This window comes from Eucyclogobius newberryi, unplaced genomic scaffold (assembly GCF_026437365.1).
Source record: "Eucyclogobius newberryi isolate DKJ021-1_F unplaced genomic scaffold, fEucNew1.0.hap1 SCAF_41, whole genome shotgun sequence".
Classification (NCBI taxonomy): Eukaryota; Metazoa; Chordata; class Actinopteri; order Gobiiformes; family Gobiidae; genus Eucyclogobius; species Eucyclogobius newberryi.
The window spans coordinates 1-114335 of record NW_027316068.1 but is presented as its reverse complement, the minus strand read 5'-3'; the positions used below and the strand labels follow the sequence as shown (position 1 = coordinate 114335).

Here is a 114335-nt window from a genome sequence, read left to right as displayed (position 1 = left end):
TCTTTAGAAGAAGACGAGGTTGAGCGGGGCGTGAAGGAAGGAAGGAACAGTCACTCACGTACGGGAAACTCCTACCAAGCAGTGGCCAGCCTATAGCACACTGGGATTCTGTGGTAATTGAACCAAGTTTAGCAGTTCCTTTCATCAGTTAATAACACAAGCAGGCTTTCCTATTTACCAATGTAGATAACAGGGGTTACAACAGTGACTCTGGTGGGTCTGGAACTCACAGCCTTTGAATGCCTTTGCAACTTTTGTCTGATTCCCCTTTTTCACAAAAGAAAACAGTCATCCGAAAACGGTCTACATCAATCATTCCTTACCATCAAACTGAGAAACAAGGAGTGAAAAGAGTGCATTTACTCTGTTTATTCAGGGATACTGTTCAATCTATAATTGCAAAATAGCTCTTTCGGGTGATATGTTTTTCTGTACATGTAAACAACTGATTTGCTTGAAAGGCTATCATGAAAGCACTGCTGGGATTTACTAGACAGGCACTTTGACCAACTAAGCCACAGCGCCTCTAAAATGTTACTCCAACCTGTTTCAGGTAGATATTCAGCAAACAATGTTACCTTGTGGATTTTGCCTGCGATAGCTCTTCCAAAATAGCTTGTCGTCCCTGGGTGGGCTCGAACCACCAACCTCCCGGTTAATAGCCAAGCGCGCTGGCCAATTGCGCCACAGAGACATCCAGCCCAATCGAAAAAATATTTGCGACTCGACAAGCCGCAACATCTTTTTTTTTTTTAAAGCGAGCCAGCAACATTCGAAAGTTCAGCCCCTGTCCAATCAACTGTGTTTAATGGAGAGCGAGGGCATCAATCTTTCTACCTTTGAGCTAAATCCCCTGTACCAATGTAGCTATAAAAAAAACTGGAAGTCTTTCAATCAATCGACTCTCGCCAATTTATTGCGCACTCAATATACTGCAGTTAATCTGGATATTGAGGAAAAATTGCAAGATAATGTTATTTGACATAATGCCGATGTATTTGCTTACTTTTTCAAGCACACTTGGCAATAAACCTCGTTCAGCAGTGCCTTTTATCAGATAGTAAAGCGCGCAGACGTTCCATTGTAAAAAACAAAAATGTTCTCTCACCATTATCGACTCTAGTGGGACTCAACCCACAACCTTTGAAAGCCCTTGCAACTAATGCCTAGAAGTCCAATGCGCTATCCATTGCGCCACAGAGCCCATACATCCTTGCGTGATGCTCATTTCCACAAACGCAAAACACGGTTTTCATCCAAAATGGGTCTACGTCAGTCATTCCTTGCCAACAAACTAAGAATCAAAAAGTGAAAAGAGTGCAGTTAATCTGTGTGTGCAGGGATACTTTTCCATCTCTTATTCCAATTTGTAACAGCAGCGCATTTTCTGTCATTGTAAATAATTTGCACGCCTGAATGGACAACTGTAACCCTCTCCATAGCCCGGTATACATTATATCTCAACAGGAACATCCATCTCCGTGACAATAAAACAGCAGAACCTTGGCCCATCTTCAAAGGACTCTTGGCCGCACACCTCCGACACCTCCACATGGCAGCAGAGCACCGGTTCATCACCCACCTCATCCCCCACAACACCCTGATCCACCTTATACCCTCTGGAAACCTGGACATCATCTTCTGACCCCGGCATCACCCCCCCATCCACGGCATCACCCCCCATCACTGAAGAAAGTTTGAAGAACGATTGTGTGTTTGATTTTCTGTAATTTTTTGTCTCTTCTCCCCCTGCCCTTGTGTATCCCATTCCCTTGCACTTGTGTGTGATGTTTGTCTGTACAATTATGTAAATATATGTAAATACTTGTAAGATGTTTTTGATAATAAAAGATAAAAAAAATAAAATAATGGACAACTGAGTAGTAGTAGTAGGTTTGAGATGGGCCGGTAATTATTTAGCACTGTGGCATCAAGACTGCTCTTCTTTAAGAGAGGCTTAATGACCGCAGTTTTAAGGCTCTTGGGAATATTCCAGATCCAAGCGACATGTTGACTTTTTGAGTGATTGGAGCCAACAGACTGCTCACCGTAGACTTTAAAAATCTGGTAGACAATGCATAAAGGCAGCATGTAGTGGAACTCAGACTTGTGGTGATCTCTTGGACAGTTTTGTCAGCCAAAAATGCAAAATGGGTTAACTCCAGTTGTCTAGCTGGCTGCGTGCTTGTTATCTGCAAATAATGGTATTTTTAATGTTCTGAACTGAGTCTTGCAAAGAAGACTGCAAACTCATTGCACCTGGAGAAATACAGAAACCATCAGACAAAGTAACATTTACCACACTGTAATTTGAAATGTTAACCCGCTTTGTCATTAGCAGGTCCAGAGTGTGCCCTTTGCCCTTGGTGGGGCCACTCAGGTGCGGAGTAAGACCAAAGCTTCTGAGGACAGCGCCAAGCTCTTTAGAAGAAGACGAGGTTGAGCGGGGCGTGAAGGAAGGAAGGAACAGTCACTCACATACTGGAAACTCCTACCAAGCAGTGGCCAGCCTATAGCACACTGGGATTCTGTGGTAATTGAACCAAGTTTAGCAGTTCCTTTCATCAGTTAATAACACAAGCAGGCTTTCCTATTTACCAATGTAGATAACAGGGGTTACGACAGTGACTCTGGTGGGTCTCGAACTCACAGCCTTTGAATGCCTTTGCAAGTTTTGTCTGATTCCCCTTTTTCACAAAAGAAAACAGTCATCCGAAAACGGTCTACATCAATCATTCCTTACCATCAAACTGAGAAACAAGGAGTGAAAAGAGTGCATTTACTCTGTTTATTCAGGGATACTGTTCAATCTATAATTGCAAAATAGCTCTTTCGGGTGATATGTTTTTCTGTACATGTAAACAACTGATTTCCTTGAAAGGCTATCATGAAAGCACTGCTGGGATTTACTAGACAGGCACTTTGACCAACTAAGCCACAGCGCCTCTAAAATGTTACTCCAACCTGTTTCAGGTAGATATTCAGCAAACAATGTTACCTCGTGGATTTTGCCTGCGATAGCTCTTCCAAAAAAGCTTGTCGTCCCTGGGTGGGCTCGAACCACCAACCTCCCGGTTAACAGCCGAGCGCGCTGGCCAATTGCGCCACAGAGACATCCAGCCCAGTCGAAAAAATATTTGCGACTCGACAAGCCGCAACATCTTTTTTTTTTTTAAGCGAGCCAGCAACATTCGAAAGTTCAGCCCCTGTCCAATCAACTGTGTTTAATGGAGAGCGAGGGCATCAATCTTTCTACCTTTGAGCTAAATCCCCTGTACCAATGTAGCTATAAAAAAAACTGGAAGTCTTTCAATCAATCGACTCTCGCCAATTTATTGCGCACTCAATATACTGCAGTTAATCTGGATATTGAGGAAAAATTGCAAGATAATGTTATTTGACATAATGCCGATGTATTTGCTTACTTTTTCAAGCACACTTGGCAATAAACCTCGTTCAGCAGTGCCTTTTATCAGATAGTAAAGCGCGCAGACGTTCCATTGTAAAAAACAAAAATGTTCTCTCACCATTAGCGACTCTAGTGGGACTCAACCCACAACCTTTGAAAGCCCTTGCAACTAATGCCTAGAAGTCCAATGCGCTATCCATTGCGCCACAGAGCCCATACATCCTTGCGTGATGCTCATTTCCACAAACGCAAAACACGGTTTTCATCCAAAATGGGTCTACGTCAGTCATTCCTTGCCAACAAACTGAGAATCAAAAAGTGAAAAGAGTGCAGTTAATCTGTGTGTGCAGGGATACTTTTCCATCTCTTATTCCAATTTGTAACAGCAGCGCATTTTCTGTCATTGTAAATAATTTGCACGCCTGAATGGACAACTGTAACCCTCTCCATAGCCCGGTATACATTATATCTCAACAGGAACATCCATCTCCGTGACAATAAAACAGCAGAACCTTGGCCCATCTTCAAAGGACTCTTGGCCGCACACCTCCGACACCTCCACATGGCAGCAGAGCACCGGTTCATCACCCACCTCATCCCCCACAACACCCTGATCCACCTTATACCCTCTGGAAACCTGGACATCATCTTCTGACCCCGGCATCACCCCCCCATCCACGGCATCACCCCCCATCACTGAAGAAAGTTTGAAGAATGATTGTGTGTTTGATTTTCTGTAATTTTTTGTCTCTTCTCCCCCTGCCCTTGTGTATCCCATTCCCTTGCACTTGTGTGTGATGTTTGTCTGTACAATTATGTAAATATATGTAAATACTTGTAAGATGTTTTTGATAATAAAAGATAAAAAAAATAAAATAATGGACAACTGAGTAGTAGTAGTAGGTTTGAGATGGGCCGGTAATTATTTAGCACTGTGGCATCAAGACTGCTCTTCTTTAAGAGAGGCTTAATGACCGCAGTTTTAAGGCTCTTGGGAATATTCCAGATCCAAGCGACATGTTGACTTTTTGAGTGATTGGAGCCAACAGACTGCTCACCGTAGACTTTAAAAATCTGGTAGACAATGCATAAAGGCAGCATGTAGTGGAACTCAGACTTGTGGTGATCTCTTGGACAGTTTTGTCAGCCAAAAATGCAAAATGGGTTAACTCCAGTTGTCTAGCTGGCTGCGTGCTTGTTATCTGCAAATAATGGTATTTTTAATGTTCTGAACTGAGTCTTGCAAAGAAGACTGCAAACTCATTGCACCTGGAGAAATACAGAAACCATCAGACAAAGTAACATTTACCACACTGTAATTTGAAATGTTAACCCGCTTTGTCATTAGCAGGTCCAGAGTGTGCCCTTTGCCCTTGGTGGGGCCACTCAGGTGCGGAGTAAGACCAAAGCTTCTGAGGACAGCGCCAAGCTCTTTAGAAGAAGACGAGGTTGAGCGGGGCGTGAAGGAAGGAAGGAACAGTCACTCACGTACGGGAAACTCCTACCAAGCAGTGGCCAGCCTATAGCACACTGGGATTCTGTGGTAATTGAACCAAGTTTAGCAGTTCCTTTCATCAGTTAATAACACAAGCAGGCTTTCCTATTTACCAATGTAGATAACAGGGGTTACAACAGTGACTCTGGTGGGTCTCGAACTCACAGCCTTTGAATGCCTTTGCAACTTTTGTCTGATTCCCCTTTTTCACAAAAGAAAACAGTCATCCGAAAACGGTCTACATCAATCATTCCTTACCATCAAACTGAGAAACAAGGAGTGAAAAGAGTGCATTTACTCTGTTTATTCAGGGATACTGTTCAATCTATAATTGCAAAATAGCTCTTTCGGGTGATATGTTTTTCTGTACATGTAAACAACTGATTTCCTTGAAAGGCTATCATGAAAGCACTGCTGGGATTTACTAGACAGGCACTTTGACCAACTAAGCCACAGCGCCTCTAAAGTGTTACTCCAACCTGTTTCAGGTAGATATTCAGCAAACAATGTTACCCCGTGGATTTTGGCTGCGATAGCTCTTCCAAAATAGCTTCTCGTCCCCGGGTGGGCTCAAACCACCAACCTCACGGTTAACAACCGAGCGCGCTGGCCAATTGCGCCATAGAGACATCCAGCCTAGTCAATAAAATATTTGCGACTCGACAAGCCGCAACATCTTTTTTTTTTTTAAAGCGAGCCAGCAACATTCGAAAGTTCAGCCCCTGTCCAATCAACTGTGTTTAATGGAGAGCGAGGGCATCAATCTTTCTACCTTTGAGCTAAATCCCCTGTACCAATGTAGCTATAAAAAAAACTGGAAGTCTTTCAATCAATCGACTCTCGCCAATTTATTGCGCACTCAATATACTGCAGTTAATCTGGATATTGAGGAAAAATTGCAAGATAATGTTATTTGACATAATGCCGATGTATTTGCTTACTTTTTCAAGCACACTTGGCAATAAACCTCGTTCAGCAGTGCCTTTTATCAGATAGTAAAGCGCGCAGACGTTCCATTGTAAAAAACAAAAATGTTCTCTCACCATTAGCGACTCTAGTGGGACTCAACCCACAACCTTTGAAAGCCCTTGCAACTAATGCCTAGAAGTCCAATGCGCTATCCATTGCGCCACAGAGCCCATACATCCTTGCGTGATGCTCATTTCCACAAACGCAAAACACGGTTTTCATCCAAAATGGGTCTACGTCAGTCATTCCTTGCCAACAAACTGAGAATCAAAAAGTGAAAAGAGTGCAGTTAATCTGTGTGTGCAGGGATACTTTTCCATCTCTTATTCCAATTTGTAACAGCAGCGCATTTTCTGTCATTGTAAATAATTTGCACGCCTGAATGGACAACTGTAACCCTCTCCATAGCCCGGTATACATTATATCTCAACAGGAACATCCATCTCCGTGACAATAAAACAGCAGAACCTTGGCCCATCTTCAAAGGACTCTTGGCCGCACACCTCCGACACCTCCACATGGCAGCAGAGCACCGGTTCATCACCCACCTCATCCCCCACAACACCCTGATCCACCTTATACCCTCTGGAAACCTGGACATCATCTTCTGACCCCGGCATCACCCCCCCATCCACGGCATCACCCCCCATCACTGAAGAAAGTTTGAAGAATGATTGTGTGTTTGATTTTCTGTAATTTTTTGTCTCTTCTCCCCCTGCCCTTGTGTATCCCATTCCCTTGCACTTGTGTGTGATGTTTGTCTGTACAATTATGTAAATATATGTAAATACTTGTAAGATGTTTTTGATAATAAAAGATAAAAAAAATAAAATAATGGACAACTGAGTAGTAGTAGTAGGTTTGAGATGGGCCGGTAATTATTTAGCACTGTGGCATCAAGACTGCTCTTCTTTAAGAGAGGCTTAATGACCGCAGTTTTAAGGCTCTTGGGAATATTCCAGATCCAAGCGACATGTTGACTTTTTGAGTGATTGGAGCCAACAGACTGCTCACCGTAGACTTTAAAAATCTGGTAGACAATGCATAAAGGCAGCATGTAGTGGAACTCAGACTTGTGGTGATCTCTTGGACAGTTTTGTCAGCCAAAAATGCAAAATGGGTTAACTCCAGTTGTCTAGCTGGCTGCGTGCTTGTTATCTGCAAATAATGGTATTTTTAATGTTCTGAACTGAGTCTTGCAAAGAAGACTGCAAACTCATTGCACCTGGAGAAATACAGAAACCATCAGACAAAGTAACATTTACCACACTGTAATTTGAAATGTTAACCCGCTTTGTCATTAGCAGGTCCAGAGTGTGCCCTTTGCCCTTGGTGGGGCCACTCAGGTGCGGAGTAAGACCAAAGCTTCTGAGGACAGCGCCAAGCTCTTTAGAAGAAGACGAGGTTGAGCGGGGCGTGAAGGAAGGAAGGAACAGTCACTCACGTACGGGAAACTCCTACCAAGCAGTGGCCAGCCTATAGCACACTGGGATTCTGTGGTAATTGAACCAAGTTTAGCAGTTCCTTTCATCAGTTAATAACACAAGCAGGCTTTCCTATTTACCAATGTAGATAACAGGGGTTACAACAGTGACTCTGGTGGGTCTCGAACTCACAGCCTTTGAATGCCTTTGCAACTTTTGTCTGATTCCCCTTTTTCACAAAAGAAAACAGTCATCCGAAAACGGTCTACATCAATCATTCCTTACCATCAAACTGAGAAACAAGGAGTGAAAAGAGTGCATTTACTCTGTTTATTCAGGGATACTGTTCAATCTATAATTGCAAAATAGCTCTTTCGGGTGATATGTTTTTCTGTACATGTAAACAACTGATTTCCTTGAAAGGCTATCATGAAAGCACTGCTGGGATTTACTAGACAGGCACTTTGACCAACTAAGCCACAGCGCCTCTAAAGTGTTACTCCAACCTGTTTCAGGTAGATATTCAGCAAACAATGTTACCCCGTGGATTTTGGCTGCGATAGCTCTTCCAAAATAGCTTCTCGTCCCCGGGTGGGCTCAAACCACCAACCTCACGGTTAACAGCCGAGCGCGCTGGCCAATTGCGCCATAGAGACATCCAGCCTAGTCAATAAAATATTTGCGACTCGACAAGCCGCAACATCTTTTTTTTTTTAAAGCGAGCCAGCAACATTCGAAAGTTCAGCCCCTGTCCAATCAACTGTGTTTAATGGAGAGCGAGGGCATCAATCTTTCTACCTTTGAGCTAAATCCCCTGTACCAATGTAGCTATAAAAAAAACTGGAAGTCTTTCAATCAATCGACTCTCGCCAATTTATTGCGCACTCAATATACTGCAGTTAATCTGGATATTGAGGAAAAATTGCAAGATAATGTTATTTGACATAATGCCGATGTATTTGCTTACTTTTTCAAGCACACTTGGCAATAAACCTCGTTCAGCAGTGCCTTTTATCAGATAGTAAAGCGCGCAGACGTTCCATTGTAAAAAACAAAAATGTTCTCTCACCATTAGCGACTCTAGTGGGACTCAACCCACAACCTTTGAAAGCCCTTGCAACTAATGCCTAGAAGTCCAATGCGCTATCCATTGCGCCACAGAGCCCATACATCCTTGCGTGATGCTCATTTCCACAAACGCAAAACACGGTTTTCATCCAAAATGGGTCTACGTCAGTCATTCCTTGCCAACAAACTGAGAATCAAAAAGTGAAAAGAGTGCAGTTAATCTGTGTGTGCAGGGATACTTTTCCATCTCTTATTCCAATTTGTAACAGCAGCGCATTTTCTGTCATTGTAAATAATTTGCACGCCTGAATGGACAACTGTAACCCTCTCCATAGCCCGGTATACATTATATCTCAACAGGAACATCCATCTCCGTGACAATAAAACAGCAGAACCTTGGCCCATCTTCAAAGGACTCTTGGCCGCACACCTCCGACACCTCCACATGGCAGCAGAGCACCGGTTCATCACCCACCTCATCCCCCACAACACCCTGATCCACCTTATACCCTCTGGAAACCTGGACATCATCTTCTGACCCCGGCATCACCCCCCCATCCACGGCATCACCCCCCATCACTGAAGAAAGTTTGAAGAATGATTGTGTGTTTGATTTTCTGTAATTTTTTGTCTCTTCTCCCCCTGCCCTTGTGTATCCCATTCCCTTGCACTTGTGTGTGATGTTTGTCTGTACAATTATGTAAATATATGTAAATACTTGTAAGATGTTTTTGATAATAAAAGATAAAAAAAATAAAATAATGGACAACTGAGTAGTAGTAGTAGGTTTGAGATGGGCCGGTAATTATTTAGCACTGTGGCATCAAGACTGCTCTTCTTTAAGAGAGGCTTAATGACCGCAGTTTTAAGGCTCTTGGGAATATTCCAGATCCAAGCGACATGTTGACTTTTTGAGTGATTGGAGCCAACAGACTGCTCACCGTAGACTTTAAAAATCTGGTAGACAATGCATAAAGGCAGCATGTAGTGGAACTCAGACTTGTGGTGATCTCTTGGACAGTTTTGTCAGCCAAAAATGCAAAATGGGTTAACTCCAGTTGTCTAGCTGGCTGCGTGCTTGTTATCTGCAAATAATGGTATTTTTAATGTTCTGAACTGAGTCTTGCAAAGAAGACTGCAAACTCATTGCACCTGGAGAAATACAGAAACCATCAGACAAAGTAACATTTACCACACTGTAATTTGAAATGTTAACCCGCTTTGTCAGTAGCAGGTCCAGAGTGTGCCCTTTGCCCTTGGTGGGGCCACTCAGGTGCGGAGTAAGACCAAAGCTTCTGAGGACAGCGCCAAGCTCTTTAGAAGAAGACGAGGTTGAGCGGGGCGTGAAGGAAGGAAGGAACAGTCACTCACGTACGGGAAACTCCTACCAAGCAGTGGCCAGCCTATAGCACACTGGGATTCTGTGGTAATTGAACCAAGTTTAGCAGTTCCTTTCATCAGTTAATAACACAAGCAGGCTTTCCTATTTACCAATGTAGATAACAGGGGTTACAACAGTGACTCTGGTGGGTCTCGAACTCACAGCCTTTGAATGCCTTTGCAACTTTTGTCTGATTCCCCTTTTTCACAAAAGAAAACAGTCATCCGAAAACAGTCTACATCAATCATTCCTTACCATCAAACTGAGAAACAAGGAGTGAAAAGAGTGCATTTACTCTGTTTATTCAGGGATACTGTTCAATCTATAATTGCAAAAGAGCTCTTTCGGGTGATATGTTTTTCTGTACATGTAAACAACTGATTTGCTTGAAAGGCTATCATGAAAGCACTGCTGGGATTTACTAGACAGGCACTTTGACCAACTAAGCCACAGCGCCTCTAAAATGTTACTCCAACCTGTTTCAGGTAGATATTCAGCAAACAATGTTACCTCGTGGATTTTGCCTGCGATAGCTCTTCCAAAATAGCTTGTCGTCCCTGGGTGGGCTCGAACCACCAACCTCCCGGTTAACAGCCGAGCGCGCTGGCCAATTGCGCCACAGAGACATCCAGCCCAGTCGAAAAAATATTTGCGACTCGACAAGCCGCAACATCTTTTTTTTTTTTAAGCGAGCCAGCAACATTTGAAAGTTCAGCCCCTGTCCAATCAACTGTGTTTAATGGAGAGCGAGGGCATCAATCTTTCTACCTTTGAGCTAAATCCCCTGTACCAATGTAGCTATAAAAAAACTGGAAGTCTTTCAATCAATCGACTCTCGCCAATTTATTGCGCACTCAATATACTGCAGTTAATCTGGATATTGAGGAAAAATTGCAAGATAATGTTATTTGACATAATGCCGATGTATTTGCTTACTTTTTCAAGCACACTTGGCAATAAACCTCGTTCAGCAGTGCCTTTTATCAGATAGTAAAGCGCGCAGACGTTCCATTGTAAAAAACAAAAATGTTCTCTCACCATTAGCGACTCTAATGGGACTCAACCCACAACCTTTGAAAGCCCTTGCAACTAATGCCTAGAAGTCCAATGCGCTATCCATTGCGCCACAGAGCCCATACATCCTTGCGTGATGCTCATTTTCACAAACGCAAAACACGGTTTTCATCCAAAATGGGTCTACGTCAGTCATTCCTTGCCAACAAACTGAGAATCAAAAAGTGAAAAGAGTGCAGTTAATCTGTGTGTGCAGGGATACTTTTCCATCTCTTATTCCAATTTGTAACAGCAGCGCATTTTCTGTCATTGTAAATAATTTGCACGCCTGAATGGACAACTGTAACCCTCTCCATAGCCCGGTATACATTATATCTCAACAGGAACATCCATCTCTGTGACAATAAAACAGCAGAACCTTGGCCCATCTTCAAAGGACTCTTGGCCGCACACCTCCGACACCTCCACATGGCAGCAGAGCACCGGTTCATCACCCACCTCATCCCCCACAACACCCTGATCCACCTTATACCCTCTGGAAACCTGGATATCATCTTCTGGCCCCGGCATCACCCCCCCATCCACGGCATCACCCCCCATCACTGAAGAAAGTTTGAAGAACGATTGTGTGTTTGATTTTCTGTAATTTTTTGTCTCTTCTCCCCCTGCCCTTGCGTATCCCATTCCCTTGCACTTGTGTGTGATGTTTGTCTGTACAATTATGTAAATATATGTAAATACTTGTAAGATGTTTTTGATAATAAAAGATAAAAAAAATAAAATAATGGACAACTGAGTAGTAGTAGTAGGTTTGAGATGGGCCGGTAATTATTTAGCACTGTGGCATCAAGACTGCTCTTCTTTAAGAGAGGCTTAATGACCGCAGTTTTAAGGCTCTTGGGAATATTCCAGATCCAAGCGACATGTTTTTGAGTGATTGGAGCTAACAGACTGCTCACCGTAGACTTTAAAAATCTGGTAGACAATGCATAAAGGCAGCATGTAGTGGAACTCAGACTTGTGGTGATCTCTTGGACAGTTTTGTCAGCCAAAAATGCAAAATGGGTTAACTCCAGTTGTCTAGCTGGCTGCGTGCTTGTTATCTGCAAATAATGGTATTTTTAATGTTCTGAACTGAGTCTTGCAAAGAAGACTGCAAACTCATTGCACCTGGAGAAATAAAGAAACCATCAGACAAAGTAACATTTACCACACTGTAATTTGAAATGTTAACCCGCTTTGTCATTAGCAGGTCCAGAGTGTGCCCTTTGCCCTTGGTGGGGCCACTCAGGTGCGGAGTAAGACCAAAGCTTCTGAGGACAGTGCCAAGCTCTTTAGAAGAAGACGAGGTTGAGCGGGGCGTGAAGGAAGGAAGGAACAGTCACTCACGTACGGGAAACTCCTACCAAGCAGTGGCCAGCCTATAGCACACTGGGATTCTGTGGTAATTGAACCAAGTTTAGCAGTTCCTTTCATCAGTTAATAACACAAGCAGGCTTTCCTATTTACCAATGTAGATAACAGGGGTTACAACAGTGACTCTGGTGGGTCTCGAACTCACAGCCTTTGAATGCCTTTGCAACTTTTGTCTGATTCCCCTTTTTCACAAAAGAAAACAGTCATCCGAAAACAGTCTACATCAATCATTCCTTACCATCAAACTGAGAAACAAGGAGTGAAAAGAGTGCATTTACTCTGTTTATTCAGGGATACTGTTCAATCTATAATTGCAAAATAGCTCTTTCGGGTGATATGTTTTTCTGTACATGTAAACAACTGATTTGCTTGAAAGGCTATCATGAAAGCACTGCTGGGATTTACTAGACAGGCACTTTGACCAACTAAGCCACAGCGCCTCTAAAATGTTACTCCAACATGTTTCAGGTAGATATTCAGCAAACAATGTTACCTCGTGGATTTTGCCTGCGATAGCTCTTCCAAAATAGCTTGTCGTCCCTGGGTGGGCTCGAACCACCAACCTCCCGGTTAACAGCCGAGCGCGCTGGCCAATTGCGCCACAGAGACATCCAGTCCAGTCGAAAAAATATTTGCGACTCGACAAGCCGCAACATCTTTTTTTATTTTAAGCGAGCCAGCAACATTCGAAAGTTCAGACCCTGTCCAATCAACTGTGTTTAATGGAGAGCGAGGGCATCAATCTTTCTACCTTTGAGCTAAATCCCCTGTACCAATGTAGCTATAAAAAAAACTGGAAGTCTTTCAATCAATCGACTCTCGCCAATTTATTGCGCACTCAATATACTGCAGTTAATCTGGATATTGAGGAAAAATTGCAAGATAATGTTATTTGACATAATGCCGATGTATTTGCTTATTTTTTCAAGCACACTTGGCAATAAACCTCGTTTAGCAGTGCCTTTTATCAGATAGTAAAGCGCGCAGACGTTCCATTGTAAAAAACAAAAATGTTCTCTCACCATTAGCGACTCTAATCGGACTCAACCCACAACCTTTGAAAGCCCTTGCAACTAATGCCTAGAAGTCCAATGCGCTATCCATTGCGCCACAGAGCCCATACATCCTTGCGTGATGCTCATTTCCACAAACGCAAAACACGGTTTTCATCCAAAATGGGTCCACGTCAGTCATTCCTTGCCAACAAACTGAGAATCAAAAAGTGAAAAGAGTGCAGTTAATCTGTGTGTGCAGGGATACTTTTCCATCTCTTATTCCAATTTGTAACAGCAGCGCATTTTCTGTCATTGTAAATAATTTGCACGCCTGAATGGACAACTGTAACCCTCTCCATAGCCCGGTATACATTATATCTCAACAGGAACATCCATCTCCGTGACAATAAAACAGCAGAACCTTGGCCCATCTTCAAAGGACTCTTGGCCGCACACCTCCGACACCTCCACATGGCAGCAGAGCACCGGTTCATCACCTACCTCATCCCCCACAACACCCTGATCCACCTTATACCCTCTGGAAACCTGGACATCATCTTCTGACCCCGGCATCACCCCCCCATCCACGGCGTCACCCCCCATCACTGAAGAAAGTTTGAAGAATGATTGTGTGTTTGATTTTCTGTAATTTTTTGTCTCTTCTCCCCCTGCCCTTGTGTATCCCATTCCCTTGCACTTGTGTGTGATGTTTGTCTGTACAATTATGTAAATATATGTAAATACTTGTAAGATGTTTTTGATAATAAAAGATAAAAAAAAAAAATAATAATGGACAACTGAGTAGTAGTAGTAGGTTTGAAATGGGCCGGTAATTATTTAGCACTGTGGCATCAAGACTGCTCTTCTTTAAGAGAGGCTTAATGACCGCAGTTTTAAGGCTCTTGGGAATATTCCAGATCCAAGCAACATGTTGACTTTTTGAGTGAGTGGAGCCAACAGACTGCTCACCGTAGACTTTAAAAATCTAGTAGGCAATGCATAAAGGCAGCATGTAGTGGAACTCAGACTTGTGGTGATCTCTTGGACAGTTTTGTCAGCCAAAAATGCAAAATGGGTTAACTCCAGTTGTCTAGCTGGCTGCGTGCTTGTTATCTGCAAATAATGGTATTTCTAATGTTCTGAACTGAGTCTTGCAAAGAAGACTGCAAACTCATTGCACCTGGAGAAATACAGAAACCATCAGACAAAGTAACATTTACCACACTGTAATTTGAAATGTTAACCCGCTTTGTCATTAGCAGGTCCAGAGTGTGCCCTTTGCCCTTGGTGGGGCCACTCAGGTGCGGAGTAAGACCAAAGCTTCTGAGGACAGCGCCAAGCTCTTTAGAAGAAGACGAGGTTGAGCGGGGCGTGAAGGAAGGAAGGAACTGTCACTCACGTACGGGAAACTCCTACCAAGCAGTGGCCAGCCTATAGCACACTGAGATTCTGTGGTAATTGAACCAAGTTTAGCAGTTCCTTTCATCAGTTAATAACACAAGCAGGCTTTCCTATTTACCAATGTAGATAACAGGGGTTACAACAGTGACTCTGGTGGGTCTCGAACTAACAGCCTTTGAATGCCTTTGCAACTTTTGTCTGATTCCCCTTTTTCACAAAAGAAAACAGTCATCCGAAAACGGTCTACATCAATCATTCCTTACCATCAAACTGAGAAACAAGGAGTGAAAAGAGTGCATTTACTCTGTTTATTCAGGGATACTGTTCAATCTATAATTGCAAAATAGCTCTTTCGGGTGATATGTTTTTCTGTACATGTAAACAACTGATTTGCTTGAAAGGCTATCATGAAAGCACTGCTGGGATTTACTAGACAGGCACTTTGACCAACTAAGCCACAGCGCCTCTAAAATGTTACTCCAACCTGTTTCAGGTAGATATTCAGCAAACAATGTTACCTCGTGGATTTTGCCTGCGATAGCTCTTCCAAAATAGCTTGTCGTCCCTGGGTGGGCTCAAACCACCAACCTCCCGGTTAACAGCCGAGCGCGCTGGCCAATTGCGCCACAGAGACATCCAGCCCAGTCAAAAAATATTTGCGACTCGACAAGCCGCAACATCTTTTTTTTTTAAAGCGAGCCAGCAACATTCGAAAGTTCAGCCCCTGTCCAATCAACTGTGTTTAATGGAGAGCGAGGGCATCAATCTTTCTACCTTTGAGCTAAATCCCCTGTACCAATGTAGCTATAAAAAAAAACTGGAAGTCTTTCAATCAATCGACTCTCGCCAATTTATTGCGCACTCAATATACTGCAGTTAATCTGGATATTGAGGAAAAATTGCAAGATAATGTTATTTGACATAATGCCTATGTATTTGCTTACTTTTTCAAGCACACTTGGCAATAAACCTCGTTCAGCAGTGCTTTTTATCAGATAGTAAAGCGCGCAGACGTTCCATTGTAAAAAACAAAAATGTTCCCTCAATATTAGCGACTCTAGTGGGACTCAACCCACAACCTTTGAAAGCCCTTGCAACTAATGCCTAGAAGTCCAACGCGCTATCCATTGCGCCACAGAGCCCATACATCCTTCCGTGATGCTCATTTCCACAAACGCAAAACACGGTTTTCATCCAAAATGGGTCTACGTCAGTCATTCCTTGCCAACAAACTGAGAATCAAAAAGTGAAAAGAGTGCAGTTAATCTGTGTGTGCAGGAATACTTTTCCATCTCTTATTCCAATTTGTAACAGCAGCGCATTTTCTGTCATTGTAAACAATTTGCACGCCTGAATGGACAACTGTAACCCTCTCCATAGCCCGGTATACATTATATCACAACAGGAACATCCATCTCCGTGACAATAAAACAGCAGAACCTTGGCCCATCTTCAAAGGACTCTTGGCCGCACACCTCCGACACCTCCACATGGCAGCAGAGCACCGGTTCATCACCCACCTCGTCCCCCACAACACCCTGATCCACCTTATACCCTCTGGAAACCTGGACATCATCTTCTGACCCCGGCATCACCCCCCCCCAACCACGGCATCAACCCCCATCACTGAAGAAAGTTTGGAGAATGATGGTGTGTTTGATTTTCTGTAATTTTTTGTCTCTTCTCCCCCTGCCCTTGTGTATCCCATTCCCTTGCACTTGTGTGTGATGTTTGTCTGTACAATTATGTAAATATATGTAAATACTTGTAAGATGTTTTTGATAATAAAAGATAAAAAAAAAATTAAAATAATGGACAACTGAGTAGTAGTAGTAGGTTTGAAATGGGCCGGTAATTATTTAGCACTGTGGCATCAAGACTGCTATTCTTTAAGAGAGGCTTAATGACCGCAGTTTTAAGGCTCTTGGGAATATTCCAGATCCAAGCAACATGTTGACTTTTTGAGTGATTGGAGCCAACAGACTGCTCACCGTAGACTTTAAAAATCTAGTAGGCAATGCATAAAGGCAGCATGTAGTGGAACTCAGACTTGTGGCGATCTCTTGGACAGTTTTGTCAGCCAAAAATGCAAAATGGGTTAACTCCAGTTGTCTAGCTGGCTGCGTGCTTGTTATCTGCAAATAATGGTATTTTTAATGTTCTGAACTGAGTCTTGCAAAGAAGACTGGAAACTCATTGCACCTGGAGAAATACAGAAACCATCAGACAAAGTAACATTTACCACACTGTAATTTGAAATGTTAACCCGCTTTGTCATTAGCAGGTCCAGAGTGTGCCCTTTGCCCTTGGTGGGGCCACTCAGGTGCTGAGTAAGACCAAAGCTTCTGAGGACAGCGCCAAGCTCTTTAGAAGAAGACGAGGTTGAGCGGGGCGTGAAGGAAGGAAGGAACAGTCACTCACGTACGGGAAACTCCTACCAAGCAGTGGCCAGCCTATAGCACACTGGGATTCTGTGGTAATTGAACCAAGTTTAGCAGTTCCTTTCATCAGTTAATAACACAAGCAGGCTTTCCTATTTACCAATGTAGATAACAGGGGTTACAACAGTGACTCTGGTGGGTCTCGAACTCACAGCCTTTGAATGCCTTTGCAACTTTTGTCTGATTCCCCTTTTTCACAAAAGCAAAACAGTCATCCGAAAACGGTCTACATCAATCATTCCTTACCATCAAACTGAGAAACAAGGAGTGAAAAGAGTGCATTTACTCTGTTTATTCAGGGATACTGTTCAATCTATAATTGCAAAATAGCTCTTTGGGGTGATATGTTTTTCTGTACATGTAAACAACTGATTTGCTTGAAAGGCTATCATGAAGGCACTGCTGGGATTTACTAGACAGGCACTTTGACCAACTAAGCCACAGCGCCTCTAAAATGTTACTCCAACCTGTTTCAGGTAGATATTCAGCAAACAATGTTACCTCGTGGATTTTGCCTGCGATAGCTCTTCCAAAATAGCTTGTCGTCCCTGGGTGGGCTCGAACCACCAACCTCCCGGTTAACAGCCGAGTGCGCTGGCCAATTGCACCACAGAGACATCCAGCCCAGTTGAAAAAATATTTGCGACTCGACAAGCCGCAACATCTTTTTTTTTTAAAGCGAGCCAGCAACATTCGAAAGTTCAGCCCCTGTCCAATCAACTGTGTTTAATGGAGAGCGAGGGCATCAATCTTTCTACCTTTGAGCTAAATCCCCTGTACCAATGTAGCTATAAAAAAAAACTGGAAGTCTTTCAATCAATCGACTCTCGCCAATTTATTGCGCACTCAATATACTGCAGTTAATCTGGATATTGAGGAAAAATTGCAAGATAATGTTATTTGACATAATGCCGATGTATTTGCTTACTTTTTCAAGCACACTTGGCAATAAACCTCGTTCAGCAGTGCTTTTTATCAGATAGTAAAGCGCGCAGACGTTCCATTGTAAAAAACAAAAATGTTCTCTCACCATTAGCGACTCTAGTGGGACTCAACCCACAACCTTTGAAAGCCCTTGCAACTAATGCCTAGAAGTCCAATGCGCTATCCATTGCGCCACAGAGCCCATACATCCTTGCGTGATGCTCATTTCCACAAACGCAAAACACGGTTTTCATCCAAAATGGGTCTACGTCAGTCATTCCTTGCCAACAAACTGAGAATCAAAAAGTGAAAAGAGTGCAGTTAATCTGTGTGTGCAGGGATACTTTTCCATCTCTTATTCCAATTTGTAACAGCAGCGCATTTTCTGTCATTGTAAATAATTTGCACGCCTGAATGGACAACTGTAACCCTCTCCATAGCCCGGTATACATTATATCTCAACAGGAACATCCATCTCCGTGACAATAAAACAGCAGAACCTTGGCCCATCTTCAAAGGACTCTTGGCCGCACACCTCCGACACCTCCACATGGCAGCAGAGCACCGGTTCATCACCCACCTCGTCCCCCACAACACCCTGATCCACCTTATACCCTCTGGAAACCTGGACATCATCTTCTGACCCCGGCATCACCCCCCCATCCACGGCATCACCCCCCATCACTGAAGAAAGTTTGAAGAATGATTGTGTGTTTGATTTTCTGTAATTTTTTGTCTCTTCTCCCCCTGCCCTTGTGTATCCCATTCCCTTGCACTTGTGTGTGATGTTTGTCTGTACAATTATGTAAATATATGTAAATACTTGTAAGATGTTTTTGATAATAAAAGATAAAAAAAATAAAATAATGGACAACTGAGTAGTAGTAGTAGGTTTGAGATGGGCCGGTAATTATTTAGCACTGTGGCATCAAGACTGCTCTTCTTTAAGAGAGGCTTAATGACCGCAGTTTTAAGGCTCTTGGGAATATTCCAGATCCAAGCGACATGTTGACTTTTTGAGTGATTGGAGCCAACAGACTGCTCACCGTAGACTTTAAAAATCTAGTAGGCAATGCATAAAGGCAGCATGTAGTGGAACTCAGACTTGTGGCGATCTCTTGGACAGTTTTGTCAGCCAAAAATACAAAATGGGTTAACTCCAGTTGTCTAGCTGGCTGCGTGCTTGTTATCTGCAAATAATGGTATTTTTAATGTTCTGAACTGAGTCTTGCAAAGAAGACTGCAAACTCATTGCACCTGGAGAAATACAGAAACCATCAGACAAAGTAACATTTACCACACTGTAATTTGAAATGTTAACCCGCTTTGTCATTAGCAGGTCCAGAGTGTGCCCTTTGCCCTTGGTGGGGCCACTCAGGTGATGAGTAAGACCAAAGCTTCTGAGGACAGCGCCAAGCTCTTTAGAAGAAGACGAGGTTGAGCGGGGCGTGAAGGAAGGAAGGAACAGTCACTCACGTACGGGAAACTCCTACCAAGCAGTGGCCAGCCTATAGCACACTGGGATTCTGTGGTAATTGAACCAAGTTTAGCAGTTCCTTTCATCAGTTAATAACACAAGCAGGCTTTCCTATTTACCAATGTAGATAACAGGGGTTACAACAGTGACTCTGGTGGGTCTCGAACTCACAGCCTTTGAATGCCTTTGCAACTTTTGTCTGATTCCCCTTTTTCACAAAAGAAAACAGTCATCCGAAAACGGTCTACATCAATCATTCCTTACCATCAAACTGAGAAACAAGGAGTGAAAAGAGTGCATTTACTCTGTTTATTCAGGGATACTGTTCAATCTATAATTGCAAAATAGCTCTTTCAGGTGATATGTTTTTCTGTACATGTAAACAACTGATTTGCTTGAAAGGCTATCATGAAGGCACTGCTGGGATTTACTAGACAGGCACTTTGAACAACTAAGCCACAGCGCCTCTAAAATGTTACTCCAACCTGTTTCAGGTAGATATTCAGCAAACAACGTTACCTCGTGGATTTTGCCTGCGATAGCTCTTCCAAAATACCTTGTCGCCCCTGGGTGGGCTCGAACCACCAACCTCCCGGGTAACAGCCGAGCGCGCTGGCCAATTGCGCCACAGAGACATCCAGCCCTGCAATAAAATATTTGCGACTCGACAAGCCGCAACATCTTTTTTTTTTGAAAGCGAGCCAGCAACATTCGAAAGTTCAGCCCCTGTCCAATCAACTGTGTTTAATGGAGAGCGAGGGCATCAATCTTTCTACCTTTGAGCTAAATCCCCTGTACCAATGTAGCTATAAAAAAAAACTGGAAGTCTTTCAATCAATCGACTCTCGCCAATTTATTGCGCACTCAATATACTGCAGTTAATCTGGATATTGAGGAAAAATTGCAAGATAATGTTATTTGACATAATGCCGATGTATTTGCTTACTTTTTCAAGCACACTTGGCAATAAACCTCGTTCAGCAGTGCTTTTTATCAGATAGTAAAGCGCGCAGACGTTCCATTGTAAAAAACAAAAATGTTCTCTCACCATTAGCGACTCTAGTGGGACTCAACCCACAACCTTTGAAAGCCCTTGCAACTAATGCCTAGAAGTCCAATGCGCTATCCATTGCGCCACAGAGCCCATACATCCTTGCGTGATGCTCATTTCCACAAACGCAAAACACGGTTTTCATCCAAAATGGGTCTACGTCAGTCATTCCTTGCCAACAAACTGAGAATCAAAAAGTGAAAAGAGTGCAGTTAATCTGTGTGTGCAGGGATACTTTTCCATCTCTTATTCCAATTTGTAACAGCAGCGCATTTTCTGTCATTGTAAACAATTTGCACGCCTGAATGGACAACTGTAACCCTCTCCATAGCCCGGTATACATTATATCTCAACAGGAACATCCATCTCCGTGACAATAAAACAGCAGAACCTTGGCCCATCTTCAAAGGACTCTTGGCCGCACACCTCCGACACCTCCACATGGCAGCAGAGCACCGGTTCATCACCCACCTCGTCCCCCACAACACCCTGATCCACCTTATACCCTCTGGAAACCTGGACATCATCTTCTGACCCCGGCATCACCCCCCCCAACCACGGCATCAACCCCCATCACTGAAGAAAGTTTGGAGAATGATGGTGTGTTTGATTTTCTGTAATTTTTTGTCTCTTCTCCCCCTGCCCTTGTGTATCCCATTCCCTTGCACTTGTGTGTGATGTTTGTCTGTACAATTATGTAAATATATGTAAATACTTGTAAGATGTTTTTGATAATAAAAGATAAAAAAAAAAATTAAAATAATGGACAACTGAGTAGTAGTAGTAGGTTTGAAATGGGCCGGTAATTATTTAGCACTGTGGCATCAAGACTGCTCTTCTTTAAGAGAGGCTTAATGACCGCAGTTTTAAGGCTCTTGGGAATATTCCAGATCCAAGCAACATGTTGACTTTTTGAGTGAGTGGAGCCAACAGACTGCTCACCGTAGACTTTAAAAATCTAGTAGGCAATGCATAAAGGCAGCATGTAGTGGAACTCAGACTTGTGGTGATCTCTTGGACAGTTTTGTCAGCCAAAAATGCAAAATGGGTTAACTCCAGTTGTCTAGCTGGCTGCGTGCTTGTTATCTGCAAATAATGGTATTTTTAATGTTCTGAACTGAGTCTTGCAAAGAAGACTGCAAACTCATTGCACCTGGAGAAATACAGAAACCATCAGACAAAGTAACATTTACCACACTGTAATTTGAAATGTTAACCCGCTTTGTCATTAGCAGGTCCAGAGTGTGCCCTTTGCCCTTGGTGGGGCCACTCAGGTGCTGAGTAAGACCAAAGCTTCTGAGGAAAGCGCCAAGCTCTTTAGAAGAAGACGCGGTTGAGCGGGGCGTGAAGGAAGGAAGGAACAGTCACTCACGTACGGGAAACTCCTACCAAGCAGTGGCCAGCATATAGCACACTGGGATTCTGTGGTAATTGAACCAAGTTTAGCAGTTCCTTTCATCAGTTAATAACACAAGCAGGCTTTCCTATTTACCAATGTAGATAACAGGGGTTACAACAGTGACTCTGGTGGGTCTCGAACTCACAGCCTTTGAATGCCTTTGCAACTTTTGTCTGATTCCCCTTTTTCACAAAAGCAAAACAGTCATCCGAAAACGGTCTACATCAATCATTCCTTACCATCAAACTGAGAAACAAGGAGTGAAAAGAGTGCATTTACTCTGTTTATTCAGGGATACTGTTCAATCTATAATTGCAAAATAGCTCTTTCAGGTGATATGTTTTTCTGTACATGTAAACAACTGATTTGCTTGAAAGGCTATCATGAAGGCACTGCTGGGATTTACTAGACAGGCACTTTGACCAACTAAGCCACAGCGCCTCTAAAATGTTACTCCAACCTGTTTCAGGTAGATATTCAGCAAACAATGTTACCTCGTGGATTTTGCCTGCGATAGCTCTTCCAAAATAGCTTGTCGTCCCTGGGTGGGCTCGAACCACCAACCTCCCGGTTAACAGCCGAGCGCGCTGGCCAATTGCGCCACAGAGACATCCAGCCCAGTCGAAAAAATACTTGCGACTTGACAAGCCGCAACATCTTTTTTTTTTTAAAGCGAGCCAGCAACATTCGAAAGTTCAGCCCCTGTCCAATCAACTGTGTTTAATGGAGAGCGAGGGCATCAATCTTTCTACCTTTGAGCTAAATCCCCTGTACCAATGTAGCTATAAAAAAAACTGGAAGTCTTTCAATCAATCGACTCTCGCCAATTTATTGCGCACTCAATATACTGCAGTTAATCTGGATATTGAGGAAAAATTGCAAGATAATGTTATTTGACATAATGCCGATGTATTTGCTTACTTTTTCAAGCACACTTGGCAATAAACCTCGTTCAGCAGTGCTTTTTATCAGATAGTAAAGCGCACAGACGTTCCATTGTAAAAAACAAAAATGTTCTCTCACCATTAGCAACTCTAGTGGGACTCAACCCACAACCTTTGAAAGCCCTTGCAACTAATGCCTAGAAGTCCAATGCGCTATCCATTGCGCCACAGAGCCCATACATCCTTGCGTGATGCTCATTTCCACAAACGCAAAACACGGTTTTCATCCAAAATGGGTCTACGTCAGTCATTCCTTGCCAACAAACTGAGAATCAAAAAGTGAAAAGAGTGCAGTTAATCTGTGTGTGCAGGGATACTTTTCCATCTCTTATTCCAATTTGTAACAGCAGCGCATTTTCTGTCATTGTAAATAATTTGCACGCCTGAATGGACAACTGTAACCCTCTCCATAGCCCGGTATACATTATATCTCAACAGGAAAATCCATCTCCGTGACAATAAAACAGCAGAACCTTGGCCCATCTTCAAAGGACTCTTGGCCGCACACCTCCGACACCTCCACATGGCAGCAGAGCACCGGTTCATCACCCACCTCGTCCCCCACAACACCCTGATCCACCTTATACCCTCTGGAAACCTGGACATCATCTTCTGACCCCGGCATCACCCCCCCATCCACGGCATCACCCCCCATCACTGAAGAAAGTTTGAAGAATGATTGTGTGTTTGATTTTCTGTAATTTTTTGTCTCTTCTCCCCCTGCCCTTGTGTATCCCATTCCCTTGCACTTGTGTGTGATGTTTGTCTGTACAATTATGTAAATATATGTAAATACTTGTAAGATGTTTTTGATAATAAAAGATAAAAAAAATAAAATAATGGACAACTGAGTAGTAGTAGTAGGTTTGAGATGGGCCGGTAATTATTTAGCACTGTGGCATCAAGACTGCTCTTCTTTAAGAGAGGCTTAATGACCGCAGTTTTAAGGCTCTTGGGAATATTCCAGATCCAAGCGACATGTTGACTTTTTGAGTGATTGGAGCCAACAGACTGCTCACCGTAGACTTTAAAAATCTAGTAGGCAATGCATAAAGGCAGCATGTAGTGGAACTCAGACTTGTGGCGATCTCTTGGACAGTTTTGTCAGCCAAAAATACAAAATGGGTTAACTCCAGTTGTCTAGCTGGCTGCGTGCTTGTTATCTGCAAATAATGGTATTTTTAATGTTCTGAACTGAGTCTTGCAAAGAAGACTGCAAACTCATTGCACCTGGAGAAATACAGAAACCATCAGACAAAGTAACATTTACCACACTGTAATTTGAAATGTTAACCCGCTTTGTCATTAGCAGGTCCAGAGTGTGCCCTTTGCCCTTGGTGGGGCCACTCAGGTGATGAGTAAGACCAAAGCTTCTGAGGACAGCGCCAAGCTCTTTAGAAGAAGACGAGGTTGAGCGGGGCGTGAAGGAAGGAAGGAACAGTCACTCACGTACGGGAAACTCCTACCAAGCAGTGGCCAGCCTATAGCACACTGGGATTCTGTGGTAATTGAACCAAGTTTAGCAGTTCCTTTCATCAGTTAATAACACAAGCAGGCTTTCCTATTTACCAATGTAGATAACAGGGGTTACAACAGTGACTCTGGTGGGTCTCGAACTCACAGCCTTTGAATGCCTTTGCAACTTTTGTCTGATTCCCCTTTTTCACAAAAGAAAACAGTCATCCGAAAACGGTCTACATCAATCATTCCTTACCATCAAACTGAGAAACAAGGAGTGAAAAGAGTGCATTTACTCTGTTTATTCAGGGATACTGTTCAATCTATAATTGCAAAATAGCTCTTTCAGGTGATATGTTTTTCTGTACATGTAAACAACTGATTTGCTTGAAAGGCTATCATGAAGGCACTGCTGGGATTTACTAGACAGGCACTTTGAACAACTAAGCCACAGCGCCTCTAAAATGTTACTCCAACCTGTTTCAGGTAGATATTCAGCAAACAACGTTACCTCGTGGATTTTGCCTGCGATAGCTCTTCCAAAATACCTTGTCGCCCCTGGGTGGGCTCGAACCACCAACCTCCCGGGTAACAGCCGAGCGCGCTGGCCAATTGCGCCACAGAGACATCCAGCCCTGCAATAAAATATTTGCGACTCGACAAGCCGCAACATCTTTTTTTTTTGAAAGCGAGCCAGCAACATTCGAAAGTTCAGCCCCTGTCCAATCAACTGTGTTTAATGGAGAGCGAGGGCATCAATCTTTCTACCTTTGAGCTAAATCCCCTGTACCAATGTAGCTATAAAAAAAACTGGAAGTCTTTCAATCAATCGACTCTCGCCAATTTATTGCGCACTCAATATACTGCAGTTAATCTGGATATTGAGGAAAAATTGCAAGATAATGTTATTTGACATCATGCCGATGTATTTGCTTACTTTTTCAAGCACACTTGGCAATAAACCTCGTTCAGCAGTGCCTTTTATCAGATAGTAAAGCGCGCAGACGTTCCATTGTAAAAAACATAAATGTTCTCTCGCCATTAGCGACTCTAGTGGGAATCCAACCCACAACCTTTGAAAGCCCTTGCAACTAATGCCTACAAGTACAATGCGCTATCCATTGCGCCACAGAGCCCATACATCCTTGCGTGATGCTCATTTCCACAAACGCAAAACACGGTTTTCATCCAAAATGGGTCTACGTCAGTCATTCCTTGCCAACAAACTGAGAATCAAAAAGTGAAAAGAGTGCAGTTAATCTGTGTGTGCAGGGATACTTTTCCATCTCTTATTCCAATTTGTAACAGCAGCGCATTTTCTGTCATTGTAAATAATTTGCACGCCTGAATGGACAACTGTAACCCTCTCCATAGCCCGGTATACATTATATCTCAACAGGAACATCCATCTCCGTGACAATAAAACAGCAGAACCTTGGCCCATCTTCAAAGGACTCTTGGCCGCACACCTCCGACACCTCCACATGGCAGCAGAGCACCGGTTCATCACCCACCTCGTCCCCCACAACACCCTGATCCACCTTATACCCTCTGGAAACCTGGACATCATCTTCTGACCCCGGCATCACCCCCCCATCCACGGCATCACCCCCCATCACTGAAGAAAGTTTGAAGAATGATTGTGTGTTTGATTTTCTGAAATTTTTTGTCTCTTCTCCCCCTGCCCTTGTGTATCCCATTCCCTTGCACTTGTGTGTGATGTTTGTCTGTACAATTATGTAAATATATGTAAATACTTGTAAGATGTTTTTGATAATAAAAGATAAAAAAAATAAAATAATGGACAACTGAGTAGTAGTAGTAGGTTTGAGATGGGCCGGTAATTATTTAACACTGTGGCATCAAGACTGCTCTTCTTTAAGAGAGGCTTAATGACCACAGTTTTAAGGCTCTTGGGAATATTCCAGATCCAAGCAACATGTTGACTTTTTGAGTGATTGGAGCCCACAGACTGCTCACCGTAGACTTTAAAAATCTAGTAGGCAATGCATAAAGGCAGCATGTAGTGGAACTCAGACTTGTGGTGATCTCTTGGACAGTTTTGTCAGCCAAAAATGCAAAATGGGTTAACTCCAGTTGTCTAGCTGGCTGCGTGCTTGTTATCTGCAAATAATGGTATTTTTAATGTTCTGAACTGAGTCTTGCAAAGAAGACTGCAAACTCATTGCACCTGGAGAAATACAGAAACCATCAGACAAAGTAACATTTACCACACTGTAATTTGAAATGTTAACCCGCTTTGTCATTAGCAGGTCCAGAGTGTGCCCTTTGCCCTTGGTGGGGCCACTCAGGTGCGGAGTAAGACCAAAGCTTCTGAGGACAGCGCCAAGCTCTTTAGAAGAAGACGAGGTTGAGCGGGGCGTGAAGGAAGGAAGGAACAGTCACTCACGTACGGGAAACTCCTACCAAGCAGTGGCCAGCCTATAGCACACTGGGATTCTGTGGTAATTGAACCAAGTTTAGCAGTTCCTTTCATCAGTTAATAACACAAGCAGGCTTTCCTATTTACCAATGTAGATAACAGGGGTTACAACAGTGACTCTGGTGGGTCTCGAACTCACAGCCTTTGAATGCCTTTGCAACTTTTGTCTGATTCCCCTTTTTCACAAAAGAAAACAGTCATCCGAAAACGGTCTACATCAATCATTCCTTACCATCAAACTGAGAAACAAGGAGTGAAAAGAGTGCATTTACTCTGTTTATTCAGGGATACTGTTCAATCTATAATTGCAAAATAGCTCTTTCAGGTGATATGTTTTTCTGTACATGTAAACAACTGATTTGCTTGAAAGGCTATCATGAAGGCACTGCTGGGATTTACTAGACAGGCACTTTGAACAACTAAGCCACAGCGCCTCTAAAATGTTACTCCAACCTGTTTCAGGTAGATATTCAGCAAACAACGTTACCTCGTGGATTTTGCCTGCGATAGCTCTTCCAAAATACCTTGTCGCCCCTGGGTGGGCTCGAACCACCAACCTCCCGGGTAACAGCCGAGCGCGCTGGCCAAATGCGCCACAGAGACATCCAGCCCTGCAATAAAATATTTGCGACTCGACAAGCCGCAACATCTTTTTTTTTTGAAAGCGAGCCAGCAACATTCGAAAGTTCAGCCCCTGTCCAATCAACTGTGTTTAATGGAGAGCGAGGGCATCAATCTTTCTACCGTTGAGCTAAATCCCCTGTACCAATGTAGCTATAAAAAAAACTGGAAGTCTTTCAATCAATCGACTCTCGCCAATTTATTGCGCACTCAATATACTGCAGTTAATCTGGATATTGAGGAAAAATTGCAAGATAATGTTATTTGACATCATGCCGATGTATTTGCTTACTTTTTCAAGCACACTTGGCAATAAACCTCGTTCAGCAGTGCCTTTTATCAGATAGTAAAGCGCGCAGACGTTCCATTGTAAAAAACAAAAATGTTCTCTCGCCATTAGCGACTCTAGTGGGAATCCAACCCACAACCTTTGAAAGCCCTTGCAACTAATGCCTACAAGTACAATGCGCTATCCATTGCGCCACAGAGCCCATACATCCTTGCGTGATGCTCATTTCCACAAACGCAAAACACGGTTTTCATCCAAAATGGGTCTACGTCAGTCATTCCTTGCCAACAAACTGAGAATCAAAAAGTGAAAAGAGTGCAGTTAATCTGTGTGTGCAGGGATACTTTTCCATCTCTTATTCCAATTTGTAACAGCAGCGCATTTTCTGTCATTGTAAATAATTTGCACGCCTGAATGGACAACTGTAACCCTCTCCATAGCCCGGTATACATTATATCTCAACAGGAACATCCATCTCCGTGACAATAAAACAGCAGAACCTTGGCCCATCTTCAAAGGACTCTTGGCCGCACACCTCCGACACCTCCACATGGCAGCAGAGCACCGGTTCATCACCCACCTCGTCCCCCACAACACCCTGATCCACCTTATACCCTCTGGAAACCTGGACATCATCTTCTGACCCCGGCATCACCCCCCCATCCACGGCATCACCCCCCATCACTGAAGAAAGTTTGAAGAATGATTGTGTGTTTGATTTTCTGAAATTTTTTGTCTCTTCTCCCCCTGCCCTTGTGTATCCCATTCCCTTGCACTTGTGTGTGATGTTTGTCTGTACAATTATGTAAATATATGTAAATACTTGTAAGATGTTTTTGATGATAAAAGATAAAAAAAATAAAATAATGGACAACTGAGTAGTAGTAGTAGGTTTGAGATGGGCCGGTAATTATTTAACACTGTGGCATCAAGACTGCTCTTCTTTAAGAGAGGCTTAATGACCACAGTTTTAAGGCTCTTGGGAATATTCCAGATCCAAGCAACATGTTGACTTTTTGAGTGATTGGAGCCCACAGACTGCTCACCGTAGACTTTAAAAATCTAGTAGGCAATGCATAAAGGCAGCATGTAGTGGAACTCAGACTTGTGGTGATCTCTTGGACAGTTTTGTCAGCCAAAAATGCAAAATGGGTTAACTCCAGTTGTCTAGCTGGCTGCGTGCTTGTTATCTGCAAATAATGGTATTTTTAATGTTCTGAACTGAGTCTTGCAAAGAAGACTGCAAACTCATTGCACCTGGAGAAATACAGAAACCATCAGACAAAGTAACATTTACCACACTGTAATTTGAAATGTTAACCCTTTAGGCGCCAGAGATTATGGATGAAATAAATGTATAAATAAAAAAACTTCCTGAGATACAGAGAACTGAAGCCGGGGCACAGCTCTGGGTCGGCAGTGCCCCTGGAGGCCCGTAGAAGCTCTACACTCCAGTTGATTCTTGGATAAAAGGGCACCCAGCCGGTCTCGAACTCGCGTGAGGCGGAGCAGGGATCATCCACCCCGCACACGGCCAGACTTTGCCCGGCCAGGGAGCACCTTCTGCGGGTCGGAGGCTCCGGGTCGGAGCCCCTGGAGCCTGGAGTCCTCACCGGGCCCCGAACTCGGCTGCCGGAGGCAGTGCAGTGCCTCATGGATAAAAGGGCACCCAGCCGGTCTCGAACTCGCGTGAGGCGGAGCAGGGATCATCCACCCCGCACACGGCCAGACTTTGCCCGGCCAGGGAGCACTTTCTGCGGGTCGGAGGCTCCGGGTCGGAGCCCCTGGAGCCTGGAGCCCTCACCGGGCCCCGAACTCGGCTGCCGGAGGCAGTGCAGTGCCTCATGGATAAAAGGGCACCCAGCCGGTCTCGAACTCGCGTGAGGCGGAGCAGGGATCATCCACCCCGCACACGGCCAGACTTTGCCCGGCCAGGGAGCACCTTCTGCGGGTCGGAGGCTCCGGGTCGGAGCCCCTGGAGCCTGGAGCCCTCACCGGGCCCCGAACTCGGCTGCCGGAGGCAGTGCAGTGCCTCATGGATAAAAGGGCACCCAGCCGGTCTCGAACTTGCGTGAGGCGGAGCAGGGATCATCCACCCCGCACACGGCCAGACTTTGACCGGGGAAGGGCCACTCTGGCTGGGCATGGCCCCCACTGAGCACCCCCTGGAACCCCTGGAGCCCCCGGAGCACCTCCAGAGCCACCCCCCACTCTCCCCAGATTCTGCCCGGGGAAGGACCACTCTGGCTGGGCATGGCCTCCGCCGAGCACCCCCTGGAACCCCTGGAGCACCTCCAGAGCCACCCCCCACTCTCCTCCAGACTCACCCCGGGGAAGGGCCACTCTGGCTGGGCATGGCCCCCACTGAGCACCCCCTGGAACCCCTGGAGCCCCCGGAGAACCTCCAGAGCCACTCCCCACTCTCCCCAGATTCTGCCCGGGGAAGGGCCACTCTGGCTGGGCATGGCCTCCGCTGATCACCCCCTGGAACCCCTGGAGCCCCCAGAGCACCTCCAGAGCCACCCCCCACTCTCCCCAGACTCTGCCCGGGGAAGGGACACTCTGGCCGGGCATGGCCTCCGCCGAACACCCCTGGAACCCCCAGAGCCCCTCCAGAGCTACCCCCCACTCTCCCCAGACTCACCCCGGGGAAGGGCCACTCTGGCTGGGCATGGCCTCCGCTGAGCACCCCCTGGAACCGCCGGAGGCCCTCTAGAGCCACCCCCCACTCCTCCAGACTCACCCCGGGGAAGGGCCACTCTGGCCGGGCATGGCCTCCGCTGAGCACCCCCTGGAACCCTCGGAGCCCATGGAGGACCTCCAGAGCCACCCCCCACTCCTCCAGACTCTGCCCGGGGAAGGGCCACTCTGGCTGGGCATGGCCTCCGCTGATCACCCCCTGGAACCCCTGGAGCCCCCGGAGCACCTCCAGAGCCACCCCCCACTCTCCCCAGACTCTGCCCGGGGAAGGGACACTCTGGCCGGGCATGGCCTCCGCCGAACACCCCCTGGAACCCCCAGAGCCCCTCCAAAGCCACCCCCCACTCTCCCCAGACTCACCCCGGGGAAGGGCCACTCTGGCTGGGCATGGCCTCCGCTGAGCACCCCCTGGAACCGCCGGAGGCCCTCTAGAGCCACCCCCCACTCCTCCAGACTCACCCCGGGGAAGGGCCACTCTGGCCGGGCATGGCCTCCGCTGAGCACCCCCTGGAACCCCCGGAGCCCACGGAGGACCTCCAGAACCACCCCCCACTCCTCCAGACTCTGCCCGGGGAAGGGCCACTCTGGCTGGGCATGGCCTCCGCTGATCACCCCCTGGAACCCCTGGAGCCCCCGGAGCACCTCCAGAGCCACCCCCCACTCTCCCCAGACTCTGCCCGGGGAAGGGACACTCTGGCCGGGCATGGCCTCCGCTGAGCACCCCCTGGAACCCCCGGAGCCCACGGAGGACCTCCAGAGCCACCCCCCACTCCTCCAGACTCTGCCCGGGGAAGGGCCACTCTGGCTGGGCATGGCCTCCGCTGATCACCCCCTGGAACCCCTGGAGCCCCCGGAGCACCTCCAGAGCCACCCCCCACTCTCCCCAGACTCTGCCCGGGGAAGGGACACTCTGGCCGGGCATGGCCTCCGCCAAACACCCCCTGGAACCCCCAGAGCCCCTCCAGGGCCACCCCCCACTCTCCCCAGACTCACCCCGGGGAAGGGCCACTCTGGCTGGGCATGGCCTCCGCTGAGCACCCCCTGGAACCGCCGGAGGCCCTCTAGAGCCACCCCCCACTCCTGCAGACTCACCCCGGGGAAGGGCCACTCTGGCCGGGCATGGCCTCCGCTGAGCACCCCCTGGAACCCCCGGAGCCCACGGAGGACCTCCAGAGCCACCCCCCACTCCTCCAGACTCTGCCCGGGGAAGGGCCACTCTGGCTGGGCATGGCCTCCGCTGATCACCCCCTGGAACCCCTGGAGCCCCCGGAGCACCTCCACAGCCACCCCCCACTCTCCCCAGAGTCTGCCCGGGGAAGGGACACTCTGGCTGGGCATGGCCTCCGCCGAGCACCCCCTGGAGCCCACGGAGCACCTCCAGAGCCACCCGGCATTCCCCCAAACTCAGTCTGGGGACGGGCCACTCTTCCCCGGGTTGCAGGCTCTGGGACTCCGGGGATGACCACCGGGGACCAGGCTCTCCCTTCGTCCCCGGGTACCCACACTTAAGCACCCCCACACGGGCTACACACCCTTGGTTCAGCCCCCTGGAGGTCCGTGCCCTTGGTACTATACCATGGAAGTCCGTGCCCTTGGTACTCTGACTGGAGTACCAAGGGAACAGCCCAGCACACCACAGAGGCTCGCGCCGGCCCTGGCCCACCTTTCGTCCCCGGGTACCCACACTTAAGCACCCCCACACGAGCTACACACCCTTGGTGCAGCCCTCTGGAAGTCCGTGCCCTTGGTACTCTGAGCCACTTTAAAAGATAAAAAGCACCAGGACCCCAAGGCCCTGGCTCCCCTGTCCCCTACACCACACTTGGAGGCAGGGCCCTTGCCCTCCACTGGCTGCCCCCGCGCCCAATGTACTCCATAACCGAAGAAGAGAGGGGGACCCGGAGGCCGGCCTACTAGGGTAACAGGTTTAATTTAGAGCCGGGGCTCTGGACCACAAATACCTACAACCCCGCAGTGCGCAGGAGCCTTCGAAGCTGGATGAAACCAGAACGGGGCCCTACGATGGCGGTGACCAGCCAGTTGATAGCAAAGTGAGCCCTGGACAGGCGCTGCATTTGACAAACTCAGAGACGAGGAAGAGACCGGAGTCCGACCAAATATATCATCTGGCGCTGTGTCCAGCGTGAGAGTGAGCCAGCTCAAATCAGGACCACAAATGCCTACAACCCCGCAGTGCGCAGGAGCCTTCGAAGCTGGATGAAACCAGAACGGGGCCCTACGATGGCGGTGACCAGCCAGTTGATAGCAAAGTGAGCCCTGGACAGGCGCTGCATTTGACAAACTCAGAGACGAGGAAGGGACCGGAGTCGGACAAAATATATCATCTGGCGCTGTGTCCAGCGTGAGGGTGAGCCAGCGCAAATCAGGACCACAAATGCCTACAACCCCGCAGTGCGCAGGAGCCTTCGAAGCTGGATGAAACCAGAACGGGGCCCTACGATGGCGGTGACCAGCCAGTTGATAGCAAAGTGAGCCCTGGATAGGCGCTGCATTTGACAAACTCAGAGACGAGGAAGGGACCGGAGTCGGACCAAATATATCATCTGGCGCTGTGTCCAGCGTGAGGGTGAGCCAGCGCAAATCAGGACCACAAATGCCTACAACCCCGCAGTGCGCAGGAGCCTTCGAAGCTGGATGAAACCAGAACGGGGCCCTTCGATGGCGGTGACCAGCCAGTTGATAGCAAAGTGAGCCCTGGACAGGCGCTGCATTTGACAAACTCAGAGACGAGGAAGGGACCGGAGTCGGACCAAATATATCATCTGGCGCTGTGTCCAGCGTGAGGGTGAGCCAGCGCAAATCAGGACCACAAATGCCTACAACCCCGCAGTGCGCAGGAGCCTTCGAAGCTGGATGAAACCAGAACGGGGCCCTACGATGGCGGTGACCATCCAGTTGATAGCAAAGTGAGCCCTGGACAGGCGCTGCTTTTTACAAACTCAGAGACGAGGAAGGGACCGGAGTCGGACCAAAAATATGCGCCGGCCCTGCCCCCCGCCCCGCGCAGAGCCATCGGACACGTTGAGGCTGAAGGGGACTGGCGCAGAGCCCTTGGGCCCAGGGGCTAAGCGCAGCCATCATCCTTCAAGCCGCGCCTCCTGCTGCGCAGGGGTGAGTGACAGTGGGCCCGGACTGTGGTTCCGTCGGACGCGTTGAGGCTGAAGGAGACTGGCGCAGAGCCCCTGTAACAGGGGCTAAGCGCAGCCATCATCCTCCAAGCCGCGCGTCCTTAAGTGCGGGGGTGAGTGACAGTGGGCCTGGACTGTTGTTCCACCGGACGCGTTGAGGCTGAAGGGGACTGGTGCAGAGCCCCTGTGCCAGGGGCTAAGCGCAGCCATCATCCTCCAAGCCGCGCGTCTTTCTGCGCAGGGGTGAGTGACAGTGGACCCGGACTGTGTTCCCACCGGACGCGTTGAGGCTGAAGGGGACTGGCTCAGAGCCCCTGGCACAGGGGCTAAGCACAGCCATCATCCTTCAAGCCGCGCGTCCTTCAGTGCGGGGGTGAGTGACAGAGGGCCTGGACTGTTGTTCCACCGGACGCGTTGAGGCTGAAGGGGACTGGTGCAGAGCCCCTGTGCCAGGGGCTAAGCGCAGCCATCATCCTCCAAGCCGCGCGTCCTTCTGCGCAGGGGTGAGTGACAATGGACCCGGACTGTGGTTCCGTCGGACGCGTTGAGGCTGAAGGAGACTGGCGCAGAGCCCCTGTAACAGGGGCTAAGCGCAGCCATCATCCTCCAAGCCGCGCGTTCTTCAGTGCGGGGGTGAGTGACAGTGGGCCTGGACTGTTGTTCCACCGGACGCGTTGAGGCTGAAGGGGACTGGTGCAGAGCCCCTGTGCCAGGGGCTAAGCGCAGCCATCATCCTCCAAGCCGCGCGTCCTTCTGCGCAGGGGTGAGTGACAGTGGACCCGGACTGTGTTCCCACCGGACGCGTTGAGGCTGAAGGGGACTGGCTCAGAGCCCCTGGCACAGGGGCTAAGCACAGCCATCATCCTTCAAGCCGCGCGTCCTTCAGTGCGGGGGTGAGTGACGGTCCCATCTCCGGAGACAAGGGGCCAGGCGCAGGGGAAGCCAGTCAGACTGACGCCCCGCGCCTGGTGGGACCTCTGTCTCGGCCTCGCTTCCAACGTGTCCGGCGTGAGGTTAGCCGGAGCAAACCACAGCCGCAAAATGTAAACAAACCCGCAGTGCGCAGGAGCCTTCGAAGCTGGATAAAACCAGAACGGGGCCCTACGATGGCGGGTCTTGAGTGCCAATAGACCAAGCTCCTTGTCTGGTATACATAGAACCATGATTTGTACCATTTTCATGGTTGATTCATGGATGATCCCTGCTCCGCCTCACGCGAGTTCGAGACCGGCTGGGTGTCCTTTTATCCATGAGGCACTGCACTGCCTCCGGCAGCCGAGTTCGGGGCCCGGTGAGGGCTCCAGGCTCCAGGGGCTCCGACCCGGAGCCTCCGACCCGCAGAAGGTGCTCCCTGGCCGGGCAAAGTCTGGCCGTGTGCGGGGTGGATGGCCCTGGGTCTGGGCGGCGCTAAGATCACGGAGCGGGTCACCTCCGCGTACAGCCCGTGGTCAGCGTGACACTGTGCTCTGCCCCGAGCAATCAGAGCAAACAGGAAGCTTCTGGAAGTGCCCGGGAGTCTGGTAAAATCAAGCCGAAAATAGACCCTCTCATGCCGGGTCTGAGCGGCGCTTAGAGCTCGGAGGAGCGCGGGAGCGCGGTGCTCCATTCAGAGGCTCCGTGATTCGCCTTACAACCAGCGGTCACCTCCGCGTACAGCCCGTGGTCAGCGTGACACTGTGCTCTGCCCCGAGCAATCAGAGCAAACAGGAAGCTTCTGGAAGTGCCCGGGAGTCTGGTAAAATCAAGCCGAAAATAGACCCTCTCATGCCGGGTCTGAGCGGCGCTTAGAGCGCGGAGGAGCGCGGGAGCGCGGTGCTCCATTCAGAGGCTCCGTGATTCGCCTTACAACCAGCGGTCACCTCCGCGTACAGCCCGTGGTCAGCGTGACACTGTGCTCTGCCCCGAGCAATCAGAGCAAACAGGAAGCTTCTGGAAGTGCCCGGGAGTCTGGTAAAATCAAGCCGAAAATAGACCCTCTCATGCCGGGTCTGAGCGGCGCTTAGAGCGCGGAGGAGCGCGGGAGCGCGGGAGCGCGGTGCTCCATTCAGAGGCTCCGTGATCCGACGCTCACCTCCGCACCTCCGAACCATGACTTGACATTACGGCTGTGAAGGAGCCCTGGAAGCTGGATAAAACCAGAACGGGGCCCATCGATCGCGGTTCTCGTGTGCCCGTCAAACGAGCTCCTTGCCCAGTAGCCGCACAACCAGGAAATGTACCTGTTTCGATTGCGAAAAACGTCATTCTCAAAAACCGCCCATCAATAATGTTCTGAATGTAAACCTTTAAAGGTTTGTGTGGGCCTGGAGTGGATTTGGTGTATATGATGTGTGAGTTGACAATACTTATGCTTATAATGGCATTGAATATGCGATGATACCATTTCCGGGACCTGTGTGGAAAGAGGTATGTCTTCATCCTCTGGTCAGCAGTGTCCACTCCACCCATGTAGGCGTTGTACTGGTCGACACATACAGGTCTTTTGATGTCACGGAAGCCAGTGTCATCTGTCTTGGACCGGATCCTCCTCTGAACACAATCATTTCCATGGACTGTGGACAACATGGTGAGACGTTTAGTATCGTGCCAAGCACAAGCCAGGAGTTTTCCCTTTCTGCAAAAAACTGGGTCATCTCCTTTTTTCAGCTGTAAGACACTTTTACCAAGGCATTTTGGCATCCCCAACCTGGTAATCCTTACCGTCCCACACAGTCCAGTTTCCAAATCTGCTAATTCATTTGCAATTACAGGCGAGGTATAGTAACTGTCCATGTAAATCTCGTGTCCTTTGCCCGTAAAGGGAGAAACCAACTCACGGACAACTGCGTGTGTTGCACTGATGTTGCTTGCATTATTTTTGTACTGTCCAGTGTGCATTGACCAGCGCAAAACATACCCTGAACAGCTTTCACTCAGGGCATACACTCTATAGCCATATTTGTCAGGTTTATTCGGAGAGTAACATTTTAGTGAAGATCTCCCCTTGAAAGCTATTGTCATTTCATCTAAAGAAAGCTCCTTGATTGGACTGTAAACTGCTGCAAATTTGGGAATAATCAAATCTATTATTGGGCGGACTTTGAACAGTTTATCGTGCCCGGGCTCGCCTGTTCTCACATAATCATTATTGTTGACAAAATGAAAGAACGAAAGAATGATTTCAAATCTGTTTCTTGACATTACATTTCCAAATCCAGGCGTTTGTGTAAGCCAAAATGTTCCCCAGTAATCCTCGATTTCAGGTTTCTCAACAAGGCCCATGGAGAGATGCAAAGCGAAGAAAGCTTTCATTTCGGTGACTGATACATCATACCACTCAAGAAATCTTGAATGTGGCTTCAGAATCATAGGTGCCATACACTGATGTGAATATCTATTTGTCTCATCAGTAATGAAAGTCCAAAACTGATCGGTCAGAAAGAGTGACAGAATATCAAATGGATTAGCATCCGTCAGATCCATCTCTCCTGTGTAGCCAACTGGGTCTTCAAAAGGTTTGATCCATGCCTCAAATACCTCGACCTCTCTCAGCATGTCCCAGCTCTCATCCACCGGGCAAGTTTTACTGCAGCCACTGGTTCCACTGGTTCCTCGCCTCCGTCTGTCCTTTGCACCTGTCCGTTGTTTCGAAGTCCCTTCATCTCCACTTGGAAATCCATCGTCACTCTCGGGGAGATAATACCCTTCAGAGTCAGAATCTGCTGTAAATTGCATGCCACGTGTACTTCCTCCAGCCATTTTTTTCCTTACCGGATCTGCCCTAGATAATACCTGGCTAATAAGAGGAAGTTGCACCGAACCGACCAATGACTGAAGTGATTCATTTTCTACTATTATTTCATTAATTTCCTTGTACGGTAAAGTTGCATTTCTGCGACTTTGGCGCTTAAAGGGTTAACCCGCTTTGTCATTAGCAGGTCCAGAGTGTGCCCTTTGCCCTTGGTGGGGCCACTCAGGTGCTGAGTAAGACCAAAGCTTCTGAGGACAGCACCAAGCTCTTTAGAAGAAGACGAGGTTGAGCGGGGCGTGAAGGAAGGAAGGAACAGTCACTCACGTACGGGAAACTCCTACCAAGCAGTGGCCAGCCTATAGCACACTGGGATTCTGTGGTAATTGAACCAAGTTTAGCAGTTCCTTTCATCAGTTAATAACACAAGCAGGCTTTCCTATTTACCAATGTAGATAACAGGGGTTACAACAGTGACTCTGGTGGGTCTCGAACTCACAGCCTTTGAATGCCTTTGCAACTTTTGTCTGATTCCCCTTTTTCACAAAAGCAAAACAGTCATCCGAAAACGGTCTACATCAATCATTCCTTACCATCAAACTGAGAAACAAGGAGTGAAAAGAGTGCATTTGCTCTGTTTATTCAGGGATACTGTTCAATCTCTAATTGCAAAATAGCTCTTTCGGGTGATATGTTTTTCTGTACATGTAAACAACTGATTTGCTTGATAGGCTATCATGAAGGCACTGCTGGGATTTACTAGACAGGCACTTTGACCAACTAAGCCACAGCGCCTCTAAAATGTTACTCCAACCTGTTTCAGGTAGATAGATATTCAGCAAACAATGTTACCTCGTGGATTTTGCCTGCGATAGCTCTTCCAAAATAGCTTGCCATCCCTGTGTGGGCTCGAACCACCAACCTCCCGGTTAACAGCCAAGCGCACTGGCCAATTGCGCCGCAGAGACATCCAGCCAAGTCAATAAAATATTTGCGACTCGACAAGCCGCAACATCTTTTTTTTTTTAAAGCGAGCCAGCAACATTCGAAAGTTCAGCCCCTGTCCAATCAACTGTGTTTAATGGAGAGCGAGGGCATCAATCTTTCTACCTTTGAGCTAAATCCCCTGTACCAATGTAGCTATAAAAAAAACTGGAAGTCTTTCAATCAATCAACTCTCGCCAATTTATTGCGCACTCAATATACTGCAGTTAATCTGGATATTGAGGAAAAATTGCAAGATAATGTTATTTGATATAATGCCGATGTATTTGCTTACTTTTTCAAGCACACTTGGCAATAAACCTCGTTCAGCAGTGCCTTTTATCAGATAGTAAAGCGCGCAGACTTTCCATTGTAAAAAACAAAAATGTTCTCTCACCATTAGCGACTCTGGTGGGACTCCAACCCACAACCTTTGAAAGCCCTTGCAACTAATGTCTAGAAGTCCAATGCGCTATCCATTGCGCCCATACATCCTCGTGTGATGCTCATTTCCACAAACGCAAAACACGGTTTTCATCCAAAATGGGTCTACGTCAGTCATTCCTTGCCAACAAACTGAGAATCAAAAAGTGAAAAGAGTGCAGTTAATCTGTGTGTGCAGGGATACTTTTCCATCTCTTATTCCAATTTGTAACAGCAGCGCATTTTCTGTCATTGTAAATAATTTGCACGCCTGAATGGACAACTGTAACCCTCTCCATAGCCCGGTATACATTATATCTCAACAGGAACATCCATCTCCATGACAATAAAACAGCAGAACCTTGGCCCATCTTCAAAGGACTCTTAGCCGCACACCTCCGACACCTCCACATGGCAGCAGAGCACCGGTTCGTCCCCCACAACACCCTGATTCACCTTATACCCTCTGGAAACCTGGACATCATCTTCTGACCCCGGCATCACCCCCCATCATTGAAGAAAGTTTGAAGAATGATTGTGTGTTTGATTTTCTGTAATTTTTTGTCTCTTCTCCCCCTGCCCTTGTGTATCCCATTCCCTTGCACTTGTGTGTGATGTTTGTCTGTACAATTATGTAAATATATGTAAATACTTGTAAGATGTTTTTGATAATAAAAGATAAAAAAAATAAAATAATGGACAACTGAGTAGTAGTAGTAGGTTTGAGATGGGCCGGTAATTATTTAGCACTGTGGCATCAAGACTGCTCTACTTTAAGAGCGGCTTAATGACCGCAGTTTTAAGGCTCTTGGGAATATTCCAGATCCAAGCAACATGTTCACTTTTTGAGTGATTGGAGCCAACAGACTGCTCACTGTAGACTTTAAAAATCTAGTAGGCAATGCATAAAGGCAGCATGTAGTGGAACTCAGACTTGTGGTGATTTCTTGGACAGTTTTGTCAGCCACAAATGCAAAATGGGTTAACTCCAGTTGTCTAGCTGGCTGCGTGCTTGTTATCTGCAAATAATGGTATTTTTAATGTTCTGAACTGAGTCTGAGACTGCAAACTCATTGCACCTGGAGAAATACAGAAACCATCAGACAAAGTAACATTTACCACACTGTAATTTGAAATGTTAACCCGCTTTGTCATTAGCAGGTCCAGAGTGTGCCCTTTGCCCTTGGTGGGGCCACTCAGGTGCTGAGTAAGACCAAAGCTTCTGAGGACAGCGCCAAGCTCTTTAGAAGAAGACAAGGTTGAGCGGGGCGTGAAGGAAGGAAGGAACAGTCACTCACGTACGGGAAACTCCTACCAAGCAGTGGCCAGCCTATAGCACACTGGGATTCTGTGGTAATTGAACCAAGTTTAGCAGTTCCTTTCATCAGTTAATAACACAAGCAGGCTTTCCTATTTACCAATGTAGATAACAGGGGTTACAACAGTGACTCTGGTGGGTCTCGAACTCACAGCCTTTGAATGCCTTTGCAACTTTTGTCTGATTCCCCTTTTTCACAAAAGAAAACAGTCATCCGAAAACAGTCTACATCAATCATTCCTTACCATCAAACTGAGAAACAAGGAGTGAAAAGAGTGCATTTACTCTGTTTATTCAGGGATACTATTCAATCTCTAATTGCAAAATAGCTCTTTCGGGTGATATGTTTTTCTGTACATGTAAACAACTGATTTGCTTGAAAGGCTATCATGAAGGCACTGCTGGGATTTACTAGACAGGCACTTTGACCAACTAAGCCACAGCGCCTCTAAAATGGTACTCCAACCTGTTTCAGGTAGATATTCAGCAAACAATGTTACCTCGTGGATTTTGCCTGCGATAGCTCTTCCAAAATAGCTTGTCGTCCCTGGGTGGGCTCGAACCACCAACCTCCCAGGTAACAGCCGAGCGTCCCGGCCAATTTCGCCACAGAGACATCCAGCCCAGTCAATAAAATATTTGCGACTCGACAATCCACAACATCTTTTTTTTTTAAAGCGAGCCAGCAACATTCGAAAGTTCAGCCCCTGTCCAATCAACTGTGTTTAATGGAGAGCGAGGGCATCAATCTTTCTACCTTTGAGCTAAATCCCCTGTACCAATGTAGCTATAAAAAAAACTGGAAGTCTTTCAATCAATCAACTCTCGCCAATTTATTGCGCACTCAATATACTGCAGTTAATCTGGATATTGAGGAAAAATTGCAAGATAATGTTATTTGACATAATGCTGATGTATTTGCTTACTTTTTCAAGCACACTTGGCAATAAACCTCGTTCAGCAGTGCCTTTTATCAGATAGTAAAGCGCGCAGACTTTCCATTGTAAAAAACAAAAATGTTCTCACACCATTAGGAACTCTGGTGGGACTCCAACCCACAACCTTTGAAAGCCCTTGCAACTAACGCCTAGAAGTCCAATGCGCTATCCATTGCGCCACAGATCCCATACATCCTTGCGTGATGCTCATTTCCACAAACGCAAAACACGGTTTTCATCCAAAATGGGTCTACGTCAGTCATTCCTTGCCAACAAACTGAGAATCAAAAAGTGAAAAGAGTGCAGTTAATCTGTGTGTGCAGGGATACTTTTTCATCTCTTATTCCAATTTGTAACAGCAGCGCATTTTCTGGCATTGTAAATAATTTGCACGCCTGAATGGACAACTGTAACCCTCTCCATAGCCCGGTATACATTATATCTCAACAGGAACATCCATCTCCGTGACAATAAAACAGCAGAACCTTGGCCCATCTTCAAAGGACTCTTAGCCGCACACCTCCGACACCTCCACATGGCAGCAGAGCACCGGTTCATCACCCACCTCGTCCCCCACAACACCCTGATCCACCTTATACCCTCTGGAAACCTGAACATCATCTTCTGATCCCGGCATCACCTCCCCAACCACGGCATCACCCCCCATCACTGAAGAAAGTTTGAAGAATGATTGTGTGTTTGATTTTCTGTAATTTTTTGTCTCTTCTCCCCCTGCCCTTGTGTATCCCATTCCCTTGCACTTGTGTGTGATGTTTGTCTGTACAATTATGTAAATATATGTAAATACTTGTAAGATGTTTTTGATAATAAAAGATAAAAAAAATTAAATAATGGACAACTGAGTAGTAGTAGTAGGTTTGAGATGGGCCGGTAATTATTTAGCACTGTGGCATCAAGACTGCTCTTCTTTAAGAGCGGCTTAATGACCACAGTTTTAAGGCTCTTGGGAATATTCCAGATCCAAGCAACATGTTGACTTTTTGAGTGATTGGAGCCAACAGACTGCTCACCGTAGACTTTAAAAATCTAGTAGGCAATGCATAAAGGCAGCATGTAGTGGAACTCAGACTTGTGGTGATCTCTTGGACAGTTTTGTCAGCCACAAATGCAAAATGGGTTAACTCCAGTTGTCTAGCTGGCTGCGTGCTTGTTATCTGCAAATAATGGTATTTTTAATGTTGTGAACTGAGTCTGAGACTGCAAACTCATTCCACCTGGAGAAATACAGAAACCATCAGACAAAGTAACATTTATCACACTGTAATTTGAAATGTTAACCCGCTTTGTCATTAGCAGGTCCAGAGTGTGCCCTTTGCCCTTGGTGGGGCCACTCAGGTGCTGAGTAAGACCAAAGCTTCTGAGGACAGCGCCAAGCTCTTAAGAAGAAGACAAGGTTGAGCGGGGCGTGAAGGAAGGAAGGAACAGTTACTCACGTACGGGAAACTCCTACCAAGCAGTGGCCAGCCTATAGCACACTGGAATTCTGTGGTAATTGAACCAAGTTTAGCAGTTCCTTTCATCAGTTAATAACACAAGCAGGCTTTCCTATTTACCAATGTAGATAACAGGGGTTACAACAGTGACTCTGGTGGGTCTCGAACTCACAGCCTTTGAATGCCTTTGCAACTTTTGTCTGATTCCCCTTTTTCACAAAAGCAAAACAGTCATCCGAAAACGGTCTACATCAATCATTCCTTACCATCAAACTGAGAAACAAGGAGTGAAAAGAGTGCATTTACTCTGTTTATTCAGGGATACTGTTCAATCTCTAATTGCAAAAGAGCTCTTTCGGGTGATATGTTTTTCTGCACATGTAAACAACTGATTTGCTTGAAAGGCTATCATGAAGGCACTGCTGGGATTTACTAGACAGGCACTTTGACCAACTAAGCCACAGCGCCTCTAAAATGTTACCCCAACCTGTTTCAGGTAGATATTCAGCAAACAATGTTACCTCGTGGATTTTGCCTGCGATAGCTCTTCCAAAATATCTTGTCGTCCCTGGGTGGGCTCAAACCACCAACCTCCCGGTTACCAGCCGAGCGCACTGGCCAATTGCGCCACAGAGACATGCAGCCCAGTTGACAAAATATTTGCGACTTGACAAGCCGCAACATCTTTTTTTTTTTTAAAGCGAGCCAGCAACATTCGAAAGTTCAGCCCCTGTCCAATCAACTGTGTTTAATAGAGAGCGAGGGCATCAATCTTTCTACCTTTGAGCTAAATCCCCTGTACCAATGTAGCTATAAAAAGACTGGAAGTCTTTCAATCAATCGACTCTCACCAATTTATTGCGCACTCAATATACTGCAGTTAATCTGGATATTGAGGAAAAATTGCAAGATAATGTTATTTGACATAATGCCGATGTATTTGCTTACTTTTTCAAGCACACTTGGCAATAAACCTCCTTCAGCAGTGCCTTTTATCAGATAGTAAAGCGCGCAGACTTTCCATTGTAAAAAACAAAAATGTTCTCACACCATTAGGAATTCTGGTGGGACTCCAACCCACAACCTTTGAAAGCTCTTGCAACTAACGCCTAGAAGTCCAATGCGCTATCCATTGCGCCACAGATCCCATACATCCTTGCGTGATGCTCATTTCCACAAACGCAAAACACGGTTTTCATCCAAAATGGGTCTACGTCAGTCATTCCTTGCCAACAAACTGAGAATCAAAAAGTGAAAAGAGTGCAGTTAATCTGTGTGTGCAGGGATACTTTTCCATCTCTTATTCCAATTTGTAACAGCAGCGCATTTTCTGTCATTGTAAATAATTTGCACGCCTGAATGGACAACTGTAACCCTCTCCATAGCCCGGTATACATTATATCTCAACAGGAACATCCATCTCCGTGACAATAAAACAGCAGAACCTTGGCCCATCTTCAAAGGACTCTTAGCCGCACACCTCCGACACCTCCACATGGCAGCAGAGCACCGGTTCATCACCCACCTCGTCCCCCACAACACCCTGATCCACCTTATACCCTCTGGAAACCTGAACATCATCTTCTGATCCCGGCATCACCTCCCCAACCACGGCATCACCCCCCATCACTGAAGAAAGTTTGAAGAATGATTGTGTGTTTGATTTTCTGTAATTTTTTGTCTCTTCTCCCCCTGCCCTTGTGTATCCCATTCCCTTGCACTTGTGTGTGATGTTTGTCTGTACAATTATGTAAATATATGTAAATACTTGTAAGATGTTTTTGATAATAAAAGATAAAAAAAATTAAATAATGGACAACTGAGTAGTAGTAGTAGGTTTGAGATGGGCCGGTAATTATTTAGCACTGTGGCATGAAGACCGCTCTTCTTTAAGAGCGGCTTAATGACCACAGTTTTAAGGCTCTTGGGAATATTCCAGATCCAAGCAACATGTTGACTTTTTGAGTGATTGGAGCCAACAGACTGCTCACCGTAGACTTTAAAAATCTAGTAGGCAATGCATAAAGGCAGCATGTAGTGGAACTCAGACTTGTGGTGATCTCTTGGACAGTTTTGTCAGCCACAAATGCAAAATGGGTTAACTCCAGTTGTCTAGCTGGCTGCGTGCTTGTTATCTGCAAATAATGGTATTTTTAATGTTCTGAACTGAGTCTGAGACTGCAAACTCATTGCACCTGGAGAAATACAGAAACCATCAGACAAAGTAACATTTATCACACTGTAATTTGAAATGTTAACCCGCTTTGTCATTAGCAGGTCCAGAGTGTGCCCTTTGCCCTTGGTGGGGCCACTCAGGTGCTGAGTAAGACCAAAGCTTCTGAGGACAGCGCCAAGCTCTTAAGAAGAAGACAAGGTTGAGCGGGGCGTGAAGGAAGGAAGGAACAGTTACTCACGTACGGGAAACTCCTACCAAGCAGTGGCCAGCCTATAGCACACTGGAATTCTGTGGTAATTGAACCAAGTTTAGCAGTTCCTTTCATCAGTTAATAACACAAGCAGGCTTTCCTATTTACCAATGTAGATAACAGGGGTTACAACAGTGACTCTGGTGGGTCTCGAACTCACAGCCTTTGAATTCCTTTGCAACTTTTGTCTGATTCCCCTTTTTCACAAAAGCAAAACAGTCATCCGAAAACGGTCTACATCAATCATTCCTTACCATCAAACTGAGAAACAAGGAGTGAAAAGAGTGCATTTACTCTGTTTATTCAGGGATACTGTTCAATCTCTAATTGCAAAAGAGCTCTTTCGGGTGATATGTTTTTCTGTACATGTAAACAACTGATTTGCTTGAAAGGCTATCATGAAGGCACTGCTGGGATTTACTAGACAGGCACTTTGACCAACTAAGCCACAGCGCCTCTAAAATGTTACCCCAACCTGTTTCAGGTAGATATTCAGCAAACAATGTTACCTCGTGGATTTTGCCTGCGATAGCTCTTCCAAAATAGCTTGTCGTCCCTGGGTGGGCTCAAACCACAAACCTCCCGGTCACCAGCCGAGCGCACTGGCCAATTGCGCCACAGAGACATCCAGCCCAGTTGACAAAATATTTGCGACTTGACAAGCCGCAACATCTTTTTTTTTTTTAAAGCGAGCCAGCAACATTCGAAAGTTCAGCCCCTGTCCAATCAACTGTGTTTAATAGAGAGCGAGGGCATCAATCTTTCTACCTTTGAGCTAAATCCCCTGTACCAATGTAGCTATAAAAAGACTGGAAGTCTTTCAATCAATCGACTCTCACCAATTTATTGCGCACTCAATATACTGCAGTTAATCTGGATATTGAGGAAAAATTGCAAGATAATGTTATTTGACATAATGCCGATGTATTTGCTTACTTTTTCAAGCACACTTGGCAATAAACCTCCTTCAGCAGTGCCTTTTATCAGATAGTAAAGCGCGCAGACTTTTCATTGTAAAAAACAAAACTGTTCTCTCACCATTAGCGACTCTAGTGGGACTCAACCCACAACCTTTGAAAGCCCTTGCAACTAATGCCTAGAAGTCCAATGCGCTATCCATTGCGCCACAGAGCCCATACATCCTTGCGTGATGCTCATTTCCACAAACGCAAAACACGGTTTTCATCCAAAATGGGTCTACGTCAGTCATTCCTTGCCAACAAACTGAGAATCAAAACGTGAAAAGAGTGCAGTTAATCTGTGTGTGCAGGGATACTTTTCCATCTCTTATTCCAATTTGTAACAGCAGCGCATTTTCTGTCATTGTAAATAATTTGCACGCCTGAATGGACAACTGTAACCCTCTCCATAGCCCGGTATACATTATATCTCAACAGGAACATCCATCTCCGTGACAATAAAACAGCAGAACCTTGGCCCATCTTCAAAGGACTCTTAGCCGCACACCTCCGACACCTCGACATGGCAGCAGAGCACCGGTTCATCACCCACCTTGTCCCCCTCAACACCCTGATCCACCTTATACCCTCTGGAATCCTGGACATCATCTTCTGACCCCGGCATCATCCCCCCCAACCACGGCATCAACCCCCATCACTGAAGAAAGTTTGGAGAATGATTGTGTGTTTGATTTTCTGTAATTTTTTGTCTCTTCTCCCCCTGCCCTTGTGTATCCCATTCCCTTGCACTTGTGTGTGATGTTTGTCTGTACAATTATGTAAATATATGTAAATACTTGTAAGATGTTTTTGATAATAAAAGATAAAAAAATAAAATAATGGACAACTGAGTAGTAGTAGTAGGTTTGAGATGGGCCGGTGGCATCAAGACTGCTTTTCTTTAAGAGAGGCTTAATGACCACAGTTTTAAGGCTCTTGGGAATATTCCAGATCCAAGCAACATGTTGACTTTTTGAGTGATTGGAGCCAACAGACTGCTCACCGTAGACTTTAAAAATCTAGTAGGCAATGCATAAAGGCAGCATGTAGTGGAACTCAGACTTGTGGTGATTTCTTGGACAGTTTTGTCAGCCAAAAATGCAAAATGGGTTAACTCCAGTTGTCTAGCTGGCTGCGTGCTTGTTATCTGCAAATAATGGTATTTTTAATGTTCTGAACTGAGTCTTGCAAAGAAGACTGCAAACTAATTGCACCTGGAGAAATACAGAAACCAACGCAATTACATTACCATATTTAACCCTCCATGAATTCTTGCAGGATTGCTTCAATGTTATCTGCAGACAGCATGTTTTATTAAGCATTGTAAGCTCAGGTTTGGCAAGACATACCCATACTGGAAGTTGGGAATGTCGACCAGGCTGCCTCGGTGAGAACTACAAATTCTAACCCCTAGACCATATGAGAAATTTAAAGATCAAGTGTAACAGATTGAATTGTAACATAAGCCTCATTGATGTTTGAGAGGTTAAGGAACAGTACATAGTTGGGTCACCAGCTTTTAAACAAGCATTTTTAATATCTAAATGTGCTTGGTTCTGCATGTAATGGAAAGAAGCACATATGTCGGGATTTGTATTTTGCTTTTGGTTCAGCCAAATAGAGCCACTTTGTGATTTTTAAAACAGTTTTTTTTTTTAAATGGGGTAAGAAGCACTATCAAGCAGCTCTGAGTTTGTGTTGTGCCCCTCCACATATTCTAGCCGAGTGTTCTAAGGAGTTAGATTTAAGTTCCAGTCCCTGTGAAGGGATGCTTTCAAGTACAACCGCTGCTACATTGCATGGAACAGCTAAAGGTTGATTACTACATATTGCATGCTGCATCGTAAATGGATGAGATTTTTCTATGCCTCTCTTGACACCCATCCAGTTTCATTTCACTTGTATCCACAGCGTGTCTTATTCATCCTGTGGATTCAAGTCTTCCAAAAGGCTGACCACTATGTTCCCATACCTGGAGTTGAACCCAGGCCAACTGGGTGGGCCACTTTGTCTCACCTTCCTGCAAGTAGTGTGGATGGATGGATGAAATAATATTGTTTGAATTATATAAGTGCTGCGAGGTTCAAAGGTAATGTAGGACTGGGAGTTTACTCTGAAGCTTGCGTTTGAGCATCTATCTCGCCATCAGATGAGAATAAACCTACTCAATACCATACTATCACTGCATTATAATATGACAAGGTGACAGTTCGCAATGGATTTATTGAGTTTTTTAAGCTTGTGGATGCAATTTTGATTTTTGAATATCCATTAGCCAAAGAGTAGGAGATATCATTTATACTGCTCAAAGCCCAAAAACAACTTACGAATGTCACTGTAGCTGACAATGCTTTTCATACACCCCAGATGGGACTTGAACCCACAATCCCTGGCTTAGGAGGCCAGTGCCTTATCCATTAGGCCACTGGGGCTCCACTTTTGAAGATTTAACATATTTAAGCGAATTTCTCTAAAAATTATCGCACTGCAATCTGGCAATTGCAAAGAAAATAGGATTGCCTGGAGATGCTGGGGATTGAACCCAGGACCTCATACATGCAAAGCATGCACTCTACCACTGAGCTACATCCCCTTGATTAAAAATGCCATAGCAGTCTGTATAGGATGGTCAAAAGCAATGTGCTACTAGATTCAAAGGTAATGTGGAAAGGGGAGCTTGCGCTGAAGATCGGCTTCCATCATCCAACACATTACTGACTGGCTTGATACATTCTGATTAAAATCCCCTTCAATGCAAGTAAAAATGTCCTAGCAGAGCATGGCTTCAGTCCATTTACCTCTGGGTTATGGGCCCAGCACGCTTCCGCTGCGCCACTCAGCTGAATGCTTACAATGATGGGACTCGAAAGATAAAAATAAAAAAAATTGGACAACTGAGTAGTAGTAGTAGGTTTGAGATGGGCCGGTAATTATTTAGCACTGTGGCATCAAGACTGCTCTTCTTTAAGAGAGGCTTAATGACCGCAGTTTTAAGGCTCTTGGGAATATTCCAGATCCAAGCAACATGTTGACTTTTTGAGTGATTGGAGCCAACAGACTGCTCACCATCGACTTTAAAAATCTAGTAGACAATGCATAAAGGCAGCGTGTAGTGGAACTCAGACTTGTGGTGATCTCTTGGACAGTTTTGTCAGCCAAAAATGCAAAATGGGTTAACTCCAGTTGTCTAGCTGGCTGCGTGCTTGTTATCTGCAAATAATGGTATTTTTAATGTTCTGAACTGAGTCTTGCAAAGAAGACTGCAAACTCATTGCACCTGGAGAAATACAGAAACCATCAGACAAAGTAACATTTACCACACTGTAATTTGAAATGTTAACCCGCTTTGTCATTAGCAGGTCCAGAGTGTGCCCTTTGCCCTTGGTGGGGCCACTCAGGTGCTGAGTAAGACCAAAGCTTCTGAGGACAGCGCCAAGCTCTTTAGAAGAAGACAAGGTTGAGCGGGGCGTGAAGGAAGGAAAGAACAGTCACTCACGTACGGGAAACTCCTATCAAGCAGTGGCCAGCCTATAGCACACTGGGATTCTGTGGTAATTGAACCAAGTTTAGCAGTTCCTTTCATCAGTTAATAACACAAGCAGGCTTTCCTCTTTACCAATGTAGATAACAGGGGTTACAACAGTGACTCTGGTGGGTCTGGAACTCACAGCCTTTGAATGCCTTTGCAACTTTTGTCTGATTCCCCTTTTTCACAAAAGCAAAACAGTCATCCGAAAACGGTCTACATCAATCATTCCTTACCATCAAACTGAGAAACAAGGAGTGAAAAGAGTGCATTTACTCTGTTTATTCAGGGATACTGTTCAATCTATAATTGCAAAATAGCTCTTTCGGGTGATATGTTTTTCTGTACATGTAAACAACTGATTTGCTTGAAAGGCTATCATGAAAGCACTGCTGGGATTTACTAGACAGGCACTTTGACCAACTAAGCCACAGCGCCTCTAAAATGTTACTCCAACCTGTTTCAGGTAGATATTCAGCAAACAATGTTACCTTGTGGATTTTGCCTGCGATAGCTCTTCCAAAATAGCTTGTCGTCCCTGGGTGGGCTCAAACCACAAACCTCCCGGTCACCAGCCGAGCGCACTGGCCAATTGCGCCACAGAGACATCCAGCCCAGTTGACAAAATATTTGCGACTTGACAAGCCGCAACATCTTTTTTTTTTTTAAAGCGAGCCAGCAACATTCGAAAGTTCAGCCCCTGTCCAATCAACTGTGTTTAATAGAGAGCGAGGGCATCAATCTTTCTACCTTTGAGCTAAATCCCCTGTACCAATGTAGCTATAAAAAGACTGGAAGTCTTTCAATCAATCGACTCTCACCAATTTATTGCGCACTCAATATACTGCAGTTAATCTGGATATTGAGGAAAAATTGCAAGATAATGTTATTTGACATAATGCCGATGTATTTGCTTACTTTTTCAAGCACACTTGGCAATAAACCTCCTTCAGCAGTGCCTTTTATCAGATAGTAAAGCGCGCAGACTTTTCATTGTAAAAAACAAAACTGTTCTCTCACCATTAGCGACTCTAGTGGGACTCAACCCACAACCTTTGAAAGCCCTTGCAACTAATGCCTAGAAGTCCAATGCGCTATCCATTGCGCCACAGAGCCCATACATCCTTGCGTGATGCTCATTTCCACAAACGCAAAACACGGTTTTCATCCAAAATGGGTCTACGTCAGTCATTCCTTGCCAACAAACTGAGAATCAAAACGTGAAAAGAGTGCAGTTAATCTGTGTGTGCAGGGATACTTTTCCATCTCTTATTCCAATTTGTAACAGCAGCGCATTTTCTGTCATTGTAAATAATTTGCACGCCTGAATGGACAACTGTAACCCTCTCCATAGCCCGGTATACATTATATCTCAACAGGAACATCCATCTCCGTGACAATAAAACAGCAGAACCTTGGCCCATCTTCAAAGGACTCTTAGCCGCACACCTCCGACACCTCGACATGGCAGCAGAGCACCGGTTCATCACCCACCTTGTCCCCCTCAACACCCTGATCCACCTTATACCCTCTGGAATCCTGGACATCATCTTCTGACCCCGGCATCATCCCCCCCAACCACGGCATCAACCCCCATCACTGAAGAAAGTTTGGAGAATGATTGTGTGTTTGATTTTCTGTAATTTTTTGTCTCTTCTCCCCCTGCCCTTGTGTATCCCATTCCCTTGCACTTGTGTGTGATGTTTGTCTGTACAATTATGTAAATATATGTAAATACTTGTAAGATGTTTTTGATAATAAAAGATAAAAAAATAAAATAATGGACAACTGAGTAGTAGTAGTAGGTTTGAGATGGGCCGGTGGCATCAAGACTGCTTTTCTTTAAGAGAGGCTTAATGACCACAGTTTTAAGGCTCTTGGGAATATTCCAGATCCAAGCAACATGTTGACTTTTTGAGTGATTGGAGCCAACAGACTGCTCACCGTAGACTTTAAAAATCTAGTAGGCAATGCATAAAGGCAGCATGTAGTGGAACTCAGACTTGTGGTGATTTCTTGGACAGTTTTGTCAGCCAAAAATGCAAAATGGGTTAACTCCAGTTGTCTAGCTGGCTGCGTGCTTGTTATCTGCAAATAATGGTATTTTTAATGTTCTGAACTGAGTCTTGCAAAGAAGACTGCAAACTAATTGCACCTGGAGAAATACAGAAACCAACGCAATTACATTACCATATTTAACCCTCCATGAATTCTTGCAGGATTGCTTCAATGTTATCTGCAGACAGCATGTTTTATTAAGCATTGTAAGCTCAGGTTTGGCAAGACATACCCATACTGGAAGTTGGGAATGTCGACCAGGCTGCCTCGGTGAGAACTACAAATTCTAACCCCTAGACCATATGAGAAATTTAAAGATCAAGTGTAACAGATTGAATTGTAACATAAGCCTCATTGATGTTTGAGAGGTTAAGGAACAGTACATAGTTGGGTCACCAGCTTTTAAACAAGCATTTTTAATATCTAAATGTGCTTGGTTCTGCATGTAATGGAAAGAAGCACATATGTCGGGATTTGTATTTTGCTTTTGGTTCAGCCAAATAGAGCCACTTTGTGATTTTTAAAACAGTTTTTTTTTTTAAATGGGGTAAGAAGCACTATCAAGCAGCTCTGAGTTTGTGTTGTGCCCCTCCACATATTCTAGCCGAGTGTTCTAAGGAGTTAGATTTAAGTTCCAGTCCCTGTGAAGGGATGCTTTCAAGTACAACCGCTGCTACATTGCATGGAACAGCTAAAGGTTGATTACTACATATTGCATGCTGCATCGTAAATGGATGAGATTTTTCTATGCCTCTCTTGACACCCATCCAGTTTCATTTCACTTGTATCCACAGCGTGTCTTATTCATCCTGTGGATTCAAGTCTTCCAAAAGGCTGACCACTATGTTCCCATACCTGGAGTTGAACCCAGGCCAACTGGGTGGGCCACTTTGTCTCACCTTCCTGCAAGTAGTGTGGATGGATGGATGAAATAATATTGTTTGAATTATATAAGTGCTGCGAGGTTCAAAGGTAATGTAGGACTGGGAGTTTACTCTGAAGCTTGCGTTTGAGCATCTATCTCGCCATCAGATGAGAATAAACCTACTCAATACCATACTATCACTGCATTATAATATGACAAGGTGACAGTTCGCAATGGATTTATTGAGTTTTTTAAGCTTGTGGATGCAATTTTGATTTTTGAATATCCATTAGCCAAAGAGTAGGAGATATCATTTATACTGCTCAAAGCCCAAAAACAACTTACGAATGTCACTGTAGCTGACAATGCTTTTCATACACCCCAGATGGGACTTGAACCCACAATCCCTGGCTTAGGAGGCCAGTGCCTTATCCATTAGGCCACTGGGGCTCCACTTTTGAAGATTTAACATATTTAAGCGAATTTCTCTAAAAATTATCGCACTGCAATCTGGCAATTGCAAAGAAAATAGGATTGCCTGGAGATGCTGGGGATTGAACCCAGGACCTCATACATGCAAAGCATGCACTCTACCACTGAGCTACATCCCCTTGATTAAAAATGCCATAGCAGTCTGTATAGGATGGTCAAAAGCAATGTGCTACTAGATTCAAAGGTAATGTGGAAAGGGGAGCTTGCGCTGAAGATCGGCTTCCATCATCCAACACATTACTGACTGGCTTGATACATTCTGATTAAAATCCCCTTCAATGCAAGTAAAAATGTCCTAGCAGAGCATGGCTTCAGTCCATTTACCTCTGGGTTATGGGCCCAGCACGCTTCCGCTGCGCCACTCAGCTGAATGCTTACAATGATGGGACTCGAAAGATAAAAATAAAAAAAATTGGACAACTGAGTAGTAGTAGTAGGTTTGAGATGGGCCGGTAATTATTTAGCACTGTGGCATCAAGACTGCTCTTCTTTAAGAGAGGCTTAATGACCGCAGTTTTAAGGCTCTTGGGAATATTCCAGATCCAAGCAACATGTTGACTTTTTGAGTGATTGGAGCCAACAGACTGCTCACCATCGACTTTAAAAATCTAGTAGGCAATGCATAAAGGCAGCGTGTAGTGGAACTCAGACTTGTGGTGATCTCTTGGACAGTTTTGTCAGCCAAAAATGCAAAATGGGTTAACTCCAGTTGTCTAGCTGGCTGCGTGCTTGTTATCTGCAAATAATGGTATTTTTAATGTTCTGAACTGAGTCTTGCAAAGAAGACTGCAAACTCATTGCACCTGGAGAAATACAGAAACCAACGCAATTACATTACCATATTTAACCCTCCATGAATTCTTGCAGGATTGCTTCAATGTTATCTGCAGACAGCATGTTTTATTAAGCATTGTAAGCTCAGGTTTGGCAAGACATACCCATACTGGAAGTTGGGAATGTCGACCAGGCTGCCTCGGTGAGAACTACAAATTCTAACCCCTAGACCATATGAGAAATTTAAAGATCAAGTGTAACAGATTGAATTGTAACATAAGCCTCATTGATGTTTGAGAGGTTAAGGAACAGTACATAGTTGGGTCACCAGCTTTTAAACAAGCATTTTTAATATCTAAATGTGCTTGGTTCTGCATGTAATGGAAAGAAGCACATATGTCGGGATTTGTATTTTGCTTTTGGTTCAGCCAAATAGAGCCACTTTGTGATTTTTAAAACAGTTTTTTTTTTTAAATGGGGTAAGAAGCACTATCAAGCAGCTCTGAGTTTGTGTTGTGCCCCTCCACATATTCTAGCCGAGTGTTCTAAGGAGTTAGATTTAAGTTCCAGTCCCTGTGAAGGGATGCTTTAAAGTACAACCGCTGCTACATTGCATGGAACAGCTAAAGGTTGATTACTACATATTGCATGCTGCATCCTAAATGGATGAGATTTTTCTATGCCTCTCTTGACACCCATCCAGTTTCATTTCACTTGTATCCACAGCGTGTCTTATTCATCCTGTGGATTCAAGTCTTCCAAAAGGCTGACCACTATGTTCCCATACCTGGAGTTGAACCCAGGCCAACTGGGTGGGCCACTTTGTCTCACCTTCCTGCAAGTAGTGTGGATGGATGGATGAAATAATATTGTTTGAATTTTATAAGTGCTGCGAGGTTCAAAGGTAATGTAGGACTGGGAGTTTACTCTGAAGCTTGCGTTTGAGCATCTATCTCGCCATCAATACCACACTATCACTGCATTATAATATGACAAGGTGACAGTTCGCAATGGATTTATTGAGTTTTTTAAGCTTGTGGATGCAATTTTGATTTTTGAATATCCATTAGCCAAAGAGTAGGAGATATCATTTATACTGCTCAAAGCCCAAAAACAACTTATGAATGTCACTGTAGCTGAGAATGCTTTTCATACACCCCAGATGGGACTTGAACCCACAATCCCTGGCTTAGGAGGCCAGTGCCTTATCCATTAGGCCACTGGGGCTCCACTTTTGAAGATGTAACATATTTAAGCGAAGTTCTCTAAAAATTATCGCACTGCAATCTGGCAATTGCAAAGAAAATAGGATTGCCTGGAGATGCTGGGGATTGAACCCAGGACCTCATATATGCAAAGCATGCACTCTACCACTGAGCTACATCCCCTTGATTAAAAATGCCATAGCAGTCTGTATAGGATGGTCAAAAGCAATGTGCTACTAGATTCAAAGGTAATGTGGAAAGGGGAGATTGCGCTGAAGATCGGCTTCCATCATCCAACACATTACTGACTGGCTTGATACATTCTGATTAAAATCCCCTTCAATGCAAGTAAAAATGTCCTATCAGAGCATGGCTTCAGTCCATTTACCTCTGGGTTATGGGCCCAGCACGCTTCCGCTGCGCCACTCAGCTGAATGCTTACAATGATGGGACTCGAAAGATAAAAATAAAAAAAATTGGACAACTGAGTAGTAGTAGTAGGTTTGAGATGGGCCGGTAATTATTTAGCACTGTGGCATCAAGACTGCTCTTCTTTAAGAGAGGCTTAATGACCGCAGTTTTAAGGCTCTTGGGAATATTCCAGATCCAAGCAACATGTTGACTTTTTGAGTGATTGGAGCCAACAGACTGCTCACCGTAGACTTTAAAAATCTAGTAGGCAATGCATAAAGGCAGCATGTAGTGGAACTCAGACTTGTGGTGATCTCTTGGACAGTTTTGTCAGCCAAAAATGCAAAATGGGTTAACTCCAGTTGTCTAGCTGGCTGCGTGCTTGTTATCTGCAAATAATGGTATTTTTAATGTTCTGAACTGAGTCTTGCAAAGAAGACTGCAAACTCATTGCACCTGGAGAAATACAGAAACCAACGCAATTACATTACCATATTTAACCCTCCATGAATTCTTGCAGGATTGCTTCAATGTTATCTGCAGACAGCATGTTTTATTAAGCATTGTAAGCTCAGGTTTGGCAAGACATACCCATACTGGAAGTTGGGAATGTCGACCAGGCTGCCTCGGTGAGAACTACAAATTCTAACCCCTAGACCATATGAGAAATTTAAAGATCAAGTGTAACAGATTGAATTGTAACATAAGCCTCATTGATGTTTGAGAGGTTAAGGAACAGTACATAGTTGGGTCACCAGCTTTTAAACAAGCATTTTTAATATCTAAATGTGCTTGGTTCTGCATGTAATGGAAAGAAGCACATATGTCGGGATTTGTATTTTGCTTTTGGTTCAGCCAAATAGAGCCACTTTGTGATTTTTAAAACAGTTTTTTTTTTTAAATGGGGTAAGAAGCACTATCAAGCAGCTCTGAGTTTGTGTTGTGCCCCTCCACATATTCTAGCCGAGTGTTCTAAGGAGTTAGATTTAAGTTCCAGTCCCTGTGAAGGGATGCTTTAAAGTACAACCGCTGCTACATTGCATGGAACAGCTAAAGGTTGATTACTACATATTGCATGCTGCATCCTAAATGGATGAGATTTTTCTATGCCTCTCTTGACACCCATCCAGTTTTATTTCACTTGTATCCACAGCGTGTCTTATTCATCCTGTGGATTCAAGTCTTCCAAAAGGCTGACCACTATGTTCCCATACCTGGAGTTGAACCCAGGCCAACTGGGTGGGCCACTTTGTCTCACCTTCCTGCAAGTAGTGTGGATGGATGGATGAAATAATATTGTTTGAATTATATAAGTGCTGCGAGGTTCAAAGGTAATGTAGGACTGGGAGTTTACTCTGAAGCTTGCGTTTGAGCATCTATCTCGCCATCAGATGAGAATAAACCTACTCAATACCATACTATCACTGCATTATAATATGACAAGGTGACAGTTCACAATGGATTTATTGAGTTTTTTAAGCTTGTGGATGCAATTTTGATTTTTGAATATCCATTAGCCAAAGAGTAGGAGATATCATTTATACTGCTCAAAGCCCAAAAACAACTTATGCATGTCACTGTAGCTGACAATGCTTTTCATACACCCCAGATGGGACTTGAACCCACAATCCCTGGCTTAGGAGGCCAGTGCCTTATCCATTAGGCCACTGGGGCTCCACTTTTGAAGATGTAACATATTTAAGCGAATTTATCTAAAAATTATCGCACGGCAATCTGGCAATTGCAAAGAAAATTGGATTGCCTGGAGATGCTGGGGATTGAACCCAGGACCTCATACATGCAAAGCATGCACTCTACCACTGAGCTACATCCCCTTGGTTAAAAATGCCATAGCAGTCTGTATAGGATGGTCAAAAGCAATGTGCTACTAGATTCAAAGGTAATGTGGAAAGGGGAGATTGCGCTGAAGATCGGCTTCCATCATCCAACACATTACTGACTGGCTTGATACATTCTGATTAAAATCCCCTTCAATGCAAGTAAAAATGTCCTATCAGAGCATGGCTTCAGTCCATTTACCTCTGGGTTATGGGCCCAGCACGCTTCCGCTGCGCCACTCAGCTGAATGCTTACAATGATGGGACTCGAAAGATAAAAATAAAAAAAATTGGACAACTGAGTAGTAGTAGTAGGTTTGAGATGGGCCGGTAATTATTTAGCACTGTGGCATCAAGACTGCTCTTCTTTAAGAGAGGCTTAATGACCGCAGTTTTAAGGCTCTTGGGAATATTCCAGATCCAAGCAACATGTTGACTTTTTGAGTGATTGGAGCCAACAGACTGCTCACCGTAGACTTTAAAAATCTAGTAGGCAATGCATAAAGGCAGCATGTAGTGGAACTCAGACTTGTGGTGATCTCTTGGACAGTTTTGTCAGCCAAAAATGCAAAATGGGTTAACTCCAGTTGTCTAGCTGGCTGCGTGCTTGTTATCTGCAAATAATGGTATTTCTAATGTTCTGAACTGAGTCTTGCAAAGAAGACTGGAAACTCATTGCACCTGGAGAAATACAGAAACCAACGCAATTACATTACCATATTTAACCCTCCATGAATTCTTGCAGGATTGCTTCAATGTTATCTGCAGACAGCATGTTTTATTAAGCATTGTAAGCTCAGGTTTGGCAAGACATACCCATACTGGAAGTTGGGAATGTCGACCAGGCTGCCTCGGTGAGAACTACAAATTCTAACCCCTAGACCATATGAGAAATTTAAAGATCAAGTGTAACAGATTGAATTGTAACATAAGCCTCATTGATGTTTGAGAGGTTAAGGAACAGTACATAGTTGGGTCACCAGCTTTTAAACAAGCATTTTTAATATCTAAATGTGCTTGGTTCTGCATGTAATGGAAAGAAGCACATATGTCGGGATTTGTATTTTGCTTTTGGTTCAGCCAAATAGAGCCACTTTGTGATTTTTAAAACAGTTTTTTTTTTTAAATGGGGTAAGAAGCACTATCAAGCAGCTCTGAGTTTGTGTTGTGCCCCTCCACATATTCTAGCCGAGTGTTCTAAGGAGTTAGATTTAAGTTCCAGTCCCTGTGAAGGGATGCTTTAAAGTACAACCGCTGCTACATTGCATGGAACAGCTAAAGGTTGATTACTACATATTGCATGCTGCATCCTAAATGGATGAGATTTTTCTATGCCTCTCTTGACACCCATCCAGTTTTATTTCACTTGTATCCACAGCGTGTCTTATTCATCCTGTGGATTCAAGTCTTCCAAAAGGCTGACCACTATGTTCCCATACCTGGAGTTGAACCCAGGCCAACTGGGTGGGCCACTTTGTCTCACCTTCCTGCAAGTAGTGTGGATGGATGGATGAAATAATATTGTTTGAATTATATAAGTGCTGCGAGGTTCAAAGGTAATGTAGGACTGGGAGTTTACTCTGAAGCTTGCGTTTGAGCATCTATCTCGCCATCAGATGAGAATAAACCTACTCAATACCATACTATCACTGCATTATAATATGACAAGGTGACAGTTCACAATGGATTTATTGAGTTTTTTAAGCTTGTGGATGCAATTTTGATTTTTGAATATCCATTAGCCAAAGAGTAGGAGATATCATTTATACTGCTCAAAGCCCAAAAACAACTTATGCATGTCACTGTAGCTGACAATGCTTTTCATACACCCCAGATGGGACTTGAACCCACAATCCCTGGCTTAGGAGGCCAGTGCCTTATCCATTAGGCCACTGGGGCTCCACTTTTGAAGATGTAACATATTTAAGCGAATTTATCTAAAAATTATCGCACAGCAATCTGGCAATTGCAAAGAAAATAGGATTGCCTGGAGATGCTGGGGATTGAACCCAGGACCTCATTCATGCAAAGCATGCACTCTACCACTGAGCTACATCCCCTTGATTAAAAATGCCATAGCAGTCTGTATAGGATGGTCAAAAGCAATGTGCTACTAGATTCAAAGGTAATGTGGAAAGGGGAGCTTGCGCTGAAGATCGGCTTCCATCATCCAACACATTACTGACTGGCTTGATACATTCTGATTAAAATCCCCTTCAATGCAAGTAAAAATGTCCTATCAGAGCATGGCTTCAGTCCATTTACCTCTGGGTTATGGGCCCAGCACGCTTCCGCTGCGCCACTCAGCTGAATGCTTACAATGATGGGACTCGAAAGATAAAAATAAAAAAAATTGGACAACTGAGTAGTAGTAGTAGGTTTGAGATGGGCCGGTAATTATTTAGCACTGTGGCATCAAGACTGCTCTTCTTTAAGAGAGGCTTAATGACCGCAGTTTTAAGGCTCTTGGGAATATTCCAGATCCAAGCAACATGTTGACTTTTTGAGTGATTGGAGCCAACAGACTGCTCACCGTAGACTTTAAAAATCTAGTAGGCAATGCATAAAGGCAGCATGTAGTGGAACTCAGACTTGTGGTGATCTCTTGGACAGTTTTGTCAGCCAAAAATGCAAAATGGGTTAACTCCAGTTGTCTAGCTGGCTGCGTGCTTGTTATCTGCAAATAATGGTATTTCTAATGTTCTGAACTGAGTCTTGCAAAGAAGACTGGAAACTCATTGCACCTGGAGAAATACAGAAACCAACGCAATTACATTACCATATTTAACCCTCCATGAATTCTTGCAGGATTGCTTCAATGTTATCTGCAGACAGCATGTTTTATTAAGCATTGTAAGCTCAGGTTTGGCAAGACATACCCATACTGGAAGTTGGGAATGTCGACCAGGCTGCCTCGGTGAGAACTACAAATTCTAACCCCTAGACCATATGAGAAATTTAAAGATCAAGTGTAACAGATTGAATTGTAACATAAGCCTCATTGATGTTTGAGAGGTTAAGGAACAGTACATAGTTGGGTCACCAGCTTTTAAACAAGCATTTTTAATATCTAAATGTGCTTGGTTCTGCATGTAATGGAAAGAAGCACATATGTCGGGATTTGTATTTTGCTTTTGGTTCAGCCAAATAGAGCCACTTTGTGATTTTTAAAACAGTTTTTTTTTTTAAATGGGGTAAGAAGCACTATCAAGCAGCTCTGAGTTTGTGTTGTGCCCCTCCACATATTCTAGCCGAGTGTTCTAAGGAGTTAGATTTAAGTTCCAGTCCCTGTGAAGGGATGCTTTAAAGTACAACCGCTGCTACATTGCATGGAACAGCTAAAGGTTGATTACTACATATTGCATGCTGCATCCTAAATGGATGAGATTGTTCTATGCCTCTCTTGACACCCATCCAGTTTTATTTCACTTGTATCCACAGCGTGTCTTATTCATCCTGTGGATTCAAGTCTTCCAAAAGGCTGACCACTATGTTCCCATACCTGGAGTTGAACCCAGGCCAACTGGGTGGGCCACTTTGTCTCACCTTCCTGCAAGTAGTGTGGATGGATGGATGAAATAATATTGTTTGAATTATATAAGTGCTGCGAGGTTCAAAGGTAATGTAGGACTGGGAGTTTACTCTGAAGCTTGCGTTTGAGCATCTATCTCGCCATCAGATGAGAATAAACCTACTCAATACCATACTATCACTGCATTATAATATGACAAGGTGACAGTTCACAATGGATTTATTGAGTTTTTTAAGCTTGTGGATGCAATTTTGATTTTTGAATATCCATTAGCCAAAGAGTAGGAGATATCATTTATACTGCTCAAAGCCCAAAAACAACTTATGCATGTCACTGTAGCTGACAATGCTTTTCATACACCCCAGATGGGACTTGAACCGACAATCCCTGGCTTAGGAGGCCAGTGCCTTATCCATTAGGCCACTGGGGCTCCACTTTTGAAGATGTAACATATTTAAGCGAATTTATCTAAAAATTATCGCACGGCAATCTGGCAATTGCAAAGAAAATAGGATTGCCTGGAGATGCTGGGGATTGAACCCAGGACCTCATACATGCAAAGCATGCACTCTACCACTGAGCTACATCCCCTTGATTAAAAATGCCATAGCAGTCTGTATAGGATGGTCAAAAGCAATGTGCTACTAGATTCAAAGGTAATGTGGAAAGGGGAGCTTGCGCTGAAGATCGGCTTCCATCATCCAACACATTACTGACTGGCTTGATACATTCTGATTAAAATCCCCTTCAATGCAAGTAAAAATGTCCTATCAGAGCATGGCTTCAGTCCATTTACCTCTGGGTTATGGGCCCAGCACGCTTCCGCTGCGCCACTCAGCTGAATGCTTACAATGATGGGACTCGAAAGATAAAAATAAAAAAAATTGGACAACTGAGTAGTAGTAGTAGGTTTGAGATGGGCCGGTAATTATTTAGCACTGTGGCATCAAGACTGCTCTTCTTTAAGAGAGGCTTAATGACCGCAGTTTTAAGGCTCTTGGGAATATTCCAGATCCAAGCAACATGTTGACTTTTTGAGTGATTGGAGCCAACAGACTGCTCACCGTAGACTTTAAAAATCTAGTAGGCAATGCATAAAGGCAGCATGTAGTGGAACTCAGACTTGTGGTGATCTCTTGGACAGTTTTGTCAGCCAAAAATGCAAAATGGGTTAACTCCAGTTGTCTAGCTGGCTGCGTGCTTGTTATCTGCAAATAATGGTATTTCTAATGTTCTGAACTGAGTCTTGCAAAGAAGACTGGAAACTCATTGCACCTGGAGAAATACAGAAACCAACGCAATTACATTACCATATTTAACCCTCCATGAATTCTTGCAGGATTGCTTCAATGTTATCTGCAGACAGCATGTTTTATTAAGCATTGTAAGCTCAGGTTTGGCAAGACATACCCATACTGGAAGTTGGGAATGTCGACCAGGCTGCCTCGGTGAGAACTACAAATTCTAACCCCTAGACCATATGAGAAATTTAAAGATCAAGTGTAACAGATTGAATTGTAACATAAGCCTCATTGATGTTTGAGAGGTTAAGGAACAGTACATAGTTGGGTCACCAGCTTTTAAACAAGCATTTTTAATATCTAAATGTGCTTGGTTCTGCATGTAATGGAAAGAAGCACATATGTCGGGATTTGTATTTTGCTTTTGGTTCAGCCAAATAGAGCCACTTTGTGATTTTTAAAACAGTTTTTTTTTTTAAATGGGGTAAGAAGCACTATCAAGCAGCTCTGAGTTTGTGTTGTGCCCCTCCACATATTCTAGCCGAGTGTTCTAAGGAGTTAGATTTAAGTTCCAGTCCCTGTGAAGGGATGCTTTAAAGTACAACCGCTGCTACATTGCATGGAACAGCTAAAGGTTGATTACTACATATTGCATGCTGCATCCTAAATGGATGAGATTGTTCTATGCCTCTCTTGACACCCATCCAGTTTTATTTCACTTGTATCCACAGCGTGTCTTATTCATCCTGTGGATTCAAGTCTTCCAAAAGGCTGACCACTATGTTCCCATACCTGGAGTTGAACCCAGGCCAACTGGGTGGGCCACTTTGTCTCACCTTCCTGCAAGTAGTGTGGATGGATGGATGAAATAATATTGTTTGAATTATATAAGTGCTGCGAGGTTCAAAGGTAATGTAGGACTGGGAGTTTACTCTGAAGCTTGCGTTTGAGCATCTATCTCGCCATCAGATGAGAATAAACCTACTCAATACCATACTATCACTGCATTATAATATGACAAGGTGACAGTTCACAATGGATTTATTGAGTTTTTTAAGCTTGTGGATGCAATTTTGATTTTTGAATATCCATTAGCCAAAGAGTAGGAGATATCATTTATACTGCTCAAAGCCCAAAAACAACTTATGCATGTCACTGTAGCTGACAATGCTTTTCATACACCCCAGATGGGACTTGAACCCACAATCCCTGGCTTAGGAGGCCAGTGCCTTATCCATTAGGCCACTGGGGCTCCACTTTTGAAGATGTAACATATTTAAGCGAATTTATCTAAAAATTATCGCACGGCAATCTGGCAATTGCAAAGAAAATAGGATTGCCTGGAGATGCTGGGGATTGAACCCAGGACCTCATACATGCAAAGCATGCACTCTACCACTGAGCTACATCCCCTTGATTAAAAATGCCATAGCAGTCTGTATAGGATGGTCAAAAGCAATGTGCTACTAGATTCAAAGGTAATGTGGAAAGGGGAGCTTGCGCTGAAGATCGGCTTCCATCATCCAACACATTACTGACTGGCTTGATACATTCTGATTAAAATCCCCTTCAATGCAAGTAAAAATGTCCTATCAGAGCATGGCTTCAGTCCATTTACCTCTGGGTTATGGGCCCAGCACGCTTCCGCTGCGCCACTCAGCTGAATGCTTACAATGATGGGACTCGAAAGATAAAAATAAAAAAAATTGGACAACTGAGTAGTAGTAGTAGGTTTGAGATGGGCCGGTAATTATTTAGCACTGTGGCATCAAGACTGCTCTTCTTTAAGAGAGGCTTAATGACCGCAGTTTTAAGGCTCTTGGGAATATTCCAGATCCAAGCAACATGTTGACTTTTTGAGTGATTGGAGCCAACAGACTGCTCACCGTAGACTTTAAAAATCTAGTAGGCAATGCATAAAGGCAGCATGTAGTGGAACTCAGACTTGTGGTGATCTCTTGGACAGTTTTGTCAGCCAAAAATGCAAAATGGGTTAACTCCAGTTGTCTAGCTGGCTGCGTGCTTGTTATCTGCAAATAATGGTATTTCTAATGTTCTGAACTGAGTCTTGCAAAGAAGACTGGAAACTCATTGCACCTGGAGAAATACAGAAACCAACGCAATTACATTACCATATTTAACCCTCCATGAATTCTTGCAGGATTGCTTCAATGTTATCTGCAGACAGCATGTTTTATTAAGCATTGTAAGCTCAGGTTTGGCAAGACATACCCATACTGGAAGTTGGGAATGTCGACCAGGCTGCCTCGGTGAGAACTACAAATTCTAACCCCTAGACCATATGAGAAATTTAAAGATCAAGTGTAACAGATTGAATTGTAACATAAGCCTCATTGATGTTTGAGAGGTTAAGGAACAGTACATAGTTGGGTCACCAGCTTTTAAACAAGCATTTTTAATATCTAAATGTGCTTGGTTCTGCATGTAATGGAAAGAAGCACATATGTCGGGATTTGTATTTTGCTTTTGGTTCAGCCAAATAGAGCCACTTTGTGATTTTTAAAACAGTTTTTTTTTTTAAATGGGGTAAGAAGCACTATCAAGCAGCTCTGAGTTTGTGTTGTGCCCCTCCACATATTCTAGCCGAGTGTTCTAAGGAGTTAGATTTAAGTTCCAGTCCCTGTGAAGGGATGCTTTAAAGTACAACCGCTGCTACATTGCATGGAACAGCTAAAGGTTGATTACTACATATTGCATGCTGCATCCTAAATGGATGAGATTGTTCTATGCCTCTCTTGACACCCATCCAGTTTTATTTCACTTGTATCCACAGCGTGTCTTATTCATCCTGTGGATTCAAGTCTTCCAAAAGGCTGACCACTATGTTCCCATACCTGGAGTTGAACCCAGGCCAACTGGGTGGGCCACTTTGTCTCACCTTCCTGCAAGTAGTGTGGATGGATGGATGAAATAATATTGTTTGAATTATATAAGTGCTGCGAGGTTCAAAGGTAATGTAGGACTGGGAGTTTACTCTGAAGCTTGCGTTTGAGCATCTATCTCGCCATCAGATGAGAATAAACCTACTCAATACCATACTATCACTGCATTATAATATGACAAGGTGACAGTTCACAATGGATTTATTGAGTTTTTTAAGCTTGTGGATGCAATTTTGATTTTTGAATATCCATTAGCCAAAGAGTAGGAGATATCATTTATACTGCTCAAAGCCCAAAAACAACTTATGCATGTCACTGTTGCTGACAATGCTTTTCATACACCCCAGATGGGACTTGAACCCACAATCCCTGGCTTAGGAGGCCAGTGCCTTATCCATTAGGCCACTGGGGCTCCACTTTTGAAGATGTAACATATTTAAGCGAATTTATCTAAAAATTATCGCACGGCAATCTGGCAATTGCAAAGAAAATAGGATTGCCTGGAGATGCTGGGGATTGAACCCAGGACCTCATACATGCAAAGCATGCACTCTACCACTGAGCTACATCCCCTTGATTAAAAATGCCATAGCAGTCTGTATAGGATGGTCAAAAGCAATGTGCTACTAGATTCAAAGGTAATGTGGAAAGGGGAGCTTGCGCTGAAGATCGGCTTCCATCATCCAACACATTACTGACTGGCTTGATACATTCTGATTAAAATCCCCTTCAATGCAAGTAAAAATGTCCTATCAGAGCATGGCTTCAGTCCATTTACCTCTGGGTTATGGGCCCAGCACGCTTCCGCTGCGCCACTCAGCTGAATGCTTACAATGATGGGACTCGAAAGATAAAAATAAAAAAAATTGGACAACTGAGTAGTAGTAGTAGGTTTGAGATGGGCCGGTAATTATTTAGCACTGTGGCATCAAGACTGCTCTTCTTTAAGAGAGGCTTAATGACCGCAGTTTTAAGGCTCTTGGGAATATTCCAGATCCAAGCAACATGTTGACTTTTTGAGTGATTGGAGCCAACAGACTGCTCACCGTAGACTTTAAAAATCTAGTAGGCAATGCATAAAGGCAGCATGTAGTGGAACTCAGACTTGTGGTGATCTCTTGGACAGTTTTGTCAGCCAAAAATGCAAAATGGGTTAACTCCAGTTGTCTAGCTGGCTGCGTGCTTGTTATCTGCAAATAATGGTATTTCTAATGTTCTGAACTGAGTCTTGCAAAGAAGACTGGAAACTCATTGCACCTGGAGAAATACAGAAACCAACGCAATTACATTACCATATTTAACCCTCCATGAATTCTTGCAGGATTGCTTCAATGTTATCTGCAGACAGCATGTTTTATTAAGCATTGTAAGCTCAGGTTTGGCAAGACATACCCATACTGGAAGTTGGGAATGTCGACCAGGCTGCCTCGGTGAGAACTACAAATTCTAACCCCTAGACCATATGAGAAATTTAAAGATCAAGTGTAACAGATTGAATTGTAACATAAGCCTCATTGATGTTTGAGAGGTTAAGGAACAGTACATAGTTGGGTCACCAGCTTTTAAACAAGCATTTTTAATATCTAAATGTGCTTGGTTCTGCATGTAATGGAAAGAAGCACATATGTCGGGATTTGTATTTTGCTTTTGGTTCAGCCAAATAGAGCCACTTTGTGATTTTTAAAACAGTTTTTTTTTTTAAATGGGGTAAGAAGCACTATCAAGCAGCTCTGAGTTTGTGTTGTGCCCCTCCACATATTCTAGCCGAGTGTTCTAAGGAGTTAGATTTAAGTTCCAGTCCCTGTGAAGGGATGCTTTAAAGTACAACCGCTGCTACATTGCATGGAACAGCTAAAGGTTGATTACTACATATTGCATGCTGCATCCTAAATGGATGAGATTGTTCTATGCCTCTCTTGACACCCATCCAGTTTTATTTCACTTGTATCCACAGCGTGTCTTATTCATCCTGTGGATTCAAGTCTTCCAAAAGGCTGACCACTATGTTCCCATACCTGGAGTTGAACCCAGGCCAACTGGGTGGGCCACTTTGTCTCACCTTCCTGCAAGTAGTGTGGATGGATGGATGAAATAATATTGTTTGAATTATATAAGTGCTGCGAGGTTCAAAGGTAATGTAGGACTGGGAGTTTACTCTGAAGCTTGCGTTTGAGCATCTATCTCGCCATCAGATGAGAATAAACCTACTCAATACCATACTATCACTGCATTATAATATGACAAGGTGACAGTTCACAATGGATTTATTGAGTTTTTTAAGCTTGTGGATGCAATTTTGATTTTTGAATATCCATTAGCCAAAGAGTAGGAGATATCATTTATACTGCTCTAAGCCCAAAAACAACTTATGAATGTCACTGTAGCTGACAATGCTTTTCATACACCCCAGATGGGACTTGAACCCACAATCCCTGGCTTAGGAGGCCAGTGCCTTATCCATTAGGCCACTGGGGCTCCACTTTTGAAGATGTAACATATTTAAGCGAATTTATCTAAAAATTATCGCACGGCAATCTGGCAATTGCAAAGAAAATAGGATTGCCTGGAGATGCTGGGGATTGAACCCAGGACCTCATACATGCAAAGCATGCACTCTACCACTGAGCTACATCCCCTTGATTAAAAATGCCATAGCAGTCTGTATAGGATGGTCAAAAGCAATGTGCTACTAGATTCAAAGGTAATGTGGAAAGGGGAGCTTGCGCTGAAGATCGGCTTCCATCATCCAACACATTACTGACTGGCTTGATACATTCTGATTAAAATCCCCTTCAATGCAAGTAAAAATGTCCTAGCAGAGCATGGCTTCAGTCCATTTACCTCTGGGTTATGGGCCCAGCACGCTTCCGCTGCGCCACTCAGCTGAATGCTTACAATGATGGGACTCGAAAGATAAAAATAAAAAAAATTGGACAACTGAGTAGTAGTAGTAGGTTTGAGATGGGCCGGTAATTATTTAGCACTGTGGCATCAAGACTGCTCTTCTTTAAGAGAGGCTTAATGACCGCAGTTTTAAGGCTCTTGGGAATATTCCAGATCCAAGCAACATGTTGACTTTTTGAGTGATTGGAGCCAACAGACTGCTCACCATCGACTTTAAAAATCTAGTAGGCAATGCATAAAGGCAGCGTGTAGTGGAACTCAGACTTGTGGTGATCTCTTGGACAGTTTTGTCAGCCAAAAATGCAAAATGGGTTAACTCCAGTTGTCTAGCTGGCTGCGTGCTTGTTATCTGCAAATAATGGTATTTTTAATGTTCTGAACTGAGTCTTGCAAAGAAGACTGCAAACTCATTGCACCTGGAGAAATACAGAAACCATCAGACAAAGTAACATTTACCACACTGTAATTTGAAATGTTAACCCGCTTTGTCATTAGCAGGTCCAGAGTGTGCCCTTTGCCCTTGGTGGGGCCACTCAGGTGCTGAGTAAGACCAAAGCTTCTGAGGACAGCGCCAAGCTCTTTAGAAGAAGACAAGGTTGAGCGGGGCGTGAAGGAAGGAAGGAACAGTCACTCACGTACGGGAAACTCCTATCAAGCAGTGGCCAGCCTATAGCACACTGGGATTCTGTGGTAATTGAACCAAGTTTAGCAGTTCCTTTCATCAGTTAATAACACAAGCAGGCTTTCCTCTTTACCAATGTAGATAACAGGGGTTACAACAGTGACTCTGGTGGGTCTCGAACTCACAGCCTTTGAATGCCTTTGCAACTTTTGTCTGATTCCCCTTTTTCACAAAAGCAAAACAGTCATCCGAAAACGGTCTACATCAATCATTCCTTACCATCAAACTGAGAAACAAGGAGTGAAAAGAGTGCATTTACTCTGTTTATTCAGGGATACTGTTCAATCTATAATTGCAAAATAGCTCTTTCGGGTGATATGTTTTTCTGTACATGTAAACAACTGATTTGCTTGAAAGGCTATCATGAAAGCACTGCTGGGATTTACTAGACAGGCACTTTGACCAACTAAGCCACAGCGCCTCTAAAGTGTTACTCCAACCTGTTTCAGGTAGATATTCAGCAAACAATGTTACCCCGTGGATTTTGGCTGCGATAGCTCTTCCAAAATAGCTTCTCGTCCCTGGGTGGGCTCAAACCACCAACCTCCCGGTTAACAGTCGAGCACGCTGGCCAATTGCGCCACAGAGACATCCAGCCCAGTCGAAAAAATATTTGCGACTCGACAAGCCGCAACATCTTTTTTTTTTAAAGCGAGCCAGCAACATTCGAAAGTTCAGCCCCTGTCCAATCAACTGTGTTTAATGGAGAGCGAGGGCATCAATCTTTCTACCTTTGAGCTAAATCCCCTGTACCAATGTAGCTATAAAAAAAACTGGAAGTCTTTCAATCAATCGACTCTCGCCAATTTATTGCGCACTCAATATACTGCAGTTAATCTGGATATTGAGGAAAAATTGCAAGATAATGTTATTTGACATAATGCCGATGTATTTGCTTACTTTTTCAAGCACACTTGGCAATAAACCTCGTTCAGCAGTGCCTTTTATCAGATAGTAAAGCGCGCAGACGTTCCATTGTAAAAAACAAAAATGTTCTCTCACCATTGTAGAAAAAGCTTCAGTTGTAGTCATCTGGACTCAGTTTGAAAAAATAGACGTTTCGACTCTCATCCAAGAGTCATTGTCAATAAAAGAATTTAGATCGAGAACTCCGATATTAATACTGTTCTGTGGTAAGACCCGCCCATTGGGAGGAGCCTTCCTGAAGTAAGAAAGAGTTGTTTGTTTCAACAGAAACTCCCCCCCTATATCTACCGAGCTAGCCTATTCAGAATTTTAATGGGCTATTAGAATCCTCTTTGTCTTTGTAAGACCCTGGCTCAACCACCCTGAGTACCTGATTAGCATCTAAATGTCCTGTTCCTGGTCCTCTACCTTTCCAGGGGTTCAGTATCCCATTATAAATAACAGGAAGATTAAATCTTAGCCCTCCATTTCTGTTTAAAGAAGGTTTTTCTTTTTTAACAAAAATAGCTTCCTTGACTCCTCTTTCAAACCATCTTTTCTCCCTGCTTAAAACCTTCACCTCACCGTCTTCAAACGAGTGATTAGAGGCTTCAAGATGGAGATGCACGGCGCTCTGTGGTCCTGAACTTGTATTTCTTCTGTGCTGATAAAGCCTCTTGTGTAGAGGCTGTTTTGTCTCACCTATGTACCGTTCTTTACAGCTTTCTTCACTGCATTGGATCGAATAAACTACATTGCTCTGTTTTTGAGTCGGCAACTTGTCCTTAGGATGAACCAGTTTTTGTCTTAAAGTGTTTCCTGGTTTAAAATAAACAGGGACTTCGTGTTGTCTAAAAATTCTCTGCAGTTTTTCCGACAGGCCAGAGACATAAGGGATAGAAACACCCTTCCTTCTCTGTTCAGTTTCCCTTTTGTCCTGCTTCATGGTTCTCTTCACTCTGTTGAGAGCCCAAGTGGGGTAACCACAGGCTGAGAGGGCATTTCGGACATGTTTTTCCTCTTTCTTCTTGCCCTCTGAGCTCTCACCATTAGCGACTCTGGTGGGACTCAACCCACAACCTTTGAAAGCCCTTGCAACTAATGCCTAGAAGTCCAATGCGCTATCCATTGCGCCACAGAGCCCATACATCCTTGCGTGATGCTCATTTCCACAAACGCAAAACACGGTTTTCATCCAAAATGGGTCTACGTCAGTCATTCCTTGCCAACAAACTGAGAATCAAAAAGTGAAAAGAGTGCAGTTAATCTGTGTGTGCAGGGATACTTTTCCATCTCTTATTCCAATTTGTAACAGCAGCGCATTTTCTGTCATTGTAAATAATTTGCACGCCTGAATGGACAACTGTAACCCTCTCCATAGCCCGGTATACATTATATCTCAACAGGAACATCCATCTCCGTGACAATAAAACAGCAGAACCTTGGCCCATCTTCAAAGGACTCTTGGCCGCACACCTCCGACACCTCCACATGGCAGCAGAGCACCGGTTCATCACCCACCTCGTCCCCCACAACACCCTGATCCACCTTATATCCTCTGGAAACCTGGACATCATCTTCTGACCCCGGCATCACCCCCCCATCCACGGCATCACCCCCCATCACTGAAGAAAGTTTGAAGAATGATTGTGTGTTTGATTTTCTGTAATTTTTTGTCTCTTCTCCCCCTGCCCTTGTGTATCCCATTCCCTTGCACTTGTGTGTGATGTTTGTCTGTACAATTATGTAAATATATGTAAATACTTGTAAGATGTTTTTGATAATAAAAGATAAAAAAATTAAAATAATGGACAACTGAGTAGTAGTAGTAGGTTTGAGATGGGCCGGTAATTATTTAGCACTGTGGCATCAAGACTGCTCTTCTTTAAGAGAGGCTTAATGACCGCAGTTTTAAGGCTCTTGGGAATATTCCAGATCCAAGCAACATGTTGACTTTTTGAGTGATTGGAGTCAACAGACTGCTCACCGTAGACTTTAAAAATCTAGTAGGCAATGCATAAAGGCAGCATGTAGTGGAACTCAGACTTGTGGTGATCTCTTGGACAGTTTTGTCAGCCAAAAATGCAAAATGGGTTAACTCCAGTTGTCTAGCTGGCTGCGTGCTTGTTATCTGCAAAAAATGGTATTTTTAATGTTCTGAACTGAGTCTTGCAAAGAAGACTGCAAACTCATTGCACCTGGAGAAATACAGAAACCAACGCAATTACATTACCATATTTAACCCTCCATGAATTCTTGCAGGATTGCTTCAATGTTATCTGCAGACAGCATGTTTTATTAAGCATTGTAAGCTCAGGTTTGGCAAGACATACCCATACTGGAAGTTGGGAATGTCGACCAGGCTGCCTCGGCGAGAACTACAAATTCTAACCCCTAGACCATATGAGAAATTTAAAGATCAAGTGTAACAGATTGAATTGTAACATAAGCCTCATTGATGTTTGAGAGGTTAAGGAACAGTACATAGTTGGGTCACCAGCTTTTAAACAAGCATTTTTAATATCTAAATGTGCTTGGTTCTGCATGTAATGGAAAGAAGCACATATGTCGGGATTTGTATTTTGCTTTTGGTTCAGCCAAATAGAGCCACTTTGTGATTTTTAAAACAGTTTTTTTTTTTTTTAAATGGGGTAAGAAGCACTATCAAGCAGCTCTGAGTTTGTGTTGTGCCCCTCCACATATTCTAGCCGAGTGTTCTAAGGAGTTAGATTTAAGTTCCAGTCCCTGTGAAGGGATGCTTTAAAGTACAACCGCTGCTACATTGCATGGAACAGCTAAAGGTTGATTACTACATATTGCATGCTGCATCCTAAATGGATGAGATTTTTCTATGCCTCTCTTGACACCCATCCAGTTTCATTTCACTTGTATCCACAGCGTGTCTTATTCATCCTGTGGATTCAAGTCTTCCAAAAGGCTGACCACTATGTTCCCATACCTGGAGTTGAACCCAGGCCAACTGGGTGGGCCACTTTGTCTCACCTTCCTGCAAGTAGTGTGGATGGATGGATGAAATAATATTGTTTGAATTATATAAGTGCTGCGAGGTTCAAAGGTAATGTAGGACTGGGAGTTTACTCTGAAGCTTGCGTTTGAGCATCTATCTCGCCATCAGATGAGAATAAACCTACTCAATACCATACTATCACTGCATTATAATATGACAAGGTGACAGTTCACAATGGATTTATTGAGTTTTTTAAGCTTGTGGATGCAATTTTGATTTTTGAATATCCATTAGCCAAAGAGTAGGAGATATCATTTATACTGCTCTAAGCCCAAAAACAACTTATGAATGTCACTGTAGCTGACAATGCTTTTCATACACCCCAGATGGGACTTGAACCCACAATCCCTGGCTTAGGAGGCCAGTGCCTTATCCATTAGGCCACTGGGGCTCCCCTTTTGAAGATGTAACATATTTAAGCGAAGTTCTCTAAAAATTATCGCACTGCAATCTGGCAATTGCAAAGAAAATAGGATTGCCTGGAGATGCTGGGGATTGTACCCAGGACCTCATATATGCAAAGCATGCACTCTACCACTGAGCTACATCCCCTTGATTAAAAAGGCCATAGCAGTCTGTATAGGATGGTCAAAAGCAATGTGCTACTAGATTCAAAGGTAATGTGGAAAGGGGAGATTGCGCTGAAGATCGGCTTCCATCATCCAACACATTACTGACTGGCTTGATACATTCTGATTAAAATCCCCTTCAATGCAAGTAAAAATGTCCTATCAGAGCATGGCTTCAGTCCATTTACCTCTGGGTTATGGGCCCAGCACGCTTCCGCTGCGCCACTCAGCTGAATGCTTACAATGATGGGACTCGAAAGATAAAAATAAAAAAAATTGGACAACTGAGTAGTAGTAGTAGGTTTGAGATGGGCCGGTAATTATTTAGCACTGTGGCATCAAGACTGCTCTTCTTTAAGAGAGGCTTAATGACCGCAGTTTTAAGGCTCTTGGGAATATTCCAGATCCAAGCAACATGTTGACTTTTTGAGTGATTGGAGCCAACAGACTGCTCACCGTAGACTTTAAAAATCTAGTAGGCAATGCATAAAGGCAGCATGTAGTGGAACTCAGACTTGTGGTGATCTCTTGGACAGTTTTGTCAGCCAAAAATGCAAAATGGGTTAACTCCAGTTGTCTAGCTGGCTGCGTGCTTGTTATCTGCAAATAATGGTATTTCTAATGTTCTGAACTGAGTCTTGCAAAGAAGACTGGAAACTCATTGCACCTGGAGAAATACAGAAACCAACGCAATTACATTACCATATTTAACCCTCCATGAATTCTTGCAGGATTGCTTCAATGTTATCTGCAGACAGCATGTTTTATTAAGCATTGTAAGCTCAGGTTTGGCAAGACATACCCATACTGGAAGTTGGGAATGTCGACCAGGCTGCCTCGGTGAGAACTACAAATTCTAACCCCTAGACCATATGAGAAATTTAAAGATCAAGTGTAACAGATTGAATTGTAACATAAGCCTCATTGATGTTTGAGAGGTTAAGGAACAGTACATAGTTGGGTCACCAGCTTTTAAACAAGCATTTTTAATATCTAAATGTGCTTGGTTCTGCATGTAATGGAAAGAAGCACATATGTCGGGATTTGTATTTTGCTTTTGGTTCAGCCAAATAGAGCCACTTTGTGATTTTTAAAACAGTTTTTTTTTTTAAATGGGGTAAGAAGCACTATCAAGCAGCTCTGAGTTTGTGTTGTGCCCCTCCACATATTCTAGCCGAGTGTTCTAAGGAGTTAGATTTAAGTTCCAGTCCCTGTGAAGGGATGCTTTAAAGTACAACCGCTGCTACATTGCATGGAACAGCTAAAGGTTGATTACTACATATTGCATGCTGCATCCTAAATGGATGAGATTGTTCTATGCCTCTCTTGACACCCATCCAGTTTTATTTCACTTGTATCCACAGCGTGTCTTATTCATCCTGTGGATTCAAGTCTTCCAAAAGGCTGACCACTATGTTCCCATACCTGGAGTTGAACCCAGGCCAACTGGGTGGGCCACTTTGTCTCACCTTCCTGCAAGTAGTGTGGATGGATGGATGAAATAATATTGTTTGAATTATATAAGTGCTGCGAGGTTCAAAGGTAATGTAGGACTGGGAGTTTACTCTGAAGCTTGCGTTTGAGCATCTATCTCGCCATCAGATGAGAATAAACCTACTCAATACCATACTATCACTGCATTATAATATGACAAGGTGACAGTTCACAATGGATTTATTGTGTTTTTTAAGCTTGTGGATGCAATTTTGATTTTTGAATATCCATTAGCCAAAGAGTAGGAGATATCATTTATACTGCTCAAAGCCCAAAAACAACTTATGAATGTCACTGTAGCTGACAATGCTTTTCATACACCCCAGATGGGACTTGAACCCACAATCCCTGGCTTAGGAGGCCAGTGCCTTATCCATTAGGCCACTGGGGCTCCACTTTTGAAGATGTAACATATTTAAGCGAATTTATCTAAAAATTATCGCACGGCAATCTGGCAATTGCAAAGAAAATAGGATTGCCTGGAGATGCTGCGCTGAAGATCGGCTTCCATCATCCAACACATTACTGACTGGCTTGATACATTCTGATTAAAATCCCCTTCAATGCAAGTAAAAATGTCCTATCAGAGCATGGCTTCAGTCCATTTACCTCTGGGTTATGGGCCCAGCACGCTTCCGCTGCGCCACTCAGCTGAATGCTTACAATGATGGGACTCGAAAGATAAAAATAAAAAAATTGGACAACTGAGTAGTAGTAGTAGGTTTGAGATGGGCCGGTAATTATTTAGCACTGTGGCATCAAGACTGCTCTTCTTTAAGAGAGGCTTAATGACCGCAGTTTTAAGGCTCTTGGGAATATTCCAGATCCAAGCAACATGTTGACTTTTTGAGTGATTGGAGCCAACAGACTGCTCACCATCGACTTTAAAAATCTAGTAGGCAATGCATAAAGGCAGCGTGTAGTGGAACTCAGACTTGTGGTGATCTCTTGGACAGTTTTGTCAGCCAAAAATGCAAAATGGGTTAACTCCAGTTGTCTAGCTGGCTGCGTGCTTGTTATCTGCAAATAATGGTATTTTTAATGTTCTGAACTGAGTCTTGCAAAGAAGACTGCAAACTCATTGCACCTGGAGAAATACAGAAACCATCAGACAAAGTAACATTTACCACACTGTAATTTGAAATGTTAACCCGCTTTGTCATTAGCAGGTCCAGAGTGTGCCCTTTGCCCTTGGTGGGGCCACTCAGGTGCTGAGTAAGACCAAAGCTTCTGAGGACAGCGCCAAGCTCTTTAGAAGAAGACAAGGTTGAGCGGGGCGTGAAGGAAGGAAGGAACAGTCACTCACGTACGGGAAACTCCTATCAAGCAGTGGCCAGCCTATAGCACACTGGGATTCTGTGGTAATTGAACCAAGTTTAGCAGTTCCTTTCATCAGTTAATAACACAAGCAGGCTTTCCTCTTTACCAATGTAGATAACAGGGGTTACAACAGTGACTCTGGTGGGTCTCGAACTCACAGCCTTTGAATGCCTTTGCAACTTTTGTCTGATTCCCCTTTTTCACAAAAGCAAAACAGTCATCCGAAAACGGTCTACATCAATCATTCCTTACCATCAAACTGAGAAACAAGGAGTGAAAAGAGTGCATTTACTCTGTTTATTCAGGGATACTGTTCAATCTATAATTGCAAAATAGCTCTTTCGGGTGATATGTTTTTCTGTACATATAAACAACTGATTTGCTTGAAAGGCTATCATGAAAGCACTGCTGGGATTTACTAGACAGGCACTTTGACCAACTAAGCCACAGCGCCTCTAAAGTGTTACTCCAACCTGTTTCAGGTAGATATTCAGCAAACAATGTTACCCCGTGGATTTTGGCTGCGATAGCTCTTCCAAAATAGCTTCTCGTCCCTGGGTGGGCTCAAACCACCAACCTCCCGGTTAACAGCCGAGCGCGCTGGCCAATTGCGCCACAGAGACATCCAGCCCAGTCGACAAAATATTTGCGACTCGACAAGCCGCAACATCTTTTTTTTTTTAAAGCGAGCCAGCAACATTCGAAAGTTCAGCCCCTGTCCAATCAACTGTGTTTAATGGAGAGCGAGGGCATCAATCTTTCTACCTTTGAGCTAAATCCCCTGTACCAATGTAGCTATAAAAAAAACTGGAAGTCTTTCAATCAATCGACTCTCGCCAATTTATTGCGCACTCAATATACTGCAGTTAATCTGGATATTGAGGAAAAATTGCAAGATAATGTTATTTGACATGATGCCGATGTATTTGCTTACTTTTTCAAGCACACTTGGCAATAAACCTTGTTCAGCAGTGCCTTTTATGAGATAGTAAAGCGCGCAGACGTTCCATTGTAAAAAACAAAAATGTTCTCTCACCATTAGCGACTCTGGTGGGACTCCAACCCACAACCTTTGAAAGCCCTTGCAACTAATGCCTACAAGTCCAATGCGTTATCCATTGCGCCACAGAGCCCATACATCCTTGCGTGATGCTCATTTCCACAAACGCAAAACACGGTTTTCATCCAAAATGGGTCTACGTCAGTCATTCCTTGCCAACAAACTGAGAATCAAAAAGTGAAAAGAGTGCAGTTAATCCGTGTGTGCAGGGATACTTTTCCATCTCTTATTCCAATTTGTAACAGCAGCGCATTTTCTGTCATTGTAAATAATTTGCACGCCTGAATGGACAACTGTAACCCTCTCCATAGCCCGGTATACATTATATCTCAACAGGAACATCCATCTCCGTGACAATAAAACAGCAGAACCTTGGCCCATCTTCAAAGGACTCTTAGCTGCTGTGGATATTGATCAAATTATTGTCATGTCTGTGTCCTGTTTATCATGAGTCACGACGATCTTACGGCATATGGGTCACGATCAACTTTCTGTGTATTTTCTGATTATCCGTGGACTAGTCTAAACAATCTTAAAGCGGACGTCATATCAACGTCAGGCCATTTTATCAGACCCAAGCAACAGCTATATAAAACACAGCTAATTCTTGTGACGGGTCGAATCTCAGCTGCAAGACGAACAACACGCTACTGTTTTGCCTGTTTTTCCATGTTTCCATCAAATAAAGAACTTGAGAACGATCCTCGCCTCCCGCAGTCTGTATAGACTAAACTTCGAAACCGCACACCTCCGACACCTCCACATGGCAGCAGAGCACCGGTTCATCACCCACCTCGTCCCCCACAACACCCTGATCCACCTTATACCCTCTGGAAACCTGGACATCATCTTCTGACCCCGGCATCACCCCCCCATCCACGGCATCACCCCCCATCACTGAAGAAAGTTTGAAGAATGATTGTATGTTTGATTTTCTGTAATTTTTTGTCTCTTCTCCCCCTGCCCTTGTGTATCCCATTCCCTTGCACTTGTGTGTGATGTTTGTCTGTACAATTATGTAAATATATGTAAATACTTGTAAGATGTTTTTGATAATAAAAGATAAAAAAAATAAAATAATGGACAACTGAGTAGTAGTAGTAGGTTTGATATGGGCCGGTAATTATTTAGCACTGTGGCATCAAGACTGCTCTTCTTTAAGAGAGGCTTAATGACCGCAGTTTTAAGGCTCTTGGGAATATTCCAGATCCAAGCGACATGTTGACTTTTTGAGTGATTGGAGCCAACAGACTGCTCACCGTAGACTTTAAAAATCTGGTAGACAATGCATAAAGGCAGCATGTAGTGGAACTCAGACTTGTGGTGATCTCTTGGACAGTTTTGTCAGCCAAAAATGCAAAATGGGTTAACTCCAGTTGTCTAGCTGGCTGCGTGCTTGTTATCTGCAAATAATGGTATTTTTAATGTTCTGAACTGAGTCTTGCAAAGAAGACTGCAAACTCATTGCACCTGGAGAAATACAGAAACCATCAGACAAAGTAACATTTACCACACTGTAATTTGAAATGTTAACCCGCTTTGTCATTAGCAGGTCCAGAGTGTGCCCTTTGCCCTTGGTGGGGCCACTCAGGTGCGGAGTAAGACCAAAGCTTCTGAGGACAGCGCCAAGCTCTTTAGAAGAAGACGAGGTTGAGCGGGGCGTGAAGGAAGGAAGGAACAGTCACTCACGTACGGGAAACTCCTACCAAGCAGTGGCCAGCCTATAGCACACTGGGATTCTGTGGTAATTGAACCAAGTTTAGCAGTTCCTTTCATCAGTTAATAACACAAGCAGGCTTTTCTATTTACCAATGTAGATAACAGGGGTTACAACAGTGACTCTGGTGGGTCTCGAACTCACAGCCTTTGAATGCCTTTGCAACTTTTGTCTGATTCCCCTTTTTCACAAAAGAAAACAGTCATCCGAAAACGGTCTACATCAATCATTCCTTACCATCAAACTGAGAAACAAGGACAAACAACAAAGAGTGCATTTACTCTGTTTATTCAGGGATACTGTTCAATCTATAATTGCAAAATAGCTCTTTCAGGTGATATGTTTTTCTGTACATGTAAACAACTGATTTGCTTGAAAGGCTATCATGAAGGCACTGCTGGGATTTACTAGACAGGCACTTTGACCAACTAAGCCACAGCGCCTCTAAAATGTTACTCCAACCTGTTTCAGGTAGATATTCAGCAAACAATGTTACCTCGTGGATTTTGCCTGCGATAGCTCTTCCAAAATAGCTTGTCGTCCCTGGGTGGGCTCGAACCACCAACCTCCCGATTAACAGCCGAGCGCGCTGGCCAATTGCGCCACAGAGACATCCAGCCCAGTCGAAAAAATATTTGCGACTCGACAAGCCGCAACATCTTTTTTTTTTTTAAAGCGAGCCAGCAACATTCGAAAGTTCAGCCCCTGTCCAATCAACTGTGTTTAATGGAGAGCGAGGGCATCAATCTTTCTACCTTTGAGCTAAATCCCCTGTACCAATGTAGCTATAAAAAAAACTGGAAGTCTTTCAATCAATCGACTCTCGCCAATTTATTGCGCACTCAATATACTGCAGTTAATCTGGATATTGAGGAAAAATTGCAAGATAATGTTATTTGACATAATGCCGATGTATTTGCTTACTTTTTCAAGCACACTTGGCAATAAACCTCGTTCAGCAGTGCCTTTTATCAGATAGTAAAGCGCGCAGACGTTCCATTGTAAAAAACAAAAATGTTCTCTCACCATTAGCGACTCTAGTGGGACTCAACCCACAACCTTTGAAAGCCCTTGCAACTAATGCCTAGAAGTCCAATGCGCTATCCATTGCGCCACAGAGCCCATACATCCTTGCGTGATGCTCATTTCCACAAACGCAAAACACGGTTTTCATCCAAAATGGGTCTACGTCAGTCATTCCTTGCCAACAAACTGAGAATCAAAAAGTGAAAAGAGTGCAGTTAATCTGTGTGTGCAGGGATACTTTTCCATCTCTTATTCCAATTTGTAACAGCAGCGCATTTTCTGTCATTGTAAATAATTTGCACGCCTGAATGGACAACTGTAACCCTCTCCATAGCCCAGTATACATTATATCTCAACAGGAACATCCATCTCCGTGACAATAAAACAGCAGAACCTTGGCCCATCTTCAAAGGACTCTTGGCCGCACACCTCCGAGACCTCCACATGGCAGCAGAGCACCGGTTCATCACCCACCTCGTCCCCCACAACACCCTGATCCACCTTATACCCTCTGGAAACCTGGACATCATCTTCTGACCCCGGCATCACCCCCCCATCCACGGCATCACCCCCCATCACTGAAGAAAGTTTGAAGAATGATTGTGTGTTTGATTTTCTGTAATTTTTTGTCTCTTCTCCCCCTGCCCTTGTGTATCCCATTCCCTTGCACTTGTGTGTGATGTTTGTCTGTACAATTATGTAAATATATGTAAATACTTGTAAGATGTTTTTGATAATAAAAGATAAAAAAAATAAAATAATGGACAACTGAGTAGTAGTAGTAGGTTTGAGATGGGCCGGTAATTATTTAGCACTGTGGCATCAAGACTGCTCTTCTTTAAGAGAGGCTTAATGACCGCAGTTTTAAGGCTCTTGGGAATATTCCAGATCCAAGCGACATGTTGACTTTTTGAGTGATTGGAGCCAACAGACTGCTCACCGTAGACTTTAAAAATCTGGTAGACAATGCATAAAGGCAGCATGTAGTGGAACTCAGACTTGTGGTGATCTCTTGGACAGTTTTGTCAGCCAAAAATGCAAAATGGGTTAACTCCAGTTGTCTAGCTGGCTGCGTGCTTGTTATCTGCAAATAATGGTATTTTTAATGTTCTGAACTGAGTCTTGCAAAGAAGACTGCAAACTCATTGCACCTGGAGAAATACAGAAACCATCAGACAAAGTAACATTTACCACACTGTAATTTGAAATGTTAACCCGCTTTGTCATTAGCAGGTCCAGAGTGTGCCCTTTGCCCTTGGTGGGGCCACTCAGGTGCGGAGTAAGACCAAAGCTTCTGAGGACAGCGCCAAGCTCTTTAGAAGAAGACGAGGTTGAGCGGGGCGTGAAGGAAGGAAGGAACAGTCACTCACGTACGGGAAACTCCTACCAAGCAGTGGCCAGCCTATAGCACACTGGGATTCTGTGGTAATTGAACCAAGTTTAGCAGTTCCTTTCATCAGTTAATAACACAAGCAGGCTTTCCTATTTACCAATGTAGATAACAGGGGTTACAACAGTGACTCTGGTGGGTCTCGAACTCACAGCCTTTGAATGCCTTTGCAACTTTTGTCTGATTCCCCTTTTTCACAAAAGAAAACAGTCATCCGAAAACAGTCTACATCAATCATTCCTTACCATCAAACTGAGAAACGAGGAGTGAAAAGAGTGCATTTACTCTGTTTATTCAGGGATACTGTTCAATCTATAATTGCAAAATAGCTCTTTCGGGTGATATGTTTTTCTGTACATGTAAACAACTGATTTGCTTGAAAGGCTATCATGAAAGCACTGCTGGGATTTACTAGACAGGCACTTTGACCAACTAAGCCACAGCGCCTCTAAAATGTTACTCCAACCTGTTTCAGGTAGATATTCAGCAAACAATGTTACCTCGTGGATTTTGCCTGCGATAGCTCTTCCAAAATAGCTTGTCGTCCCTGGGTGGGCTCGAACCACCAACCTCCCGGTTAACAGCCGAGCCCGCTGGCCAATTGCGCCACAGAGACATACAGCCCGGTCGAAAAAATATTTGCGACTCGACAAGCCGCAACATCTTTTTTTTTTTAAAGCGAGCCAGCAACATTCGAAAGTTCAGCCCCTGTCCAATCAACTGTGTTTAATGGAGAGCGAGGGCATCAATCTTTCTACCTTTGAGCTAAATCCCCTGTACCAATGTAGCTATAAAAAAAACTGGAAGTCTTTCAATCAATCGACTCTCGCCAATTTATTGCGCACTCAATATACTGCAGTTAATCTGGATATTGAGGAAAAATTGCAAGATAATGTTATTTGACATGATGCAGATGTATTTGCTTACTTTTTCAAGCACACTTGGCAATAAACCTTGTTCAGCAGTGCCTTTTATGAGATAGTAAAGCGCGCAGACGTTCCATTGTAAAAAACAAAAATGTTCTCTCACCATTAGCGACTCTGGTGGGACTTCAACCCACAACCTTTGAAAGCCCTTGCAACTAATGCCTACAAGTCCAATGCGTTATCCATTGCGCCACAGAGCCCATACATCCTTGCGTGATGCTCATTTCCACAAACGCAAAACACGGTTTTCATCCAAAATGGGTCTACGTCAGTCATTCCTTGCCAACAAACTGAGAATCAAAAAGTGAAAAGAGTGCAGTTAATCCGTGTGTGCAGGGATACTTTTCCATCTCTTATTCCAATTTGTAACAGCAGCGCATTTTCTGTCATTGTAAATAATTTGCACGCCTGAATGGACAACTGTAACCCTCTCCATAGCCCGGTATACATTATATCTCAACAGGAACATCCATCTCCGTGACAATAAAACAGCAGAACCTTGGCCCATCTTCAAAGGACTCTTGGCCGCACACCTCCGACACCTCCACATGGCAGCAGAGCACCGGTTCATCACCCACCTCGTCCCCCACAACACCCTGATCCACCTTATACCCTCTGGAAACCTGGACATCATCTTCTGACCCCGGCATCACCCCCCCATCCACGGCATCACCCCCCATCACTGAAGAAAGTTTGAAGAATGATTGTGTGTTTGATTTTCTGTAATTTTTTGTCTCTTCTCCCCCTGCCCTTGTGTATCCCATTCCCTTGCACTTGTGTGTGATGTTTGTCTGTACAATTATGTAAATATATGTAAATATTTGTAAGATGTTTTTGATAATAAAAGATAAAAAAAATAAAATAATGGACAACTGAGTAGTAGTAGTAGGTTTGAGATGGGCCGGTAATTATTTAGCACTGTGGCATCAAGACTGCTCTTCTTTAAGAGAGGCTTAATGACCGCAGTTTTAAGGCTCTTGGGAATATTCCAGATCCAAGCGACATGTTGACTTTTTGAGTGATTGGAGCCAACAGACTGCTCACCGTAGACTTTAAAAATCTAGTAGGCAATGCATAAAGGCAGCATGTAGTGGAACTCAGACTTGTGGCGATCTCTTGGACAGTTTTGTCAGCCAAAAATGCAAAATGGGTTAACTCCAGTTGTCTAGCTGGCTGCGTGCTTGTTATCTGCAAATAATGGTATTTTTAATGTTCTGAACTGAGTCTTGCAAAGAAGACTGCAAACTCATTGCACCTGGAGAAATACAGAAACCATCAGACAAAATAACATTTACCACACTGTAATTTGAAATGTTAACCCGCTTTGTCATTAGCAGGTCCAGAGTGTGCCCTTTGCCCTTGGTGGGGCCACTCAGGTGCGGAGTAAGACCAAAGCTTCTGAGGACAGCGCCAAGCTCTTTAGAAGAAGACGAGGTTGAGCGGGGCGTGAAGGAAGGAAGGAACAGTCACTCACGTACGGGAAACTCCTACCAAGCAGTGGCCAGCATATAGCACACTGAGATTCTGTGGTAATTGAACCAAGTTTAGCAGTTCCTTTCATCAGTTAATAACACAAGCAGGCTTTCCTATTTACCAATGTAGATAACAGGGGTTACAACAGTGACTCTGGTGGGTCTCGAACTCACAGCCTTTGAATGCCTTTGCAACTTTTGTCTGATTCCCCTTTTTCACAAAAGAAAACAGTCATCCGAAAACAGTCTACATCAATCATTCCTTACCATCAAACTGAGAAACAAGGACAAACAACAAAGAGTGCATTTACTCTGTTTATTCAGGGATACTGTTCAATCTATAATTGCAAAATAGCTCTTTCAGGTGACATGTTTTTCTGTACATGTAAACAACTGATTTGCTTGAAAGGCTATCATGAAGGCACTGCTGGGATTTACTAGACAGGCACTTTGACCAACTAAGCCACAGCGCCTCTAAAATGTTACTCCAACCTGTTTCAGGTAGATATTCAGCAAACAATGTTACCTCATGGATTTTGCCTGCGATAGCTCTTCCAAAATAGCTTGTCGCCCCTGGGTGGGCTCGAACCACCAACCTCCCTGTTAACAGCCAAGCGCGCTGGCCAATTGCACCACAGAGACATCCAGCCCAGTCAATAAAATATTTGCGACTCGACAAGCCGCAACATCTTTTTTTTTTGAAAGCGAGCCAGCAACATTTGAAAGTTCAGCCCCTGTCCAATCAATGTTGTTTAATGGAGAGCGAGGGCATCAATCTTTCTACCGTTGAGCTAAATCCCCTGTACCAATGTAGCTATAAAAAAAACTGGAAGTCTTTCAATCAATCGACTCTCGCCAATTTATTGCGCACTCAATATACTGCAGTTAATCTGGATATTGAGGAAAAATTGCAAGATAATGTTATTTGACATAATGCCGATGTATTTGCTTACTTTTTCAAGCACACTTGGCAATAAACCTTGTTCAGCAGTGCCTTTTATCAGATAGTAAAGCGCGCAGACGTTCCATTGTAAAAAACAAAAATGTTCTCTCACCATTGTAGAAAAAGCTTCAGTTGTAGTCATCTGGACTCAGTTTGAAAAAATAGACGTTTCGACTCTCATCCAAGAGTCATTGTCAATAAAAGAATTTAAATCGAGAACTCCGATATTAATACTGTTCTGTGGTAAGACCCGCCCATTGGGAGGAGCCTTCCTGAAGTAAGAAAGAGTTGTTTGTTTCAACAGAAACTCCCCCCCTGTATCTACCGAGCTAGCCTATTCAGAATTTTAATGGGCTATTAGAATCCTCTTTGTCTTTGTGAGACCCTGGCTCAACCACCCTGAGTACCTGATTAGCATCTAAATGTCCTGGTCCTGGTCCTCTACCTTTCCAGGGGTTCAGTATCCCATTATAAATAACAGGAAGATTAAATCTTAGCCCTCCATTTCTGTTTAAAGAAGGTTTTTCTTTTTTAACAAAAATAGCTTCCTTGACTCCTCTTTCAAACCATCTTTTCTCCCTGCTTAAAACCTTCACCTCACCGTCTTCAAACGAGTGATTAGAGGCTTCAAGATGGAGATGCACGGCGCTCTGTGGTCCTGAACTTGTATTTCTTCTGTGCTGATAAAGCCTCTTGTGTAGAGGCTGTTTTGTCTCACTTATGCACCGTTCTTTACAGCTTTCTTCACTGCATTGGATCGAATAAACTACATTGCTCTGTTTTTGAGTCGGCAACTTGTCCTTAGGATGAACCAGTTTTTGTCTTAAAGTGTTTCCTGGTTTAAAATAAACAGGGACTTCGTGTTGTCTAAAAATTCTCTGCAGTTTTTCCGACAGGCCAGAGACATAAGGGATAGAAACACCCTTCCTTCTCTGTTCAGTTTCCCTTTTGTCCTGCTTCATGGTTCTCTTCACTCTGTTGAGAGCCCAAGTGGGGTAACCACAGGCTGAGAGGGCATTTCGGACATGTTTTTACTCTTTCTTCTTGCCCTCTGAGCTCTCACCATTAGCGACTCTGGTGGGACTCAACCCACAACCTTTGAAAGCCCTTGCAACTAATGCCTAGAAGTCCAATGCGCTATCCATTGCGCCACAGAGCCCATACATCCTTGCGTGATGCTCATTTCCACAAACGCAAAACACGGTTTTCATCCAAAATGGGTCTACGTCAGTCATTCCTTGCCAACAAACTGAGAATCAAAAAGTGAAAAGAGTGCAGTTAATCTGTGTGTGCAGGGATACTTTTCCATCTCTTATTCCAATTTGTAACAGCAGCGCATTTTCTGTCATTGTAAATAATTTGCACGCCTGAATGGTCAACTGTAACCCTCTCCATAGCCCAGTATACATTATATCTCAACAGGAACATCCATCTCCGTGACAATAAAACAGCAGAACCTTGGCCCATCTTCAAAGGACTCTTGGCCGCACACCTCCGAGACCTCCACATGGCAGCAGAGCACCGGTTCATCACCCACCTCGTCCCCCACAACACCCTGATCCACCTTATACCCTCTGGAAACCTGGACATCATCTTCTGACCCCGGCATCACCCCCCCATCCACGGCATCACCCCCCATCACTGAAGAAAGTTTGAAGAATGATTGTGTGTTTGATTTTCTGTAATTTTTTGTCTCTTCTCCCCCTGCCCTTGTGTATCCCATTCCCTTGCACTTGTGTGTGATGTTTGTCTGTACAATTATGTAAATATATGTAAATACTTGTAAGATGTTTTTGATAATAAAAGATAAAAAAAATAAAATAATGGACAACTGAGTAGTAGTAGTAGGTTTGAGATGGGCCGGTAATTATTTAGCACTGTGGCATCAAGACTGCTCTTCTTTAAGAGAGGCTTAATGACCGCAGTTTTAAGGCTCTTGGGAATATTCCAGATCCAAGCGACATGTTGACTTTTTGAGTGATTGGAGCCAACAGACTGCTCACCGTAGACTTTAAAAATCTGGTAGACAATGCATAAAGGCAGCATGTAGTGGAACTCAGACTTGTGGCGATCTCTTGGACAGTTTTGTCAGCCAAAAATGCAAAATGGGTTAACTCCAGTTGTCTAGCTGGCTGCGTGCTTGTTATCTGCAAATAATGGTATTTTTAATGTTCTGAACTGAGTCTTGCAAAGAAGACTGCAAACTCATTGCACCTGGAGAAATACAGAAACCATCAGACAAAGTAACATTTACCACACTGTAATTTGAAATGTTAACCCGCTTTGTCATTAGCAGGTCCAGAGTGTGCCCTTTGCCCTTGGTGGGGCCACTCAGGTGCGGAGTAAGACCAAAGCTTCTGAGGACAGCGCCAAGCTCTTTAGAAGAAGACGAGGTTGAGCGGGGCGTGAAGGAAGGAAGGAACAGTCACTCACGTACGGGAAACTCCTACCAAGCAGTGGCCAGCCTATAGCACACTGGGATTCTGTGGTAATTGAACCAAGTTTAGCAGTTCCTTTCATCAGTTAATAACACAAGCAGGCTTTCCTATTTACCAATGTAGATAACAGGGGTTACAACAGTGACTCTGGTGGGTCTCGAACTCACAGCCTTTGAATGCCTTTGCAACTTTTGTCTGATTCCCCTTTTTCACAAAAGAAAACAGTCATCCGAAAACAGTCTACATCAATCATTCCTTACCATCAAACTGAGAAACAAGGAGTGAAAAGAGTGCATTTACTCTGTTTATTCAGGGATACTGTTCAATCTATAATTGCAAAATAGCTCTTTCGGGTGATATGTTTTTCTGTACATGTAAACAACTGATTTGCTTGAAAGGCTATCATGAAAGCACTGCTGGGATTTACTAGACAGGCACTTTGACCAACTAAGCCACAGCGCCTCTAAAATGTTACTCCAACCTGTTTCAGGTAGATATTCAGCAAACAATGTTACCTCGTGGATTTTGCCTGCGATAGCTCTTCCAAAATAGCTTGTCGTCCCTGGGTGGGCTCGAACCACCAACCTCCCGGTTAACAGCCGAGCGCGCTGGCCAATTGCGCCACAGAGACATCCAGCCCGGTCGAAAAAATATTTGCGATTCGACAAGCCGCAACATCTTTTTTTTTTTAAAGCGAGCCAGCAACATTCGAAAGTTCAGCCCCTGTCCAATCAACTGTGTTTAATGGAGAGCGAGGGCATCAATCTTTCTACCTTTGAGCTAAATCCCCTGTACCAATGTAGCTATAAAAAAAACTGGAAGTCTTTCAATCAATCGACTCTCGCCAATTTATTGCGCACTCAATATACTGCAGTTAATCTGGATATTGAGGAAAAATTGCAAGATAATGTTATTTGACATAATGCCGATGTATTTGCTTACTTTTTCAAGCACACTTGGCAATAAACCTCGTTCAGCAGTTCCTTTTATCAGATAGTAAAGCGCGCAGACGTTCCATTGTAAAAAACAAAAATGTTCTCTCACCATTAGCGACTCTAGTGGGACTCAACCCACAACCTTTGAAAGCCCTTGCAACTAATGCCTAGAAGTCCAATGCGCTATCCATTGCGCCACAGAGCCCATACATCCTTGCGTGATGCTCATTTCCACAAACGCAAAACACGGTTTTCATCCAAAATGGGTCTACGTCAGTCATTCCTTGCCAACAAACTGAGAATCAAAAAGTGAAAAGAGTGCAGTTAATCTGTGTGTGCAGGGATACTTTTCCATCTCTTATTCCAATTTGTAACAGCAGCGCATTTTCTGTCATTGTAAATAATTTGCACGCCTGAATGGACAACTGTAACCCTCTCCATAGCCCGGTATACATTATATCTCAACAGGAACATCCATCTCCGTGACAATAAAACAGCAGAACCTTGGCCCATCTTCAAAGGACTCTTGGCCGCACACCTCCGACACCTCCACATGGCAGCAGAGCACCGGTTCATCACCCACCTCATCCCCCACAACACCCTGATCCACCTTATACCCTCTGGAAACCTGGACATCATCTTCTGACCCCGGCATCACCCCCCCATCCACGGCATCACCCCCCATCACTGAAGAAAGTTTGAAGAATGATTGTGTGTTTGATTTTCTGTAATTTTTTGTCTCTTCTCCCCCTGCCCTTGTGTATCCCATTCCCTTGCACTTGTGTGTGATGTTTGTCTGTACAATTATGTAAATATATGTAAATATTTGTAAGATGTTTTTGATAATAAAAGATAAAAAAAATAAAATAATGGACAACTGAGTAGTAGTAGTAGGTTTGAGATGGGCCGGTAATTATTTAGCACTGTGGCATCAAGACTGCTCTTCTTTAAGAGAGGCTTAATGACCGCAGTTTTAAGGCTCTTGGGAATATTCCAGATCCAAGCGACATGTTGACTTTTTGAGTGATTGGAGCCAACAGACTGCTCACCGTAGACTTTAAAAATCTAGTAGGCAATGCATAAAGGCAGCATGTAGTGGAACTCAGACTTGTGGTGATCTCTTGGACAGTTTTGTCAGCCAAAAATGCAAAATGGGTTAACTCCAGTTGTCTAGCTGGCTGCGTGCTTGTTATCTGCAAATAATGGTATTTTTAATGTTCTGAACTGAGTCTTGCAAAGAAGACTGCAAACTCATTGCACCTGGAGAAATACAGAAACCATCAGACAAAGTAACATTTACCACACTGTAATTTGAAATGTTAACCCGCTTTGTCATTAGCAGGTCCAGAGTGTGCCCTTTGCCCTTGGTGGGGCCACTCAGGTGCGGAGTAAGACCAAAGCTTCTGAGGACAGCGCCAAGCTCTTTAGAAGAAGACGAGGTTGAGCGGGGCGTGAAGGAAGGAAGGAACAGTCACTCACGTACGGGAAACTCCTACCAAGCAGTGGCCAGCATATAGCACACTGGGATTCTGTGGTAATTGAACCAAGTTTAGCAGTTCCTTTCATCAGTTAATAACACAAGCAGGCTTTCCTATTTACCAATGTAGATAACAGGGGTTACAACAGTGACTCTGGTGGGTCTCGAACTCACAGCCTTTGAATGCCTTTGCAACTTTTGTCTGATTCCCCTTTTTCACAAAAGCAAAACAGTCATCCGAAAACGGTCTACATCAATCATTCCTTTCCATCAAACTGAGAAACAAGGACAAACAACAAAGAGTGCATTTACTCTGTTTATTCAGGGATACTGTTCAATCTATAATTGCAAAATAGCTCTTTCAGGTGATATGTTTTTCTGTACATGTAAACAACTGATTTGCTTGAAAGGCTATCATGAAGGCACTGCTGGGATTTACTAGACAGGCACTTTGACCAACTAAGCCACAGCGCCTCTAAAATGTTACTCCAACCTGTTTCAGGTAGATATTCAGCAAACAATGTTACCTCATGGATTTTGCCTGCGATAGCTCTTCCAAAATAGCTTGTCGCCCCTGGGTGGGCTCGAACCACCAACCTCCCGGTTAACAGCCGAGCGCGCTGGCCAATTGCGCCACAGAGACATCCAGCCCAGTCAATAAAATATTTGCGACTCGACAAGCCGCAACATCTTTTTTTTTTTAAAGCGAGCCAGCAACATTTGAAAGTTCAGCCCCTGTCCAATCAATGTTGTTTAATGGAGAGCGAGGGCATCAATCTTTCTACCGTTGAGCTAAATCCCCTGTACCAATGTAGCTATAAAAAAAACTGGAAGTCTTTCAATCAATCGACTCTCGCCAATTTATTGCGCACTCAATATACTGCAGTTAATCTGGATATTGAGGAAAAATTGCAAGATAATGTTATTTGACATAATGCCGATGTATTTGCTTACTTTTTCAAGCACACTTGGCAATAAACCTTGTTCAGCAGTGCCTTTTATCAGATAGTAAAGCGCGCAGACGTTCCATTGTAAAAAACAAAAATGTTCTCTCACCATTGTAGAAAAAGCTTCAGTTGTAGTCATCTGGACTCAGTTTGAAAAAATAGACGTTTCGACTCTCATCCAAGAGTCATTGTCAATAAAAGAATTTAGATCGAGAACTCTGATATTAATACTGTTCTGTGGTAAGACCCGCCCATTGGGAGGAGCCTTCCTGAAGTAAGAAAGAGTTGTTTGTTTCAACAGAAACTCCCCCCCTGTATCTACCGAGCTAGCCTATTCAGAATTTTAATGGGCTATTAGAATCCTCTTTGTCTTTGTGAGACCCTGGCTCAACCACCCTGAGTACCTGATTAGCATCTAAATGTCCTGGTCCTGGTCCTCTACCTTTCCAGGGGTTCAGTATCCCATTATAAATAACAGGAAGATTAAATCTTAGCCCTCCATTTCTGTTTAAAGAAGGTTTTTCTTTTTTAACAAAAATAGCTTCCTTGACTCCTCTTTCAAACCATCTTTTCTCCCTGCTTAAAACCTTCACCTCACCGTCTTCAAACGAGTGATTAGAGGCTTCAAGATGGAGATGCACGGCGCTCTGTGGTCCTGAACTTGTATTTCTTCTGTGCTGATAAAGCCTCTTGTGTAGAGGCTGTTTTGTCTCACTTATGTACCGTTCTTTACAGCTTTCTTTACTGCATTGGATCGAATAAACTACATTGCTCTGTTTTTGAGTCGGCAACTTGTCCTTAGGATGAACCAGTTTTTGTCTTAAAGTGTTTCCTGGTTTAAAATAAACAGGGACTTCGTGTTGTCTAAAAATTCTCTGCAGTTTTTCCGACAGGCCAGAGACATAAGGGATAGAAACACCCTTCCTTCTCTGTTCAGTTTCCCTTTTGTCCTGCTTCATGGTTCTCTTCACTCTGTTGCGAGCCCAAGTGGGGTAACCACAGGCTGAGAGGGCATTTCGGACATGTTTTTCCTCTTTCTTCTTGCCCTCTGAGCTCTCACCATTAGCGACTCTGGTGGGACTCAACCCACAACCTTTGAAAGCCCTTGCAACTAATGCCTAGAAGTCCAATGCGCTATCCATTGCGCCACAGAGCCCATACATCCTTGCGTGATGCTCATTTCCACAAACGCAAAACACGGTTTTCATCCAAAATGGGTCTACGTCAGTCATTCCTTGCCAACAAACTGAGAATCAAAAAGTGAAAAGAGTGCAGTTAATCTGTGTGTGCAGGGATACTTTTCCATCTCTTATTCCAATTTGTAACAGCAGCGCATTTTCTGTCATTGTAAATAATTTGCACGCCTGAATGGACAACTGTAACCCTCTCCATAGCCCAGTATACATTATATCTCAACAGGAACATCCATCTCCGTGACAATAAAACAGCAGAACCTTGGCCCATCTTCAAAGGACTCTTGGCCGCACACCTCCGAGACCTCCACATGGCAGCAGAGCACCAGTTCATCACCCACCTCGTCCCCCACAACACCCTGATCCACCTTATACCCTCTGGAAACCTGGACATCATCTTCTGACCCCGGCATCACCCCCCTATCCACGGCATCACCCCCCATCACTGAAGAAAGTTTGAAGAATGATTGTGTGTTTGATTTTCTGTAATTTTTTGTCTCTTCTCCCCCTGCCCTTGTGTATCCCATTCCCTTGCACTTGTGTGTGATGTTTGTCTGTACAATTATGTAAATATATGTAAATACTTGTAAGATGTTTTTGATAATAAAAGATAAAAAAAATAAAATAATGGACAACTGAGTAGTAGTAGTAGGTTTGAGATGGGCCGGTAATTATTTAGCACTGTGGCATCAAGACTGCTCTTCTTTAAGAGAGGCTTAATGACCGCAGTTTTAAGGCTCTTGGGAATATTCCAGATCCAAGCGACATGTTGACTTTTTGAGTGATTGGAGCCAACAGACTGCTCACCGTAGACTTTAAAAATCTGGTAGACAATGCATAAAGGCAGCATGTAGTGGAACTCAGACTTGTGGTGATCTCTTGGACAGTTTTGTCAGCCAAAAATGCAAAATGGGTTAACTCCAGTTGTCTAGCTGGCTGCGTGCTTGTTATCTGCAAATAATGGTATTTTTAATGTTCTGAACTGAGTCTTGCAAAGACGACTGCAAACTCATTGCACCTGGAGAAATACAGAAACCATCAGACAAAGTAACATTTACCACACTGTAATTTGAAATGTTAACCCGCTTTGTCATTAGCAGGTCCAGAGTGTGCCCTTTGCCCTTGGTGGGGCCACTCAGGTGCGGAGTAAGACCAAAGCTTCTGAGGACAGCGCCAAGCTCTTTAGAAGAAGACGAGGTTGAGCGGGGCGTGAAGGAAGGAAGGAACAGTCACTCACGTACGGGAAACTCCTACCAAGCAGTGGCCAGCCTATAGCACACTGGGATTCTGTGGTAATTGAACCAAGTTTAGCAGTTCCTTTCATCAGTTAATAACACAAGCAGGCTTTCCTATTTACCAATGTAGATAACAGGGGTTACAACAGTGACTCTGGTGGGTCTCGAACTCACAGCCTTTGAATGCCTTTGCAACTTTTGTCTGATTCCCCTTTTTCACAAAAGAAAACAGTCATCCGAAAACAGTCTACATCAATCATTCCTTACCATCAAACTGAGAAACAAGGAGTGAAAAGAGTGCATTTACTCTGTTTATTCAGGGATACTGTTCAATCTATAATTGCAAAATAGCTCTTTCGGGTGATATGTTTTTCTGTACATGTAAACAACTGATTTGCTTGAAAGGCTATCATGAAAGCACTGCTGGGATTTACTAGACAGGCACTTTGACCAACTAAGCCACAGCGCCTCTGAAATGTTACTCCAACCTGTTTCAGGTAGATATTCAGCAAACAATGTTACCTCGTGGATTTTGCCTGCGATAGCTCTTCCAAAATAGCTTGTCGTCCCTGGGTGGGCTCGAACCACCAACCTCCCGGTTAACAGCCGAGCGCGCTGGCCAATTGCGCCACAGAGACATCCAGCCCAGTCGAAAAAATATTTGCGACTCAACAAGCCGCAACATCTTTTTTTTTTAAAGCGAGCCAGCAACATTCGAAAGTTCAGCCCCTGTCCAATCAACTGTGTTTAATGGAGAGCGAGGGCATCAATCTTTCTACCTTTGAGCTAAATCCCCTGTACCAATGTAGCTATAAAAAAAACTGGAAGTCTTTCAATCAATCGACTCTCGCCAATTTATTGCGCACTCAATATACTGCAGTTAATCTGGATATTGAGGAAAAATTGCAAGATAATGTTATTTGACATAATGCCGATGTATTTGCTTACTTTTTCAAGCACACTTGGCAATAAACCTCGTTCAGCAGTGCCTTTTATCAGATAGTAAAGCGCGCAGACGTTCCATTGTAAAAAACAAAAATGTTCTCTCACCATTAGCGACTCTAGTGGGACTCAACCCACAACCTTTGAAAGCCCTTGCAACTAATGCCTAGAAGTCCAATGCGCTATCCATTGCGCCACAGAGCCCATACATCCTTGCGTGATGCTCATTTCCACAAACGCAAAACACGGTTTTCATCCAAAATGGGTCTACGTCAGTCATTCCTTGCCAACAAACTGAGAATCAAAAAGTGAAAAGAGTGCAGTTAATCTGTGTGTGCAGGGATACTTTTCCATCTCTTATTCCAATTTGTAACAGCAGCGCATTTTCTGTCATTGTAAATAATTTGCACGCCTGAATGGACAACTGTAACCCTCTCCATAGCCCGGTATACATTATATCTCAACAGGAACATCCATCTCCGTGACAATAAAACAGCAGAACCTTGGCCCATCTTCAAAGGACTCTTGGCCGCACACCTCCGACACCTCCACATGGCAGCAGAGCACCGGTTCATCACCCACCTCATCCCCCACAACACCCTGATCCACCTTATACCCTCTGGAAACCTGGACATCATCTTCTGACCCCGGCATCACCCCCCCATCCACGGCATCACCCCCCATCACTGAAGAAAGTTTGAAGAATGATTGTGTGTTTGATTTTCTGTAATTTTTTGTCTCTTCTCCCCCTGCCCTTGTGTATCCCATTCCCTTGCACTTGTGTGTGATGTTTGTCTGTACAATTATGTAAATATATGTAAATATTTGTAAGATGTTTTTGATAATAAAAGATAAAAAAAATAAAATAATGGACAACTGAGTAGTAGTAGTAGGTTTGAGATGGGCCGGTAATTATTTAGCACTGTGGCATCAAGACTGCTCTTCTTTAAGAGAGGCTTAATGACCGCAGTTTTAAGGCTCTTGGGAATATTCCAGATCCAAGCGACATGTTGACTTTTTGAGTGATTGGAGCCAACAGACTGCTCACCGTAGACTTTAAAAATCTAGTAGGCAATGCATAAAGGCAGCATGTAGTGGAACTCAGACTTGTGGTGATCTCTTGGACAGTTTTGTCAGCCAAAAATGCAAAATGGGTTAACTCCAGTTGTCTAGCTGGCTGCGTGCTTGTTATCTGCAAATAATGGTATTTTTAATGTTCTGAACTGAGTCTTGCAAAGAAGACTGCAAACTCATTGCACCTGGAGAAATACAGAAACCATCAGACAAAGTAACATTTACCACACTGTAATTTGAAATGTTAACCCGCTTTGTCATTAGCAGGTCCAGAGTGTGCCCTTTGCCCTTGGTGGGGCCACTCAGGTGCGGAGTAAGACCAAAGCTTCTGAGGACAGCGCCAAGCTCTTTAGAAGAAGACGAGGTTGAGCGGGGCGTGAAGGAAGGAAGGAACAGTCACTCACGTACGGGAAACTCCTACCAAGCAGTGGCCAGCATATAGCACACTGGGATTCTGTGGTAATTGAACCAAGTTTAGCAGTTCCTTTCATCAGTTAATAACACAAGCAGGCTTTCCTATTTACCAATGTAGATAACAGGGGTTACAACAGTGACTCTGGTGGGTCTCGAACTCACAGCCTTTGAATGCCTTTGCAACTTTTGTCTGATTCCCCTTTTTCACAAAAGCAAAACAGTCATCCGAAAACGGTCTACATCAATCATTCCTTTCCATCAAACTGAGAAACAAGGACAAACAACAAAGAGTGCATTTACTCTGTTTATTCAGGGATACTGTTCAATCTATAATTGCAAAATAGCTCTTTCAGGTGATATGTTTTTCTGTACATGTAAACAACTGATTTGCTTGAAAGGCTATCATGAAGGCACTGCTGGGATTTACTAGACAGGCACTTTGACCAACTAAGCCACAGCGCCTCTAAAATGTTACTCCAACCTGTTTCAGGTAGATATTCAGCAAACAATGTTACCTCATGGATTTTGCCTGCGATAGCTCTTCCAAAATAGCTTGTCGCCCCTGGGTGGGCTCGAACCACCAACCTCCCGGTTAACAGCCGAGCGCGCTGGCCAATTGCGCCACAGAGACATCCAGCCCAGTCAATAAAATATTTGCGACTCGACAAGCCGCAACATCTTTTTTTTTTTAAAGCGAGCCAGCAACATTTGAAAGTTCAGCCCCTGTCCAATCAATGTTGTTTAATGGAGAGCGAGGGCATCAATCTTTCTACCGTTGAGCTAAATCCCCTGTACCAATGTAGCTATAAAAAAAACTGGAAGTCTTTCAATCAATCGACTCTCGCCAATTTATTGCGCACTCAATATACTGCAGTTAATCTGGATATTGAGGAAAAATTGCAAGATAATGTTATTTGACATAATGCCGATGTATTTGCTTACTTTTTCAAGCACACTTGGCAATAAACCTTGTTCAGCAGTGCCTTTTATCAGATAGTAAAGCGCGCAGACGTTCCATTGTAAAAAACAAAAATGTTCTCTCACCATTGTAGAAAAAGCTTCAGTTGTAGTCATCTGGACTCAGTTTGAAAAAATAGACGTTTCGACTCTCATCCAAGAGTCATTGTCAATAAAAGAATTTAGATCGAGAACTCTGATATTAATACTGTTCTGTGGTAAGACCCGCCCATTGGGAGGAGCCTTCCTGAAGTAAGAAAGAGTTGTTTGTTTCAACAGAAACTCCCCCCCTGTATCTACCGAGCTAGCCTATTCAGAATTTTAATGGGCTATTAGAATCCTCTTTGTCTTTGTGAGACCCTGGCTCAACCACCCTGAGTACCTGATTAGCATCTAAATGTCCTGGTCCTGGTCCTCTACCTTTCCAGGGGTTCAGTATCCCATTATAAATAACAGGAAGATTAAATCTTAGCCCTCCATTTCTGTTTAAAGAAGGTTTTTCTTTTTTAACAAAAATAGCTTCCTTGACTCCTCTTTCAAACCATCTTTTCTCCCTGCTTAAAACCTTCACCTCACCGTCTTCAAACGAGTGATTAGAGGCTTCAAGATGGAGATGCACGGCGCTCTGTGGTCCTGAACTTGTATTTCTTCTGTGCTGATAAAGCCTCTTGTGTAGAGGCTGTTTTGTCTCACTTATGTACCGTTCTTTACAGCTTTCTTTACTGCATTGGATCGAATAAACTACATTGCTCTGTTTTTGAGTCGGCAACTTGTCCTTAGGATGAACCAGTTTTTGTCTTAAAGTGTTTCCTGGTTTAAAATAAACAGGGACTTTGTGTTGTCTAAAAATTCTCTGCAGTTTTTCCGACAGGCCAGAGACATAAGGGATAGAAACACCCTTCCTTCTCTGTTCAGTTTCCCTTTTGTCCTGCTTCATGGTTCTCTTCACTCTGTTGCGAGCCCAAGTGGGGTAACCACAGGCTGAGAGGGCATTTCGGACATGTTTTTCCTCTTTCTTCTTGCCCTCTGAGCTCTCACCATTAGCGACTCTGGTGGGACTCAACCCACAACCTTTGAAAGCCCTTGCAACTAATGCCTAGAAGTCCAATGCGCTATCCATTGCGCCACAGAGCCCATACATCCTTGCGTGATGCTCATTTCCACAAACGCAAAACACGGTTTTCATCCAAAATGGGTCTACGTCAGTCATTCCTTGCCAACAAACTGAGAATCAAAAAGTGAAAAGAGTGCAGTTAATCTGTGTGTGCAGGGATACTTTTCCATCTCTTATTCCAATTTGTAACAGCAGCGCATTTTCTGTCATTGTAAATAATTTGCACGCCTGAATGGACAACTGTAACCCTCTCCATAGCCCAGTATACATTATATCTCAACAGGAACATCCATCTCCGTGACAATAAAACAGCAGAACCTTGGCCCATCTTCAAAGGACTCTTGGCCGCACACCTCCGAGACCTCCACATGGCAGCAGAGCACCAGTTCATCACCCACCTCGTCCCCCACAACACCCTGATCCACCTTATACCCTCTGGAAACCTGGACATCATCTTCTGACCCCGGCATCACCCCCCTATCCACGGCATCACCCCCCATCACTGAAGAAAGTTTGAAGAATGATTGTGTGTTTGATTTTCTGTAATTTTTTGTCTCTTCTCCCCCTGCCCTTGTGTATCCCATTCCCTTGCACTTGTGTGTGATGTTTGTCTGTACAATTATGTAAATATATGTAAATACTTGTAAGATGTTTTTGATAATAAAAGATAAAAAAAATAAAATAATGGACAACTGAGTAGTAGTAGTAGGTTTGAGATGGGCCGGTAATTATTTAGCACTGTGGCATCAAGACTGCTCTTCTTTAAGAGAGGCTTAATGACCGCAGTTTTAAGGCTCTTGGGAATATTCCAGATCCAAGCGACATGTTGACTTTTTGAGTGATTGGAGCCAACAGACTGCTCACCGTAGACTTTAAAAATCTGGTAGACAATGCATAAAGGCAGCATGTAGTGGAACTCAGACTTGTGGTGATCTCTTGGACAGTTTTGTCAGCCAAAAATGCAAAATGGGTTAACTCCAGTTGTCTAGCTGGCTGCGTGCTTGTTATCTGCAAATAATGGTATTTTTAATGTTCTGAACTGAGTCTTGCAAAGACGACTGCAAACTCATTGCACCTGGAGAAATACAGAAACCATCAGACAAAGTAACATTTACCACACTGTAATTTGAAATGTTAACCCGCTTTGTCATTAGCAGGTCCAGAGTGTGCCCTTTGCCCTTGGTGGGGCCACTCAGGTGCGGAGTAAGACCAAAGCTTCTGAGGACAGCGCCAAGCTCTTTAGAAGAAGACGAGGTTGAGCGGGGCGTGAAGGAAGGAAGGAACAGTCACTCACGTACGGGAAACTCCTACCAAGCAGTGGCCAGCCTATAGCACACTGGGATTCTGTGGTAATTGAACCAAGTTTAGCAGTTCCTTTCATCAGTTAATAACACAAGCAGGCTTTCCTATTTACCAATGTAGATAACAGGGGTTACAACAGTGACTCTGGTGGGTCTCGAACTCACAGCCTTTGAATGCCTTTGCAACTTTTGTCTGATTCCCCTTTTTCACAAAAGAAAACAGTCATCCGAAAACAGTCTACATCAATCATTCCTTACCATCAAACTGAGAAACAAGGAGTGAAAAGAGTGCATTTACTCTGTTTATTCAGGGATACTGTTCAATCTATAATTGAAAAATAGCTCTTTCGGGTGATATGTTTTTCTGTACATGTAAACAACTGATTTGCTTGAAAGGCTATCATGAAAGCACTGCTGGGATTTACTAGACAGGCACTTTGACCAACTAAGCCACAGCGCCTCTAAAATGTTACTCCAACCTGTTTCAGGTAGATATTCAGCAAACAATGTTACCTCGTGGATTTTGCCTGCGATAGCTCTTCCAAAATAGCTTGTAGTCCCTGGGTGGGCTCGAACCACCAACCTCCCGGTTAACAGCCGAGCGCGCTGGCCAATTGCGCCACAGAGACATCCAGCCCGGTCGAAAAAATATTTGCGACTGGACAAGCCACAACATCTTTTTTTTTTTAAAGCGAGCCAGCAACATTCGAAAGTTCAGCCCCTGTCCAATCAACTGTGTTTAATGGAGAGCGAGGGCATCAATCTTTCTACCTTTGAGCTAAATCCCCTGTACCATTGTAGCTATAAAAAAACTGGAAGTCTTTCAATCAATCGACTCACGCCAATTTATTGCGCACTCAATATACTGCAGTTAATCTGGATATTGAGGAAAAATTGCAAGATAATGTTATTTGACATAATGCCGATGTATTTGCTTACTTTTTCAAGCACACTTGGCAATAAACCTCGTTCAGCAGTGCCTTTTATCAGATAGTAAAGCGCGCAGACGTTCCATTGTAAAAAACAAAAATGTTCTCTCACCATTAGCGACTCTAGTGGGACTCAACCCACAACCTTTGAAAGCCCTTGCAACTAATGCCTAGAAGTCCAATGCGCTATCCATTGCGCCACAGAGCCCATACATCCTTGCGTGATGCTCATTTCCACAAACGCAAAACACGGTTTTCATCCAAAATGGGTCTACGTCAGTCATTCCTTGCCAACAAACTGAGAATCAAAAAGTGAAAAGAGTGCAGTTAATCTGTGTGTGCAGGGATACTTTTCCATCTCTTATTCCAATTTGTAACAGCAGCGCATTTTCTGTCATTGTAAATAATTTGCACGCCTGAATGGACAACTGTAACCCTCTCCATAGCCCGGTATACATTATATCTCAACAGGAACATCCATCTCCGTGACAATAAAACAGCAGAACCTTGGCCCATCTTCAAAGGACTCTTGGCCGCACACCTCCGACACCTCCACATGGCAGCAGAGCACCGGTTCATCACCCACCTCATCCCCCACAACACCCTGATCCACCTTATACCCTCTGGAAACCTGGACATCATCTTCTGACCCCGGCATCACCCCCCCATCCACGGCATCACCCCCCATCACTGAAGAAAGTTTGAAGAATGATTGTGTGTTTGATTTTCTGTAATTTTTTGTCTCTTCTCCCCCTGCCCTTGTGTATCCCATTCCCTTGCACTTGTGTGTGATGTTTGTCTGTACAATTATGTAAATATATGTAAATACTTGTAAGATGTTTTTGATAATAAAAGATAAAAAAAAAAAAAATAATGGACAACTGAGTAGTAGTAGTAGGTTTGAGATGGGCCGGTAATTATTTAGCACTGTGGCATCAAGACTGCTCTTCTTTAAGAGAGGCTTAATGACCGCAGTTTTAAGGCTCTTGGGAATATTCCAGATCCAAGCGACATGTTGACTTTTTGAGTGATTGGAGCCAACAGACTGCTCACCGTAGACTTTAAAAATCTGGTAGGCAATGCATAAAGGCAGCATGTAGTGGAACTCAGACTTGTGGTGATCTCTTGGACAGTTTTGTCAGCCAAAAATGCAAAATGGGTTAACTCCAGTTGTCTAGCTGGCTGCGTGCTTGTTATCTGCAAATAATGGTATTTTTAATGTTCTGAACTGAGTCTTGCAAAGAAGACTGCAAACTCATTGCACCTGGAGAAATACAGAAACCATCAGACAAAGTAACATTTACCACACTGTAATTTGAAATGTTAACCCGCTTTGTCATTAGCAGGTCCAGAGTGTGCCCTTTGCCCTTGGTGGGGCCACTCAGGTGCGGAGTAAGACCAAAGCTTCTGAGGACAGCGCCAAGCTCTTTAGAAGAAGACGAGGTTGAGCGGGGCGTGAAGGAAGGAAGGAACAGTCACTCACGTACGGGAAACTCCTACCAAGCAGTGGCCAGCCTATAGCACACTGGGATTCTGTGGTAATTGAACCAAGTTTAGCAGTTCCTTTCATCAGTTAATAACACAAGCAGGCTTTCCTATTTACCAATGTAGATAACAGGGGTTACAACAGTGACTCTGGTGGGTCTCGAACTCACAGCCTTTGAATGCCTTTGCAACTTTTGTCTGATTCCCCTTTTTCACAAAAGAAAACAGTCATCCGAAAACAGTCTACATCAATCATTCCTTACCATCAAACTGAGAAACAAGGAGTGAAAAGAGTGCATTTACTCTGTTTATTCAGGGATACTGTTCAATCTATAATTGCAAAATAGCTCTTTCGGGTGATATGTTTTTCTGTACATGTAAACAACTGATTTGCTTGAAAGGCTATCATGAAAGCACTGCTGGGATTTACTAGACAGGCACTTTGACCAACTAAGCCACAGCGCCTCTAAAATGTTACTCCAACCTGTTTCAGGTAGATATTCAGCAAACAATGTTACCTCGTGGATTTTGCCTGCGATAGCTCTTCCAAAATAGCTTGTCGTCCCTGGGTGGGCTCGAACCACCAACCTCCCGGTTAACAGCCGAGCGCGCTGGCCAATTGCGCCACAGAGACATCCAGCCCGGTCGAAAAAATATTTGCGACTCGACAAGCCGCAACATCTTTTTTTTTTTAAAGCGAGCCAGCAACATTCGAAAGTTCAGCCCCTGTCCAATCAACTGTGTTTAATGGAGAGCGAGGGCATCAATCTTTCTACCTTTGAGCTAAATCCCCTGTACCAATGTAGCTATAAAAAAAACTGGAAGTCTTTCAATCAATCGACTCTCGCCAATTTATTGCGCACTCAATATACTGCAGTTAATCTGGATATTGAGGAAAAATTGCAAGATAATGTTATTTGACATAATGCCGATGTATTTGCTTACTTTTTCAAGCACACTTGGCAATAAACCTCGTTCAGCAGTGCCTTTTATCAGATAGTAAAGCGCGCAGACGTTCCATTGTAAAAAACAAAAATGTTCTCTCACCATTAGCGACTCTAGTGGGACTCAACCCACAACCTTTGAAAGCCCTTGCAACTAATGCCTAGAAGTCCAATGCGCTATCCATTGCGCCACAGAGCCCATACATCCTTGCGTGATGCTCATTTCCACAAACGCAAAACACGGTTTTCATCCAAAATGGGTCTACGTCAGTCATTCCTTGCCAACAAACTGAGAATCAAAAAGTGAAAAGAGTGCAGTTAATCTGTGTGTGCAGGGATACTTTTCCATCTCTTATTCCAATTTGTAACAGCAGCGCATTTTCTGTCATTGTAAATAATTTGCACGCCTGAATGGACAACTGTAACCCTCTCCATAGCCCGGTATACATTATATCTCAACAGGAACATCCATCTCCGTGACAATAAAACAGCAGAACCTTGGCCCATCTTCAAAGGACTCTTGGCCGCACACCTCCGACACCTCCACATGGCAGCAGAGCACCGGTTCATCACCCACCTCATCCCCCACAACACCCTGATCCACCTTATACCCTCTGGAAACCTGGACATCATCTTCTGACCCCGGCATCACCCCCCCATCCACGGCATCACCCCCCATCACTGAAGAAAGTTTGAAGAATGATTGTGTGTTTGATTTTCTGTAATTTTTTGTCTCTTCTCCCCCTGCCCTTGTGTATCCCATTCCCTTGCACTTGTGTGTGATGTTTGTCTGTACAATTATGTAAATATATGTAAATACTTGTAAGATGTTTTTGATAATAAAAGATAAAAAAAATAAAATAATGGACAACTGAGTAGTAGTAGTAGGTTTGAGATGGGCCGGTAATTATTTAGCACTGTGGCATCAAGACTGCTCTTCTTTAAGAGAGGCTTAATGACCGCAGTTTTAAGGCTCTTGGGAATATTCCAGATCCAAGCGACATGTTGACTTTTTGAGTGATTGGAGCCAACAGACTGCTCACCGTAGACTTTAAAAATCTGGTAGGCAATGCATAAAGGCAGCATGTAGTGGAACTCAGACTTGTGGTGATCTCTTGGACAGTTTTGTCAGCCAAAAATGCAAAATGGGTTAACTCCAGTTGTCTAGCTGGCTGCGTGCTTGTTATCTGCAAATAATGGTATTTTTAATGTTCTGAACTGAGTCTTGCAAAGAAGACTGCAAACTCATTGCACCTGGAGAAATACAGAAACCATCAGACAAAGTAACATTTACCACACTGTAATTTGAAATGTTAACCCGCTTTGTCATTAGCAGGTCCAGAGTGTGCCCTTTGCCCTTGGTGGGGCCACTCAGGTGCGGAGTAAGACCAAAGCTTCTGAGGACAGCGCCAAGCTCTTTAGAAGAAGACGAGGTTGAGCGGGGCGTGAAGGAAGGAAGGAACAGTCACTCACGTACGGGAAACTCCTACCAAGCAGTGGCCAGCCTATAGCACACTGGGATTCTGTGGTAATTGAACCAAGTTTAGCAGTTCCTTTCATCAGTTAATAACACAAGCAGGCTTTCCTATTTACCAATGTAGATAACAGGGGTTACAACAGTGACTCTGGTGGGTCTCGAACTCACAGCCTTTGAATGCCTTTGCAACTTTTGTCTGATTCCCCTTTTTCACAAAAGAAAACAGTCATCCGAAAACGGTCTACATCAATCATTCCTTACCATCAAACTGAGAAACAAGGAGTGAAAAGAGTGCATTTACTCTGTTTATTCAGGGATACTGTTCAATCTATAATTGCAAAATAGCTCTTTTGGGTGATATGTTTTTCTGTACATGTAAACAACTGATTTGCTTGAAAGGCTATCATGAAAGCACTGCTGGGATTTACTAGACAGGCACTTTGACCAACTAAGCCACAGCGCCTCTAAAATGTTACTCCAACCTGTTTCAGGTAGATATTCAGCAAACAATGTTACCTTGTGGATTTTGCCTGCGATAGCTCTTCCAAAATAGCTTGTCGTCCCTGGGTGGGCTCGAACCACCAACCTCCCGGTTAACAGCCGAGCGCGCTGGCCAATTGCGCCACAGAGACATCCAGCCCAGACGAAAAAATATTTGCGACTCGACAAGCCGCAACATCTTTTTTTTTTTAAAGCGAGCCAGCAACATTCGAAAGTTCAGCCCCTGTCCAATCAACTGTGTTTAATGGAGAGCGAGGGCATCAATCTTTCTACCTTTGAGCTAAATCCCCTGTACCAATGTAGCTATAAAAAAAACTGGAAGTCTTTCAATCAATCGACTCTCGCCAATTTATTGCGCACTCAATATACTGCAGTTAATCTGGATATTGAGGAAAAATTGCAAGATAATGTTATTTGACATAATGCCGATGTATTTGCTTACTTTTTCAAGCACACTTGGCAATAAACCTCGTTCAGCAGTGCCTTTTATCAGATAGTAAAGCGCGCAGACGTTCCATTGTAAAAAACAAAAATGTTCTCTCACCATTAGCGACTCTAGTGGGACTCAACCCACAACCTTTGAAAGCCCTTGCAACTAATGCCTAGAAGTCCAATGCGCTATCCATTGCGCCACAGAGCCCATACATCCTTGCGTGATGCTCATTTCCACAAACGCAAAACACGGTTTTCATCCAAAATGGGTCTACGTCAGTCATTCCTTGCCAACAAACTGAGAATCAAAAAGTGAAAAGAGTGCAGTTAATCTGTGTGTGCAGGGATACTTTTCCATCTCTTATTCCAATTTGTAACAGCAGCGCATTTTCTGTCATTGTAAATAATTTGCACGCCTGAATGGACAACTGTAACCCTCTCCATAGCCCGGTATACATTATATCTCAACAGGAACATCCATCTCCGTGACAATAAAACAGCAGAACCTTGGCCCATCTTCAAAGGACTCTTGGCCGCACACCTCCGACACCTCCACATGGCAGCAGAGCACCGGTTCATCACCCACCTCATCCCCCACAACACCCTGATCCACCTTATACCCTCTGGAAACCTGGACATCATCTTCTGACCCCGGCATCACCCCCCCCATCCACGGCATCACCCCCCATCACTGAAGAAAGTTTGAAGAACGATTGTGTGTTTGATTTTCTGTAATTTTTTGTCTCTTCTCCCCCTGCCCTTGTGTATCCCATTCCCTTGCACTTGTGTGTGATGTTTGTCTGTACAATTATGTAAATATATGTAAATACTTGTAAGATGTTTTTGATAATAAAATATAAAAAAAATAAAATAATGGACAACTGAGTAGTAGTAGTAGGTTTGAGATGGGCCGGTAATTATTTAGCACTGTGGCATCAAGACTGCTCTTCTTTAAGAGAGGCTTAATGACCGCAGTTTTAAGGCTCTTGGGAATATTCCAGATCCAAGCGACATGTTGACTTTTTGAGTGATTGGAGCCAACAGACTGCTCACCGTAGACTTTAAAAATCTGGTAGACAATGCATAAAGGCAGCATGTAGTGGAACTCAGACTTGTGGTGATCTCTTGGACAGTTTTGTCAGCCAAAAATGCAAAATGGGTTAACTCCAGTTGTCTAGCTGGCTGCGTGCTTGTTATCTGCAAATAATGGTATTTTTAATGTTCTGAACTGAGTCTTGCAAAGAAGACTGCAAACTCATTGCACCTGGAGAAATACAGAAACCATCAGACAAAGTAACATTTACCACACTGTAATTTGAAATGTTAACCCGCTTTGTCATTAGCAGGTCCAGAGTGTGCCCTTTGCCCTTGGTGGGGCCACTCAGGTGCGGAGTAAGACCAAAGCTTCTGAGGACAGCGCCAAGCTCTTTAGAAGAAGACGAGGTTGAGCGGGGCGTGAAGGAAGGAAGGAACAGTCACTCACGTACGGGAAACTCCTACCAAGCAGTGGCCACCCTATAGCACACTGGGATTCTGTGGTAATTGAACCAAGTTTAGCAGTTCCTTTCATCAGTTAATAACACAAGCAGGCTTTCCTATTTACCAATGTAGATAACAGGGGTTACAACAGTGACTCTGGTGGGTCTCGAACTCACAGCCTTTGAATGCCTTTGCAACTTTTGTCTGATTCCCCTTTTTCACAAAAGAAAACAGTCATCCGAAAACGGTCTACATCAATCATTCCTTACCATCAAACTGAGAAACAAGGAGTGAAAAGAGTGCATTTACTCTGTTTATTCAGGGATACTGTTCAATCTATAATTGCAAAATAGCTCTTTCGGGTGATATGTTTTTCTGTACATGTAAACAACTGATTTGCTTGAAAGGCTATCATGAAAGCACTGCTGGGATTTACTAGACAGGCACTTTGACCAACTAAGCCACAGCGCCTCTAAAATGTTACTCCAACCTGTTTCAGGTAGATATTCAGCAAACAATGTTACCTTGTGGATTTTGCCTGCGATAGCTCTTCCAAAATAGCTTGTCGTCCCTGGGTGGGCTCAAACCACCAACCTCCCGGTTAACAGCCGAGCGCGCTGGCCAATTGCGCCACAGAGACATCCAGCCCAGTTGAAAAAATATTTGCGACTCGACAAGCCGCAACATTTTTTTTTTTTTAAAGCGAGCCAGCAACATTCGAAAGTTCAGCCCCTGTCCAATCAACTGTGTTTAATGGAGAGCGAGGGCATCAATCTTTCTACCTTTGAGCTAAATCCCCTGTACCAATGTAGCTATAAAAAAAACTGGAAGTCTTTCAATCAATCGACTCTCGCCAATTTATTGCGCACTCAATATACTGCAGTTAATCTGGATATTGAGGAAAAATTGCAAGATAATGTTATTTGACATAATGCCGATGTGTTTGCTTACTTTTTCAAGCACACTTGGCAATAAACCTCGTTCAGCAGTGCCTTTTATCAGATAGTAAAGCGCGCAGACGTTCCATTGTAAAAAACAAAAATGTTCTCTCACCATTAGCGACTCTAGTGGGACTCAACCCACAACCTTTGAAAGCCCTTGCAACTAATGCCTAGAAGTCCAATGCGCTATCCATTGCGCCACAGAGCCCATACATCCTTGCGTGATGCTCATTTCCACAAACGCAAAACACGGTTTTCATCCAAAATGGGTCTACGTCAGTCATTCCTTGCCAACAAACTGAGAATCAAAAAGTGAAAAGAGTGCAGTTAATCTGTGTGTGCAGGGATACTTTTCCATCTCTTATTCCAATTTGTAACAGCAGCGCATTTTCTGTCATTGTAAATAATTTGCACGCCTGAATGGACAACTGTAACCCTCTCCATAGCCCGGTATACATTATATCTCAACAGGAACATCCATCTCCGTGACAATAAAACAGCAGAACCTTGGCCCATCTTCAAAGGACTCTTGGCCGCACACCTCCGACACCTCCACATGGCAGCAGAGCACCGGTTCATCACCCACCTCATCCCCCACAACACCCTGATCCACCTTATACCCTCTGGAAACCTGGACATCATCTTCTGACCCCGGCATCACCCCCCCCCATCCATGGCATCACCCCCCATCACTGAAGAAAGTTTGAAGAACGATTGTGTGTTTGATTTTCTGTAATTTTTTGTCTCTTCTCCCCCTGCCCTTGTGTATCCCATTCCCTTGCACTTGTGTGTGATGTTTGTCTGTACAATTATGTAAATATATGTAAATACTTGTAAGATGTTTTTGATAATAAAATATAAAAAAAATAAAATAATGGACAACTGAGTAGTAGTAGTAGGTTTGAGATGGGCCGGTAATTATTTAGCACTGTGGCATCAAGACTGCTCTTCTTTAAGAGAGGCTTAATGACCGCAGTTTTAAGGCTCTTGGGAATATTCCAGATCCAAGCGACATGTTGACTTTTTGAGTGATTGGAGCCAACAGACTGCTCACCGTAGACTTTAAAAATCTGGTAGACAATGCATAAAGGCAGCATGTAGTGGAACTCAGACTTGTGGTGATCTCTTGGACAGTTTTGTCAGCCAAAAATGCAAAATGGGTTAACTCCAGTTGTCTAGCTGGCTGCGTGCTTGTTATCTGCAAATAATGGTATTTTTAATGTTCTGAACTGAGTCTTGCAAAGAAGACTGCAAACTCATTGCACCTGGAGAAATACAGAAACCATCAGACAAAGTAACATTTACCACACTGTAATTTGAAATGTTAACCCGCTTTGTCATTAGCAGGTCCAGAGTGTGCCCTTTGCCCTTGGTGGGGCCACTCAGGTGCGGAGTAAGACCAAAGCTTCTGAGGACAGCGCCAAGCTCTTTAGAAGAAGACGAGGTTGAGCGGGGCGTGAAGGAAGGAAGGAACAGTCACTCACGTACGGGAAACTCCTACCAAGCAGTGGCCACCCTATAGCACACTGGGATTCTGTGGTAATTGAACCAAGTTTAGCAGTTCCTTTCATCAGTTAATAACACAAGCAGGCTTTCCTATTTACCAATGTAGATAACAGGGGTTACAACAGTGACTCTGGTGGGTCTCGAACTCACAGCCTTTGAATGCCTTTGCAACTTTTGTCTGATTCCCCTTTTTCACAAAAGAAAACAGTCATCCGAAAACGGTCTACATCAATCATTCCTTACCATCAAACTGAGAAACAAGGAGTGAAAAGAGTGCATTTACTCTGTTTATTCAGGGATACTGTTCAATCTATAATTGCAAAATAGCTCTTTCGGGTGATATGTTTTTCTGTACATGTAAACAACTGATTTGCTTGAAAGGCTATCATGAAAGCACTGCTGGGATTTACTAGACAGGCACTTTGACCAACTAAGCCACAGCGCCTCTAAAATGTTACTCCAACCTGTTTCAGGTAGATATTCAGCAAACAATGTTACCTTGTGGATTTTGCCTGCGATAGCTCTTCCAAAATAGCTTGTCGTCCCTGGGTGGGCTCAAACCACCAACCTCCCGGTTAACAGCCGAGCGCGCTGGCCAATTGCGCCACAGAGACATCCAGCCCAGTTGAAAAAATATTTGCGACTCGACAAGCCGCAACATTTTTTTTTTTTTAAAGCGAGCCAGCAACATTCGAAAGTTCAGCCCCTGTCCAATCAACTGTGTTTAATGGAGAGCGAGGGCATCAATCTTTCTACCTTTGAGCTAAATCCCCTGTACCAATGTAGCTATAAAAAAAACTGGAAGTCTTTCAATCAATCGACTCTCGCCAATTTATTGCGCACTCAATATACTGCAGTTAATCTGGATATTGAGGAAAAATTGCAAGATAATGTTATTTGACATAATGCCGATGTGTTTGCTTACTTTTTCAAGCACACTTGGCAATAAACCTCGTTCAGCAGTGCCTTTTATCAGATAGTAAAGCGCGCAGACGTTCCATTGTAAAAAACAAAAATGTTCTCTCACCATTAGCGACTCTAGTGGGACTCAACCCACAACCTTTGAAAGCCCTTGCAACTAATGCCTAGAAGTCCAATGCGCTATCCATTGCGCCACAGAGCCCATACATCCTTGCGTGATGCTCATTTCCACAAACGCAAAACACGGTTTTCATCCAAAATGGGTCTACGTCAGTCATTCCTTGCCAACAAACTGAGAATCAAAAAGTGAAAAGAGTGCAGTTAATCTGTGTGTGCAGGGATACTTTTCCATCTCTTATTCCAATTTGTAACAGCAGCGCATTTTCTGTCATTGTAAATAATTTGCACGCCTGAATGGACAACTGTAACCCTCTCCATAGCCCGGTATACATTATATCTCAACAGGAACATCCATCTCCGTGACAATAAAACAGCAGAACCTTGGCCCATCTTCAAAGGACTCTTGGCCGCACACCTCCGACACCTCCACATGGCAGCAGAGCACCGGTTCATCACCCACCTCATCCCCCACAACACCCTGATCCACCTTATACCCTCTGGAAACCTGGACATCATCTTCTGACCCCGGCATCACCCCCCCCCATCCATGGCATCACCCCCCATCACTGAAGAAAGTTTGAAGAACGATTGTGTGTTTGATTTTCTGTAATTTTTTGTCTCTTCTCCCCCTGCCCTTGTGTATCCCATTCCCTTGCACTTGTGTGTGATGTTTGTCTGTACAATTATGTAAATATATGTAAATACTTGTAAGATGTTTTTGATAATAAAATATAAAAAAAATAAAATAATGGACAACTGAGTAGTAGTAGTAGGTTTGAGATGGGCCGGTAATTATTTAGCACTGTGGCATCAAGACTGCTCTTCTTTAAGAGAGGCTTAATGACCGCAGTTTTAAGGCTCTTGGGAATATTCCAGATCCAAGCGACATGTTGACTTTTTGAGTGATTGGAGCCAACAGACTGCTCACCGTAGACTTTAAAAATCTGGTAGACAATGCATAAAGGCAGCATGTAGTGGAACTCAGACTTGTGGTGATCTCTTGGACAGTTTTGTCAGCCAAAAATGCAAAATGGGTTAACTCCAGTTGTCTAGCTGGCTGCGTGCTTGTTATCTGCAAATAATGGTATTTTTAATGTTCTGAACTGAGTCTTGCAAAGAAGACTGCAAACTCATTGCACCTGGAGAAATACAGAAACCATCAGACAAAGTAACATTTACCACACTGTAATTTGAAATGTTAACCCGCTTTGTCATTAGCAGGTCCAGAGTGTGCCCTTTGCCCTTGGTGGGGCCACTCAGGTGCGGAGTAAGACCAAAGCTTCTGAGGACAGCGCCAAGCTCTTTAGAAGAAGACGAGGTTGAGCGGGGCGTGAAGGAAGGAAGGAACAGTCACTCACGTACGGGAAACTCCTACCAAGCAGTGGCCACCCTATAGCACACTGGGATTCTGTGGTAATTGAACCAAGTTTAGCAGTTCCTTTCATCAGTTAATAACACAAGCAGGCTTTCCTATTTACCAATGTAGATAACAGGGGTTACAACAGTGACTCTGGTGGGTCTCGAACTCACAGCCTTTGAATGCCTTTGCAACTTTTGTCTGATTCCCCTTTTTCACAAAAGAAAACAGTCATCCGAAAACGGTCTACATCAATCATTCCTTACCATCAAACTGAGAAACAAGGAGTGAAAAGAGTGCATTTACTCTGTTTATTCAGGGATACTGTTCAATCTATAATTGCAAAATAGCTCTTTCGGGTGATATGTTTTTCTGTACATGTAAACAACTGATTTGCTTGAAAGGCTATCATGAAAGCACTGCTGGGATTTACTAGACAGGCACTTTGACCAACTAAGCCACAGCACCTCTAAAATGTTACTCCAACCTGTTTCAGGTAGATATTCAGCAAACAATGTTACCTTGTGGATTTTGCCTGCGATAGCTCTTCCAAAATAGCTTGTCGTCCCTGGGTGGGCTCAAACCACCAACCTCCCGGTTAACAGCCGAGCGCGCTGGCCAATTGCGCCACAGAGACATCCAGCCCAGTTGAAAAAATATTTGCGACTCGACAAGCCGCAACATTTTTTTTTTTTTAAAGCGAGCCAGCAACATTCGAAAGTTCAGCCCCTGTCCAATCAACTGTGTTTAATGGAGAGCGAGGGCATCAATCTTTCTACCTTTGAGCTAAATCCCCTGTACCAATGTAGCTATAAAAAAAACTGGAAGTCTTTCAATCAATCGACTCTCGCCAATTTATTGCGCACTCAATATACTGCAGTTAATCTGGATATTGAGGAAAAATTGCAAGATAATGTTATTTGACATAATGCCGATGTGTTTGCTTACTTTTTCAAGCACACTTGGCAATAAACCTCGTTCAGCAGTGCCTTTTATCAGATAGTAAAGCGCGCAGACGTTCCATTGTAAAAAACAAAAATGTTCTCTCACCATTAGCGACTCTAGTGGGACTCAACCCACAACCTTTGAAAGCCCTTGCAACTAATGCCTAGAAGTCCAATGCGCTATCCATTGCGCCACAGAGCCCATACATCCTTGCGTGATGCTCATTTCCACAAACGCAAAACACGGTTTTCATCCAAAATGGGTCTACGTCAGTCATTCCTTGCCAACAAACTGAGAATCAAAAAGTGAAAAGAGTGCAGTTAATCTGTGTGTGCAGGGATACTTTTCCATCTCTTATTCCAATTTGTAACAGCAGCGCATTTTCTGTCATTGTAAATAATTTGCACGCCTGAATGGACAACTGTAACCCTCTCCATAGCCCGGTATACATTATATCTCAACAGGAACATCCATCTCCGTGACAATAAAACAGCAGAACCTTGGCCCATCTTCAAAGGACTCTTGGCCGCACACCTCCGACACCTCCACATGGCAGCAGAGCACCGGTTCATCACCCACCTCATCCCCCACAACACCCTGATCCACCTTATACCCTCTGGAAACCTGGACATCATCTTCTGACCCCGGCATCACCCCCCCCCATCCATGGCATCACCCCCCATCACTGAAGAAAGTTTGAAGAACGATTGTGTGTTTGATTTTCTGTAATTTTTTGTCTCTTCTCCCCCTGCCCTTGTGTATCCCATTCCCTTGCACTTGTGTGTGATGTTTGTCTGTACAATTATGTAAATATATGTAAATACTTGTAAGATGTTTTTGATAATAAAATATAAAAAAAATAAAATAATGGACAACTGAGTAGTAGTAGTAGGTTTGAGATGGGCCGGTAATTATTTAGCACTGTGGCATCAAGACTGCTCTTCTTTAAGAGAGGCTTAATGACCGCAGTTTTAAGGCTCTTGGGAATATTCCAGATCCAAGCGACATGTTGACTTTTTGAGTGATTGGAGCCAACAGACTGCTCACCGTAGACTTTAAAAATCTGGTAGACAATGCATAAAGGCAGCATGTAGTGGAACTCAGACTTGTGGTGATCTCTTGGACAGTTTTGTCAGCCAAAAATGCAAAATGGGTTAACTCCAGTTGTCTAGCTGGCTGCGTGCTTGTTATCTGCAAATAATGGTATTTTTAATGTTCTGAACTGAGTCTTGCAAAGAAGACTGCAAACTCATTGCACCTGGAGAAATACAGAAACCATCAGACAAAGTAACATTTACCACACTGTAATTTGAAATGTTAACCCGCTTTGTCATTAGCAGGTCCAGAGTGTGCCCTTTGCCCTTGGTGGGGCCACTCAGGTGCGGAGTAAGACCAAAGCTTCTGAGGACAGCGCCAAGCTCTTTAGAAGAAGACGAGGTTGAGCGGGGCGTGAAGGAAGGAAGGAACAGTCACTCAAGTACGGGAAACTCCTACCAAGCAGTGGCCAGCCTATAGCACACTGGGATTCTGTGGTAATTGAACCAAGTTTAGCAGTTCCTTTCATCAGTTAATAACACAAGCAGGCTTTCCTATTTACCAATGTAGATAACAGGGGTTACAACAGTGACTCTGGTGGGTCTCGAACTCACAGCCTTTGAATGCCTTTGCAACTTTTGTCTGATTCCCCTTTTTCACAAAAGAAAACAGTCATCCGAAAACGGTCTACATCAATCATTCCTTACCATCAAACTGAGAAACAAGGAGTGAAAAGAGTGCATTTACTCTGTTTATTCAGGGATACTGTTCAATCTATAATTGCAAAATAGCTCTTTCGGGTGATATGTTTTTCTGTACATGTAAACAACTGATTTGCTTGAAAGGCTATCATGAAAGCACTGCTGGGATTTACTAGACAGGCACTTTGACCAACTAAGCCACAGCGCCTCTAAAATTTTACTCCAACCTGTTTCAGGTAGATATTCAGCAAACAATGTTACTTTGTGGATTTTGCCTGCGATAGCTCTTCCAAAATAGCTTGTCGTCCCTGGGTGGGCTCGAACCACCAACCTCCCGGTTAATAGCCAAGCGCGCTGGCCAATTGCGCCACAGAGACATCCAGCCCAGTTGAAAAAATATTTGCGACTCGACAAGCCGCAACATCTTTTTTTTTTTTAAAGGGAGCCAGCAAAATTCGAAAGTTCAGCCCCTGTCCAATCAACTGTGTTTAATGGAGAGCGAGGGCATCAATCTTTCTACCTTTGAGCTAAATCCCCTGTACCAATGTAGCTATAAAAAAAACTGGAAGTCTTTCAATCAATCGACTCTCGCCAATTTATTGCGCACTCAATATACTGCAGTTAATCTGGATATTGAGGAAAAATTGCAAGATAATGTTATTTGACATAATGCCGATGTATTTGCTTACTTTTTCAAGCACACTTGGCAATAAACCTCGTTCAGCAGTGCCTTTTATCAGATAGTAAAGCGCGCAGACGTTCCATTGTAAAAAACAAAAATGTTCTCTCACCATTAGCGACTCTAGTGGGACTCAACCCACAACCTTTGAAAGCCCTTGAAACTAATGCCTAGAAGTCCAATGCGCTATCCATTGCGCCACAGAGCCCATACATCCTTGCGTGATGCTCATTTCCACAAACGCAAAACACGGTTTTCATCCAAAATGGGTCTACGTCAGTCATTCCTTGCCAACAAACTGAGAATCAAAAAGTGAAAAGAGTGAAGTTAATCTGTGTGTGCAGGGATACTTTTCCATCTCTTATTCCAATTTGTAACAGCAGCGCATTTTCTGTCATTGTAAATAATTTGCACGCCTGAATGGACAACTGTAACCCTCTCCATAGCCCGGTATACATTATATCTCAACAGGAACATCCATCTCCGTGACAATAAAACAGCAGAACCTTGGCCCATCTTCAAAGGACTCTTGGCCGCACACCTCCGAGACCTCCATATGGCAGCAGAGCACCGGTTCATCACCCACCTCATCCCCCACAACACCCTGATCCACCTTATACCCTCTGGAAACCTGGACATCATCTTCTGACCCCGGCATCACCCCCCCATCCACGGCATCACCCCCCATCACTGAAGAAAGTTTGAAGAACGATTGTGTGTTTGATTTTCTGTAATTTTTTGTCTCTTCTCCCCCTGCCCTTGTGTATCCCATTCCCTTGCACTTGTGTGTGATGTTTGTCTGTACAATTATGTAAATATATGTAAATACTTGTAAGATGTTTTTGATAATAAAAGATAAAAAAAATAAAATAATGGA

General features: G+C 43.9%; 32 non-coding genes across 32 annotated transcripts; all 32 read right to left on the bottom strand.

Moving 5' to 3' along the window:
* Positions 1–620: 620 nt before the first annotated feature.
* Positions 621–694, bottom strand: trnan-auu (transfer RNA asparagine (anticodon AUU)). Its single transcript has one exon. It is a non-coding gene; the product is annotated as a tRNA-Asn (tRNA).
* A 2346-nt stretch (positions 695–3040) lies between these two features.
* trnan-guu (transfer RNA asparagine (anticodon GUU)) lies at positions 3041–3114 on the bottom strand. The gene has a single exon. It is a non-coding gene; the product is annotated as a tRNA-Asn (tRNA).
* A 7184-nt stretch (positions 3115–10298) lies between these two features.
* trnan-guu (transfer RNA asparagine (anticodon GUU)) lies at positions 10299–10372 on the bottom strand. Its single transcript has one exon. It is a non-coding gene; the product is annotated as a tRNA-Asn (tRNA).
* Positions 10373–12711: 2339 nt separating this feature from the next.
* On the bottom strand, positions 12712–12785 carry trnan-guu (transfer RNA asparagine (anticodon GUU)). The gene has a single exon. It is a non-coding gene; the product is annotated as a tRNA-Asn (tRNA).
* A 9615-nt stretch (positions 12786–22400) lies between these two features.
* On the bottom strand, positions 22401–22474 carry trnan-guu (transfer RNA asparagine (anticodon GUU)). The gene has a single exon. It is a non-coding gene; the product is annotated as a tRNA-Asn (tRNA).
* A 20401-nt stretch (positions 22475–42875) lies between these two features.
* Positions 42876–42949, bottom strand: trnat-ggu (transfer RNA threonine (anticodon GGU)). The gene has a single exon. It is a non-coding gene; the product is annotated as a tRNA-Thr (tRNA).
* Positions 42950–48056: 5107 nt separating this feature from the next.
* On the bottom strand, positions 48057–48129 carry trnar-ccu (transfer RNA arginine (anticodon CCU)). The gene has a single exon. It is a non-coding gene; the product is annotated as a tRNA-Arg (tRNA).
* An 89-nt stretch (positions 48130–48218) lies between these two features.
* On the bottom strand, positions 48219–48290 carry trnaa-ugc (transfer RNA alanine (anticodon UGC)). The gene has a single exon. It is a non-coding gene; the product is annotated as a tRNA-Ala (tRNA).
* A 4233-nt stretch (positions 48291–52523) lies between these two features.
* On the bottom strand, positions 52524–52596 carry trnar-ccu (transfer RNA arginine (anticodon CCU)). Its single transcript has one exon. It is a non-coding gene; the product is annotated as a tRNA-Arg (tRNA).
* Positions 52597–52685: 89 nt separating this feature from the next.
* Positions 52686–52757, bottom strand: trnaa-ugc (transfer RNA alanine (anticodon UGC)). Its single transcript has one exon. It is a non-coding gene; the product is annotated as a tRNA-Ala (tRNA).
* A 1809-nt stretch (positions 52758–54566) lies between these two features.
* On the bottom strand, positions 54567–54639 carry trnar-ccu (transfer RNA arginine (anticodon CCU)). The gene has a single exon. It is a non-coding gene; the product is annotated as a tRNA-Arg (tRNA).
* Positions 54640–54728: 89 nt separating this feature from the next.
* On the bottom strand, positions 54729–54800 carry trnaa-ugc (transfer RNA alanine (anticodon UGC)). Its single transcript has one exon. It is a non-coding gene; the product is annotated as a tRNA-Ala (tRNA).
* A 1829-nt stretch (positions 54801–56629) lies between these two features.
* trnar-ccu (transfer RNA arginine (anticodon CCU)) lies at positions 56630–56702 on the bottom strand. The gene has a single exon. It is a non-coding gene; the product is annotated as a tRNA-Arg (tRNA).
* Positions 56703–56791: 89 nt separating this feature from the next.
* trnaa-ugc (transfer RNA alanine (anticodon UGC)) lies at positions 56792–56863 on the bottom strand. Its single transcript has one exon. It is a non-coding gene; the product is annotated as a tRNA-Ala (tRNA).
* A 1829-nt stretch (positions 56864–58692) lies between these two features.
* On the bottom strand, positions 58693–58765 carry trnar-ccu (transfer RNA arginine (anticodon CCU)). The gene has a single exon. It is a non-coding gene; the product is annotated as a tRNA-Arg (tRNA).
* Positions 58766–58854: 89 nt separating this feature from the next.
* On the bottom strand, positions 58855–58926 carry trnaa-ugc (transfer RNA alanine (anticodon UGC)). The gene has a single exon. It is a non-coding gene; the product is annotated as a tRNA-Ala (tRNA).
* A 1829-nt stretch (positions 58927–60755) lies between these two features.
* trnar-ccu (transfer RNA arginine (anticodon CCU)) lies at positions 60756–60828 on the bottom strand. The gene has a single exon. It is a non-coding gene; the product is annotated as a tRNA-Arg (tRNA).
* An 89-nt stretch (positions 60829–60917) lies between these two features.
* trnaa-ugc (transfer RNA alanine (anticodon UGC)) lies at positions 60918–60989 on the bottom strand. Its single transcript has one exon. It is a non-coding gene; the product is annotated as a tRNA-Ala (tRNA).
* Positions 60990–62818: 1829 nt separating this feature from the next.
* On the bottom strand, positions 62819–62891 carry trnar-ccu (transfer RNA arginine (anticodon CCU)). The gene has a single exon. It is a non-coding gene; the product is annotated as a tRNA-Arg (tRNA).
* An 89-nt stretch (positions 62892–62980) lies between these two features.
* Positions 62981–63052, bottom strand: trnaa-ugc (transfer RNA alanine (anticodon UGC)). The gene has a single exon. It is a non-coding gene; the product is annotated as a tRNA-Ala (tRNA).
* Positions 63053–64881: 1829 nt separating this feature from the next.
* trnar-ccu (transfer RNA arginine (anticodon CCU)) lies at positions 64882–64954 on the bottom strand. Its single transcript has one exon. It is a non-coding gene; the product is annotated as a tRNA-Arg (tRNA).
* Positions 64955–65043: 89 nt separating this feature from the next.
* trnaa-ugc (transfer RNA alanine (anticodon UGC)) lies at positions 65044–65115 on the bottom strand. The gene has a single exon. It is a non-coding gene; the product is annotated as a tRNA-Ala (tRNA).
* A 1829-nt stretch (positions 65116–66944) lies between these two features.
* trnar-ccu (transfer RNA arginine (anticodon CCU)) lies at positions 66945–67017 on the bottom strand. Its single transcript has one exon. It is a non-coding gene; the product is annotated as a tRNA-Arg (tRNA).
* Positions 67018–67106: 89 nt separating this feature from the next.
* Positions 67107–67178, bottom strand: trnaa-ugc (transfer RNA alanine (anticodon UGC)). Its single transcript has one exon. It is a non-coding gene; the product is annotated as a tRNA-Ala (tRNA).
* Positions 67179–72380: 5202 nt separating this feature from the next.
* trnar-ccu (transfer RNA arginine (anticodon CCU)) lies at positions 72381–72453 on the bottom strand. The gene has a single exon. It is a non-coding gene; the product is annotated as a tRNA-Arg (tRNA).
* Positions 72454–72542: 89 nt separating this feature from the next.
* On the bottom strand, positions 72543–72614 carry trnaa-ugc (transfer RNA alanine (anticodon UGC)). Its single transcript has one exon. It is a non-coding gene; the product is annotated as a tRNA-Ala (tRNA).
* Positions 72615–74443: 1829 nt separating this feature from the next.
* trnar-ccu (transfer RNA arginine (anticodon CCU)) lies at positions 74444–74516 on the bottom strand. The gene has a single exon. It is a non-coding gene; the product is annotated as a tRNA-Arg (tRNA).
* A 12458-nt stretch (positions 74517–86974) lies between these two features.
* Positions 86975–87048, bottom strand: trnan-guu (transfer RNA asparagine (anticodon GUU)). The gene has a single exon. It is a non-coding gene; the product is annotated as a tRNA-Asn (tRNA).
* Positions 87049–92768: 5720 nt separating this feature from the next.
* Positions 92769–92842, bottom strand: trnan-guu (transfer RNA asparagine (anticodon GUU)). Its single transcript has one exon. It is a non-coding gene; the product is annotated as a tRNA-Asn (tRNA).
* An 8138-nt stretch (positions 92843–100980) lies between these two features.
* trnan-guu (transfer RNA asparagine (anticodon GUU)) lies at positions 100981–101054 on the bottom strand. The gene has a single exon. It is a non-coding gene; the product is annotated as a tRNA-Asn (tRNA).
* Positions 101055–103399: 2345 nt separating this feature from the next.
* trnan-guu (transfer RNA asparagine (anticodon GUU)) lies at positions 103400–103473 on the bottom strand. Its single transcript has one exon. It is a non-coding gene; the product is annotated as a tRNA-Asn (tRNA).
* A 9609-nt stretch (positions 103474–113082) lies between these two features.
* trnan-auu (transfer RNA asparagine (anticodon AUU)) lies at positions 113083–113156 on the bottom strand. The gene has a single exon. It is a non-coding gene; the product is annotated as a tRNA-Asn (tRNA).
* Between the last annotated feature and the right edge of the window lie 1179 nt (positions 113157–114335).